Genomic DNA, 105,902 nt, shown 5'->3' with positions numbered 1-105,902 from the left:
CCCTCGCCGGCCGCGCCTTGGTGCTCCGTCGCCGCTGTGGCAGAGCGTTGCCGCCTGCTGCATCAAACCACCTCGCGGCTCGTGCCCATCATCATATCACCGGACCCCCGGCTGCAAGGCCCGATGCCTTCCGGCTTTTCCGCCGCCTCTCCACAGTCGTGCCGCCCACGAACTCGCTACGCGACGATTCCTCCATCGCCAACCCGACTCCGGCCGTGACAGCTCCTTTTCCGCCTTGCCAGAACTGTGCCTCGGCAAACCGTTGTTTCACGCTCGCCCGCGCAGCCGCAGCCCGCCTGTCTTTTCACCGGTTGCAACCTCGCTTGTAGCGCCGTTCTCCCTGTCACACCAATCAGATCTGCCGCACGACAACGCCCGCCTCCGCCAAATCTCAACCACCGGTAAAACCGCGCCTACGCCGCCCTGTCTCCAGTGCCCAATGGCCGAAGGCGTCATCTCCGAAGTCCTGTTCCGCCGCCCATCGCCGCTCAATCGCCGCCATGGCAACGCACTCCATCTTTTTCTTCCCGGTCTTCGTGCTGCTTCAACCCTCTCTCTCCCGCGCAGCTATAAAAGGGAATGCCCGAGTCCTACCGGAGATTCCCTTCGCCGTCGTTGCCTTGCCGCCTTTTCCTCTATTTTGTGCTTTAGCGCTGCCACCTAAGTTCTTGAGGAACTCTCATCCCCGCTCAACACCCGCACCTCCCAATCCACCCAGCCGCCTACTCCTCCGCGCAGTGCTAGAGCTTCCTTGCTGCTCACAAGAAGCTCCGCCGCCGCCGGAGCACCGCCGGACATCGCCGCTGCTCAAGTCTTAGTGCTTCAGTCCTTCCGCCCAAGTCTGCTCCTTCCCGATCCCAAAGCTTCACCTATAAACCGAAGGTAAGCTACCGACTCCTTTTCCGTCTCGCTCGACCCTATCTGTTCGCCCGACCCCTTTTCCGTCTCGCCCGACCCTATCTGTTCGCCTGACCCCTTTTTCCGTCTCGCCCGACCCTGTCTGTTAGCCGACCCTTATCTGCCTCGCCCGAGGACTCGGCTGTATCCTTTCCTTGACCCGAGGGTACCTGTGTAATAGAGCGGGGACTTCTCTACATTAAGTCTAAGGACCCCCAGCACAACTATTCCTCTAGTCTAAGGGTCAGATCATAAGTTTCTTCCCATCCAACCCTTTTATCTTGCTCTCCACCAACTCAAGTAAAATTTCCCCACCTTTTGTGTAGCCTTGCTGCAAAATGTCCAAGCTTAACTGCAAGTGTTGTTGAAATAACCGTCTAAACACTAACTCCTGCATTGCATTCGTGTAGAGTTGCACCTCGCTGACGGCGTCTACGAGCTACACGTGGTGCCAGAAGACGGAGCTGTAGCTGAGCTGCCAGTTCCAGAAGCCGACGTCGCCCCAGCTGAAGACCAGTTCTCCTCCCCTCCGCTTGAAGGCAAGCCCCGGAGCATGAACCCATTTTTCTCTAAAGTTACAAATGCCTTCCCTCGTTTGTATGTGCATTTACATTACAGGAGTTGTTTGCAACCATAGATGCCTGACGTAGTTCCTTTGATCTGAACACTAGTTTGTTGGACCGAGTAGTTGCTATGCTTAAATAGGAATCGGTAAAAGTCGAGTGATTTCCTGTCACTCGCGAGTTATAGGAGTTGGTTGTTTCTCCTTCTGTTACAACTATAAGGACGATGGACGGGGCAGGGTTTTGGTTAACTCTTTTGGTGGTCGGCTGATCGCCCCGTCTGTCTATGGAATCTGTTAAGGCCCGATAGTGGTGGTGTTCGTGATCAAGTATTTGAAAGTACTAATCTCATACCTAGTATGGGATGGGGAAGCCTAGTACCTGATTGAACTAGGGCGTGGCTTATACCCCTGCTGTCCCTGGAACGAGGTTCCCATAGTGCATCATGTGGGTGCAAGTGCAGTCACAGTACGGTAGAGGCCGGGATTGTGAAGCGTTGCATGCCAAGGGAAGTTTGGACCTGACACGTGCCTGGGAATTGATGGGGACGGCCGACACAGGAAGCGACCCTTGTGGTGCGCGGATGTCGTGAGATTAGGTTCACCATGCATGGTTAAAGAACTCGAATCGATTCGTCTGCCTCTCACAGTTTGAGACTGCTTGATCGCTATGCTACACTGAGTAATAAAGGAATCTGATGATGACATGGTCTTGATGATATTTTATATACCTAAGGTTGGATCTATGTTTGCTTAGAGTAAGTTGCCAACTTAGACCGGTTAATGAACTTAGAATCTGAGCTAAAACTCTAAAAATAAGGATCTACATAGTGCTTTTGGCAAACAAACCCCTCAGCCAAAGAGCCTTGCATGTCTAGAAGTGGTGGAGTAGTTTTACCACCGGTCGGTTAAGTCTTGTTGAGCTTAGCAGCTCAGCCTTGTTTGTGGCTTTCTTTTCAGGTGAAGTCGCAGCTCCTGAGTTTGCTCCTGTTGGCACTTGGCCGCCCCAGCTCCCTCCAGGTTGGACGGTCGAGTGGGATCCCTCCTCGGACGGCGGGGAATGGGATCACTGATGTCCTGGCTGGCCTCACCAGGGACGTCCGACCCTGACGAAAAGCTTCCGCTTGTTTTTATCTCCTGTTGTTTTCTTCAGAACTGGTTAAACTCTGATTCTCAACCAAGTGTGTAGCAACTTGTAAATCTACTGTTGGACCTATTGTATTCTCTAGAAACCACTCACCTTCGTGTGAGTTTTGCTAACTCGGTCCTGTTAAGTGGTTAAATCGGACGAAATCCGACGGCACTTCGAGTTAACTTGATTAAGGCACGAGTGTCGCGTGTCAGACGACTTAACCGTGCTTTGATCAAGCTAATCCGAGGTGGTTCCACCACAGCTGGTACCAGAGCTGGTTTAGCAAGACAGGGAACACAATAGGCCCTAAACACTTCTTTTGAATAAAATTTTGCAAAACGAAAACTGTTGAAAATCTCGTACGGTCATTAAGGATGACTTTAGCACGAGAGGCCCTAGGGGATTTTGGGTTGTTTCAGGTGGCTACTACTTATTGGTTATTTTGCTAACCCCTAGCACTTCGCCACGTGTATCATACGTGTGTCGAGTTCTGCATCACGAGTATGCGAGGGTTGATAGGGAGTTCTATTCAAAGGACCCTATCATCGCGATTGTTTCGCCCACGTCTATCACACGTGCGCAGGTTCCGTGTGTTGATTCATACGAAGGGTGGTATGGTTCGATTCCAACGAGCCTATCATCATGGTTGTTCGCCCACGTCTATTATACGTGCGCTGATTCCGCATCACGAGTATGCGAAAGGTTATACGGTTCCATTCAAAGGGGAACCTATTTTCACGGTTGTTGTGCTGTCCATGCAGCCTTAAACGCATGGGTGTCGTTTCTATAGTGAACGGTAATGCTTGGGGACGCTTTCGTGGGTGCTGGCACGAAAGGTTCATGTGGTTGTGTTTTCTGCAGGTACACTAACCACGCTTGCTTAGGAGACGCTACTAGATTCAAGTAGCCTTTAATGGATATTCAAGGAACACAATATAAATCATGGATACAAATGGAATATCATCATCTCTATGATTGCCTCTAGGGCATACCTCCAACAGTCTCCTACTTGCACTAGAGTCAATCTAGAAGGTACCTAATATCCATAGCTCTTACATGCGCATCATGCTTAGCCTGCGGGAGTGGTTTTGTCAACGGATCAGAAATGTTCAGATCCGTGTGTATTTTGCATATCTTGATCTCACCCCGGTTAACAAAGTCTCGAATGAGATGAAATCGCCGCATTACATGTTTGTTCTTCTGGTGGTTCCGTGGCTCCTTTGCTTGCGCAATTGCGCCATTGTTATCACAGTAGAGATTTAATGGGCTGGATGCATTCGGGAACACACCAAGCTCAATGAGGACATTCCTTATCCAAACACCCTCCTTCGCGGCTTCCGAAGCCGCGATGTACTCGGCTTCTGTCGTAGAATCGGCCACCGTCTCCTGCTTGGAACTCTTCCAACTAACAGCACCACCATTTAGCGTGAACACAAATCCTGATTGTGACTTTGAATCATCTCTGTCGGTTTAGAAACTAGCATCGGTGTAACCTGTTACAACGAGCTCCTCCTCACCTCCATAGACGAGGAACATATCTTTAGTCCTTCTCAAGTACTTAAGAATGTTTTTCACCGCTATCCAGTGACTCTCACCCGGATCAGACTGGTGTCTGCTTGTCATACTTACCACATATGAAACATCTGGGCGAGTACTTATCATTGCATACATGATAGATCTAATAGCCGAGGCATATGGCACTCTACTCATGCGATCCCGCTCATCAGCAGTCAAAGGACACTGAGTCTTGCTGAGATGTATGCCATGTGACATAGGCAAGAACCCTTTCTTCGCCTCTTCCATGCTGAACCGTTTCAACACTTTGTTAATGTAAGTATCTTGGCTTAATCCTATAAGCCTTCTTGATCTATCTCTATAGATCTTAATGCTCAGAATATATGCCGCTTCCCCTAAGTTCTTCATTGAAAAACTATTTTTTAGTGAAGTATTTATGGACTCAAGCATAGGATTGTTATTTCCAATCAGTAATATGTCATCCACATATAAGATTAGAAATACTACATAGCTCCCACTAACCTTCTTGTAAACACAAGACTCTTCTTCGTTCTTGGTGAAGTCAAATCCTTTGACCACTTCATCAAAACGAATGTTCCAACTCCTAGATGCTTGCTTCAATCCATAAATGGATCTCTGAAGCTTGCATACTTTTCTAACATTTTTTGGATCGAGAAAACCCTCGGGCTGTATCATATACACGTCCTCAGATAGGTTTCCGTTCAGGAAAGCTATCTTGACATCCATCTGCCATATGTCATAATCGAAATATGCAGCTATAGCTACAATAATCCGAATGGACTTAAGCATGACTACGGGCGAGAAGGTCTCGTCGTAGTCAACTCCTTGAACTTGTCAAAAAACCTTTTGCAATAAGCCGTGCTTTATAGATGTGAACATTTCCATCCATATCCATTTTCTTCTTATAGATCCACTTGCACTCTATGGCTTTAACACCATCAGGCGGGTCAACCAAGTACTCTTACTTCCACCATTCTTCAACGAAGATAGGTACTGCTTGCAATTTATCTTCCAGTGACCAAGTTCATGACAATAAAAGCACTCTTTGTCTGGAGTAGGTCCAGGTCCAGCTTTAACCTTAGGCGCTGGATTTGGTTTGGATATTCCAGCCTTGCCCTTCTTCTTCCAAGAATTGCCCTTCTTCTTAAAGCTAGACTTGTTCTGTATAGCCATCACATGGCTACTACTAGCACTTTTCTTAATGTCATCCTCTGTTGTTTTAAGCATGCCACATAGTTCATTCAGACCCTTCTCCTTCCCATGCATATGGTAGTTCGAGATGAAGTTGCCATAGCTGGGCGGAAGAGACGAAAGATTGAAATCAGTGGCCAACTCTTGGTCCAATGGGAAGCCCAGCTTCTCCAACCGTTGAGTGTAACCAACCATCTTGATTACGTGTGGTCCTACTTCCGCGCCTTCTGCTAGCTTGCTCTCCACAAAGGCCTTAGACACATTGAACCTTTCAGTCCTGGCCTGTGTTTGGAACATGTCTCTAAGCGCCACAATCATATCGTGCGCCTCATGGTTTGTCTCGAACTGCATCTGCAGCTCGGGTTCCATGCAAGCAAGCATAAGGCAGCTTACTTCGAGGTTACCATCACATGATTTCTTGTAAGCATTCTTAACAACAGCAGGTGCATAATCAGCAGGTTCTTCTGGTAATGGGTTGTCTAGAACATCTTCCTTTTTCTCAGCCCTGAGAACAATTCTCAGGTTACGGATCCAATCCGAGTAGTTTGTTCCATTCAACTTGTCCTTCTCAAGGACCGAACGCAAAACAAACGGTGTGGTGCTGCTAGGTGCCATTTAATCTACAACAAAAGTAATGCAAAATACACTAAGACAAACGTATCCATGATAGAGCAAATCACATTAAACTATTTAACCGAATCTACTCCCACTAAAACCAATATTCCTCTATTGATACTTAGTGATTTAGGATCCACAACTAACAAGTCTACTAGTGAGCTTTAGCATCACCGCTAGCAAACAAGGTAGATCGGTAAGCAACTTCTTGCTAATCATATCACATATGACTCCTGTTGTTGGGTGACATCTCCATGTCTCGGCGCCCAACTTTTATGCCCCAAGGTCCTTAACCGTTAAGATAACCTTGTTAAGCAAATCAACCCTTATGCGTGTAAGTGTCCGACACAAACCCGTCTAGTCAAGGAAAACTAGTGGCACCCTAATTTCATAGACCCACCACTAATTGTACAAGACATGGGACGGTACAAGTTTTAGTTGGGAGGGCATACTAACTTAAACTTTGCGACGGATCGTTCTACTTCTAACATCGCAGCATGCAGGAAGTAAAATATAAAGAATAGCATTCACACAGTTGTGACACAGTATGGCCTGTTTTCTTATGGTGATCTCCATCTCCACAGAACCTGTTCACCATGGTGATCTCCATCTCCATGTTCCATGTGCGCCATCCTCCTGGTGATGAGTCCTCCAAGAACTAGAACAAGCTATTACACCTAATAGCTAGTAATGAAGATTACATAGTTGCTTGGATCATCACAGATTGGTACGCAGACCATTAAATACATTAAAGTGACAACACATATGGCTCCAGCCGTGTTGCCGTACGCGCGACACGCAGGTCACGAATGAGTTACACACATGCATCACATACACAAAGGGCCATGCTGATCACAAGATACATACATCCTGCAAAAATAGAGTTAGGCGTTCTAAACTTCAGAGGCCCGAAACTCCATCTTCCAAGCCAAATTTGGGCAATCTAATTTCGCCAAAAATAGCAAAGCGGTTGAATTTTATGTGTAAATTTTTCTGTAGATCAATTTTCATACAAAATTCACCCCGATCCGAGATCGTACTGAAAAGTTATGGTTGTTTTACCGAAGCATACGCACACGAAAAAATTCCAACCTGGCAGTATATCCAATCTACTGTTGCGCATCTCATGCGCCTGGCGTATGAACCTGGATTTCTATTCGACCAATCACATTGATCTTCGCTCACTGCAACTGGCATTACGTATATCACTTAACTCCGATGGTGAAAATCCGACCGGTAGGAGTATGTCGTTACACAACCATTGCAACAAGAACACGAAACCAGGACATAGAGGCCACGCCCGCCAGGTTCAGTGCAACATCATGGCAGGCGGGGACGACATCCTGTAGTTTGCTCGGGCCGGCCAGAACATCTCTGCCACGGCGATGCTTCTACGCAGCCTCCCCGAGCCCGCTGACCCTAAGGAGCAGGCACTCCACCGAAACCTCCGGGCACTGGTGGAAATCGCCCCAGTCCAGCAGGCAGAGAGCTCCACGTCGCATTAGCGACATGCAGCATCATGCCCGACCGAAGCACTAGGCCCGCACCAGCTGAATTGCTCTGTCCGCTCACCTCAAGAGCCCCGTCACGCGGGTCAGAGTATCGCGGCCGCACCGCAACTCGACCCCGCACCAACTCCGCGGCGCCAGCCCGTGCACGAATGCATAGGGCCAAACCGTGACACGCGTAGTGTCATCCACGCGCGACGTGTGGCACGGCACAACACTCACGTCGACCACATGGTGATGAGAGTGGAGGATGAGGATCACGGACGGTCCGACGGGGAGCATGAGGAGGTGCACCCCAGTCGTGGCGGCCGACCCAGCGATCAAAACGGCGACCGAAGCCCCAGCCCGAACGGACCGAGACCTCGGGCCTTTGGTCGTCGAATCCAGAAAGCGGCATTCCCGTAGCGCTTCTGATTGCCCACCAACATCGCCAAGTATACCGGGGAGACGAACCCCAGTGAGTGGCTTGAATACTTCCGACTCGCCTGCCGAGTCGAAGGAGCAGATGATGACAACTTCATCATTCAGTACCTCCCCATCTGCATAGGGGAGTTTGTTTGAGTGTGGCTCGAGTTCCTTTCGCCCAACAGCATCCGCGATCGGGCGGAACTCAAGAAGGTCTTCGTTAGGAATTTCAAGGGGACGTACGTCCGACCCGGTAATTCCTGGGACCTGAAGAGCTGCAAACAAAAGCCCAACGAGCCCCTGCGGGATTACATCCGTAGATTCTCGAGGCAATGCAACTCCCTCCCTAACATCGTCGATGCAGACGTCATTGAGGCATTCCTCTCCGGGATGACCTGCGATTCTTTGGTCCACAAGCTTGGCTGCCAGAAGCCCCGCACCACCCGCGAGCTACTCGACCTCGCCACGAACCACGCCTCTGGTGAGAAGGAAGTTGGGGCGGTCTTCAACGCCGATTGGGACAAAGGCAAGGCCAAGCGCGAGGACCAGGACGAGGGCCCCTCCACGAAGCAGGGCAAGAAGAACAACAAGGAGCAGCACCAACCGACCCACCTGATGATAGTGGCGGCGGCAGACCGACTGGGCAAGCAACCCCAACAGGGCCGCAATAACCACTTCGAGAAGCTCATGGAGAGCCCCTGTACCAACCACGCCTTCCCCATCAAGCACCTCTACAAGGACTACGAACTCCTCAAGCGCTTTCTGCGGCAGGCCGACAAGCCGAAGGAGCGCGAGAGTAAGGAAGACGCGGCAGGCAAGGATGCAGACGGCTTCCCCAAGCCTGAAACTTGCCTCATGACTTTCAGGGGACCCGACGCCGACCACTCCAAGTGCCAGCGCAAGGTGCGCCATCGAGAGGTATGCACCATCGATTCAGCTATTCCTACTTACCTGCGCTGGTCAAACCAACCGATCACTTTCGACTAGAAGGACCACCCTACCTGCGTTCCCCGAATGGGTCGGTACCCGCACGTTGTCGACCCCATCGTCGACAAGAAACGCCTTAGTCTGGTACTCATGGATGGGGGCAATGGCCTCAACATCCTGTATGTCGAGACCCTGGACGCCATGTGCATCCCCCGATCTAAGCTCTGGCTAGTGATCGCACCTTTCCACGGTGTGATCCTGGGGATGCAGGTGTATCCGCTTGGGCAGATCGACCTGCCCGTCACATTCGGCGACCGCGCCAACTTCCGCACGGAGGTCCTAACCTTCGAGGTGGTGGAGTTTCTCGGGTGCTACCACGCCATCCTGGGGCGACCATGTTACGCCAAGTTCATGGCAGTCCCCAACTACACCTACCTCAAGCTGAAGATGCCAGGACCGCACGGCACCATCACAGTGGGTAGCACTTTCTCGCATGCCTACGCGTGCGACCGCGAGCACTACGAGCTCGCCACTGGCCTCACCAACTCCGCCGAACTCCAGAAGCTCGGGAAGGAGGCGGCCCCAGCCATGCCCGACTACAATGAGCCGACCGCCGCGAGCGCCTTCAGTCCGACTGAGGAGACCAAGGCGGTGGAGATTGACCCCAGCGACCCGACCAAGACGGTGCGTATCGAGACCAAGCTCCCAGCTAAATAGAAAAGCGAGCTCACCGACTTTCTACGTGCCAACCAAGACGTCTTCACATGGAAGTTTGTTGACATGCCTGGCATCCCGAGGGAGGTCGCCGAGCACGCACTACGCATCGCCCCGGGCTCGAAGCCCGTCAAACAACGCCTACGCCGCTTCGACGACGAGAGGAGTAGGGCTATAGGCGAGGAGATCGCCAAACTCTTGGCGGTCAGTTTTATCAAGGAGGTGTACCACTCCGACTAGCTCGCTAACCCTGTTCTTGTAAAAAAGAAAAATAGAAAATGGAGAATGTGTGTTGAATATATTAGCCTTGACAAACCGTGTCCCAAGGATCACTTTCCTTTACCACGCATAAATCAGATAGTCGACTTCAGCTCATGATGCGAAATCATCTCCTTTCGGGATGCCTACTCGGGTTGTCACCAGATCGTGATGAGAGAGTCCGACCAGGTGGGATCATAATGAGAAATCATATGAGGAGGGAGGTCGCAAGTCTAAAGCCTAGTGGGATCAACGGTACTTTGCTGAACTTGTTGACTTCAAGTGCTAGATGGATGATTCCTAGTCTTAGCGATACTCCTCCGTTCCAAATTATAAGTCATTCCAATTTTTTTGGAGAATCAAACCATTGTATAAATTTGAAACGGAGGGAGTACATCATAGTTGCATTGCTTTCTAATCCAATAGAAAAAAGAATCAAATAGTTCTCGATTCCTTTTCTTATTCTAGTCCATTATTTCTCCTGATTTGGTTAAGCACTTTGATATATAATTCTAGGTTGTAAATTCTTTCAGGTGGCAACAAGACGAAGATACCGCCGTTCCTTGTGGTGCTCCTCACACTGCTCTCTGCTGCAACCGCCTCTCTTCCGTCAGAGGCGCTCAGCGTGAGAGGCCACCACCGGCTCAAGTCCAAGACGTTCATGTCGCCGGCGATCCTCCTGCGCCCCGGCTCCGTCTCCAACAAGTGGTACCTCGACATCGTGTTCCCCAGAGGCCACATCGCGCTCAAGAGCTTCAACGCCGAGGTCGTCGACGAGCACGGCGCCCCCGTGCCGCTCCACGAGACCTACCTCCCCGGCTCCACCACTGGCTCGCGCAGCCCTACTTCGCCGCGAAGGACGCCGCCAAGGCGCGGGGGCTCCCGACGACGATCCCGGCGAGGAACTCCGGCGTGTGCGCGCGCACGCTGGGGCAGTACTACGGGCCGGGGTCCGAGGCCAGGCGCACGGCGACGTGGGTGCCCGACCCGTACGCCGTCGAGGCCGGCGACCCGGCAGCACCGCCGGAGGGGTACGAGGAGCTGTGGTCGCTGAACGTGCACGCCATCGACACCCGCGGCGCCGCCGACAGGCTGGGGTGCACCGAGTGCAGGTGCTGTTGGCTCTGCCCAGGAACAGCTTCACTTTTTTTCTCTCACTCACCAGCGCAAGGAAGAAGATGAACAGGATTTTCTGGCGACGAACGCGGCGGCCGACGCAACGGCCTGTATCTTGGCAATTTTTATTCTCTGGACTTGGCAACGATTACACAGGAGCACTAGGCTTAAGTAGACACTACTGGAGCTCGCCTCCACGTCCGGTTCTCACGCCAGCATCCGAGAGATCCGCTCAGTGACGTCGTGGAGAGCCGCACATGCTCTACCCGCACGCCACGGCCTCTTCCGCTTGGACCGGCGCCACACGCACCACTCCTCCTAACCTCCTACGACTCGATCAACACAGCAGTCAGGGCGCAACAAACATGCGTACGTCCTACACCTAGAACTCAACTCGATTGACATGGCAACAACCTTGCCAATCTACTGGGCCTGGGCTTGAATGAACACACCGATCAAGCCCGACACCAACACGACGCAACCTTGGAGACGAACGCACGAGACGCCTACGTGGCTTTTCAATATAGCCTTGAGACTGACAGCAACAAGGCAATTTCGTCTTAATGCAAAATGCAAAAGAAGATTGCAACAAGAATGCAACGACAGTAGAAGAAAACTCCTGCTCCGGCAGGCTTAGCTCTCTCCGATTCTGTACGTACGTCATTTGCTAAATTACATAGCAAATGACGAGGTGAGATTATAGACTGGATTGTTTTAACATCGTTGTACAGCCTTTATTATCTTTATTATCTTGCAATAGAGCTAGTAATACGCTCACGTGCCTGCGTACACAAGTATATGCTGGGGTGCGTCCCTCCTCAGGGGCGACACGGGCGGACCCCAACCCTAGCACCGCCACTCCATCTCCCTCCATCCTTCCATCTTGCTGCCGTCAGAGCTGGCCTGCCGGAAGCTCGTGCGACCGTTAGGAGGGCAGCAGCGGGGCGGAATCGCCAGATTTGGGCTTGGGCTGGAGTCACCTGGATCTGAAAGGCTCAGCCTAAGCTGCGGTGGTGGTGGCGCTCAGCAATGGCCACGGTGTGGGTGCGGCGGCCTCCGGTGGTCCCGTGCTTGGACGGAGCGGTCTTGGAGAGGGCCTATAGTTGCATCGTGTGGGTAAGGAGGCGGCGTGGAGCCGTGTGCGCCCCTAAGGAGCCAACACGGCCGGATTCGATGGTGGCGCCCCTAGCTTTGCTGGGCTACTCCGGTGCGGTACATCGTCGGAAGACAACACAAGCAACTTCTTTAGTTTGCTGGCTCGGCGGTGAAAGCTATGTGCGCGGGTGGAGCAACGAGGCGAAGTTGATTTGCAGCGGCGGCATAGCTCTTTGATGGGGACTGTGGGAAGCGGGGCAACATTGCTCTCCATTCTGATGGCGATAAAAGAAACAGATCCGTGACATGAAGTATTGTGGCGGACGTGGTGAGGCCCCCGTGCGCAGTGATTCATCGAGGTGACGAGAACGAGGTGAAGTCCAACGGCGGGTGTGGCGAGGCCTCCTCGTGTTTTGTGTTATCGTGGTGGTGACTGCGAGGTAGTCCGCGAGAGGTCCGGATCTGGTGGTATCACTCTGTCGCATGGAGTGTGTTGTTGCAGTGGCACTAAGGTGAAAGGTCCCGCATGGTAGTGGCCTTCTTGATGCGGTGTGGTCTGTTTCTCTCGGATCCCTGTTGACACGGGATCACGCCTAGAGGTTTCGACGACTAACATGAGCGTGAGAATGTTGGTGGTATGCATATGTAATCACAATATTTTTTTTTACAATAGAATGTACATCTGGTTCTCACTTACAGTAACTCAAGTAATCCGTGTAGGAGTTATTCCGTATAACAGTTCTTTTGCTACTGATACTGCAAAATCCACCCTAACACAAGTATGTGGGCCCTTCAAGAAATCTGACTGATGGTCCATCAAGACAGCTAGAATAATGCTCCAACGTGTCATTTGTCTGATAGTTTTTTCTCTTGCTCCTTTCGCCATAACACTCTTAATTATACTCTTATCAGTTATAAGACGCTATACTAAATTCTTCTCACAGGTTGCTCGACAGCCATGACGGCAGGCACCCTGCAACATTCGGAGAGAAAACATAAACAACCACGTTAAAACGCCATGAAAAATTCGAAATTCAGACTGCATAATTCAGGAACAGCTAGCTAGCTTGCTCACATGAGACTGGGAAGCTGAAGCACAGGCCCGGCTTGCCGGCGGCGGCCGGCAGCTGCTGCGGCTGCGGCTGCGGCTGCGGCTGCCCGTGCTCGGCGACGAGGATGTAGACGAGGCCCATCACTCCGGTGTGCTGCTGGTGGCTGCTGTAGTTGGACACCACGGTCAGAACCTCGCCGTCGCGCACCGTCACGGCGCCCGGCTTCGGGTAGCACGTCGACATGCCGACGATGTAGTCCGCCTCGTTCCCGGCCTCCTGGCCATCGCCGTAGGTTGCCGTCGATTCGCACAGCAGCCGGCCGTCCTGCGTGACAGAGTTTAGTGCATGCAGTTCATCAGCATCCAGGCTAGCAATGTTTCAGATCCATTGTTCGTTACTTGCTACTTGGATTGTGCAAAGTTTCAGACGATGATAAATACTGAGCTCTGCAGCAGAGAAATGCAAAGAGATCGATCGAATTCGTGGTGGCAGCTACCTCGCCGTGCAGAGAAGCGGCGATGCCACCCGAATGCAGGTGCGCGACGCCGAACACGATGTCGCCTCCCCGCGGCAGGATCTGCTTGGCCACCTGAACATGGACGCAGTCGTTCTTGGCCCGGTTCTCTGAGCTGCATTCCTCGACCAGGTACTCAACCTGCACAAACAGACGTCTCGCCAAAATCATAAACCATCTCGAGTCTGATCGCACATTTCTCGATCAACATCTGAAACAGGTTGGCATATGAAGCTTTTAGTCTTTGCTGCATATGCATTACCCTGCAAGCAGTCTCGGTTTTCCCCTCGAGCAGAGCTCTGTCAGTGACATCGAAGATGTAGATCTTCACCGGCAAGACCGCGTCGCTCCAGTCTTGCCACACCACGGTGTACCGCAGGAACACCTTCCTCGCCTCGACATCGACGAACCCTTCCTCGACCTTGCACCGGGTCTCATCGTAGCAGCAGAGCAGCCCGCCGGCGTAGTCGTCGGCGATGCGGCGGCCGAACTCGTCCACCGTCAGGTTGTACAGGTCGCACCTGCACTCGGTGCATCCGAGCTTGTCGACGGCGCCGCGCGTGTCGATGGCGTGCACGTTGACCAGCCACCTCTCCTCGTACCCCTCCGGCGCCGCCGCCGGGTCGCCGATCTCGATGCCGTAGGGGTCAGGCACCCACGTCGCCGTGTGCCGGGTCTCGGACCCGAGCCCGTAGTACTGCCCCAGCGTCTGGCTGCACACGCCGGAGTTCCGATGCCGGATCATCTTGGAGCGGTTCCGCGCCTCGCCGGCGGCGTCGTCCTTGGGGGCGTAGTAGGGCTCCACGACCCAGTGGTGGAGGTAGGTCTCGTGGAGCGGGACGGGGACGCCGTGGTCGTCGACGACCTCGGCGTTGAAGCTCTTGAGCGCGAGGTGGCCGCGGGGGAAGGCGATGTCGTGGTACCACTTGTTGGAGACGGAGCCGGGGCGCAGGAAGATGGGCGGCGACAGGAACGTCTGGGATTTGAGCAGCTGGCCTCGCACGCTGAGCGCCTCCGATGGAAGTGTGGCGGCTGCAGATAGGAGCGTGACGAGCAGCGGAAGGAACGCAGACATCTTCATCTTGTCACCCCTGCGCTACTACCTGCAAAAATTTGAATGAACTGAATCAGGAAAACGGATTAGAACAAGCAAACGGAGTCGAGAACTATTTGAATTGTTCTGCTGGATTAGAAGAGCACACGTCAAACCGCGCTTCCATTTGTGCTAAAGACCAGTCCGATTTTCGCGATGAAACTACAGTTTTGCATTTACAGTGCCCAAGGACGACAAATTTCCCTGCATATCAATCTAAAGTGCTCAGAACCACAAGACAGAAGATAAAACAAGCGGTTCCCACTATGCCATTTCTTTATTCTTCGTTTTTTAATGGAAAAAATAGGACTACTGTTCAGAATCAGCTCGATGTCACCCATTTTTAACCTTATCGCTCCTACTAAGGACAGGTGCCCTGTGTATCTACGCTCAACTAATCCGTGTAGAAATTGCAGAAACTAGGGTGGAAAATTCAGAAACCAAGAGGATGAGAAAGGCAAGACTAGGAGCAAAGGCAATAATGGATATTCCACAAGAAGTGAACAGGTAGCACAAGAAGAAAGCAGATATCCGAAAGGCAGGTCTAATTTTTCTGAACCAATCGCTCGCAGTCGCAGAAAATACCAAACCAGTCCACCGGACAGGATATACGATGTTCCAGCTGCATGTAGCGTGGGAGGAGATCGATCCTACGTACCCCTAGCGAGGACATGGGGAAGGAATGGGGGGAAGCGCAGGTGCAACCGACGAGCTAGCTGCAGGGAGGAAGAGGACGACGGAGCAGAGCGTACCAGGCTGAAGGCAGCCGATCGAGCTGAGGAGCGAGGAGGGCCGGAAGCTGCGCGGCGCGGACAGATCTTATACGAATCCGCGGAGGGGGTTGGGGTTGGGGCGCTCGCTGACGACAGCGCTTGCGTCTCTGGTGCGGTGGCGAGGGCCGGGGAGTACTCCGCCGTAGGAAGAGGGGATATGAACGCGGCCTCGGCGTTCAGCCGTTCACACGGCGTTCTAGAAGGAGGCGATGGGGATTTGGGTTGGGATCGGGGTTCTGATCCTGACACGTCATTCAGGCTGTGCTGCGCTGTATATCCCATGGAATGTTCACGTACTAAAACTATTAAATATAGTTTAATTATAAAAATAATTGTATAAATGGAGGTCTCGCGACATGAATCTATTAAACCTAATTAATTCATGATTTAACCATGTTACAGCAAATATGTGTTAATGATGGATTAATTAGGCTCAATAAATTCATCTCGCGAATTAACTACGACTTATGCAATTAGTTTTATAATTAGTTCACGTTTAGTTCTTCTAATTGGTATCAAACATCCGATATGACCAACGTCCCCATACGTTCGCTGGTTGGTCAAATGATACAGTAGTAGAAAAAAAAAGAGAGAGAAAAAGCCTACCCTGATTGAAGCGGCCAATAATAATGTGTTAATCCATCGGCCACCTTTTTTATTAGCAACTTGGTTGGAACTTTTTTTTCATCGAAAACGCAATCTCTTGCACATCTTTATATTAATATAGTAGAATTTGATGGATTACGACGCGATGCTGTGGCGTGCACACTTAAACTGTAAGAGATATTGCACGGTGATTACAACCACAATAAAGAACTAGCTACTGCTCGTGCTTGATTTCTACTCACCTATCAAGCTACCAAGGTTTACTGCCCCTGCAGCAACCCAAACTCAGCTTCCCTCATGATCTTCAGCAGTAAGTGGTCCATCTGTGAGCTTTCACAGCAATAACTTGGTTGGAACTTGGGGTTGGGATTTTATATTTTATTAGAGGGTACGTAGATGGCTTATGCTTACCGCCGCCGACGGTGGAGGATGGTCAATGAGCGGTGGAGATGATACTATGGTATGCTTACATCTTAGTGTAATGTAAAAAAGGATTAGCCAATATTCATGTGCGTTGCAACAGGTAATCGCACGACCCTACCTAATAAACACGGAATAGACTCATTTTATAAATAAATTGATTTATGATCCACATCAACTATTTCTAAAATAGACTTCAAATTTATGTACAAACCAGACTGACAGGTGACAAGTACTCGATCTCACGGCGGGTGAGGCAAGGGGCCGTTTGACTCCAAGGTGTTAAAGTTTAGCACTTGTCACATCAGATGTTTGAATACTAATTAGAAGTATTAAACATAGGCTAATTACAAAACTAATTGGACAGATGGAGTCTAATTCACGAGATGAATCTATTAAGCCTAATTAGTTCATGATTTGACAATATGGTGCTGCAGTAATCATTTGCTAATGATAGATTAATTAGTTTTAATAGATTCGTTTCGCGAATTAGCACAGGGATTATGCAATTAGTAGCTCATGTTTAGTTCTCCTAATTAGCATTCAAACATCCAAGGTGACACGGCCAAAGTTTAGCATCTGATATCCAAACACCCCCTTCAACAGGCAAAGCAACAGCAGATGATGACAGCCTGACAGGCGATGTGTCATGGAATTTATACTCATCTGCAGGAACAGGAGGAGATCAGGTGTTTGGATCTTGGAGCTAAAGTTTAGTCTGTGTCATATCGAATATTCGAGGCTAATTAGAAGGACTAAATATGAGTTAATTATGAAACTAATTACACAGATGAAGGTTAAACGGCGAGACGAATCTATTAAACCTAATTAATCCATCATTAGCAAATGGCTACTGTAGCAGCACATCGTCAAATCCTGGACTAATTAGACTTAATAGAGTCTCGCTGTTTAGCCTCCATTTGTGCAATGGGTTTTGTAAATAATCTATGTTTAATATTCCTAATTAGTATCTAAATATTCGATGTGACAAGGACTCAAGTTTAGTTTAGCCTGGGGATCCAAATACCTCGCTTCGCGAATGTTTAGATACTAATTAGAAGTACATATACTAATTATAAAAACAATTGCACAGTTGGAGGCTAATTCGCGAGACGTATCTATTAAGCATAATTAGTTCATGATTTGACAGTAAACATGTGGTAATCATGAATTAATTAGTTTAATAGATTCGTGTCGCGAATTAGCCGCTAATTATAATTATAATTGACGCGCAAGAGCAAGCGGGCCCAACATGAGCTACATTACACGTCGTCGTAGTGGGTTGGGCCGATATGGCTTGTACAGTACATGCCTTCCAAGAATCCAAGGTTACGCTTTTATTTAGATGACCTTTTTGCAACCTGCTGAGAGAGCAGATGAACATGGCGAAGTTGAATTAGAGCAGATGAAACGCCGATTATAGTTTTACAATAAGCCAAGAATTTGCATCTCGCTGGCATGCCAAATGAGGTCGTCAAGATTAGTGCTGTTTTTGACCATCACAATCTCATGTTCCATTTCATTAGCCGCAATGTGCAAATTCCTTTCGTTTTTTTTCCTTCTCCTTTTGGGTTTGGTTTGTTCTAACTCTTTCAATTTCAGAAAGAACAAATTAAAGAATCCACCACAGAGAGCTGCACGCCACATTAATTTCCGTAACATTTCGATTGAGTAACACTAACACCGTTTTATTTCATAACAGAGCCAACAAGTACCATAGTAGCCACCTTACAATCTTATTTGTGCCGGCGACGTGCTTTTACCGCCATGCCTTGGCGAACGAACCAACGACGGAGCACGGCACCGGCCGCACAAGTGAGACCTGACACAACACGAACACGTAGTACAAGTACCTTACCAGGGCTTTCTGAAACTTTCACTGCAGGTACCCCGACACCCATGGCGGGACGACGCACCCTGCAATTTGAATCAGATTTACAAGATGTTATAATAAGAACCCATGCAGATTCAAAAGTTCCACAGGGAGAAGAACAATCTCCAGAATGCGACAGAGGTTCAGAAACAGCTAAGCTAAGCTCACATGGGACCGGGAAGCTGAAGCACAGTGAGGACGACGGTCGCTGCTGCTTGGTGGGCGCCGGCAGCTCCTGCTCGTCGGCGACGAGGATGTAGAAGTGGCCCATCACCCCCGTGCGCCGCCGCTCGCCGGTGTAGTTGGACACCACGGTCAGCGCCTCGCCGTCGCGCACCTTCACGGTGCCCGGCTCCGGGTAGCACGACGACATGCCGACGACGTAGCCCGCCTCGTTCCCGGCCTCCTCACCATCGCCGTAGGTCGGCGTCGACCAGCACAGCAGCCGGCCGTCCTCGCCGTGCAGGGAAGTGCCGACGCCACCTGCGTGCTGGTGCCCGACGGCGTAGACGACGTCGCCTCCACGCGGCAGCACTTCCTTGGTCACCTTCACGTCGACGCAGTCGTTCCTCGCCCGGCTTTCTGGGCTGCATTCCTCGACGGTATACTCCAGCTGCAAAATAGATCAAACAGGCATCAGTATACATATCTTTATCTCTACACAAGCCTCTTTTTTTCGTCCGTCCTGACAAGAGGGTCCCGCTTGTCACAGGGCTCCGTCCCTCTCCCTCCCGTCCGCCGCCTGCGCGCCTCCCTCCCGTCCCTTCTTCGGGAGGAGGAGGAGGGCGCCGAGGGCCGCGTCCTGGAGGCTTGGGAGCGCGCGTACGCGGACGACCGCTCGTGGGAGGCGCGGCAGGAGGACCAGTCGGGCCTCCTCCGCCCCATCGACACCAAGACCGAGAGAGAGAGAGAGAGAGAGAGAGAGAGAGAGAGAGAGAGAGAGGGGTGTGAATGGCGAGGCGAGGCGAAGAAGGACGAGGAGGAGACAGCAAGTGTACCAAAACGAAAATATTCGCAACCAAGCGCTCGAGAAAAATCCATCAATGGCGGCTCTGATCCCGCGCTGCCCGGCCACGCCGCAGACCCCGCCCCCACGGTCCCCAACCCCAACCCACCCGCCGCAGCAGCACCGGCGCCCGCCCAAGGGCGACGCGGCGGAGGGGGGAGAGGGGTGGCCCCGGGGAGGCGTGGATCCGAGGAGGGCCGCCGCTCGGGACCCGGGCCGGCGCCAACCGCGGCGCCCTTCCTCATCGCCGCCGTTTGGTCCCCAAGGGCCGGTGATGTGATCACTAGCCGCTGCGACTGGGGGAGGTGGCAGCAATGGTACTCCCTCCATCCCAAAATTGCAGGTTAGAGCGCTCGCCTCGCACGCGCCGCCGCCCCCCGCCGCACACAGTGACCTCACACTTAAACTAACGAGTGGATCCGGTCGGAGGCGGCGAGGTCGGCGAGGTTTTGTGCGGGGTCGGGAGGAAGCGGCGCTGGAGGAGACAGGCGGCAACAAACCGCGGGGCCACTCTCAGTCTCTCACCGCGTTTCGCTGTGAGCACTCGTGGACCCTTGGACGAGCAGGAGAATTTGGGCGAGTTTGGGAGGGCTCCAGCTCCAGCTCCACAAGTTCGTTCCGGTATGGAGAAGTTGGAGCTTTCGAAACGGTCACGGTGTTGGAGCCGCTTCTGGACATCTATAGGAGGAGTCGGAGCCGGAGCAAAAAAAAGCTTTGCGGCTCCGGCTCCACACGCGGAGCGCTCGGCGAGGAGCCCTCCCAAACTCGTCCTTTTTGGGATTTTATTGTGGAATCTCACCATGGATTTTCATGACATCTTACTTTTATCTTATTAAAAAAGATAATATCTCTACTTAATATTAAAATATTAAGTGCGGTTGTTTCTTCCAACCATCATAGTCGTAGTTGTTTTGTAAAAAAATTTCTCAAATTTTCGTAATCAACCCTCCACCGCCCACTCATCTTGCTCCTGCATGCACACTACTTATTGTTGCCCTCCCCTCCATGTCCATTGCTTCATCCATGGGCCCATGGCGCATTGATCCTCAATGTGGTGCAGCAAGGGAAAACGAGCATAGGAGCAGCTCGCGAGGCTGCAGGTCATGCTTGAGCTCACCCTCAAGGCCCTTGCATGGACATGGTGCACTAGCAACTAACAAGAAGATCTGGAGATGAGTAAATGAGAGAGGGAATGAGAGAGATGCAGGTGGAGCCAATGTTTGGCGTGGGTGCTCTGCAGCTGCTGCTTGCCTATTTGAATGATGAAGGAGCACAGAAAAAAATCAAGAGAAAGGTAGGGATGGTGCTTGGCATGATCGCCTCTTAGATGTGCTTCGTATTTTGACCCAAAACAATTTAAACTGTGAAGTAAATTTGACTATAAAAATTAGATACAAATGAATAAGAAGAGAATTAAATAGAAATAAAACTAATCCAAAAAATAAAAAAAATATTTTGTAGTTCAAGGATCTTTCCATAGAAAAAAATAGGAACTAAAGGATTTTTTAGAGCACTCGAATTTAGTGTGCGAATAATTGAGAATTTGAGCGAGAGCTCTATATTGGATCTTTTTGAAAGTTAGATGCCAAAAGAGATAGTCTATATCCTCCACGGTGAAGCGATGCCACCCTTAATCGAAACACCTACAAAATGCTTCTTGATGCAACTCATGTGGGTGGCTGAGCAAGGCGAAAGCTAAGTGAGCAAAAGTGGTGGCAGGGCCATGACAATCAACGATAGCAGTTGTGGTGGTGACTCCACGCTCAACAAATGACAGCTGAGTATCATCAAAACAAGACAACTTACGAATAGCTACAGTTGGATACTAGACTTTTTTTCCTCCCGTTGCAATGCACGGGCATATTTACTAAAAATAACATGCCCTCAGCGTAAGGTTCATGAATCTTTGGGCCTTAACTATGTTGTTTATGGGCTGAGGGTGCACTACTAAACATTTATAACTTAATAGTAGCCCAGTAACAGGCTCACAATGGCCCAATAAACTATCTCAACATTATTTTACATAAAAAATTGGTGAATGAAAAAAAAATGTTGAGCAAAAAAAATATTGGTGAGTGAAAAAATGTGGGTAAGTGCAAAAAAGTCGGTGCATGTAAAAGATTGTTGAGAAATAATGTTGGTGAATATAAAAAAGTTATAAAAAATATTGGTATATATAAAAAATGTTGGTCAATATCGAGAAATGTTGATAAAAATTAAGTTAGACTTTTTAAAAAAATAATTGATGGATGCCAACAAAGTTGATAGATGTTAAAAAAATGTTGTACATGTGATACATGAGCTTTAAAGATAAGAAGATATATAGAAACCCTCGAAATTTTTTTTGATGAGTTGGTGATTTATTTTTGGTGGCACTTTCCCACATCAAAAATTACAACCTCTACAAGTGGCATATCTCGTCCAGGAGTTCATCCAACAAGCTGAAGCGAATATGCCTTTCTCCGCTCCTGGTGTTGCGGGCATATGGGCCTTGTAGTTGTTTTCTGTTTTGTCAACTTTTGTTTTGTTTGGCCCTGCGGTTTTTTTTCGTCCTTTTCTTTTAGTCTGCGGGGCCATCTGGATAGTTCCCTATGAATATTAGAGTACTTGTTTGGATGACAACAGCTCTTTTCAAAAAAACAAGTATATACAGCCGGCAAAACAGATTCCCTTGAGGATACGGGATTGAAAGGACTACGCTACTGCCAAAAGCGATGGAAATCGACCACATACATAGGGTGCGTTCGAAGCAGGGCGAGCCACGCAAACTCGTTCCGGCGCGCACGGAGCGGAGCTCCATCACCAATCGCGCGCCATGGCTGCCGCTGGTGACGCCGGCCGACGACAAGGGAGGACGACCGCGGCCATCGTGGTGCCAGCGGTGCCGCTGAGTTCCGGCAAGCCGATGCCGCGGGTGGGCTTCGGCACGGCGACGCCAACGTTGTGCCAGACCGAGGGCGACGCCGCCGCCGTGACGGATGCCGTCCTCCGCGCCATCGGCGCCGGGTTCCGCCACTTCGACACCGCCGCGGTGTACAACGCCGAGGCCGCGGTCGGCGACGCGGTGGCCCAGGCCGTGCGCGCGGGCACGATCGCCTCCCGGGACGAGGTCTACGTCACCTCCAAGCTCTGGATCGCCGACGCGCACCCCGGCCGCATCTTGCCGGCGCTCGAGAAGACACTACAGTGAGTAGAGTACAAATCCTGGCCCATTCTCCGAGAAAGCGTCATGGACCATCTTTTTTCTTGTCAGGAATCTGCGGATGGAGTACGTGGACCTGTACCTGGTTCACCACCCGGTGAGCCTCCGGCCGTCGGAGGTTGAAGGAGGCCCGGTGCTGGTGAAGAAGGACCTGGTGGCGATGGACATGAAGGGGGTGTGGGAGGAGATGGAGGAGTGTCACCGGCGAGGGCTGGCCAGGGCCATCGGCGTCAGCAACTTCGCCTGCAAGAAGCTCGAGCACCTGCTCTCCTTCGCGAAGATCCCGCCGGCTGCTAACCAGGTGGAGGTGAACCCGTGTTGCCGGCAGAACAAGCTGAGGGAGTTCTGCAGGGCCAGAGGCATCCAGCTATGCGGCTACGCTGCATTGGGCGCGAACGGCACGCCATGGGCCAACAATTCTGTCATGAAGTCCCCTGTTCTGAAGCAGATCGCCCAGGACAGGGGCAAAACCGTCGCCCAGGTAATTTTGTTCGTTGTAAAGACAGTCTAAATCACACATTGATCGAAAACATCGATTTAATACAAACTTGGTCGGCGAGATGCAGGTGTGCATTAGGTGGGTTTACGAGCAGGGCGACTGCGTGATCACCAAGAGCTTCAAGGAGAGTAGGATGCGAGAGAACCTCGACATCTTCGACTGGGAGCTCACAGAGGACGACCGCCGGAAGATTAGTGAGCTCCCAGAGTCTAGGGGCAACTACAATTTCTTGGTCCATGAATCCGGGCCATTCAAAACAGTGGAGGACTTGTGGGACGGTGAGATCACTGCCGGCCAATGTAACCAAACGGCGCTTGTTTCGTCTGACTGATGAATATGATGTTCTAATGGATTCTGTCCGTACATATATGCAACCAATATATTATATGTTGTTGTAGTGTTTTGTGTGTCTCTCGGTTATGGAGGCACGAAATCTTTTTATATTTTATATTTTGTGTGTCTCTTGGTTACATTCAAAAAAAAAATCTTTTTATATTTTATATTTTTTGCGAGGATACATATATTTTTATATATACAAATATGTACATGTACCTTGCACTCAGGCTCGGATTTCCCCTCGAGCAGCGCCGTGTCAGTGACGTCGAGTATGTAGATCATCACCGGCACAACGGCGGCGTCGCTCCAGTCGAGCCACATCACTGTGTACCGCAGGAACAGCTCCCTGGGCTCGCCGCCGCCGAAGCCTCCCTCCACCGCGCACCGCGTCTGGTCGTAGCAGCAGTGCGTGCCGCCGGCGTACCCCGCGCCGATGCGGCGGCCGTCCTCGTCGACGGTCACGTTGTAGAGGTCGCACCGGCACTCGGTGCACCCGGCCCTGTCGGCGGCGCCGCGCGTGTCGATGGCGTGCACGTTCAGCGACCACCGCTCCTCGTACCCCTCCGGCGGCGCCTCCGGGTTGCCGATCTCGACGCCGTAGGGGTCGGGCACCCACGTCGCCGTGCGCCGGGTCTCGGCGCCGAGCCCAAAGTACTGCCCCAGCAGGCCCCCGCACACGCCGGCGTTGGGCCGCTGGCGGCGTCGCTCTTCCCCGCCGCCGCTAGTCGTCGCGGCGTAGTAGGGCGCCACGAGCCAGTGGTGGAGGTAGGTCTCGTGGAGCGGCACGGGGGCGCCGCGCGCGTCGACGACCTCGCCGTTGAAGCTCTTGAGTGCGAGGTGGCCGCGGGGGAACGCCACGTCCGAGTACCACTTGTTGGAGACGGAGCCGGGGCGCAGGGAGATGGGCGGGGACAGGTACGTCCTGGATTTCAGCAGGCGGCCATGACCTGATCTCGCACCGCCGGCGAGGGCTTGTGTCGTCGCGGACGTGAACGTGATGAGCAGCACGAGGAACAACGGAGACATCTTCACCGCCGACGAGAGGTCGGGACACGGGAGCGGTTGGCGCAGAGAGTGAAGTCCTCGTCGCACCTTATATAGGGCCGCTAGCGCCACGTGGCTGTGCTTACGATAGTGCTTGCGTCGAGACCTAGCTACGTCATCTGCGGTGCCCCAGTCGACGAGCTTCCCCCAGTCGTGCGGTGCCGGCGCCGCCGCGTCGTCTCCCTACATCTGCGGCCGCAATTAATATAAGCTGCTGGACCCCTTGTCAGATTCTGTTTCTCGGATGCATGCTGTTGGGCCTGCCCACCCACCTGCATTACTCCCCAATGCTAAGGACACAAGTGTCAGGGCTGAAAATAAACTCGGCAAAAGTGTTGTATATCCTATCAGATGTGAGCAACTAGACGTCAACTCAATAATGGAAAGGTCCCATGTGAGGTAAAAAGTTTCCATGCAAGTAACTGAGACTGCCAATAAGCCTCAAAAATTTGACTAGAATAGAAGTTCAGCCACTAATTGAATTGATAGAGTAGCAACAAATCTCACGGCATGGAAAAGAAAATTGCTTGACAAAGCTGGAAGACTAACTCTGGTCTGATCAGCAATGACTTCTATGCCAATCTACTTCGTCACAATCTTTAAACTCAAGAAATGAGAAATGAAGAAGATAGACAAAATCAGAAGAAGCTTCCTGTGGAGAGGATTAGAGCAAGAAAATGGAGGGAATTGTCTAGTCAGGTGGCAGAAAACAACCATACCAAAGAACCTTGGAGGCCGGGGATCCTTGAACTTGGAGCATTTAGTATAGCACTTCGGCTACGCTGGTTGTGGAATGAATGGACTGAACCTAACAGGCCTTGGGTTGGATCTAATACTCCATGTGATGAAGTAGATAAACAACTTTTCAGAGCAAGCACGATGGTTACTGTGGGGAATGGGAATAGGACCAAGTTTTGGCAATGTTCTTGGGCTATGTGAGATCTCCTAGAGACGTAGCTCCAAGTCTCTACAAATTGGCATGGAGAAAAAATAAGACTCTAAGAGAGGACATCACTGATCATAATTGGACTAAAGGTTTATGGAGGATGCAAACGATGGAACAAATGGCAGAATTTATACTACTTTAGGATTTGGTTCACGAGGTCCAATTCAATGATGAAGAGGATCAAATCAAATGGAGATGGACTGCCAATGGATCCTACACATCGAAATCTGCTTATGAAGCACAATTTAAAGGAATTTATAGTACTTTTGAAGGCAGCACCATTTGGAAGGCTCACATTGAAGCTAAGCACAAGTTCTTCGCGTGGATGTTAATACAAAGCAAGATCTTGACAGCCGACTAGCTGTTGGCCAGAAATTGGCAATGCCACACTATCTGTCCATTGTGTGATCAAGAATCGAAAACAACAGCTCATCTATGCCTGCAGTGCAATTATTCCAAGGAAATCTGGATGCTAGTAAGCAACTGGGGGTCAACATTCAAACAAATGAAGATGAGGAAGTTGAAACATGGTGGATAAGATTGTTGAAGCCGTTCAACACAAGACAAAGACGATCTACGGTAGCGTTCATGATCCTAACAGCTTAGAACATATGGAACAACGAAACTAACGAGTTTTTCAAGCAAAGACCCTCCGGCCATTACAAGTATTCTACAGAATTCAGGAGGACGTCAGGATGAGACCCTCCGACCATTACAAGTATTCCACGGAATTCAGGAGGACGTCAGGATGAGACAGGGAGCAGACAGAGAGCATGTGGTAACCCAGAACTGGGTAGTGTATCTTAGTTTCTTTAAATGAGTAAGAGTAGAGATCAAATCTTTATCTGTGATATCGAACTTTATGTAACTTTGAACTTCATTCATCTTAAATGAATTAGCAGTGCTCCTGCTTTGTTTAAAAAAAAATTCTTGAGAAGGCAACATGGAAGAATGAATGGCAATGCCGAGGAATTGAAGCGCCTTTCTCGATGGAAGATTAATGGGCTTCAGTTCTGTTGTGTCCATCACCTTCTTTCGGTTTAATTGGCCGCCCTACCTTAATTCGTGCGGTTGGACATCAAGAGGAGCCTCGGCTCGGCATTGAAAGCTGCCACCGGTAGAAAAAATTATTAATTTGGAAGAATATATAGCAACGACGATGCCTTGAAAAATAAGGACGCGGCTAATTTACAACCGCTGTAATATAAGCCCAGCCCTTCGTACAGCCGCCTCTATAAAAGATGTTTGGATCTATGGACTAATTTTTAGTTCAAGTCATATCGAATATTTGGATACCAATTAAAAGGACTAAATGTAAACTAATTATAAAACTAATTGCATAAATGAGGGCTAATTCACGAGATGAATCTATTAAGTCTAATTAATCCATAATTAGCACATGTTTACTGTAGCACCACATGAGCTAATCACGAACTAATTAGGTTTAATAGATTTGTCTCACAAATTAGTCCTCATTTATGCAATTAGTTTTATCATTACACTATATTTAATAAATTAGTGTGCAAATATCCGATATGACCGAAACTAAAATTTAATCCGGGTATCAAACACCTCCTTAGAAAGGAGGCGAAACTTGCACTGCCGGCATTCCTTTTCTAGCATGCCAGCTTGACAGCTTTCTATCCTATCCCAGTGCGCAGTAAAAAGAGTCACGGGCACGCAACGTATCCACACAGAAAAATAGGATGACATGCTTCCTACCGGCTGCATGTATTTACTGCATAATAAATGGTAATCAACATTTCTTTTTACGTGCAGTAATTTTTTTTATGCGGCCAGGTTATGCAATTTGTAGTATTTTATATGCTGCTAATCCAAGTCAACAGATACAATAAGCAACTTTATGAAAACCCATAAACAAAGTTTTAAAAATCATGAGTACATTTGAATACGGAAAAAAAGCATTTACAACCAGGGAACTATCATTAACATGTATACCAAACAAAATCTTCACGCCTGATCCTCTAGCACCATATGCATGGATTGGTTGCACCATTGGCTATTGGCTTTGTGTGATCCCACACTGCTAGCACCAAGAGGCATAACATAAGAAAATGTACGTGAGCTCGAATTGCACAACCTACTAGTATTTTTGCCTAGCAAATAACAACTGAAAAAAGAGCAATAACAGATCAAACCAAAGAGTTTCTAGATATCTAGCTAGTTGTATGTGAGCCCGCACTGTTAAACAGACTAAAATTGATCAAATTAGACATTAATAAATGGGTCCACATACTTCTAATACATTCAGTTTTAAGTTTTAACAAGGGGTAACAATACATGTATAATAAGTTCTAGTTCTATTGCAGAATCCTAATGAGAATAAGTGTCAGCTACAAGTGTCAAACATGCTAATTGATGGTACTCACTCACCATAGTGAATGCTTTTCTGCAGCTTGCTAAGGCTACATGGCTTGACGGATTCAGTGTCACACAGTTCACCATTAACTTGAAAACCAAAAAAATGCTTTCAGCCAGAATCTAAATGTTGTACGCATGATAAAGGTTCAATCTACATGTGGGAAACTTGTGTGGCCGGTCAAACATTTGTTGAACACAACTATATTGCCTAACTAAAATTATTACTTTGCCTAACAAATAATAGTACTTTGCCTAACTAATAATAGTACTTTGCCCAGAGCAACCGTACCCTACAATATACTCACCCTCAACCTCTTCTTAATCAATATAAACCACTCACATCTAACTCACAAAATAGCTACTGCTATAAAAAAACATTCATACTATTGTACTACACTAAACAAGAAGTCATACAAGAGCATGAGTAATTCATCGATTAAAAATATTTAGGAGTTTATGCAAAAACTAACTACCTCTCTAACACAAAAACACATTCAACAGAGTTCACCCACCTTTACCATGTGTGTTCACCCTTGTTCCAACCCATCAAGAACTCTAGTTTCTTCAAGTTAGTGGTATAGTTATTCAACATAGTTCTGCAATCAAAGTTACAATAAGCAACGTTTTGGAATCTCATAAGAAAGTTATGAAAAATTCTAAGCAAATTAGATCATGGACAAAGCATTGTGTGACCATGAAGGATATGTCATCTAACCATATCAAAAACAAGTCCACGCCTCATCTGCTAGCACCTAGCACCACACAAGAATTTGAATCAGTAGAAATAAAAAATGAATATTTGCTTCACAAGCTGATCGATGCTATCCAACTCAATTCTTCTCAGCAAAAGCTATAATATATAAATTTCTCGACACTCATAAGAAAATTTGAAATAAGAAAGAAACAAACACAGAGGTAATTTATACCACTAAGAGACTATCATCTAATATAAATAATAAGTCTTCAGATCCTGTTCTCTATCACCAAGTCATGTTCAAAGAAGGTAGTATACTGTTTTGAACATAGAAACTGAAAAAAGTTAGTTTAGGGCACATAACACATTGGGTTCAGGTGGGGTTTTGTGTGGGTTCAGGTGAGTGTTGAGTTTGGGTTCAGTGCATACTAAATTGAATTAGTTTTACTGGTAGGAAAAACTTCAATTGAAAAAAAAAGGCACCACCTCTGGTATGTATTGTGTCATACAAACCAACCAAATTAGAGAGCACCCGCCTTACTATTTTTAGCAATTATTGACAGTACTTAGGGGTATGAATTGCATCTTGACTAAAAAATTGTTTACATGATGCCCTCTATACCACATGCAGTCAGGTTGTAAGTAGGTGATTAAGCTTTCCAGGTTGAGTAGAACTGGACATCATGTGGCATGCATTATTTGGGATGAAAAACAAAAATCATCCCATGCAATTATATTGACCGTAAAAATCATCCCAAGCTAAAACGCTTAATTTGTGCATTTTAGAGCAAACTCGTATTAAAAAAGAAGAACATGATGTTCTGATATAAAATCTACATAGGCTTTTCATGGTAAACCAAGCCTTCCATGCTGTCTAGAACCAAAACTCTGTGCATGAAAAATTCACTCTGAAAAAAACTCAAAACAAAAGAGAAAGAGGCAAACATGCAAAATCAAAGGGGAAAGAAAAGCAAAGAGATGACTTGTGCCACCGTGCGCTACCTCCATAGAGCTCTCTGATCTTCACTCCCTACTGCATCACATCAAAAATATCAGAAAACTAATCAAGCCCACAGACTGGTTGTCAATTTAAGCAGGGGGCGGAGCCAAAATCACCACATGAAGCAAATATCGATGAAAAAGGGAAGACAACCTCACCTCTATCTTCTCCCGGTCTGAACCTCCCCTAGATCAAACACATAGAAATCAAAGCAAATCAATTGATTTATGCAGAACATGGGTGCAATTCGCTAGAGAGAGGGGGGGGGCAACGGGGAAAGAGATTAAGATGTCGACGAGGCGCTGGAGCTGGAGCTGGTCCACCTACCCATGAAGCATCTGTTGCTGTACTCGCGACCATCATGGGGATCGAGCTCGCCCGGCAATGAAACCACTGGTGCCTGCTGTCGACAAGCACGTCACCTACCACTGAAAGAATAGCGCCGATTAAATCTTAAAATAAATCCAAAAAAATACGAGCAACAGTGTTTCAGTATTTTTTGAGGGGTTTCGGTTTAAAAGTGCCCACTCCTACTGCCACCTACAGAGATGAGGTGCCACGGTTATTAATTGTGCCTTCTGCAGCGAGATAGTTAAAGAAGGTCAAATAAGTCTTCCATTAATCTCTTTCAGCCTCTCTCAACATGTATGGAAAAAAATTACAAAACCTCCATCTCATATGATATAGCTAGTCTTAGAGCATCTTCAGCAGTCTTCCAATAAATGTTTGCCAATAACTAATTTATGGGGATATCCCAGTATCCATTTTATTGTTACTGGGAGAGTGTTGGATTGGGACATATGAGTAAGTCTTAGTTAATGTGTAGATTGCAGAACTTGGCAGGTAACTATTAATCTTATGCATGAAGCAAAAATGTATATATGCATTTACAAAACCAATCTCTAGGAAATTCACATTTGGTAATAGTTCTTTTTTTCATTTCTAAAAAGTTTAACAACTTTCACATCCAGGGAGTGGATTAAGCATCTTTTGATTCCCTTATGCTAAGGAATGTGACGATGCATCTTCTTTTTAATATAATCGGCAACTCTCCAGGTACGTTCTCCAGGTACATAGTTATTGCTACCTACCCGGGGTAGCTGAATGTGATGCTATTGCTACCTACCCGGGGTAGCTGAATCCCCTTTTCTTCCTCCTTGAAAGAGAGTGACGGAACGTAGCATGAATAGTTTTTTTTCCAACAAGCTTTTGTAGTTTTTTTCAGCTTGAAAAACAATAATACTCTGGATCTCACTTGTGCAAATATGTATTGAAATCTCAGTACATGCATGAGCTCCAACTTTGATCTAGCTCATGCATGGTTGATTTCCTTATATAATAAGTTGTGTATAAATACTAATATCAATTTTGAAATCTCAGTAAAGTGTAGTACACGTGCGATCAACTTTGCTTTTGGACTTTGGCTGCTACCTCCTTGTCTTTGTAGTCCTTTTTTTTCGTGAATACGCGTATCTTTGTATTAAGAAGAAAAAGTTTTGTACATCGCGGGTCTATCCGGGCGCACGCACACGGGTTTAAGCATGTTTTAGCTTACATTACACTACCGCAACGACAACACAAATACCACGGTCGACGAATACCATACGCTAATCGCTCCCCAAAAACATTGCAGAACGTAGATGATGGCGGAAAACTACAAATGACGACGTGCAAAAACCAAAATCTAACACAGCGTCACAGCCCATGCAGATGCTTCACACACACGTGCACCCATCATGTCCATGTAGCAAGCATTCATAGCGAGCTTGCCGAGATGCCGCTTTCATGGATCCCGGCCACGATGAGGTGATGGCGTCATCGATGCCCTAGCCCTTGGCCACTTGTAAGCGCAGCGACGTGGCCCTTGCGGCCCTATATAAGGTGCGGCGGGGACTTCACACTCTGCGCCTCAGCTTACGGTTCTCCTCCTCCTCGGCTCCTCGCTTCGCTTCAGCTGCGGCGGTAGCTTGGTATGCTTCGTCTTCCTCCTCTCTGCTTCCTTGTGTCGCATCCCCCAATGGCCAGCTCTTTTTTTGGCAGGCGAAGAGATGAAGATGTCTCCGTTGTTCCTTGTGCTGCTCATCATCGCGTTCACGGCCGCGACGACGTCGACCGCGCCCCTTCCGACGACGCAAACCCTCGACCTCGACGACGCGAGAGGCCATGGCCACGGCTACCACCAGCAGCTGAAATCCAGGACGTTCCTGTCTCCGGCCTTCACCCTGCGCCCCGGCTCCGTCTCCAACAAGTGGTACACGGACATCGCCTTCCCCCGGGGCCACGTCGCGCTCAAGAGCTTCAACGGCGAGGTCGTCGACGTGCGCGGCGCCCCCGTGCCGCTCCACGAGACGTACCTCCACCACTGGCTCGTGGAGCCCTACTACGCCGCGTCCGGCGGCGGCGGCGGGCAGGAGAATATCATCCCGCGGGCCAACTCCGGCGTGTGCAAGGGCGGCGCGCTGGGGCAGTACTTCGGGCTGGGCTCCGAGACCCGGCGCACGGCGACGTGGGTGCCCGACCCCTACGGCATCGAGATCGGCGACCCGGCGGCGCCGCCCGAGGGGTACGAGGAGCGGTGGTCGCTGACCGTGCACGCCATCGACACGCGCGGCGCCGTCGACAGGCTCGGGTGCACCGAGTGCCGGTGCGTCCTCTACAACGTGACGGTCGACGAGGACGACGACGACGACGGCTACGCCGGCGGCCTGCGCTGCTGCCACGACCAGGCGCGGTGTGCGGTGGAGGAAGGCTTCGCCGACGGCGAGACCCGGGAGCTGTTCCTGCGGTACACCGTGATGTGGCTCGACTGGAGCGACGCCGCCGTCGTGCCGGTGAGGATCTACATACTCGACGTCACCGATCGAGCGATGCTCGAGGGGAAATCTGAGCCTGAGTGCAAGGTACATATATATATTTATCTATATACGTATGTAAATAAATCCTGCAAAAGGTTTTAGCAGGTGGAGCTGCTAAGCCTGCTTGATTTCGCAGGTGGAGTATACGGTGGAGGCATGCAGCTCAGAAAACCGAGCGAGAAACGAGTGCGTCGACGTGAAGGTGACCCAAGAAGTGCTGCCGCGTGGCGGCGACGTCGTCTACGCCGTCGGGCACCAGCACACCGGTGGCCTGGGCACTTCCCTGCACGGCGAGGACGGCCGGCTGCTGTGCCGGTCGACCCCGGCCTACGGTGACGGGGAGGAGGCCGGGAACGAGGCGGGCTACGTCGTCGGCATGTCGGCGTGCTACCCGGAGCCAGGGGGCGCCGCCAGGGTGCGCGGCGGCGAGGCGCTGACCGTGGTGTCCAACTACAGCAGCGAGCGGCAGCACACGGGGGTGATGGGCCACTTCTACATCCTCGTCGCCGACGAGCAGGAGCAGCTGCCGGCTCCCGAGAAGCAGCAGCTGCCGTCGCTGTGCTTCAGCTTCCCGGTCTCATGTGAGTCAGGAAGCTACCTGTTTCTGAATCTCGTACGTTCTGGAAAAACAAAAATTGCTGCTTTCCTCTCTGAACCTTGCGAGTGGTTTGTTTGCATGGGTTCTGATAACATCTTTTTCATTGTGTTCAAACTTCGCAGGGTGCGTTCCGGCATGGCTGTCGCTCTACCAGCAGTGAAAGATTCAGAAAGCCCCCCTGATACTGCTAGTACTACGTGTGGTGTGTTTGTGTATGGACTAGGGAGTGGACAGGGCCGTCGCTCTTTGTGTGTCAGCCTCACTCGTGCGGTATTGGCATCTCGCAGCTAGCATGAGTGCAGCGCATAAATAAGATTTGTATGGGCCTTTGAGCAAGCAAGCCAGGTGGATACAATGGTACAGAGTTTGCTGGTTCGGCTTCGTCCTTTGATCGGCTCTTGTTGCATTCCACTCCTTTTCTATTTTTTTTTCCTGCTCCATTGCTCTGTTGTGAAAATTGAAAGGCGTGGTGTTACTGAACCCTGAATGTTAGGGAATGCGTAGGAGCAGCACGCCTTGCGTACAAAAAACCACCACCTTTTGTTCTTTCTTCTGAAATCTAAAGGGCAGAACGAACTAAAAACCAAAAGGAAAGGAAAAATAAGAATTTGCAAAATTGAAGGTATATATCACTGAAGAAATAAAGAGGAAGGACTGGACAAAAATAATGAGAATAAACAAAATAGGAGACAAGCTAATTTGAAACGTGTAAGCCAATTAATTACATAAGCTTAATTTGAAAGGCAATTAATTATGTTCCACAGTCCACACAAACCATCTCAGTGTAATCCCAATCAAATGTAGCGTGTCCCTTTCTGTGAAGTCGCCATCACACACGAACTGAGCGTAGATGTGTGGTACCTGCTGCTGAAATCCATGCTCTGCCACAAGACACAGGACATACCATGGCACATGACAATAATACAACAGACAACACCATAAGATGGGTTGGTACACAACAACAGGGATTATCTATCTACAGAGGATCATTTATTTGCATTCCCGTGTAAAATCAGAAATCTTACAGGTAACTCATGTGCTCTGGACTCAACTCACCCGGCTCTCCAAGAGCAAAAACGAAGAAACCAACACGAGACATAAACATTCTAGACCGACAGAAGAAATCAAATGTGAATACCTACAGTGGCGCTGGACATGGTGTCCTCCTCTCTGGCGGCACAAATCAGCCCTAAATGTACAATTACAAGGGGCAGGCAGGCAACCTACAATTACAAAAGGGGCAGTCATCTCCCGGACATGAGGTTCACGAGACCTTGGTTATCCTGGAGGGCGTTCATGTCCCAGAACTCGCTCGTAGATGACAATGTCATCAGCGCCACCACCACGGATCTCATAGTGGGCCTCGACTTGGGGTCCTCCTGCGTGCACGCCCTGGCAAGGCTGGTCATCTGCGCAAGGGGAACCATGTGTTAGGCAGCTGTATTTTGCGAAACATAGCAAAGAAGGTAAAGGTAATTCTGCAGCAGCATTGCGCAGTCTGTGAGTGATTCTTGCCTTGAGGATGGAGTCGATGGGGTAATCCTCTCCTAGGGCTGGATCAATCATCCTCTGAAGGCCCTCCTTTGGATCCGGTTCGTTGAGAGCCTCCTCAAACTGTAGTTTTCAGAAAGGTGATCAGTGAGTCAGCCAAAACCTATGTTATTGCTTCAAGCAGGAAACGCTTGTACTACTCCAATCCAAGTATCCAATGTTTGTACTATAGCTTTGAAAGCGCAAGTGTTACACATATGATTGCTACAACAAAATCCAGCATCTGCTCTGCTGTATATTGCCGAAACATCCATGAGCGCATGACCACAATGAGAAATGGAAGATCAAATAAAGCCTCATTATAAGAATGAGACGATGGAATCAAAATTATTCAAGAATGGATTTACTAAGAGCTAATGCAAGCCAATTAACAACTACCCTCATGGTAGTGAAGCAAAAGTGCAGAAAGTTTTTCTTTCCTTGAGAAATTGGCAAGGACCTCTGGCATTTCACTAAACGAGAATGGGAGGCGGACCACTACAAACTAGAATCCTAGATGCAGAACATAAACAAGTTGATTTAGCAGAACAGTTACCAGATAAACCAATCCCTTCGAATCACTAGAAGACTCAGTTGATCTCACAATAGCTTCTTTGGCTGAAATAAGTTCATAAAGAACAACACCAAAAGCATAGACATCAACCTTTGGAGAAACATCGCCGTATCGAGCATATCTGCAAATGTCATGTCCCATAGATGTCAACATTCATCACAGAGATAGTGTTACTCTGCAATTTGCACAAATACAGGATGGCATATGAAACATCGAAGGAACGCACTCTGGAGGCATGTAACCAAATGTACCAACAATTCCACGTGTGGGCAGTGATGTATTGCCAACTTCTGTAAGTTTTGTCAGACCAAAATCTGCAACCTGGATTATAGGCAGTTATTACACAAAGGGTAGGGGAAACATTTATAAATAAAAAAATCCATGAACTATTCAAAACCTTTGCCCGGTAGTTCTTATCTATCAGGATGTTTGCTGATTTGATATCCCGATGTATGTACACTGGAACAGTATGTTCGTGAATGTACTCAAGACCTCTGGCTGAATCTAGTGCAATTTGAACCCTGGCAGCCCAAGACAGAGGCTGGTAACCTATATGAATGTGTATGGAGATTAATTTGCAGGAAGCATCAGAACAGGCAGAGACAACCATAAGAGGCAACACAGTACCCACCAGTTCCACGCAAATGCTGACTTAAGTTCCCATTCTCAATAAACTCGTAAACAAGGAACAAAGAGCTCTCAATGCAATAACCAATCAAGCGCACCTGTGTGAGATAAACATTGACAACGGCAGCAAAATGAAAAATATAAGGATTAATCTGAATGAAGATAACAAGGAAATCATATGACTGTTCGTAAGACTGGACTACAGGGATAACAAGAAAAACGCCAGACTCATGTACAATGATGTGAAAGACACTGATGTTCACAATCATCATGACAATGGTGATGACATCCATCATAAATGGGTAATATAACACATAATCTCATCCAGAACAGATATTGAAACTCATTGCACTCTTTCCCAGTGAAATTTAGAATTGTAAAAGTTAGCAATACAGCAAAGCACTTTATCTAGGCATATAACCCTCACCACTGTGCTCCTCAGAGTTCCTACTTCCTAAAGTAAGGGACACCTGCCATTCAGCTAAAAGTTGATTTATTTGACTACCTGACATTCAGCTAGAAGTTAATAATTTATCCTAGGATATTAATTTTTTTTCTAGTAACCTCACCTACAATGTACATGAATTTTTTTATTCTGTCTGAACCTTTTCTATTTGAGAGCAATTAGAATTAAAAGGAGAGCACTGCAATCTAGAAAAAATAACAAATGCAAGTACAAACAATTATGCACAAGTTAAAATATAAAATTAGAAATTTAGGATTGCTTTGCAGTACTTCAGAATAACGTGTATTTGAAGTTAAAATTTGAAACTTAGATTAAAAAGTTTCATCAGACAGCAACTTCTACAAACATAAGTGTATTCTGATTAACTATTTTATTGTGAGAAAGTAAAGGAAAACAAAAGGGAAACCTAAGAGGAAAATCTAATATCAAATATGCCATTTTAGCAACAAAAAAAAACAAAGGAATCACTAACCAGATTTAGATGATGGACATGTGTCAAAACCTTTAACTCAGCAAGGAATTCATTTGTAGCTTGCATATCCATTTTCTTTATGGCAGCTTTCTGGAGATACCCAAAGCAAAACATGTCAAATGAGGAACAGTTTGTAATGTTTGAATGATTAAGAATGTATATTATTTTGCTATTATGCACAGACCCCTGCAGGAAGGCAGTAACATGTTTATGTGTTTGTAAAATGCACTCCAACTTTCATACGTTTACTATCCATGCAACTGCGAACAATTTGGACTAACCTCGCCTCTGAGCTCAGCATAATAGACAGCACCAAAACCACCTTGCCCGATTTTATTACTCATGCTAAATCCCTCTGTTGCATTAAAAAGTTCCTGATACGAGAACTCTACTGATTTGTCAACAGTAATTCCTGGAACTGCTGAAGCGCTATCAGCTTGACTGCTTGACAGTGCAGTTTTATCCATGGATGATGTAGCAGCTGTAGAAAAACAAATAGTAGTTCAGAAGATTCTAAAAACTCCACTCCATTGTAATTGTCAATAAGAAAGACTGTCAAATAGAAAGGATAATAAGGGGAAAGAGGACACAATGTTCAAGGGTGAATAACTCTCTGTGCTAAAAGATACATTTATGGGTGCTTCAGAGTTCAGACATACAGGAGACCTTTTAGCACATCAAAAATACAGTCACAAACTCTATTTACCAAACAGGATTTTCAAATTTCTGGACAGGCAAAATAATTGCTGCAAAGGTCAACTGTCTGAGAACCTAGTAGCATCAGAACCTCAAACGACCAAAACTACTCCCTTTGTCTCAGAAGACAAGCATTTGACCGTTCAAAATTTGTCCTAGAATAATAGGATTTGTGGTAATTCAACAGCACCAACACCACTTCTAATTAATTGATCACAGGGTCCACTCTTTATCGTTCTGATTGGCACATGAATCAATCTGCATGCTTGCATTCTGATTGGCAGGAGCGATTTATGGTGCAAAAAAAAAGATGCTTGTAATCTGTGAAATCAAATTTAAACCTGCCATTTATGCTTTGTAGTAATATTTACGCTTGTAGTTGCTGATGTGAACAAAGGATAAAAAAATAACTTACAAGAGTGGAATCAGGCTTATAAATGCTTTTCTACGGAAGATGTTAAAAGAATAACTGTCTGTTGCAGGGTAATATACATAGAAAGAGAAGCCCAAAATATCATTACCAAGTTGGGTAGATTCTTCAGAAGATGGAAGCAGGGCAGCCTTTTTCGCCTTTCTTCGTCTATAAAACATGATATATAAAACGACACCCAGGAGCAGTGCAGCAACACCACCGACAACTCCTCCTGCTATAGCTCCCACAGAACCTCCCTTTTCTGGTCCGAGCGGATGAGATTGACAAATGTGTAAAAAAAAGTGAAATCACACTTTTTTTTTCTCACAAGAATAACTTACATGCAGTTTTTCTTAGAAAAAAAACTTAATAGGGAAGCATAATTAGCTTGCAAAGGGAACGAGGCTGCCTGTACTGCACAAGATGAGGACACTTATCAGCATGAGTGCACAAGGATTAATAACATTCAAGTGAATATTATACAGGACAATGTGGCAGGCAGCACCACTTACCCTGGTGATGTTAAAGGATGGTAACTTCCATTGGCATCTGGAGAACAAAGAGACAAGATTAAACCATTTTTGCAAGACAAGATCAATCCAACAAAGTTCGCAGAGATGCTAACAGCATTTTCAGGAAGGAAAAAAAAAAGAAGATGCAACAAAATAGCTGCAGTTAATTGAATGAAGTTAGCAAAATGTTATTGCTGCAACTGCACACTATCAGACATGAGCAGATGCAATGAGTATTTCAAAGGAATTTGTCTATCGAATTGCACAAAGCTAATTTGAATGCAGAAATGGACCAGGAAATTTTTACTAATTAAGTAACTGTGCATGCATTGAAGCCATGAACCGACACATAGAATCAGTAACATGCATCAAACTCAACCAATTTAGAAATGTCACCACAGTGTCATAACGAATTCAGCCAGTTCTTCGTCTAATTGCAAACACAATCAAGCAACTATTACTAGGAATATTGGCTAATTCAAGTGGCCCTTCCTTCAGAAGCAAACCCAAATCAATTCCATGAACCTTATGAAGCACCAGACAACATACTATGCAGAGGACACAAAGTCCTCCATTTCAGGCAAATCCAAGCTAAAATTGAACTGAATTGTCCAACAGCAGCAGCTACAAATGCTCACCTCTGACGGGGATGAAAACGAGCCCGCTTGTATTGGTGTCCATCCCGGGGTTATACTTCTTAAGCAGGTCCAATTGCTCCCGCGAGTTGAAGCTGTAGTTCGCGGCGACGGAGGCGAGCGTCTGGCCATTGAGCGGGTAGGTGAGGAATAGCCCGTACTCCTTGGAAATCCCCGGGTTCCCGCAGGAGCAGTTGACGGTGACGTTCACCGTGCCGGTGTCGGGAATATTGTTCGTGGGGTAACTGTTGGCCTTGTCGAGCCAGTCGGTGGTGGTGAGGCCGTTGAAGTGGCCGGCGATGCTGCTGTAGATCTCGCCGGAGGCGACCTTGTAGGGGAAGGAGCCGGCGAGGTAGGAGGAGAAGGGCGATTTGGCGAGCGTCTGGCAGCCGCAGCGGAAGGAGATGTTGACGCTCTGGCCGGCTTGGATGTAGTCCATGTTGGAGACGCCCGGGTTGTAGGTCTTGAGCGCGCGGTAGTCGCTGAAGCCGAAGAGGCTGGCGATGTAGGTGAGGTTCTGGTCCCGGGCGATGAGGTAGGATGCGAGCGCGTCGCAGCCGGAGAGGCGGCAGTTGTCGTCCCCCGCCGCCGCCGCGGCCGACGCCGCCGCGGAGAGGAGGAGGAGCCGCGTGAGGAGAGCGTGGAGCGCCATGGGGACGGCGAAGAGGAGACCCTAGCAGCGGAAGCTGGGAGCCATCAGAGGAGGAGGCGGGGGAGGTGGGCGTGGCGGGGAGGTGGGTTTGGGGGGGAGCAGGAGCAAGCAGCAGAGCAGGCGGCGACGACGAGCGCGACAACGCGGCGGGAGTTTGACCCGCGCGTGGGCAGGCAGGCGTGGCGTTGGGGTGCTTCCTGGTGGGTCCCTGGCGGTTTGCCGCACACGTGGCGGAGGACGGGCGGGGCCCACCACGTTGGGCGAAGGCGTCGGTCGTCGGAGACGCGGCCAGCAACGGCGGCGGCCGCCGCGGTCAAAGGGAGCCGTGCCGCTGCTGCCCTGCGGAGTTGGGCAGCGAGCGCTTCTTCCAGCCAGGTCGGCCACGGCCCACCCACGGGGCGGCGTCTCCATTCGGGGGAATGTTTTGGGGGCGGATTACCGAGTGATTTGGACGCTAATCCCTTTTCAACCGTTTGCGATTAGGAAGGTTTTTAAATCCGGATCAGGGGATCAGCTCTGCGTGAGTGTGCGGGGGTTGTGGAAGAAGCGACGCTTGTTTACTCAAGGGACTGCGGCTTCTGTCGCCATGCTCTGTCAGCATCCTCCGCGGTGGTTCGTTAGAGGTTAGGACAAATAATGATGCTCAGTGAAGCATCTGACATTGGTTGCTCAGTCCTCGTCGCTGTACTCTACTTGCGATTGTTTAGGCTCTTGACTCTTTTCTTATCGGAAATTCTCGTGAAGCATGGTGACAGAGCTTCGCATCTTTCTTTTTTCTTTTCACCACTTTGCTGCGCTACTGTCTTGAGGGTTCTGGACTTGGAGAAAGAATCAAGGAACTTCCTTTTCAAAAAAAAAAAAGAATCAAGGAACAACCGTTGAAACTAGGTGTTTCTGTCTCCACGGGTCACAATCACCCGCTACCTTTTATTGAAAAAAAAATTGTATGTACTATTAACAAAGTAACTGTACGTCCTAACAAAAAAAAATAGGAATTTAGGTGCCTCAGCAGACTCGGCCTCATTTGCAAGCAATCTTCTCAATAAAGATTACTTGGCTTGGCTAAATTATTGGATTATTCTATTATACACAGAAATGTTTCGATACTCGGTATTCTATTACACCGACTCTCTGTGACGTACTCCGATTCCTCCTGATTCTTGATCATCCCGTCCCGTCCCGGTGTTAATTACGGGGGGTTGTAGTACGGCAGCACGGTGTAGACGGTCTGCACGACGGTGAGGACGAGAAGGAAGACGGCGGCGGCGGCGGACATGCTGGTCCACGGGTTGCTGAAGTAGTCGTGCACCAGCACGGCGCGGTGCCGGTTCCAGCTGCGGCCGCAGTGCTCCCGGACGTCGCGGAACAGGTCGGCGTAGCAGTTGTTGACGAACTCCGGCGGCGGGCACAGCTCCCCGGCCAGGTGCGCGTAGAACGCCGCCGTGTCCTCGCCCCCCTTCACCAGCACCCCGGCCCGCTGCAGGATCTCCACGTCGTGGGCCGCGGACACCACCGACTCCATCAGCAGCACGTAGCTCACCAGCCGCTGCAGCTCCCACCGGCCCCGGCTCTGCTCGTACGCGAGGAGGTTCGCGAAGACCACGTGGTTCGTGTAGCTCTCCACCGCCGGGATCTCCAGCACGCCGCCGCGCGGGTCGAAGGTCACGTCCACGAGGCTCCGCGGGGATTTCTTGGCGCGGATCGTGACCCCGGCGTTCTTCAGATCCGACGCCGACGGGAGCGTCAACGGCACGCGCTCCTCCATCGGCTTCGATATCCATTCATCGAACGCGTCCTCCTCGGACTTGCCGCTGCCGCTGCCGGCGGCGGCGGGGTCGCTCCCGGCCGGCCGGTCCTCCGGCGGCAGGAACCAGTGGTAGTAGAGGTGGAGCAGGTGGTGGATCTCGCCGTCGGGGGCCCGCCGGGGCTCGGCGTCCCGCGCGGCCCCCATGTCGACGGTGAGGTAATTGACGAGGACCTTGGTGACGAAGTGGTCCCGGCCGAGCCCGCCGGTGGCGATGTTGTAGAAGCGCTCTAGGACGAAGAAAGGGAGCTGGTTCTCGAGGAGGATGAGGTCGTTGAACACGTTCTGCATCGCCCACGACGCGTCGATGAGGGCGTCGTCCTCGCGGTCCTCGCCCTTGAGGAAGAACTCGACCACGAAGCAGCCGTCGAGGAGGAGCATCTCGGCGAACTCCCCCGGCGGCAGCGCCACGGGCTCCGCGTACCGCCGCCGCGCGCGGGGCTCCATGGCCCGCGCGGCTCGGGCGTAGTCGGCCAGCGTCGCGCCGCCGGACTTGCCGCCGCCGCCGCGGGCCAGGAGGTCGCGGAGGTACCGCCACTTGTGCGCCTCCATGGCGTCGAGGTGGCGGCCGGCGCCGCGGTGGAAGGGGCCCAGGGACACCATCTGCGGCTCGTAGAGGTGGCGGTTGCGGTCGCGCATGGGCCCCGCCACGCGGAAGATGGTGTAGAGCTCGCTCACGTGCGGCTTCCCGGGGAGCGCGGCGAGGCGGCGCTCCATGCGCGCCGCCATCTCGTCGGCCTCCGCGTCGTCGCCCGCCTCCTCCTCCTCCTCCTCCTCCTCCTCGTTCCCAGCGGCGCCGATCTCGTCCAGCCTGCGCTGCACGGAAGCAGACATCTCGTCCCCTTCTTCACCATCATCGTCGCCATCAACAGTCTTCTTCTCGATGCTCTCTTCGGCGTCCGTGCCATTCCCCACGACGGCGCTGCTCTCGTCGGCGGCGGCATCGCCGTGCTCGCCCGGCGTGTCCACGTGGGCCGGAGCGCGGTCATTGGAGTCCAGTAGGGGCTCCATTAGAGGAGATTCCATGGCCATGACAAGAGGATGGCGGTGATGTCTCAGGGATGAGCGCGGGACGGCGGGGGGTTAAACAATAAGCCAAGAGGCGTGGGAAACACCGGAGCCACATTGTTAGACTAGTGGAAACGCCGGTGGAAGCTCCAGCGTTTTGATAGGCTACGCCATGGAAAAAATCTCCGGCCCATGGTGGACTAGCAAGGAAGGAATAGCATCAAAAGGCTTGGACTGGAGCCACAAACGTGGGCACAAGGGCATCTCATTGAAATGTCCGACAGCCTGTTGGGACAATCTCTCTGCCTTGGTAGCTAAGAAAATTGACAAATGAGAATGGTCCAAGATAAACTTGCACCCTGTTTGGATACTTGACCTGTTCGCTTCAGCTTATCAGCCACTGAACAGTATTTTTCTCTCACAACAAATCAGCCGTTTTAGCTTTTCAGCCGGCTAATCAAGATAAACTTGCATAGGCTAATCAGGGCTAAACATGGACTATTTGCTAAACGAATTACACAGATAATGGTTAATTGGTGAGTAGAACCCATGAGCCTTGATTAGTTCAGGATCAATCCATGTTTAGTTCATTATCGCACATCGGACTAATTTTTAGTAGCCCTGTTTTGTTTAGCTCGGCCTTGCATGAGCTAAGCTCGAGCATTCCAAACAAAAGCATCCTGCTGGCAACGCTCCAGCGGAGCTCAGACACCGACAGGCTACAGCACAGGGCAACTGGGACAAGTAACTGAAATTCCAAATTCCAATTACACGGGTAGCTGAACAATTCCCGGTATCAGTGTGACCTTACACAAGGACCACTTGTTCAGAAGTAACTCAAATGGGTTAAGTTTTGTAGTATGGGTGAGACCATATATGGAGAAAACGACATTTGAAGGAGCAAAAAAGAACTGGGGAAAATGCAAACTTGAGTTTGTCGAACCGCTACAGCACGTATCATGTATGTATGGGGGAAAAACTGCGTTGCTGGATTACGTCAATACCAAAAGCGGCTATGTTTAGGCTAGAGAATTTTCTCGACAAATGGAGAAGAAAGAAGACCATCCATCCTGGCGCCTTCTTGAGAATATGTGGCTGGAGATGATGCTGGCCAGGGTTTTCACTCCTGGTCACCTTGGGGCCCAACATGGGCAGGGTACTTTGCAGAGACATCGGCCCAGGTGCTTTGGCCTTCTGTCAGCTGCTTCACAACAGATGCCACCTCGCCGATGTCCACCCGAACCTGCTCCTTACTGTCCCTCTCTCTAATTGTAACGTTTGTTGCAGAATCAACAGTTACAGCAAAAGGTACACCAATCTCGTCTGTCCTTGCATACCGCCTCCCAATAGAAATAGCTGCCAGAATACAACACCACCATAAGCTTACATATAGTGATATAGTTAATCCATACTACAATATCATGTGAACTACATGTCCGTTCCAATTTAAAGGCCATCATCCATCATGATAATTCATCACATAGAAATATAAGGGTGATAATGTATTTAAAGTTGTATGATGCGTACCAGTAGTGTCAATAATGTGTGAGATACCAGCAGTTGTTAGTGCTTTAGCAATCACTTTAGCAGCATCGTCAAACTCCTGGTTCTTCACCAGGGGGAACACGGTGCACTTGATAGGAGCCACAAGAGGAGGGAACCGGAAGACATTCAGCTGTTCCTCTTCCGATTTGCTAGGCCTCGTGTAAAATGAATGCTCGAACAAACAGTAGATGATTCTGCCTATGCCAAATGACGGCTCCACGACCGAAGGGGTGAAGACTCGCTGATGTTCCAGCTTCTTCTCCATGCTGATTGATACCATCTTCTTGGTAATGACCACATCTTTTCCAAGTGTGCAGACTTTAAAATTTGTCTCCCCCTTGGACTCTAGTGCAGCTTTCATCTCTAGTGCTTCCTTCTCACTCATTGCCTACCATCACCAAAATGGAATAGCAAGTAAGAGAGGGGAGAGATTCAAAAACTACAGCCACATATAACAAAGACAAGACATGGTACCTCCAATGCTTCAAGGACCATCTTTTGGTTGCCCTTAAAAGCAAGTCCCAGGTCTTTCTTTGAGGGAACTATGACAAGTTTCTGCAATAATGAATATCAGCAAACATATAAGCACAGGTTAATGCCAGAAATAACAAGTATTAAGGCAAAGTCTGTATAACATGGTACTCAAAATGGTAGTTTCCATGCGCTTAAACGGGCAAGCAAAAGATGCCAGGAACTTAAACCATGGAAAACAAGATATAGCTAGTAGCTATGGAAGAAAACTGGAGAGCTGGATATGACCTCTCACCTCAACCTCTCTAGGCTTGGAAAACTTTTCATGAGCAACAAGTGGGACACCGCTTTTCTCCTGTGATGAGCAGACAAGCATGTCAGCATTAATAGCACACTAAACAGAGGACACTGATACAAAATTCATTAGCAAGTGTAGTTAAAATGAGCAACTTCAATTCCAACAGCAACGTATGCGAAGGACTAAAATTAGTATCCTAAAGAAGTATCCAGGGTGTGAAAAAGATGCAGTAAGCTTACAGAGTGAGCTCGCAAATCATATGCAGATCTATCAGCAATACCCACGCACTCTATCCACCCATAAGAACACTCTATCTCAGCATCCCAACAGTCAGCTGCATAATGGGCCATCTCATTAGGTAGATGTTGCCTGAAGCGCAGCCGACCCTTATCAATTCCCAAGCGTGTCAGGAAAAGATAGACCCTTCCAATAAAGTAACCAAGTGTCTCATTATTAACAGTTCCCTGTTAAGGACAATAGGGTGAAAGTTTAGAAACGGTATCTAGCATAAGAACAATGTATATTAAAGAAAAGAAAAGGAAGAGAAGAGACTAAATTGGCGAGACAAAAATTGCCAGAAAATACAAACCTTTGAGACTGCTTCCCCAAGCTTCATTAATTTGGCTGACTCCCCAGAGAGTTGCAGCTCTCTTGGAAACATCAAGAACTCCAAATCAGCAACATCAAAAAACTTTGGATGCGATTTATCCTCTGGGTCCACAAAGTGCTCAATCTCTGCCAATGTGAATTCACGGACTCGGAGAAGACCTTGTCGCGGCGAGATCTGATTTCAAGTTCTAGACATAGTGAGTAGATGAAAAAAGAAGGAACATCTAACCAACTGTTACAAAGCCAATAACTGCTAATTGCTCCTTAGAAGCATCACTAACTCTACACACTAACTCTACAGTAAGTAACAACCTACTGTGAAGCTATCCAAAAGCATGGATTCCACCCAGCATATCAATAAAAACAAAATTATTTTCGAATCTAGATTGATCAGGTAACTAAAAACCAATTTAAGAACAACGGATTATGCACTGAACCATCATCTAAGGCCCTGTTTGGCATGGCTCCAGCTCTGGATGGAGCTGCTCCACTCCAAAACTCCAGGCGGAGTCAGCTCCACTCCAGAACTCCAGAATAAAATGGGGTGTTTGGCTAGATGGGTGCTCTCAGCTCCAAAAAAATCAATTTTTAGTGTGGATTGCCATTGTTACCCCCCAATTTAGGTCCCACTTGTCATTCTCTCCATCCCCATCTCCTTCTTCCTCAGAAAGGCTGCCCGGCAACCGCGACACACCGTTCCCTCCTCTTTTTTTCCTTGCCCCGGCGCTCCCGTCGCCTCGCAGGAGCAAGCAAGCAACTCACCGGCGGAGGGGCTTCGGCGGACGGGCGAACCGGCGGCCGGCGGAGGGGCTTCGGCGGACGGGCGAACCGGCGGCCGGCGGAGGGGCTTCGGCGGACGGGCGAACCGGCGGCCGGCGGAGGGGCTTCGGCGGACGGGCGAACCGGCGGCCGGCGGAGGGGCTTCGGCGGACGGACGAACCGGCGGCCGGCGGAGGGGCTTCGGCGGACGGGCGAACCGGCGGCCGGCGGAGGGGCTTCGGCGGACGGGCGAACCGGCGGCCGGCGGAGGGGCTTCGGCGGACAGGCGCAAAGGCCGGCGGGGGATCTTCGGCGGCGGGGCGAACTGGCGGCCGGCGGAGGGGCTTCGTCGGACGGGCGCGAATGCCGGCGGCGGGCCTTCGGCGGAGCGGCGCGAATGCCGGCGGCCGGGCCTTCGGCGGAGCGGCGCGAAGGGCGGCGGGGGGGGGGGGGGGCGAAGGGCGGCGGCGGAGCTCGGCAGGGGGGCGCGAAGGGCGGCGGCGGGGGGGGCCCGAAGGGCCGCGGCGGAGCTCGGCACGGGGGCGCGAAGGGCGGCGGCGGGGCTCCGCAGGGGGGCGCGAAGGCCGGCGACGGGGCTCCGCAGGGGGGCGCAAAGGCCGGCGGCGGGACGCTCCGGACGCCGACGGGCCTAGGGGCGTCTGGCGGCGGGGCTAGGCGGGCGAGCGGACCGGCGTCGGGGAATGGAAAGAAACAGAGGAGCACGGGAGAATGGAAAGGAGGCAAACAGATGAAACGTTTTTTTTGTGTAATCAGTGGCAGTGGTGGGTAATTACCCACCAACTCCACGAGGAGGTTCAAAAGAGGGGGTTTTGGAGCAGCAAAAGAGGTGCTCCAAAACTCCACCTCCATTTGTACTACAGCTCCATGGAGTTGGCAGCTCCATGGAGTTTTGGAGTTGGGGTGTTTGGCTATTTTTTTTCCTGGAGTCGCTGGAGTTGTGGAGTGGAGCTGTGCCAAACAGGGCCTAAATCATGAAGAGTAACTGAAGCATGTCACAATTGCAGGCAACTTGGCACGTAACAAGTGAAATGGCACAAAAGACATAGATGACTAGGACTAAGCATTTATTGAAAAGGAATGTCAACGAAAATGGGACAAAGAACACAAACCTCATTCCTAAAAGCCTGCCCGATTTGAGCTGCTGCAAAGGGAAGCTTTTGGCCATTGTAATAATACAGGTCCTTGAAGTTCACAAAAATGCCCTGTGCAGTCTCGGGTCGCATATACCTATGTGCCCACAAAATAATTGATACCTTTTAGCCAATGAACACAAAAGGAAGATATTTACAGAGGGAATGGTAATCTTCTTACCCCACGCTAAGACCAGTGGGGCCAATAGATGTTTGGAACATAAGATTGAATGGGTACGGATCAGAAAGTGGATTCTTTGTATCAGGGGCAACAATGCCATATTCTTTAATCTTTGCACCAAGTTCCTCTGCTGAGAGGTCATCCAAGATGGCAAGAATACGCTTAAATTCGTCAGCCTTCTCTTGAGGCAAGGCAAGATCTTTCTCAAGCTTCTCCTTGCAAAAATCTTTCAACAAGTGATCAGCACGGTAGCATGTGCCTGTCTTCTCATCTTTAACCATGAGGTCAGTAAACTTCTCAACATGGCCTGATGCCTTCAAGACGATCTCAGGTGTGACACAGGGGCAGTCAACCTCCAACATGTTCTCTTCCAAAACAAAGTGCTGTAAAAAAAATTAGAATTGTGATAATTAAAAATCTTAGAAAAACAAAGGTACTCCCTCCTTCCCAAATTACTATTCGTTTTGGCTTTTCTAGGCACATAGCTTTTGATATGCACCTTAGCTATATGATATGTCTAGATACACAGTAAAAGTTATGAATCTAGAAAAGTCAAAACGAATAGTAAATTGGGACGGAGGGAGTAGAAGGGAGTAACGTCATCAAATTTGTCTCGTCGTAAAACTATTCCAATATGAAAAACACAACAGCTAAATATAGTCTGTTTCTACTAAAACTAGCAAATCACATCCAAGGGTAAACCAACAAACAGAACTAGGAACACATACTGCACCAAGGAAGGCTGAAGGATTATCCATTGCAAAATTTCCAATTAGTAATAATTAACTGATATGACATGTTGATAAGATTACCATTGCCAATGTGGAACAGGAAATGACACGCCCGCATCAGCTGACAGAAACAATACATACACGATAATCAAACATACTAATGCAGGCACTTCTGCTCTAATAGAAAATCACTATACCACATACAGATTTTAATGCAGATCCCAGGGGAAGACGAAATTCTACTCAGGACACCACTAAAAAACAGCCACCTTTACACATCAGAAGGCCACATATACCATAATCGTTGATGCGCAGCAACTACTAGGATGAAACTACAGAAAATTCAGCACATTTCGAGACAGATCGTGGTCATCACCTGGCGCCAGAAGGAAAGGACGTTGGCCTTGACGCGGCACCCAGGCGGCCCGTAGTCGTAGAGACCGGCCACCCCGCGGTAGATCTTGAAGGAGGGTATGTAGAACAGCTTCCGCTCCAGGGTGTTCACCACGGCCTGCCGCAGCTCCTCCCTCGCGGCGCCGCCCGCGCCCGCCCCGACGGCCTGCTGCAGCCGGCGCGCGGCGGCGCCGGCCTCGATCTTGAGCGCCTTCAGCGCCTCGACCGCCGCGTCCACATCGGCCTTAGACGCGCTGCCGCCGGCCTTGAGAGCGCGCACGGCCTCGGCCTGCGCGTCCACGGCAGCCTGCCGCTCCGCGAGCGCGCGCCGAAGAGAGTCCTCCGACGGCGCGGCCATGGAGGTGACGACGGCGGTGGTGTGGTGTCGGCGGCGCGCGGCGGCGGCGGCGGCTAGGGTTGCGGCGGGCGGGGTTCTGGGTTTAGGGGTGGAGTGGAGGAGTGAGGAGAAGATGAGCTGGGGGCGGAATCGCATAAAGACCATTGATGAATGCGGCCGTGACCGATGAAAGAGAAGGGCACAAGGATCGGAGGGAGTGTGCACTTGAACCCCTGTGTTTTGTTTTATTGCGAGAAAAGTTCGTAAGACATCCAAATCACACCCTAAAATAGTAGAATTTTTATGTTTGAATGGCTAAACTTGTCCAAGGTCGTAATTAGATCCACATCAACTCTAAAATTACATATTTGGGACCTTAAATTTATCCCAAGTTTTTAATAGATCCAAACATGTTTTTTTTGATAAAAGCCCTTGGGCAAGCTTTATTGATCAAATATAGTTACATCGTTTGATAGGAGCTGAACAATAAAACTAGGGGGATCATCGTCCCAAATACAATTTACTCTAGAAATCATAGCATGTCTAGCTAGCTCATGCGCCACTTGATTTGCTTCCCTACTCAAGTGCTCAATGGAGATCTCTTGGAATCCACTCCAAACTATATTACATTCATCGTAAACTGCAGCAGCTGAATTCGCAGTGAATCCCGCATTCTCCATAATCTCAACGACCTCCATACAATCAGTTTGAACAATCAGCTTATTACCCCCAATATGTTGAGCTAACGTTAGTCCCTCCTTTAGAGCAAAAGCTTCAGCCATTGGTGCATCAACTAGATATGGGATAAAAGTATTTGAAGCTGCAATCATCCCTCCAGAGCTATCTCTGATAATTGCACCCGTACTACCGCATCCCCTATCCTCGTCAAAAGAAACATCAATATTCAGCATAATATACCCTTCATTAGGCTTCTTCCATCCTTCTCGTAGCTTGATGCCTTTCTTCATAGCTAGCTTATAATTCTTTGTTAATGAAACAACAGCTAGGCCTGATCTTGATGGAGGCTGAACCGCTCACCATGCATTAGCTGCCGTCTTTCCCACCACAGATACCATCCTCCAGTCAGAATAAGCTCCAAACATGTTCATTAGCCTGACTATTTATATGGCGTGAGACAGCGTGGCATCTGCATGGAAAGGAGTTTTGGAACCATTAATATGTTTGTGCACAGTGTGATCCATTACGGACTAGGCACGCCACACAAGACTATTCTTGGATGAAATTGAGCCTCAGTAGAAAGTTTGAGAACTAGGTTGGTCAATTTCATAATTATAAGGGATGAATTTGAACTTGAGACAAAAGTTGATGATCAAATCGACTATTTTTCCTTCATTACCGCTCCGCACGAATAAAAAAAAAGGACTATATTACTGAAATGTATAGTTAGTTTGCCATTTTTAACCTTTACTGAAATGGACAATACTACAAAAATTGTGTTAAGTTCTAAGACTTAATTCTCATATATTAGATATTTCGTTTGAGCTCCTTGCACCCTAATACATTTCTAGATCTTTTTTTAAAAAAAATAGAGGTCTTTGGGTTTTTCTTGAGCTATGTAATGTTATCCAAACTATTTCTTGACCTGAAAAATCTGTACTAAGCCACGTAGGAATCATGACGGCACGCCGAATAGCCTAGCATACTAATTCGGGTTGAATTGGGCCATCATGAAAACCTAGGACAAATTATTTAATGTCCCAAGAGTTCATAGAAGTGGATGAGATGAGAATATGGGGTATGTGTAAAAGGTAAAAGTAATCTTTAAAGGATTGTGATATCATTTATTTAGTCCACTTTAGCACCTATAGCTAGCAAATTACCTGTATGCATAGCTTAACATGCTGGGAAGTTAGTGCTACTACTAAAGAGTTTTGTGTGCTAAGATTATAATGCCAGCCAACCACCTGTAATTGGTTGATGTATATGCTTAGACTAATTCCTGGTTTTGTATTGAGACCGGAGGGATCTTTAACTTACATTCTTGGATGCATTGAATGCTCAATGTATTCAATATAAATATTTTCTAGCCCGTAGCAATCGCACGGGCACAATCCTAATCTTGAAAAGAAGATAGAGAAAAGGAAACAATGCCAGGAGGCTCGGGGTGTGATCTGGTCCGCTTGGAATGTGGGCCTGAACGGCGTGGATTTGCTCCGGAAGGATGGGAATACACACAGGTCGCCGTCACAGAGGAATAAAATGAACACGAACGCACGCAAGTGGTGCGCAAATGGACGGAAGATGTCACCCGTCATCCTCATCCAATCCGATCCCATGGTTCTTCCCTTTCCGCTTCCTTTGCTCGCCGGTGGATGCTCGGATGCAATTCGTCACCTGTCCACACCATGGCAATCCTCTACACAGCACGGGCGATCCTACGTGCTGAACTGAAAATAGGATAAGTTCCCTAAATAGGATAAGTTCCCTCATAAGAAACCTCTTGCCATAGTGGTGTAGTACATAGTAGAATTTTCTCATGGTATTTAAAAAATCACACTTTGGGATACCATGCCCAGCATTTACGATGACGTTATCCCCACAACCAAAAAAAAATGATGCTAATGCAGTATTTAGTATTTGTTTATCCTTACAATACAATCGACATGAACCAATTGCTGGCCGGCCACTTGGCTTGCTTGAGGATAGGCCTGATGATGCAGCTCATGAGTTATCCATCGCTCTGGAACAGCCCGGATCGAGTTCAGATAAGCATCAGGCGTGCAGGGACCAGTTGCTGCTGGATGGATAGATGATGTGGTGTCCAGTCTTCAGTTATTGTTTTTCAGTCTTGATGATGATCCCAACCAGCACTGCTGCATTTGACCAAGCACCTTGTTCCTTGATTATGTACGTGATGGCCAAACCAACAGCACATCTCATGAATCATGATCAGCGTACGCGTCTGCACACATCTTAAGCTGCGTGTATCATCATTGTCTCATTGACCTGCATATACAGATTTACACCAGGATTTTCCTGCACATGTACATGATGATCAGCTGCCTAACTTCCGATCCTACGGGCTCTGAAACTTTGCTGATGTGTACTGTATTTTCACTAATGGTGGCTAGCTAGAATTCTGCAGTATATGCCATTGTTGGGCAAGATGCATTGCTTGATTAGCTGGCTTGTTCTCGCCGTGGCGGCAGTTCCTCCGGTGGCGCCGTCAACGATGATGACGCCGTCGTCGTCGACGACGACTGCCCCGGCGTTAGCCCGCCGCCAGCGACGGCCAGCAGGTCCAGGTCCCCGCTCTGCAGTATGTGCGCGTACCGGCTGAGGTCCGGGAACTCCTCCTGGTGCGCGCGAGCAGCACTGCCAGCTGAACTCGTGGCGGCGGCGGCCCCCGGCGCAGCGCTCTGCAGATGGTGGACGGGTCCTGGATGGCGACGTGTGGACGACGTCGAAGACTCCCCGGCCGATTGCTGGCGATGGAGGAGCTGGGCGGCGGCATGGTGGTGGCGGTGGTGGCCCGGGGCGGCGACGAAGACGCCGCCGGCGTGCTGGTGGCCGGCTTGATGAGGTCGGCGGAAGGCGACGGGCGGGAAGTTGAGCTTGGCCTTGGCGCCCTTGAAGCGGAGCGCGGCGTCGTCGTAGGCGCGCGCGGCGTCCTCGGCGGTGTCGAAGGTGCCGAGCCACACGCGCGCCGCCTTCACGGGGTCGCGGATCTCCGCCGCCCACTTGCCCCACGGCCGCTGCCGCACGCCGCGGTACCGCGGCGGCGGTGGCGGCAGCTCCGACGACGCCGCCGTGGCAGGCGCAGCGGCGGCTTGCCGGCGCATCACTGAAATAGCTCGCGCGATTAGTGTGGGTCGATTCCGGTCACATCCAGTGATCCAGATCCATCCATCAGACTGTTTTGTGGGCCACAAGATTAAGTACATGCAGGGGTCAAAGGTTTCGAGATATATATTAAGTATTATCACAAAAATAAAAGCCGCATGAATGGAACTGTTCTTGAAGGAGACATCTGTAATCTGTGTGCTCAAGCCTCCAAGAGATCCATACAGGTTTAGCTCACTTTGTAAAATGGCCACCAATACTTGTATTAAATAATATGGTGTAATCCCTTTTTTCTAAGGCATTTAATCTAGGTACTAAGTTGAAATATTACAGTAACTATGCTTTTGATACCCTCAAAATGGATAAAATATTGTGCAATATTTTTTCTTCTTCAAGATCATGAACAAACATAGCAGAACAGAGGCAGTAGCATGTATCGTTGTTCTTGCTCATCTGCCAATAATTTTTGCAACTTAAGTAGTATATCTAGTTAATGACCAATTTCCTTACAAAAGGCTGTAAATGAATTCTGTCTCTTTTGGTTTTTGCACCTTTTCCTTCTGACAAGACATATAGCGGGGAATGGAGGCGAATGATCTAGACAAGAAGAGGATCGTGGTACACGACGCGCAAGAGACGACGACAGAGAGATTAGACAGCGGGGCCATAGGAGAGCACTGGATAACCTACGAACAAGCTAGCGTGTTACATGCGTGCACGCACACGTACCTGCTTGCTGAAGCTCGTCGTGCCCCAGCACGGCCGCCGGCGGCTGCGTCGCCGCCGAGCCGACGCCGTCGTGCGGCGCGGCCGGTGACGGAGGAGGCCGCCTCCCGGCGCCGATGACGTGCGCGAGCGCGGCGACGATGACGGCGCGCTCCTCCTCCTCCCGCAGCAGCCGGGGCCACCACACGCCACCGCCTGCCGCGTCTGGATCGGCATGGCCCGGCGGCCTCTCGCGACGGTGGGCGGCGGCGGCGGTGGCGGCGGTGCTTTCTCCGGGACGATCCACGCTTGCCTTTCTCTGCGCGGCGGCGGCGACAGCAAGGAGGCGAGCGAGGCAACAAGGCCCATATGGCTCACGTGTCCGGCTGTTAGTCGCGTGGAGGCTTTATTAGCTTAGCGTCTAAGGACATTGACGTTGCAGAGGTAGTAGGAGTCGTAGAGGGAGGTGATAAGGATGGGACTGAACTGAAGGGATGGGGGTGTGAGTCAGTGGGGAGCACTTCAAGAAGGCTCTCTTTATAACCAACCAACGTAGGCCAACTCCACTCGCCCACCGTTACGGCCAGTCTGCGAGCTACCACCTTTACCAACTACTGTAGCTGCAGTGCAGCAGCTTAAAAAAAAGAGGTATTGCGCCTAATTGGCAAATTTATCTTATTTTGGAAAGATCTATTCCGATGAAACAGAGAAGTTAATTTTCTTTATGAAAAAAATAAATCATTATTCAGGTTCTTATAGTTAGATGCATTGTAGCATGCAATTTATATCAACAACGTTGAAACCCTAGATCAATTCACCATTCACCGGAACCGTGAACAGCTGACCTCCACTGTGCCATAAACCTTAATCGGAGATGCGGCTTAACTGTCATCGGAGACGAAAAAAATTCGCAAGTTGGATCAATATAAATCGATGGTTTTGTGGTGAACCGATTTTTTATAAGCCACTGGTTATATGCTCTTACTTGTAATTAAAAAAATAGTATGTGGTCATAGTCTCATAGAAAAAGGTCTTAAAACGGTACACTGATTTTGTGTTAGTAAAAGGAAATGGCTGGCCATTTGCAGTACCAACCCTGATGGTGGTTGCACGGTAGTGCATGATATAGCGCATGATATGTTTCATTATTTCTATAGGTAAGGAAAAAGCATCATTCCTCTCTGAAAAATGTGTCTGGATGATGACTGTCATTTAGTAGCGGATTCAGGAGGGGGGCTGGGGAAGGGGGGGGGGGTGCAGCTCCCCCCCTACTGGCTGCAGCTCCCTTTGGAGAAGAGGAGCAAAAGGGAGGAGGAAGGTGAGGGGAGAAGAAGAGAGAGAGAGAGGGGGTGGGGAAGAGGAAGAAGGTTTCAGCCCCCTCCTAGTTCTTAGCTGGGGTCTGCCCTGCTATCATTGGATGGTTACGGAGCTATTCCATACCGTACCGAAGTACGCGTAATCGGTTTGCATTGATGACTTGATGCAGTGTATGTACCATATGCATTTAGACCTTTTATGGTGACGGGTTTAATTTGGCGCCATGCATCTGTAACGCCACATCGGTCATTCATACAGGACCTTCACGTGACAGTATGAACCCAGGGGGCATGAGAAATCCTTACACTCAACACAAAGAGTCACAGCTAGAGTTTAAAGAAATTGGACAGATGTTTTGATTTCTTGTTTGACGTGTTTGTATTCACCAGCAGCTGGCTAGCAGGGCCACAGCTAGAGTATCCAAGATGATCTCTTGATTTTATTTAAGAATTTTATTTATTTATTTATTTATCCAATTGGTGCTTAATAAATCGACCAATTTCCTTGTTAATCTCTTCTCTGGTTGGAGCCAAGATAAGTTTTCATACTGGGCCACAGTAGTACATGCAATTGCAAGGAAGTTTCAGCACGGCATCTCGGGTCAAGTCATTGACTTGGAGTCCCTTCTGTTCACACTCTTTAATTTGAAATGAAAACCTTTTGCTTCTGGAATAAAAAAATATCGAATGACGACTTTTTCTTGAAATGAAAAATATTTAATGACAAAGTTCCCTTGGAAAGCAATCAATAACAGATTGTGTCTCAAATTATGGTTTCAGTGTGCTGCTCCTCTCAAGAAAGGGCAATGATGTTCCAACTACTTGTAGCTTCCGTGTCTCACTGAATAGCCTTTTGGGTAAAAAAATAAGTTTGTAGTCATCCAAACTTCTCATTCGTGTGGTTAAGACAAACCTCACATGCTCACCTCTCAACAAATCTTCCATTGCATCACTCGAACGTATTCTACTTCTCCCGATTGTAAATATAAGCTTATGTGGGTTTTTCCTAAATCAATTTCTTTTAACTTTGACCATCATATCAATATATAGAATTTTACATTAGATTAGCTGTACAGATTGACATTAATGGACCCACAATGGAAAATATTTTATAATATATAGTTTTTTTTATTATAGATAAGATAATTTTATATGTATTGCTATTCAAAGTTAAAAAGTTTGACTTAAAGACAAACCTAGATGGTACCACAACTCTGTCCGTAGACTAATTAAGTTGAACTGATTAGTAGTCAAAGACTGTTAAGTCCATATTGAAAACCTTATAAAAATAAGGAAGAGAGAAGTTGCTAATGATAGAAAATATGAGACATCCACTAACTCCATAGATTAGTTACCTTACATAAGCATGCATGGTGTAATGATGACTATGACCTATGCAACTGGCAGTCTTGATTAATATTTTCACAGCACACATGAATGATTGCTGTACACTCACTATACTGTTCGGGGAGGTTCTTGACTTCTTGTTGGGCATTAATCTCATTGACTTGAATTAAAGTAGCTGTTGGACCAGATTCTCATTCTAGAAACCAAAATGACTTGGGCATCAAGTACCAAACCACTCCACTGTCAAGATATAACAAAATCGACATTTGTACACAGACGACTCCGCTGCATTTTCATCGAATCTAGCTAAAATCGGAGTTAGGAACAGACGGACTCATCATAGTGAACATTTCCTGGCTGCTTGCCTTCTCATCACCAGTAGCCTAGACAGATGAAATAACCGTGACTATTAACACGCACCGCAAGGTGGTAGTCCATGAACAATCGGCTGGCGTGGCATACCATGAAGCCCAACCCTTCCTTGGTCTTGGTCAGGGTGGCAGATCAGTCTGTTGCCACAGACTCACAGTGCCACTACTGAAAGATACCACAGCGCAGCTGGCTCACGCAGAAGGCCAGGTAATAAAACATCTCTGTACTGAGTGCCAAGCCTTCTCTGCACCCAGTTGAAGCCCATCCGATCAAAAACAGTTTCTTGTGAAGCCAAAGAAATAATCACATTGCAATAATAGTTCATTCGTATTCCCACAATCACATCACCAATGAGTCGCTTTAAACATGCAGGTGCTTGTTTATGATAACCTTGAGCCACTTGTGCTACAATCTGAACTCACAAAAGCATTGCTCAGGCAGAGCTGATCCCCTGCCCCTGATATATTCCTCTCGATGAGCATCCCACATAGCCTTAGCCAGTTGCTCTCCTGCTAGTCCAGCAGCAGAGTTGTTTGCAAAAGCCCTTCTGCTCAACACTAGTGTCTTCTGGAGACCTTGCATTGTTCTCATTGCAGTTACCATCTTATCCATATTTCCAAAGAAAGTGGCAATGTATGCATCACTGTTGATTGAAACATAATAGTCAAGAGCAGCTTTCGTATTTCCATGCATCCTCTCAAAATCTTCATTAGTCAGGAGAGATGACTTTGTGTATATATTTTTGTAAACGGACGTGAAGCCCTCAAGTTCCATTAACCCATCGCCAGCAGCTAAATAAATGTTTGTGCTTGTAGGAATGCCTAACGCTTGGAGGATAAATGCTGTTTCACTTGGTGTCAGAGGGCACTTGCCGCGGTTCCTCCACAGGCGGGCAGCATCACCCGTCAATACCATCCTACCCTCCCCACGAGCAGCTTCAATGGAGTCCAGTGATTTGGAAGAAAGACCAGTGTATGCACATCGACTGTAGGCGACCATATCTGGTTCAAATCTGAGGTGAAGGGATACGAAGGGTTTTGGTATAGTTTGGAGCAGCTCAATAGCCTTGGATTCCACTTTTTTATTCAACCTGAGCGCATTGTAGCAACCTTGGCAGTAAGAAGCTTTTGCATATGAGGGGTATCTGAAAATACAGGGACATAAATCAGTTAGGCGCAGAATCAACCTCAAAGTGAAGGACTAACATTGCAAGTAATTTGGAATCTTTAACGCACATACGAGTCTAATAGGATTGCTGACACAAATACGAAGGGCAGAAGATTTAACAATACAAGTTAAAGCACATAAAATAAAGTATAGAAGAGCTAACCATACAAGTTTGGGAGTAGGGAGATACATAATCTGGGACTAAATAGGAGTAAACTACTCGTTACATCTTTGACATTACAGTTATGCAAAATGAATTACTGGAAAGTTGATAATCTTTAGAAGATGATCGGGAGTCAAGATTGGGTAAATTGAAGCAGTTTCAGTAATGTATAGAAGTCACATAACCACCACATAAAAGGATACCCAAATTCTCATAATATATAGACATGCATCATCAGCAAAACAGATTATGCTCCAACTAAATAAGGTCAGGTTCAGTTCACTGCAAAGGAATAGAGAGAACCGAGAAACGGTGATCACTACTTTTGCCATTAACTTCTGAAATTGAGAAAGCAGACCCAGCCAACATATAATGGATTTTGAGAGGATCATAAATATGCTCATTGCTAATGATTCGTAGGAGTAGGAAGGTTATATTTAAGCAATGAAATCAATAAAATACCTTATTCATGAAAACTGAAAAGCAATAAATACAAATTACTTGGTCACATCAGAGGCCAATATCTAATACTTAAGAACTGGTAGCATAAACCTAAATATTATTAAAGCAATGGTAAATACTGAAACAACAATTGAAGCAATGGCGAGAACCTAAATTTTCATAAACTATAATGTGCGGCTTCCAACCCAGCCAAGCTTTTAGTTGAACAGTACTAATAAAGTATGTATATATACTAATATTTTATCACAGTCTTAAGAACATGATGAATAGCAGATATGAATCAGATGTCATGCAAAACAGTGAGGAACATAACTTGTGAAACAAACTACTAGCACGCATGACTAAGACCATTGATCCAATGGAAATGAACGGCACATGCCAGGGACCAACTAGATGATTGAGAAATACCTATCTCTTCTTTGATTCGCGGAAGGTGTCAGCGAGATGTATTGATGCTCCAAGAGAGCCGGAAGTACTGATTCAACATAATCAAAATGTCCTTTCCGTTTACTGCAGTCAACCTTAAACGGCTCTTTGGATGCTATCTCTGCTGGAATCTCCTTCACAATTTCTACATATCCTCTGGTCTGCTCAATGAAGTAATCAACATCGAAAACATCTGCAAAGCCACTGACAGAACAGTCCAGTAAGAACTAACGTATGCATATTTCAGACAGGCTGAACTACAGAACTGCAATTCGCATAACCCTTCATTTCCTTGTCTAGCACATACCTAGACTCATTCCAATAGGCGGCAACCTCAAACTTGGGCAGAACCATCGTCGCGTTCAGGAGACGTGCAACCCCAATTCCATCGCATAGCTGCAGAACAATCACACTGGGATCAGTTGATGGCCCCTTCAGAACTCAGAAGCCCATAATATTAAAAAACCAGAACCACATTTTCTTTATAGAACATCACAAAACTTCTGAAAGTTTAGCACCGTCAGTATTTCAGAGAGTCACTACTCCATGTTGCCATGTGGTTACGATACTGACAACCAAAGCATGTTTCTGATATATCATTTGGACCCCTACAGCAAGAAGCAACTCTCATCGAGATAACCTGACTGCACAATACATAAAGTAAAATGCTATTGCAGTGCAGGAAGGAGGAAACTCTAACCGAGATGCATAACGTACATCACGTCGCAGCTGGTTGAGCCCGCCGTAGCAGTCGATTCTCACGTACCCGTTTCTCCTCAACGGAGCTGCAGAAGAGGCAGAAACACACAACAATCAGTTTCCTCAAGCAATAGGTCCCAACCCAAACTCCCCGAAAAAAACACGAAGCAAGCGAGGACTCACCAGGCACTGGTGCCGTCTGCCACCACCCGCACGGCCTCCACTCCACCAACCGCCGCTGAGCCCATATGACCCGCGAGCCCGAAGCAGGCAGCTCTCTGCCACAAACCGAATGCGAGGTTAGCAATGTGCTAGAACATTATAGAAGGATCTGGGAGTACATGAGGGGCGAGGCGCGTACCCGGAGGCGGGGATGCTGAAGAAGGGGGGAGAGGACGGGGGCGAGAGCAGGAAGTACACGACGGGCGCGAGGAAGAGCGCCGGCAGGAGGAACCTGAGGCGGTTCTGCGCGCACCAAGCCGCCGCCGGAGACATCGCCGGCGGGCCTCGCCGTCGCCGGAGCCGCCGGGTGAAAGCGCTGGATCTGATCGGCCGGTGGACGGTGGCGGCGCGAGGAGAAAGAAATCCCACGAGCACACCGGAGCCGAGCACCACTACGCGGTCTGTCAGAGGATGGGCCCCAGACCACGTGCCGACCCCACATGTCATCCACTAAGTATATCCAGAACGGGCGGTGGCGTGCGGACCCCGTAGGCCGTAGCCAATAGGGAACGCCCCACTCGCTGGCGCCCACCTTATCACTGGACAGGTGGGGCCGAAACCGCTCTACCCCACATGTCAGCTTCACGGGAGGATTACCCGTTCGAGGGGTCTGGACGTAAATGGTAGTAAATCCCGAGCGCCTATCGGCAAAACGACACGGGCGCATTCCCACTCCCACCTGCGCCGAGATCTCGGAAGAGACCGCGCCGCAGGATCAGAAGCAGGCAGGCTTCCGCTTCTGCTTCCCCCACCCGAATCCAAGCCGCCACACCACACCACGCACCCCGCCCGCGCCCCCCCCACCCCCCACCCCAACCCAACCCAACCCCTCCGACCCGCGAAGCTGGCGCGCGAGGCGGCCGACGCGAGCGCCCGCAAGCGCAAGGCTGCGGACGGCGGTGAGGCCGCACCCGAAGCCGCCACCACCGACGCCAACGCCGCGCCCCCGATCCCCGCGGAGGAGGAGGAGGACGCGGCCATGGGCGACGTCCCCCAGGCGCCGCACGCCGCGGATGGAGGAGCGGAGGGGGAGGGCCCCCCGGCGGTGCCGGACCCTAACCCTAGCCCGAGCCTCGGCGGGTGCTCGGACCCCGTCTCGGTGGAGCTCTCGATGGGCGGGGACTACTACCGCGCCTGCTGCGGAGAGCCCGACCTCGACATCCCCGAGGGGCCCAAGCTGCCGTGCGTTGGTGACAAGGTGAGAGGGAGTCCCTCTGTTCCTCCAACATCCACTCCTGCCCGCGACCGCAATCAATGATTGGTTAGCCCGCCGTGTGGTGGAATGGGTCTCCATCACGCTTTAGTGTTACATGCTTGCACTGATCTAGTGAAAATGCCAGTCGTGGTCATCTTTATGAGTCTGGTGGGATGTTGTGATGCGATTTTTGGGGCTGTTAAACGTACTGTACTGCAGTGCAGTTGACTGTTGATAAGCGTGTGTGATGGGGATTTGGACATGATGAGGGTTATTACTCCATATCATTGTGTTTGTTCAATGATGAACAAAAGGCTATCACTCGACAGGTGTGATTTTAGTGAGAACCTTGTATTTACTTCTCCTCTAGACTAGCATATCGGTTGATAGGGGACAACTCAGCAGAGAAACTGGAGAACCATTTTTTTCATATGCTTTAGTGAGGTGAAATTTATGCTGTAAGTTCGCCTTAGACTACACAGGGTTTCCAGTAAAGTATGCTATTCCTTTTCATGTTCAAAAAGTGTAAGATAGGGCTATCTGTATGGGAAGCTGGATAGTTAAGGAGTGTTTGTTCTCTGCCGACTTGTATGGTTACTGTTTGGTTCATTTCCAGAACAGTTACTTTCTGTGCTTATTCTCATTACTCAGCTATCATAGATTGAGTCATTGTCTAGCCAAAGCCTGCCACAAGTTTCTTTTAGGATATGAAATAGTATACTGAGATTGGTCTGTTATTTAAGTCAAGTAGTTGGTTATAACCTGTGATTTGAGCTTGTCTTACTGTGCAAAAGAAGTTTCAGGGCTTCTCCAAAAGTTTTTAGTCTGCATCACGACTATGTTGGGTTGTGTTTTGCTTATGCTGTTGATCGTCACCTGTTGGTTGAAATTAGCCATACGATGTGCCAAGTTAGTATGTGGTCTGTTTGAACTGGACGAATAGTTGTTTTGGTGTCTTGTTCCAATAAAGGGCTTGTTCAGTTAATCCCCTTCCAAAGGGGATTGGAGGGGATTCAGGGGGATTTTGACTTGTCGGGCATTTAATCCCTCCCAATCCCCTCCAATCCTCTCCAATACCCTTCAAACCAAACAAGGCCAAAAGGGGACAACGCCTTGTTCTGGTTCTAACAAGAGTAGTTTATTATAAAGCACATTTTGTGGTAATGATTAGGCACCATTTCTCAATGATGCAAAAACATATACGAGCTGTTATGACTTATGAAGGCTAATGTGTTTAGATTATCATGGCACTTTCCATACTAATTGTCATGCATCTTGTTAATGTTGCAGGAACCTCTCTCCTCTTTAGCAGCTGAGTTTCAGTCTGGCAGCCCCATTTTACAGGAGAAAATTAAGGTCCCTGTGTGTTTGGCTATTCTAATACGCAATTACTGGATTTTTTGTTGATCTGTTGTTTTATCGTGCCATTCTCTAGTTTGTTCATGTAGTCTCCTACTTGGTCTGCAGTTGCTTGGTGAACAATATGATGCTTTAAGACGGACACGTGGAGATGGAAACTGCTTTTATCGAAGCTTTATGTTTTCCTACTTGGTAGTATCTGCAGCACTTTTCATAAAGTGTCATTGTTCATATTGTTATGTTCTTACCTTATCATTTGCTGCCAGGAACACATCCTAGAGACACAAGACAAAGCTGAGGTTGATCGCATCATGATAAAAATTGCGGAATGCAAGAAGACGCTCTTGTCTCTCGGATATATCGAGTTCACTTTTGAAGATTTCTTCTCTGTAAGTTTATTCAGTGACTTTTGCACATTTGCTGACTCGGTTCCTTTTCCGATTTGATGTTTTCCTGTTCATATGCTTTACATTCTCTTGGCTGTTTGTGGGTTTGTCTACTTATGTGCCGCAATCACTGTTTGTGGGTTTGTCTTTTTATGTACCGCAATCATTTCCAGATGATTTTGGGCTATTTGCCTTGATGAGTTGGCTTATAAGCTGTCTGATATCTGTATTTATTATAACAAGATTGGTTTGGGTTATTGTAGTGGATACTTGTTGTCTACCCTTTGAGAATTGTGGATATGCTGCTTTTATGTGGAAAATTAACTAGATACAACTTATTTTAGTTTACTCAGGAATACTAACCTGCCTGTCTTGGAAAGGTCATACGCTATCAACTAGAGACAAAGTATGTCAGACAACGTTTGCTACAGTACTAGTGCAGAAGGCTGCTGGATGACTGTAACTCATGTTTTACTGTTTAGTGGCTGGAGTCGTGCTGCCGAATACTGTTTTACTGTTTAGTAACTCATGTTCAGTTGAAATAAGGGTAGTTGATAATCACAAAAACTCGGACCTTGCTGACTATGGAATCGCAAGAAATCAAACTTTCTTGAAAACAATGTATTCCCTCTGATGAAAAATAATCCTAAACTGCTCATATGTGTGGTCGGAAGGAATATTCTTTTTGCACTGCTTGTAGCTATTATAATCTTGCCCCTTTCTGAACAATGCTCTCTCATTTTGCTCAGATATTCGTTGATCTGCTGGAAAGTGTTCTACAGGGACATGAAGCTCCTATAGGGTAAATATCAGAGTTGTATTTTGTCCTGCAAATGCATATGAATGTAGAACAGAAGTGTTGAGTTGTTGATATCAAAGGCCTTTTCATTGAACTGTATACATAAAATATGACACAATACCTATCATCATTTTTGTGCTTCTTTAGTAAGTCTGTTTGTCTTCTGGCATCTTTAGGCCTGAAGAGCTTCTAGAAAGAACCAGGGATTCACAAGTTTCTGATTATGGTTTGTACATCCAGATATTCATACTCAAAATTGCTAGACTGTCTTGCCAATACTATCTAACACTGTGATCTTCAGTTGTCATGTTCTTTAGGTTTGTCACTTCTGGTGAAATTCAAAGGAGGTCTGAGTTCTTCGAACCATTCATATCTGGCTTGACAAATTCGACTGTGGCTCAGGTCAGCTCCATATTCTCATTGTCACATGTAGAATATGGAGTGCTTAAATTATATCAATGGTCATTTGCGTGCATGAACTAACGTTAACTTGTGATTCTATTTGTTACTCCCTGATCAATAGTATCTGTGGTGATTGGCAATCATAAAAGTTTTCTTTCATTGTTGGCCCAAACTGTTTTGTAGCATATATAACCATTATTCCTGGAGGGGATTTCTATTTCTATTAACTAAAGATCATATAAAAAACAAGTTATATATCATGAGGTAGCATCCATTTGAGCAATTAATTTTTCGATCGGTGAAGTTTATCCTGAGTATGAAAATGTTAGGATAGGAAGAAACTTTATGCAGCCGTAAGCTACTTCTTCTTGGGCTTGAAAAATTGTTGGTCACTTTTGTTTCATTCACTGAATCTGTACCCTATTTCCATGAACATTTCTGTTAACATGCAGCTAAGAGAATGACCCTGATTTGTAAATTGGTGTGCAGTTCTGCAAGGCTTCTGTGGAGCCTATGGGTGAGGAAAGTGATCATGTGCACATAATTGCCCTATCAGATGCATTAGGTGTACCGATCCGTGTTATGTACCTAGACCGAAGCTCTTGTGATACTGGCAATCTGAGCGTGAATCACCATGACTTCATCCCTTCGACCAATGCTGAGGGCCCCGATGCTGCAACGACATCCACTCCTGCCACTGAGAAACCCTACATCACTTTGCTCTATCGGCCTGGTCACTATGATATTCTCTACCCAAAGTGAATTTTGCTCATGGTTAGTTTCATGAACTTGGTTGAGAAAGCACTGTTTAGAACTCTGTAGTCATGTTTCGCCTGGGTGCTGCCAAAGGTGGCCTTAAACAAGGGTACTTGAGTTCTTGGGAAAGCTACTAGACTTGCTTGTTTGCTAGTGCCCTCGCTCGATTTAGTTGTTTTCTACCTGGTGTAAGTCTTACTCTGGTACAATGATTTAACATTGTGTTGACTGCAGAGACGCAGAGTTCTGTGGACATGGCTACTGATTCAGTTTTTCTTTTCTGAATTTTTTACCTTTATTTTTCATACATAGGAAGCTTCATGGTCACTTTGTATGCTGTCTATTTGTCAATCTTTGATGCATCTTCATGGTCATTTTTTTTTAATTGACGCTGGTTGGCACCTCATCTTGATCTGGAAAGTTTGTTGGGCTCTGGTTTTGCGGCTTCCCTGTACTATCAAATCCTGCTTGATATATTCCTGGGGAATTTGTGAGATCTGATGCAATGTAAGGATTTACGAGCTTGGCTGCTTACTGAAGCCCAAATGTTGGGATTTCGGGTGGAAAGTTCTGTATGCAGTAGGAAATTGGCGGCAAATCTGCACTCGCCAATATTTATTGGATTACATTTGATGGAGATGTGCTGGCCTCTTTTTTTTTTTGTACGGGAAGAATTGCTCCGGTCACTCTTTACTCATCGTCATAGGTTGGGCATGAAGTGACACAAAGTTATAGGCAAGGCCTGTCCATGTCAACCTCCGTGGTAAAGAGATGGAGCAAAAGGGGGTTGATTTGCGTCTCCAATCTGTTGAAGACATGGACACCAATCTGTTGGAAGACGTGAACCTGCGATAGGAGAGAAAGAAAGGTTGACAAGCCTGGAGAGTTGACCCCTTGCATGCTTCTTTTTGGACCTCCATCGTGCAAGCATTTTTTTTGTTCTTACCGGGTGCATTTTTTGTTGTTGTTCTGCATGCTGAAAGGACAGGTAATTAGACTAGAGTAACTAGACAACTAATGAGAACACATATGACATATGCACATTTAACCCAAGGCAATGGTCAAGTGAAAATAATGTTTAATGGGCTTGGATTTTTTGAGTATATCTCCATTCTCCAACTTTACTCTGCCGTGAACATGTTACATGTGGCGCCCTGACGTGAACGTAGCAGTCTTTGGCATTTGCCAAGCGGGAGAATCTGTCACTGTCCACTGGGGCAGGATGCAGGACTGCAGGACACAGAAAAAGAATCTGAAGTGCAGTCACTACTGACTGCTGTTTCCAGCACCTGAAAATAAAAAAAGAAGACATTTTCCTCCGGTTCTGGTGATCCATCTTTTTGTTCCCACGCCCCGGGGTGGTTGCCGCTCTTTTGTTTCTTTTTTATCTGGCTAATATCCACCAGTATGGCAGTATCACGTCATCTAATTTACAAGGGGACAAACGGGTTTCGTCATGTCGTAGGAAGTCAGGAGGAAGACAAAACAAGGAGCCCTTGGATCAGATAATGCACTTTTTCACATGCACAAAGAAGATAATAAACCAATCCTCCCGGGAAAAAGGTGCCTTATGCGCAAATCTTGTTTTCAGAAAATCATGGAGCGTGCATGACAGGGAGATGGACAGCTAGCAGTTTTTTTAAGGGAGCAAGTGTGGCAATCATGAACATCATTTGACAAGAATCCAAAATCTTGGTGTGAGGAGGACTGCGGTTGATTGGATTGGAGCGGAGTGGAGCGAGCTGAAGTACACCTGATCATTTATCAGGTCGGGTTTAGGTCGTGTTCTTTCATTTGTCGGGTCAGGTTCAAGTTGGGTTGTCAGGTTGGAACCCGCACCCGACCTGTCACATGGTTGGGTCGGATTGGGTTCGTTTTTTAATTTTCGGGTTGGGTTGGGTTTTTCAGGTTCTAGGTCAAAAAATTTTGGTCCGCGCCCAACCCGTCACATGGTCGGGTCGGGTCAAATCGGGTTTTTTCGGGTGGGTCGGGTTGGATTTGTTGGGTCAGGCGGTTCATGATCAGGTCAGAGCTGAAGTGGGACTGGTCTGGGCGGGAATGAGAGTTTCAGGCCATCATGAGTACAATGGGCCGCGGAATCTCCGAACAGGCTGGCGGGCAAGGCCCACGTGGCGGTAACCGGGAAAAGCCAAAACTCAAGGAGGGAGCATTTTTGGGTCCACCCATGCGCCAAAATCTCTTCACCTTTCCTCCTACCAGTCCCTCTATGCAAACACACTTGAAGGAAGAAAAAAAACGAGAACTGTTATTTGAAAAGTATTTTTCACACAAATAAGCGCATTTAAAATGAATTTGTCGAGTGTACTAACACTAGGAGAGTTAGAGAAATACTCCCTCCATTTATGTTTACAAGGCACGGGTACAGTCTTCCAAATAACACTTTAACCATTCATTTATCTTGTATTATATTAGTTATGGTTATAAACTTATGATCATTGTAGAGTATATTTGATTGCAATTCCAATTGTATAGAGTTTATATTATAAAAATAAAAAATAATAGTTAAATTATTGGTCAAAAATTGTAAAGTTTGAATATGTACGTAAAAATCGAGAGAGTAGTACTGGCAGAATAGACCGAGTGGCGGCGTCATGATCACTGTCGCGTTAGTGGCAGCGGCCACGCCTAATCTCGTATCGAGATGAGTAGCCTGCGGCCTTGCCACACTCTCCCTCCTGCCTTTCTGCAAGTGGTGATTGCAGTGGCGGCAACGCATGATGGCAGTGGGGTAGCATCATCCCTTTTTATTAGCAGCTACACCATCTCGTGCTGCTTAATCTAACACGAGTTGCCCCATCATTTGCAGATAATAACATCAAATTACACAGTGATTTTCCAAATCTCCCCAAAAGGATCCGACAAATTAGAGCTGCAACACACGTAGAAAACGCAAAAAGAAGATCAGGCCTGGAGCAACTAAAACAGTAACCATAACCATGTGCTTTGGCTTGGCAAGTCGTCCATCAGGAGCACAGTTGTGCGTGTCCGTCCAGGCCGGGCCCAACGCCCAGTTGACACGACAGTGACGCGAGCTCAGGACGCATGGCGGGCGCATGATCAGCTTGTCTCTTCTATTGGTCTTGCCCTAACGCAGCGACGATATTGGCAGATTGCCAACAGGGTTTTTATCATATCCATTTGTCATGCTGCCACTGGCCTACCTCGCTTAGCAGGGTGACGTGGCTAACTAGACATAATTCACGAAAACTAAAAGAAATTTCTAGGCAGAAAAGAAAAACTTTCCGGCCGGCTCCTTTGTCCTTGGCTCCTTGCATAAAAAAAATGGCGATACGAATAAAAAATAAATAAATAATAAATAAAATGTAAGCTAAATACTAGTCCCTGCCCCCACAGACTAGTCCTGAAACCGAATGATTAATTAAAACGTAATTAGCCTGGTTAATTAGCGAGGACCAAAGACTAATTAAACTCGCCAGTTGCCACCTCTCTCTTCTCTCTCTCCTCCCGAAGAGAAGGAGACAGAGGTGCGCACCGTTATTTTCAGCATTCCACCTCGCTCTCCACTCCTCCCTTCTCGGCGAGCCACCCGACCAATTCCCCCACCCCCCCGCGCTCCACCCGCCACCCAGATCGCCGCCATTCCCCGGGAACACGGCGACGACCGCCTCGCCGCACGTTCTCCCCCTACCTACCTGCCTACCTGCGCGCGGCGGCGGGCTCGGGTCCCGGCGGCGGCCGGAGGAAAGTCACAGCCGGCGGCGAGGGGGTGGCGGCGGGTTGAGACGCGGATGGGGAGGTAGGAGGCGGCGAGGCTGCGGAGGTGTTTGGTGGTGGTCGTGGCAGCGGCAGCGGCAGCCATGTATTTTGCCAAGCTCGATGACTCGCCCATGTTCCGGACGCAGGTGAGAGTGGCACGGCACGATCCTCCGACCGGATCTCGGTTCCTAGGGTTGACGGGGGGACATGAGGGCGCGGGCGTCCGCGCGTGCCACCGTTGCCTGTATTCGTAGCGGCTCCCTGGATTCTGTCGTGGCGGGCGGCGGGCTTTGATCCCTGCGGCTGCGTGCCTCCGGGCTCCGGCCAACTTTTATTTTATCATTTTTTTTTGGGTTGCGTCGTTGGCGCTACCGCACATGGCCGCTGCTGGATTGCGGCTAGCCGCTTCTCTTCTCCGGATGATGGTTGATGCGCCGCGCGTGCCCAGACAGAGCCTCCCCCCCCTTTATCTAATTTTTTATTTTTGAGACTGCACATGGAAGGCTTAATTCCTTCCTTGTGCTTCGGCTTCCACGGATCGGTTGGTCAAAGCATTGTAGGCTGTGGTTTGTTTTATTATTCGTCCCTGGGTTGTCGTATGCTCTTGTTTTCACTCTGTGTGCCTGTGTGCTGCGCATTCGCGCTTCTGCATTGTAGCATGTTGTTGAATTGTCACTTTGTCAGGTTTGAGTGCGTCGGTTTCTCTTCGGAGAATGATTGTTGTGGTTTTTCCAGGGCAGCAAAATGAGTGGTTACTAATCAGTTTGATTTCTAGAGAAAAGGGAATGTTTTCTGATTTTTCTTTAATCAACATCAGCAACTAATTGTGCATAGTGCTGCGACTGTAAGTGCATCCGTGGCTGCTTCAGATTTTTCAGTGCAGTATCTTTTATTTTGGCGTAGACTGTGAAGTTTTATTAACACTTGACACAATGAGATATGAGACGATTTTATTCAATTTCTGGAGTTGTTTCAAATTTGATGTGAATTCTTCACCAAAACAAATGTGCATTATTTTTTTAAAAAAAATCTATAGTGCACTTCACAGATAGTGTCTTTTCTCTTGTTGATATCTATTTATGATTACATTGCTGCATTAGCTTGTCAATGTTTGTGGAACTAACTAGACATGGTGGTTTTATTGGTGGAGCTTCCATTTTTCTAGATGAACTATTTCCATAATATAGTCTCATAATTTTGTAATGTTTTTGCCAATTGGGCATACACTGCTTCATATACTATTATCTTACTCATTTTGATGTTTCTTAAATGAAATAATAGGTCTTCCATTTTGTGAATGGGTTCATGAACTTGCATGGCATTTTCAAGGTTTTGAATTCTAAATATGTTGTTTAGCATAGTGTAAAATATTGCTTCTTCAAAGAGATTTTATAATGTTACCCAATTTAGTAGGCATTGGCAGGAGAAACAACATATGCATTTTATATTCTATTCCAAATCATTAATATTAGTGCATGAATGAAACCTTGCCCCTCCTCTGATATGCACCTTTTTGTTCCCCTGGAAACAGATACAGTCACTTGAGGAGGGTGCTGAATTGCTGAGAGAGAGATGTTTGAAGTTCCATAAAGGTTGCCGCAAGTATACGTAAGTGACCATTCAAAGCTCATTAATGTATTTTCTTACAGGGAGTATGGTTGAGCTGCAATTCATTCCCCTACGTTACACCCTTTTTTTGCAGTGAAGGACTAGGGGAAGCATACGATGGAGATATTGCATTTGCAAGCTCACTTGAAGCATTTGGAGGAGGCCACAATGATCCAATTAGTGTTGCTTTTGGTGGTTAGTCACCTTTTCACCCGATTTTTCTAACAGCAGTTACAAATTTGCCATTTGTGTATGCAGTAGATTTTTTTTCTTTCATATTTGCTTTGTCGTCTTCAGTATTTTTCACCATTCCTTGTATTTAAGTTCCTTCATTTGTTAACTGACTTATTTTACTTGTTTTTCATTCACCACATAAGAGTAGAGTGGAGTTTAGTGTCGTAAGTTCGTCTACTAAGCATACCAAATGTTTGTTTCCTTTCCAGGACCTGTCATGACTAAATTTACAATTGCCTTGAGAGAAATTGGAACATACAAGGAAGTCCTGCGCTCCCAGGTAGTGCACTTCCGTTTTAGAATGCGATTATGTGAACTGCTTCAGCCAATTCTATTGCTCTCTTTGTATTTAGACACCTATCAATTTAACCTGGAGATTGATTCTTTTGTCTTTTTTCATGAGCATTGTTGTACTTTCTACCTTTTTGTGTTGTTTCCTGCTAATTCGGATTTCTTGATCAGTGAACATAAAAAAAGCACATTTCTTAAAGATTTATGTGATCCTATTCACTTATGTAGTCTGGTTGATGTTATGGCCAGTTGGCCACAACATAGGAATGTGGCTTATTTTTGCACCTTGTTGTCATATGGTCATAGTCAGAATTGAAAAAGACGCGTCATTTTGTGTTACTAGATGATATTAATGGTGAGGAATTATCATGCTACATTAAGATTCATATTCCTTTTTTCATACAATTTTCATGTAATACTTGTCTTTAGAGTGGCATGTGATGTTTGATGTTCCTTTATTAAAAAAATCCAGCTTATCTCATTTCATGGTATATCAAACTTTTATTAATTTAGGTGGTCTAATTTCTGATTCGGTTTTCTGGCAGGTTGAACACATGCTAAATGACAGACTGCTGAATTTTGTAGATATTGATTTGCATGATGTGAAGGTACTAGTATTATTTGCTATTAACACAAAACTGTGAAAAAATAACAAAGAAAATAATCGAATGCCACACTTTCCTGTTTAATACATTTTTCAGGATGCTCATAAGCGTTTTGACAAGGCTAGCCTTGCATATGACCAGGCAAGTTATCTTTATTTTGCTGTTTCGTGCTTGTAATGTATTTATTATTTTTATTTTCATGTCACAAAATAATGGTGGAGACTTTCCTCTTTCCTCACACATGAATATTTCTGTGTGATTTCTGTGCTGTTTCTTTAGTGATTGATAATGAGTTAGCTTATTGAAGTTGAGAATTGTTCTACTCTAGGTGTTTTCATACTTTTCTCCTGATATGCTGTTTTTTCATAATTTTTCTGCAATACTTTGTTGCATAATTGCGATGTTATCACATTTCAATTTTTAAGAGCGAGTATACGATTAACTTGTGAACTGGTTGTTTTGGTCATAGATTCGTGAGAAGTACCTATCATTGAAGAAAGGCACACGACCAGACATAACAACTGCGATCGAAGATGTAAAAATCTTTCTTGTTCAACATTTTACAGTGTTACACAGAAGTTAAGGCAGTCCCCCCCCCCCCCCCCCCCCCCCCCCCCCCCTCCAAACTAACTTGCATCTGTTAATATCTAGGAGCTCCACAGTGCTAGATCTTCATTTGAGCAAGCTCGTTTCAACCTGGTATAGGCTGGCATTGTCCCTTACTTTGCTCCTTAGTTTCTCACTCTGTGCCTATATGCTTATCATGCCATTGTTTGCCATATCCATGTCAATCTCTCAGGTCACGTCACTTTCCCACATCGAAGCAAAGAAGAGATTTGAATTTTTGGAGGCTGTTAGTGCGACAATGGACTCACATCTTCGATATTTCAAACAAGTACCGCCTTATATATTTTACCTCATGGTGTAGCTATCTTATGCATGAAATGAGATTAATCCTATCAATTGTTATTCATCAGGGATATGAACTATTGCATCAAATGGAGCCATATATTAATCAGGTAACACTTGAACCATTTCCCTTTGTACTTTAGTGTTGCTAGCTTATCATGCATCTGAATGCTTTGTTCCAGTCGTTACATAATCCTAAAATGTAAATATTACTACCCAACATTTCTGCTTTCAAGCCACCAGTTGAGACTTGACCTGTTTATTAGTTGACCTGTATGCCAGGAAGTTCTGAGATGGATCTGCCATTCATTGTCATTGTGCTCCAAAGCACCGGTGACCTTCACATGGGTCCAGTTCTTGAGTGCACAGTCACTTATATATATTGATTTTGATCTTGATTATGAGATAACAAATTCAGGCGATCAAATTTATTGGACCTAAGTCATCCCCATGTAGCTAAGAACTGACACTTTTTTAAGGAATAATTACATGGAACAGTAGAAATAGATTTTATCACATGGATCTATTCTATAACAAAAGCCTCTATTGGTTGGTGCTCACCCAATTGATTAATTCTCTCTTTTTGTTGCATTTCCTTTTTATGTTACATGGCATTAGAGCCAAATCCTTTACCTTGTCAATCAGCCATGCTCACAAAAAATTTATTATACTGCCATGTCTGGGAATCTCATTCTAACAAAGATTTGTTTACTTATTCTCTGTTTCATTAAGATGAGATTTTAATTGTTTCTTCAATTTTGCTTCTACGTAAACTACTCAAAGTATGATGTCGACAAAGACTTTTTTCTTTTAACCTGCTTCTAAATTCTTCTGCAGGTTCTTGCTTATGCTCAGCAATCAAGGGAAAGGGCAAACAAGGAACAAGCTTCTCTTGTAGAGAGGATGCATGAGTACAAAAGGCAGATAGACCGAGAAAGTCGGTCTTCTGTAAATGGTTTGAATGATTGTTACAATGGTGACGGAATACCAACAATCGGTAGGAGTTCACATAAAATGATTGAGGCAGTGATGCAGTCATCCACAAGAGGCAAGGTAAGACATTCTGATCCATGGGGGAAAAACAGGTATGGCAATTTTAGAAAGAAAATTAACATCGTGATGTACTACTTTCAGGTACAGACCATTCGTCAAGGTTACCTTTCAAAGAGATCGTCAAACTTGAGAGCCGATTGGAAAAGAAGGTTCTTCGTACTTGATAGTCGAGGAATGTTGTACTACTATCGCAAACAAATTACTAGGCCACCTGTAGGTCTCCGCTGTAACATTTGGTGTTGACATAATTAAGTTGGAATGACTTTTATGCATTCATGATATATTCAGTCCCATCCTTTTCTCAACCATTTTCCCTTGATCTTATAGGCCGGTTGTTCCATCCAAAGAGGCGTTAACCCCCCTGAACATGGTTCTGGGTTGTTGAGTAGATTGTTCTCTTCTCATTACCATGGTATTGTACATGATGAGAAGTCTGTTGCACGGCATACTGTAAATTTGTTGACATCAACCATTAAAGTTGATGCAGAGCAATCAGATCTGAGGTTCTGCTTCAGAATTATTTCACCCACAAAGGTCTACACACTGCAGGTATAGCACAAGATTATGAACAAAACTTTCTTGGTGGATATGGTTAAGTCTTTCATACTTAATGAACACATTTAGTGTTTATGCAGGCAGAGAGTGCAGTAGATCAGATGGATTGGATTGAAAAGATAACTGGTGTTATTGCTTCTCTCCTGAGCTCACAATCCCCAGAACAGGTTAGTAATGGATGACCTCGGTTTGATTGATTTATTTGAATTCAATTTATAATACTCCGCTGTTCCATTTCAGTGTTTTATGTCAAGCCCTAAGGGCAGTGGCCATGATAGGAGTGCCAGTGAGAGTAGCTCCTTTAGTAGTTCAGTGGAATTTGAACCTTCCATAAGCGATGATTTGGTACTGGAGAAGAACTCTGGAAATGGGCAGCATGATGTCAGAGGCACACATCATCACAGAACTAACATGAAACCTGAAAAACCAATTGACTTGCTTAGGAAAGTCGATGGCAATAATATGTGTGCAGATTGTGGTGCTTCAGAACCAGATTGGGCATCTCTAAACCTTGGTGCCCTTCTATGCATAGAGTGTTCTGGGGTGCACAGAAATCTTGGAGTGCATATATCGAAGGTAACTGCAAAACTTATCTGTTATTCCTTTGTAATAGAACAGCTGTTTATCTTTTTGACGTAAATACAGCGAGGGAGGCCCCCGCTGTGTAGGATTTTATTGAAAACCAAAAGAACTAAAAAGGAAACTGTACAAACTGCCAAAGCAGTGAGAGAGCGGAGAGGGCTATACACAACTAAAAACCAAAATATCAAAACCAGAGGATAGAGCTGATAATCTACAGGAGGTCTATCCAACTAAGGAAAGCCGCTCTTCTATCTTCACTGAGTCTATGAGCTTGTAGTAGACTTTCATCAATGAAATGCTGTTTCCAATCTTGCAAGCTAGGCTGATTTCTTTCGAAGATGAGATTGTTCCTTTGCTTCCAAATTTGCCATGCCCCAATTATGAACGTTTCCATATAAAAGGAGTTTGGGAAGTTCATCTTGGCTGAAATCAACATGTCAGAAATTCTGGTGCGTGTTCCAGTGAATGCCAAGAAGTTGCCAGCAGTGTTTACTAAAGGTGCAACCAAAGAAAAGGTGGAAGGCAGTTTCTTCTGTATTTGCCTGACATAAAACACAATTGTAGTTATTTCCTTCAATCCTATGATTCTTCCTTTTCAAGATGTTTCTTGTGTTCAATCTGTCCGTGAAAAGAAGCCAGCAGAAAACCCTTAACTTGTTGGAACACCTTGACTTCCAGATCCATAGGAAAGGTTCAGGGGGGTGGATGTTTTGAAAAGGAAATTTGGAAAACTTGGCTGAAGAAACAGTTGTTTATCTTGATGGGTCATGCACATAGATTGATTGCTGCATGCAATTAATCTTTAAAGTCTAAAAACTTGTTTCAGTTTGTGCATGGCATCACATGAATTTTGGCTCTGGTGCAGTGGTGCTATCACAACTACAGCTGCGACACATTTTGCTATTCAGAGATGGATGTGATTGTACTTTAGCCCAGGAAGGAGAGTCAATGCTTACATATAAAAATGAAATTCTCTTATGCGCATATGGCCAGGTGTGCCCCCCACCCCTTGCTGTTAGCCAACTTTAGTGCTTTTGTCATACACGTCACATGACAAAGGGGGCTTTTGGTGGCTCAGCTCAACTCACACTGTTAGGATCCATTAGCAATCCATCAGCCAGCTAAGCAGGGGGTTTTGGGGGCACATGCCCATATGCGCAAAGAAATTGCTCTCTAACTTTAAAATATAAACCTGAAATCTGAAGCAATTATTTTCAAACTTGTAAAGTCTAAATTACTTAAGGGGCTATCTTCTTACAGCTGAGTATCATTTTCACATTGCTATTTTTGGGTAGGTATATATATTTTTCGATTCAGAATAATAACTAAAATACATGCATCTCATTTCAGGTAAGATCTCTGACACTTGATGTCAGAGTTTGGGAGCCATCTGTAATCAATCTCTTTCAGTCACTAGGCAACATGTTTGTCAACAATATTTGGGAAGAGATGTTACCTTCATCAAATAATGGCCGTCCTGATGATAATTTAAGGTAATATTATGAACGTTTTGAATTTCTTTATGAAGTGTTCGCTGTCTTCTCTATTGCTCTCAAAGTAACAAACTTGCAACCTTTTTTCTTTTGCAGTGTTGATGGATCAGACACATCACAATACCTCTCTGTTAAAAAGCCAAAACACAAAGATGCTTTCTCTGCCAAAGAGAAGTTTATTCATGCCAAGGTACTCGCCACATTTTGCAACTGTGGAACTGCCTGTATTCCTTTCCTCTTAAGCAAATGGATGGGATGTCGAAAACTAAGTTGTCTCAAGGATCCCCATGATAAGAATGATTGTATAAATATGACTCCTTATGGTTTACTACCTAGAGAACTCTAGTCTCTATATGGCCATTGCCAATTAGGATGTGCTGCCAGTTCTGGACCTACCTTTGTTGATCTAAGTCCTTTCCATATAAGAAGGCTTTAGCAGCATCCACATATTCCTTTTTTTTTTTGGTGAAAAAAGCTCCTTTTCTCCCAGATCACACAATTAGCTTGCATTGCATAATGAATTATGAAACAAAGGAAATTCTCTGCTTACCTCACCACTTGTGATAAGAAAATTTCACCTGATAGCATACATGCTTGGGTTTCTCTCTCTCTTTTTGTGCTTTATTTTTTTGAACTGTTATGGAAAAGAACTATTCCATGATCTTTAGAAGCAGATTACAGACCTCATAAAGATGAATCAAGGATGTTAATGCTGATGTGATTTTTGTAGAGACAACATGGCCCTATAGCTTAGAGTTGATCGGATGGTTTATTTAGTTTTATTGGCCTATATGCAGCACCTCCTTTTTCCTCATAATTGTAGATCCACATCACGAGCCTCTTGTATATATGCTATTCATAAACTGCCTAAGTTACTCTTTGTGATGTTACAGACAGTAAACATTATAATGATAAAAAAGGGTAAGAAAATAGTGGTTCATCCTGCATTTTTCTGGGTATCTTTATCAGTATTCTTGTCAGTCAAAAAACAAGTGCCATCCAAGAATGTGTTTGGTTAAGCTATTCTAACTTCAACAGATTATATTATTTTTTTTCATATTAAGAGCAGCATGCGGAAATGATACACGTAAGCTTGTCAGAAGACTAGCTTTCAATAATGTTTTTTATATTTCAAAAAAATATTATTACAATTGAAATTGGTGACCATATGATGTATTTAGAGATGATGTACAATTGTGGTCACAGAGGGGGATGCATTCTTGGCAAGATGCTTGAACTTTCATAGCAAGTTTCTTCAGGCACTACCCAAATGCTCATCAACAATGATCGAATGCCCATGAAACCATCTGAAAATGAGTTGCATGAACCAGAATCTGTTTAGTGTTATCACATGGTTTGATGTGTACATTATAGGCCTATTTGAAGATCTTCAATTCGCACATATATTTAGTGCCATATATTCCAATGTGGTATGCTGACATTTTTTCTTTTTTATGGTGTGAATATTCCAGTATGTTGACAAAGAATTCATACAGAACTATAGCATGGATGAGAGTCAGCTAGCTCAGCAGATGTGGAATAGTGTATCTGCAAATGACAAGAAATCTGCATACAGTCTTATTGTGAGATCACGTGCCAATGTAAATTTGGTTTGGGGAGATATGCCTTCTAGTTCGTGTTTGACTCTTGGCAAAGCACTTCAACTAGAGCACCCAGCTTCAACACCTGGTGGTAGTCCTAGATTTTTTGATTGCAATTCTCATGACAAGATTTATGCGGGAGAGCCCCTTTCCCCAGCTAGCACAAGTTCACGCACAGATGACATGGAGGACAGTTGTGAAGGTCTCTCCTTGCTTCATCTTGCATGCCGTGTCGCAGATGTTGGTATGGTTGAATTACTATTGCAGTATGGCGCTAATGTAAACATGACTGATTCAAGGGGTCGGACACCCCTTCATCACTGCATTTTAAAAGGAAGACATCAGCATGCTAAGCTTCTCCTCTCCAGGTATGCAAGAACCTGTAACTCAGAAATTTGATCTTGCACAACATGTTTATTTTGTCAACAGGGTTGATGCGAACCACTGCTAGTATAACACTACATAATCACCATCAGAGCTCTGTTTTGCTTAGCGACTCGGAATGATCTAGCAAATCAGCAAAAATGCAAATACATCTCATTTTCCTTTCTGTTTCTATGCAGAGGGGCCGATTCACAGGCCATGGACCAAGATGGTAGAACAGCATCACAATATGCAATCGACTGCGGAACAACCGATGAAGATATTCTTATTTTGTTAGAGGACCATAGTTGATAATCTTGCTACCACACCTTCAGTAAATCGAAGCCCCCCACCTGGTGTGGTCGACTCAACTAACATGGCTCCAGTCCCGCATGCATCCCAGCTTGTCTTGCAGATAATCCAAGTTTGTGGCATGAGAGCAATTTATGTATATGTCGTTCTGGATGGAGCTTCCGCAACATGGCGGCCGTGTTGTTTGTTTTTCATTTTTATCCTTTTTGCTTCTTTAGCATCAGTGGTCCTGATTTAATCATCTGGCAAACGGTTTGGCTTTGTTTGCAGATGATGCAATAGTAAGCTTGTAAATGGATCTGGTCATCTTTCATCATGAAGTAGCTGCCCTTAAGATGAAAGATGATTGTACATATCGAGATGTGCCGTTGTGATCTTGTGATCTATGGTGTGCATAGTATATACGACAGTTGTGCCCAGCTCAATCGAAATAGATTGCATTATGTTGTCCGATGGATCTTTTTTATAGTTCTTTTTTTTCTTCGATACATAGTACAATTACAGGCGCTAATGTTATGCAGACAACGTTATGAAAGCTCACAGTGTACCTCTAAAAAACGCTCACATATAGCCTTTTGAAGCTCAACCAGAAGCCCGGAGTATGTTGCACATAACGAAAGATAGAAAGAAAAACTGCACGATGCCTACAGAAGTTAGGCGATTTAATTTTTCATCCCATACGCTTTTCTCACATGACACTTGCAGGCCTTAAGGTTTTACCTATTATACGTGGATTATTGCTGCCAAACGTGGATATTATTATATTGTTCGAGCTTTTTCAACAAAAAATTATATTGTTCAAGTAGTGCAGCTGTTGTGCCTTGCAACTTCGCTGCATCTGCTAGCTTCGCGTTGAGGTTTTCCTTTTTCTTTTTGAAAGGGCGCACTAGATGGCTTTTGTTGGGTTTGTAATGTTCCTTTCCTAGACCCACCCTTAGTCTTGTTGCTTTTGTTAAGTAGATTTAATTTAATCCAGAATGAAAGAATCTGTATGCGCCGTGCCAGGTTGGCCTTCAGCATAAATTCGTGATTTTCTTGCACTCTAGAAAATTATATTTTTCATCCCTCAAACATTGCAAAAGTGTGACATTTATCCTCATGTTTCATTTGGTGCAAATCAAACCCCTCTAACTAAATTGGTGCATTTATCATCCACCTTAATTTAACAATGATTTAGTGCAATCTAATGGCAATTTATACCGCATAATCACCTGATTAATCCCTGCTTAGCGATGTAATATGCTGAGTCGAAGATATAAAACCTAAAAAAATAAATCTGCTAAATTTCCTATCACATAAAAATTTATAGAAAAAATTAACGAACCGATTCACACCAAAGTGTTATAGCGATTGACTCAACATTAGACGTGGTTAAGTAGTAATTAGTAAGATGATTACATGGGCTAAACTAGTTATATTACACTAAATCACTGTGTTAGACTAAAGCGGGGTGATAAATGCACCTATTTATTTAATTAAGAGGTTGATTTGTACCAAATGAAATATGAGGGATGAATGTCACTTTTACAATACTTAAGGACGAAACATACACTTTTTTCTTTTTTTTTGAAAAAATAAAGGCGCACTAGCTCTACCTTGTCGACGACGAAAGACACTCGGTACTGATCTGAACTCTCTTCCGGTCTTCCCGATTCAAGCCGCCTCCACCATTCCCAAGCTCTGCCTTTCGCTTGCCACTACGGTTGTTCCTTGCAGAAGAGTGAGAGCCATCCCGATTGCCAACGAGGGCGCCGCCGATGGCTGAGTCGCTGCTCCTCCCCGTGGTGCGCGGCGTGCTCGGCAAGGCCGCCGACGCGCTCGTCCAGAAGGTCACCGCCATGTGGGGCGTCGACGACGACCGCCGGGACCTGGAGCTCAAGCTGCTGTACGTGCAGCCCCTGCTGGCCGACGCCGAGGCGGAGACCGCGGCCGGCCGCGCCGTCAGGGCGTGGATGAGGGAGCTCAGGGCCGCCGTGTACCAGGCCGACGACGTCCTCGACGACTTCCAGTACGAGGCGCTGCGCCGAGAGGCCCAGAGCCACCGACCCATAACCCGCAAGGTACTCGACAAATTTTCCTCAAGGAATCGACTCGTGTTCCGTCATAAGGCCAGCAGGGAGCTCAAGGACGTGCTGGGCAAGATCGACAAGCTGGTGAAGGATATGCAGAAGTTTGGTCTGATGCAGAGAGAGCCAGATGTGCCGCGACCTCTGTATCGACAGACACATTCGGCACTGGATGACTTTACGGAGATCTTTGGCAGAGATGACGACAAGGATGTCGTGGTGAAGCTGTTGCTCGACCAGCAAGATCAGCGGAATGTGCAGGTGTTGCCTATCATTGGAATGGGAGGTTTGGGGAAGACCACGCTGGCAAAGATGGTGTACAATGACAACAGTGTTCAGAAGCACTTTGAGTTGAAGATGTGGCACTGTCTGTGTATCTGAAAACTTCGAAGCTACTGCTGTTGTAAGATCCATCATACAATTGGCTTCAAATGGAAGATGTGACCTGCCTGACACCATGGAGCTGCTTCGACAGCGACTGCAGGAAGTAATTGGTCGGAAAAGATTCCTATTGGTTCTTGACGATGTGTGGAATGAAGAGCAGAGAAAGTGGGAGGATGACCTGAAGCCACTATTGTGTTCTTCTATTGGTGGATTGGGAAGCATGATAGTTGTCACAAGTGGAAGCCGAAAAGTTGCCTTTATAATGGGCACCCTTCCACCCCATGAGCTTACATGCCTCAGTGAAGATGATTCATGGGCATTGTTCTCAAAGAAAGCATTTATTAATGGAGTTGAGCAACAGGAGTTCATATCGATCGGCAAACTTATTGTCAGCAGGTGCAAGGGACTACCCCTTGCTTTGAAGACAATGGGTGGCTTGATGAGTTGAAAATGTCGAATCAAGGAATGGGAGGCCATTGCAGAAAGAAATAAGGGTGGCAACGATGAAGTGATGTCCATTCTAAAATTGAGCTACATGCATTTGTCGTTAGAAATGAAGCAATGCTTTGCCTTCTGTGCGGTTTTCCCCAAGGACTATGAGATGGATAAGGATAAGTTGATCGAAATGTGGATGGCAAACAATTTTATTCATGCCGAGGAATCAATAAATTTGGCAGAGAAAGGTGAATTTGTTTTCGATGAGTTGGTATGGAGGTCATTTATTCAAGACGTGAATGTCGAGATTTCTAGATATACTTTCACTCCATACAAGGAAATTAAATGTAAAATGCATGATTTAATGCATGGCTTAGCAAAAGATATCACTGATGAGTGCGCTTTTACAGAAGAGTTGATTCAGCACAACGCTTCATCAGTAAATAATGTACGCCACATGCAGTTGTCACGGCATGAATCGGAACAGATCGTCAGATTAACGAAGAGCTCATCATCTCTCCGCACTTTATCAACTCAATCTTCAGAGCATACGTATCTTAAGGAGTTCAAACTGACATCACTAAGAACGATCCGTTGCCGAGACCCATACATTATTCACAAGCTCATAAATCCAACACATTTAAGATATCTTGATCTTTCTGGTTCAGAAATAGTTAGATTGCCAGATTCAATTTGTATGATGTACAACTTGCAAACACTGAGGCTCAATGAGTGTTGGAGGCTACAAGTTTTACCGGAAGGCATGCAAACTATGAGGAAGCTCACCCATATGTATCTGCTGAGATGCACTAGCTTGAAGCGGATGCCTCCAAAACTTAGCCTGCTACACAACCTCTGCACACTGACATCATTTATTGTAGACACTGGAGATGGCTCTGGTATTGAGGAGCTCAACGGCCTGAGACAGCTTCGAAACAGGATGGAACTGTTCAGTTTGAGGAAAGTAAAAGGTGGATCAAAGGTCAATCTCAGGCCTTGTTTAGTTGGCTAAATTGGGAGGTGCCAAACTACTGTGCTGGCACTGTAGCATACTATAGCGTTTCGTTTGTATTTGTGAATTATTATCCAAATATTGACAATAGGCTTAAAAGATTCGTCTCGCAAAGTACAACAAAACTGTGCAATTAGTTTTTAATTTCATCTACATTTAGTACTCCATGCATGTACCGCAAGTTTGATGTGATGGGGAATTTTCTTTTTGCATAGTGTCAAAGTTGGGAGTTGGGAGTGAAGTAAACAAGGACTCAATGAGAAAAAAGGATCTAACTGAGCCCTTGTTCACTTCCCACAAAACTCCCAACTTTGGCACTATGCAAAAAGAAGATTCCCCATCACATCAAACTTGCGGTACATGTATGGAGTACTAAATGTAGACGAAATCAAAAACTAATTGCACAGTTTTGTTGTACTTTGCGAGACGAATCTTTTGAGCCTAATTAGTCAATATTTGGACAATAATTCACAAATACAAACGAAACGCTACAGTGTTGCTACAGTATTTTGGCACCTCCCAAATTCCCCAAGTAAACAAGGGCTGAACTGCTGTTGTACTGGGGACGTGACAAAAGTTATTATCCTTCACATGATAACGTCAGGGCTTGCCGATAGGCAGAGACGGAAAGCTGGATGAGCTCCCCCGCCCGTGAACCGGCGGGCGGACCTGGCCCTCCCCCCGTGGTGGCCACAGCTCAGGTAGATACTCCAGCATGCTCGCCGGCTTTCTGCCCTACGCGGAGGCACTCAGCACCTTTTGTGCTCTCTCCGGCGGACCTGCTAGCCAGGGCGAGGAGAGAAGGGAGTGGCGCACGTTTCTGGAGGGTGGACGGCGAGGAAAGCTCAGATGAGGAGGGGAATGCCGACAGTAAGTGGTCGCCGGGGTCGGGGGTGACACCAGGTTTGTGCGTGATGCTTTCCGAGCAGGTTTCACGGTCGATGAACTGAAGAGAACGGAGGCTCTAGCAGCTAATTCGTCTCCGGAGTTTGGTTCTACTCAATGTGTCGCAGGTCATGCAAGGCATCCACGAAGACTGGCAACAAGGTATGGCGAGGCCCCCTCCCGCGTCCTCGGATCTCGCCGAGCCTGTCGCTTGGAGATGTACTCGTGCGTGATGTTCGTTCAAAGGGGAGGAAGGGTGCAAGAATGCTGTTGGCGGAGCTGGAGCTCGAGGATGGTGCGTCTAGTGAAGATGGGGAGACGGCGGCGACGGAGCCGATGGCGGCGGTAGCCGCGGCGGTGGCGACTGCAGATTCAAATTTTGAATTTAGGGAAACACTGCCGTTTCAGCTTCATGGGCCTACTGGGCCAACCGGTGGTGCTGTATGTTGCATTGCGGTGGGACCCCAAGGGAGGTTTAGGTGTGCAGAAGGCTTAAGTTTCCTCTTTACTGCGGGAGGGAAACCGAGGAGCCTCGCGTCGAGCCACCCGCACACCACCGTTACTCCAAAAGTCTCGCACTCTTCATCTCCCAGATCGGAGAGTGTTCGGTGGCCAGCGAAAGCGAAGATGTTTCGTGGTGCCGATGCTCGTGGTGCCCGTGAGGCGAAGGCAGCGGGTGATGAAAGAGGTGGTGGCGGAGGACAGACGGAGTCGATCCATCACGCTGGCCGGGACCTCAACCGAGGCTTTCATGGCAACAGGCAAAGCGAGGGTTTTAGAGGTGATTTTGAATGGATTTAATAAAATGCAGTTTTATTTACATGTATATGCATACATAACTCTACATTTAACCTGGCCCCGGCGCTATCATTTTTCTGAATTTATTTTAGGATTTAACCGGCGCTATTCTGACGCTAGTATTTTTCTGAATTTATTTTAGGATTTAACCGGCGCTATTCTTTCAGTAGTAGGTGATGTACCTGTCGACAGCGAGATGCCAGTGGTAACTTCATCAATCTCGAGAATTTGCCGGCTCAATCTTTCGAAGGTGATCTAGAGATAGGGTTGCATGCATGGGTTCGTAGGGGTGAGTGTGCGTACGTGTATGTGGGTGTCTATGTCTATACCGCTAGCCGTTTGAGGTCCTGCATGCATCTGCGTGTGCATCGGTTGCCACGCGCTGATATAAATCAACTATTTGATTCTTCTTAGTACAAAGATGCGGAGCTCTGTTGCGTATTCGAGAAAAAAATATGTATGCATAGAATACAATGTAGGTTTCGATATAACATAATAACAATCAGTGATAACACACTATAATCACACTATAACAATCAGTGAACTAACAATTTGGCAAAGGATGAATAATGGAGTAACATGACAGGGACACCTATGAGATTACGACTTTATATTAACCCGCCGTCGCTGTTAGCGGGTTCATTTTTTTAAACCAACCAAGCAGGAGAGCTGCCGATTATATTAAAAAGAAGATGAAGGTCAGACTGGATGAATACAACAAAATGAAAAACCAACAACAAATGCCAGCAGGTTGGATTGGGTCATCAACACGTACCGCACCACGCAATAGCACTCAACTCAACTCAACAACACATCGGTCGGTTGGATTGGAACATCAACGCGCACCGAACTCAAACACATCTCAAGCGGATTTGACTCCGCTCGACAACGGCAGTAGAAACGAAGCTTACCGCGGCACCCACTAACATTCACCCTCATGTAGTCGCCGAAACCTCCAGACATGACCCTGCGTCGACAGGGAACCTGATAGAAGCGGACCGCACCACACCGAGAAGGCCACCACCATGTGGGACCCTCTACCGAAGTGCCGCTACAAACACAACACTCCACCTGACAGAGTGATACCACTGAATCCGAACCTCTCACAGGCTACCTCGCAGTCGCCACCACGATAACACAACGCGCGGGGTCTCGCCACATCTGCAGTTGGACTCCACCTCGCTCTCGTTGCCTCAAAAAAACACCGCGGGCGGGGGCCTCGCCACGCCCGCCACAGGTACTCCACGTCACGGATCCGTTTCTTTTGTCACCATCACGGTGGTGAGCAATGTTGCCCCGCTTCCCAGATCTCCATCAATCAGCTGAGTGGCCGCCGCACGTCGGCCTCGCCTCGTTGCTTCACTCGCGCACATAGCCTCTGCCGCCGCGTCAGCGAGCCAAAGAAGTCGCTTGCATCATCTTTTGATGATGTATGGCACCAGATGGCCTAGCCAAGCTGAGGAACCTGCCGCAGTCTGCTGCAAGCCTAGTCGTCCCACGATGCCGTTGCCGCAAGCGCTGTCTTCCGACGCAATCCCACGCCACACTAACCGTTGCCAAGCAACACCAGCCGCCGCGGTCCGCTGCAAGCAGCCAAATCTGACAACCATGCGACAATCCCTGACTGACACCATAACCTGCGATCGCCTCCACGTGGGCTCGGTAACACCTGTCTAGCTTGCCACGTGGCAGGGTTGCCGCCACCAGCTACTGCCATCCATGACCAATGGGCCAACAATGCCTCAAGCCGAGTTGGGTCTTTAGAGATGATACCACCAAGGAGAGCACGACGTCAATGACGCCGCCGTCACTCGTCCAGGATCTAGATAGCGTTTTCACCTAGAGAAACCCCGTGCAGCAGGGTTGAAGCTCGGACGTGACGCCCCCAACGGGGAAAACGACGCCCTAGGGTGCCATCGTCCTCTCCACTAGCATGAAGGCCGGCGAGGGCTTTCGCCTGGAGCAACCCAACCTCTTGCTGCACGTTCACGGCTCGGCACTCTCGGACGACAGCCACAGCAGCCCAGCCGGGGTTGCGCCGCCGCCGCACCTCCATATGCCACACCGTCGTACCTTCACCTCCGCTGCGGTCGCCGCCCAGGGGCACCACCACTCGACCTCCGCTCCTCGCACGCAACCACTGCCCCAGCTTCGCCGAGCATCTCCTCGGGGAGTCGCAACACCGCGCCACCAAGCCTCTTCCACGCTACAACCCCGCCATTTAACCACCGCTGCCCACGCGTAGCGCCTCCGCGTGCAGCCTCCACTGCTCGCTGCTCACGCGAAGCGCCTTTGTGCACCGCCTCCAGCCCACCATTGCGCCTGCGAGCCGCCATGCTCCAGATCTAGCGCGCAGGCCTTCTTCCGCCGTCACCACCTGCTTCCATGGCCTCCTCCTCGCTCGCGCACAGAGCTGCTGCGGTTGCGTGCCACCGCCTTCACGCTGTCGTCAGCCCCAGCCGGCCGGCTCAGATCTGACACGTTCCGCCCGGCGGCCGCCGGCGCGCAGCCACCACACCCCGCACGGGCTGCCATCTCACTCCTCGCCACCGTCCCCGCGTGGGCCACCACCTCGCTCGCCCAGACACCGACGCCGCCCCTGCACAGGAGGCCCGACCACCCCAGCAATGGCCCTCACCACGCCAGACGAGGGGCGCCAGCCCGCGTTGGGGAGGCCACTACTGCCGCACCAGACGGCGAATCCAGCGCCATGGGCACCGGATCCGGCCATGGAGGGTCCGAATCTGACCTCACCGGCCCCACCACGTGCCGCCTCACGGTAGCTCCCTTCAGCAGCCATGGCGGCCACGCCCGCTAGGGGATGAAGGAGGAGACAAAGGGCGGCCCGCCGCCGCCGCCCTCGCAAGCCGCTCGGGCTTTTGGTGGCTTGCTCGGGTGGCGACGCGGTGGTTGCGTCCGCCCGTGTCACTCACGTGGGGGCTCGGTATGATATGCTCTGGTGGGACGTTTGAACTCCAAGGCATGCACAGCATATTGCGCGGAGCGACGTTCCAATCGCCGTCCCTACCTGGTGGGCGGTTCCACGGACGTCCCCAGCGTCGTCAGCACCGGCCGACAGCTGGCACGCGAGGCAGAGCTCCACGTTGCACTGGTACGACCGGGCATCGCTGGCCAGCCGCGCAGCGTTCCAGCAGCTCCCGGCAGCGTTGAGGCACCGGCGGCGGGCGTCGTGCTAGTGGGGCAGCGAGAGCAGCATGAGCGTGTGCGGGTGGAGCGCCATCCGCGGGAGCGCGGCACAGCGGGGATGCGTGTAGAAATCGAGGCACTGCCTGCAGCCGTAGACGAAGTAGGAGGGGGGCGCGCGCCCTCCTTGTATTTACTGTCATTCCTTTTACGATGATCTTTTACCAGTATATGATGAAGACCAATACATTTATTTGATTCTTGTTGAAAAAATATATTTACGTCATTCTCATTCCATATCTTTTGTTGAAGCAGTGTGTGCAAGCAAAGTAAATTATATTGTATCATGTTCATCCCATATTTCTCTCTCTCTCATAGCTTGAGCTATTCTTTAGGATGGCACATATAGTTTTATAATGTGGACTAGTAGCATCTTCTATTGTCATACTGTTATTTCTAGTCTAGCCAATTTGGCAAAGTGCTATATTGTTTGACTTTGAACTGTGTAAGAGACTATTCTTAAGGTAATTTTTCCTTTAATATGGAACCTGATTATAAATGAAAGAATTTCAAAATAACTTTGTGGTAAATATATGAAGCTATTATGGTAAATACCGTTGTGGTATTAATGACGCTACTGGTAAATACTTTGTGGTAAATTGGTGACGCTTTTGGTAAACACTTTGTGGTAAACCGATGATAGTATTCTAGTAAATAATACTGCGGTAAATCGTAGACGTTATTCTAGTAACTACTTTAAGGTAAATGGATGACGCTATTCTGGTAAATACTCTGAGGTAATTTGTTTCATCTTGTAGTACTTGGTTCATCGGAACCGCTTGATGATAAATTGTGGTTATTCCCATCAAAATTGTTCAGGGTACATCCCTCTCGTTAATATATAGTAAATGGTACCTCCAAACAGCATACGCCTAATTGTGGTAACTCTCCATCCTACCTAATGTATTCTGGTAATCGGATTTTCTACTGTAAGCGTGCGTAGACGTACGGAATAACAAAACTATGGGCTATATTCTCGTAACTACGGTGCACTTGCATGCACCTGTGGCCGACACAAAATAATTAATGCGTGCATTCTCGTAACCATGTCGGAGACCCGCATGCATGTGTATAAAACTGAATAGGCCAGGCATGTTTTGTTTAGTAGTAGTACATGCAGGAATTAATCACGGAGCTCATATGCAGCATGCATCACGTGGGCTCGCTTGGCTCTCGTGCGGCTCGATGGCTTGCTTGCCGGCTCCTGCGCGTTACGGTAATTAAACCAGAACGGGAGGGGATCGGAGCCGCGCGGGATAACGGCGCCCGGGGAAAATGCGAACCCAATCTGAAGGTTGGTGCAGTCACAGAATAAGCTATTCTACGGTCTACGGTCACGTAGTATACTCTCGTATGTATATATGTATGTATGTATTCAAATGATGATGAACCTCTTTCCATATTATAAGTTCTGGAAGGAACGTGCTGACTTTTTCTCAAAGAAAAAAAAGAGCCGCCTTAATTAATTAGGGGTTTTACTTGCTGGCCATGGTTCAGCTCTTAATCATAGAGGAATCATGCATGTTCGAACAACCGGCGAAGTCAAAAAGGCCATTCAGCCCAAGACGCTATGGAAGAAGTCCACCTGTGCCCGCTTGTGGCCGCCGTGTGGGCCATTTCCCAGTCGACGCGCGCGTAGACTCTGTTATTTGAGTCTTTGTCCACTAGCAGCAAGTTGGGGTGCAGTGCAGGGGTGAAGAAGAAAGCCGGTCTCGTCGAACGCACAGAAGCTAGGATCATCGTCGCACGAGCATGGAAGGCCGGAACTACGTACAAGTATGCTAGTGTAAGTGCGGACGAGATGGCGTTCAGGCGTTGTCGACTAGTCGTGCGGTCGTGCCAGTGCTCCAAGCGCAACGATGTCATGTGGAGCACAGCTGCCTTGCGTGCCTGCTCGGCAACGACATCTCCATCTGAACTGACTGTCTTTAGTTATGGTCCGGTTCATGGTCCAGCGGTGATAGACAACCCTCTGATCTTTATCCGCTGGACTCCCAAGCTGACGGTGATGCGAAGGCCTGTTGTGCGATAGTGATTTCCGAGCAGAAGTGAGCGTGAGTACGTGCGGGATCACATCACAGCCACAAGGTATAACCAAACATGCATATATATGCACGTGTGTGTAGTAGTAGGAGCGGCCACACAGGCACACACGCGAACGAGCCAGGACAAGGCGACCGTGTATGAGAGATTGAGAAGGCGCGGCCGTGCCCCAATTCCGTCGTCGTCTTCGTCGTCGGGCTGCAGGTGGTGGGCTACTCCATCAGATTTGCTCATTGGGCATTAAATGGAGCCCATGGACGCTGGGCTATCTCCAAGGTCCACTCAGGCCCAAGTACAAGTGTGACGTTATGGCCCTCCTCCTCGATCTGGTGGACCGTAAAGTTGGCCAACGAGCGCTCGTCAAGATACATGAATCATCGCTGCAGGAAAACGTATTCGTTCAACGTGTCAGTACCGGACAGTTTTGGTCCGATACTAACGCTACCGAATCTAAATTTGCTCCTCGAAATCCTTTTAGTTTAGTACCAGATCAAAACGCTAGCTAGTATGTCACCCTTTGTGATCCGGTATTTAGAAAAAATCTAAACCATTTAGTATCGGCAATAACATCAGTACCCCGTGAATGAAGTACCATTTAGTAAATATTTAGTATCGGACGGTGTTATTATCCGATACTAAAGGCCTCTCTATAGATTACTTTAAAAGGAAAGCATACCTAGTTCACGTGAGGTTTTAGGTTGTGAGTTTGAATCCTACGGATCGCGGACGCGTATATTACGTGTGAAATTCACGTAGCTTGTGGCTGTTCGTCAATTTTTTTCTTTTTCTTTAGCACAAAGTCATTTAGTACCGATCGGTGGTACTACCGGTTTAGCTAATACTAAACGATTTGATATTTAGTACCGAACTATCAGTATCGATCGTGTGCCCGATAGTAAAGGGTTACTAGCGGATTCCGACCGGTACTATAAGTGAGTTATCTAGTAATGCATGTTGATTGGCCCATCACTGTCAGCAGCAGCAGCCGAACCGAAATGGTTCAGATCCAAGACAAAATCTTGGGATGGCTTAGATGTGATGACTGAGAATCCCTCATCTCATGATACGTGCGTATCGTTCGAGGAGAAATGTAACGGTGATTACATTCAATTCTTACATACGCATGAACATGAGGATCACGCTGACACATTGCTGTCGGAGCGTCTCGATCATCTCTACTTTTATTTTCCTCCCCTGACACTTGTGTCTGCATGTGGTATACATGCGAAGTGTACTAGCAGCTACTGCTTTAGATATCGATTGGTCTTCCTCGCATCGATCGGGCTGCTACTTTTAGCGCTGCTGCAGCGGCGATGCAGGCTCCTCGATCAATCAATCGCAATCCTCTTCTCCGGCGACCCAATGCAAGGACGACGACGACTGAATGGTGATCAATCAGCATACACTACGTCCTCGTACAAATCTTTTGTCTCTGCGACGAACACCATACTTAATAATGATCTCGTCAGAGTCCAGAGATCATATCAGTGCCAGACAAAATAAACCCTTCTGCTGCGTACACTGTTAGCTGCATGCGTAGTACATATACCTCTGTGTGACCACAGCCCACAGGGAGATATATAGTGCTGTACAAGACCTGGCTTGGTGATGCCTCCCTGTCATATTTGATTGTACGTAGTATATGCTTGCAGACACAAAGAGTGTACGTACGTACAATACCATATGTGAAAGAATTGCAATTTATGTGCGCTACGTGTTTTAGGATTGAGAGTACATGCATTACTACCACTGCAGATTGTCTACGGCGCGTCCAGGATCGTATACCCGATCTGTATACAGTCAACACCATTGTACATTGGTATTGTTAGTTTTATTTGTGAAAAATATATACCTTCACATACAGTATGGTAATTTTTATGACTTTTGTTATCGTTTTAATTTCATCATAAAAGAAAGGGAAAAGTTACAGCGCGCCTGATCGCGCTCGCGCCGAACGCGCGACCCCGCGTGGCCCGTGCTTGAGCTGTATACGTGGGCTTCAATCTTTGTGGGCTAATCTAAAGGATACGTGTGGGAGAGGAGCAGTAGACTTGCGCCAGCACAAGATGCATGACTCGCGAGGCCTGTACTGCGGCCCGACGTGATGGATGTGGGTTACTTAGCACGTGTGTTTCTTTTATACGTTTCATCTTTAAAATAAGATATTTTTGTATGGATTATGTATTTTTAATTCCGTTTGCACCACTACATTTCTTATGATGAGTTGTATAAAACAAGATCCATGATGCATATGATTTGAAATACTTTTTATGTAATGGCATGTTATATTGAATGTGCAGTAGCTACTTATATAATAAGTGTACAACAACTTATGTGTAAGCCTCTCAACAAATTACGTACATAAATTGCTAAAAAATAATTTTTACTCTCATAATACTTAACATTCTGAAATATCTATATAAGTTGCCATTGTTTTTATATAAGTTGGTGTAAAACAAATTATGAAAATTGTTTTACTATCTACACACAAGTTGGAAGTTGATCCTTTACACAAGCTGATACATTTATCTCTACACAAATTTGCTATTAGATGAGTAGACATGCAATATAAGTTTCTACATAGTTTATTCATAGTTTGGTGCATTGCATATACACTAGCTGGTATCGGTATCTATAAAAGTTGTCGCTTAGTTTGTGCATAGATTTATACTACATAAGTTGTTACATAATTTTTACATAAGTAGCTTCGATGCAATCAATATAAGTTGTCACTCACGTAAAATAGCTTTAAAATATATTAAATATGCATCTTGTTTTGTAGATTTTATTCCGAAGAATAAAATGGTGCAAACGGATTTGAAAACGGACACTTGATGTGATAGTAATGATCAGTTAAAGAAAAATTCTACTAGTTTAGCTACCAACATCAGCACCCTGCATCTTCATGAAAGGACATACCTACATATGCGTAGTCCTAGCACATAATTTACTCGTGTGAGTAATAAAACGGATGCTATCCATCTGTTGTCCTGGTGTCACGCGATGGGTCGCGCGCTTCGCGTTATCCCGGTCCAAAAGCTAAATAGCAGTGGCCGTTACCTATTGGAAATCGTGTCAATATCCAAGATGTCGTAAACTTTAATTTACGAAACAGATATAGTACAGACTTCTACGTACAGATTTCTATAAAAATAAAATGGTTTCATAGTAACGTAATTCTTCTATGACTTCTGTTATTATTTTCATAAAAATATACGGCAGTCAATGCTACCTATCGGATCAATATGAAGACGTCGTAAATATATGAACGGAGATGGAAAGAATACAAGGTCGAGAAATAATGGTTCCCTTTGCTGCTTTGCCTAAACGGCCAAACCCTAGCTGTGCCCAGCTTAACAGTATAGACGATCGAGCCAGCCCATCAAGCTTTTCACCCCTGCATGCACACGATCCATCCATCTCGATCGACCGGCCACATGCCTGCACGCTTGCCTCCCATCGATCAAGCTAGGTGGATCTGCCAACCCCATGCGCCATACTTTAGACGCATGCAGCGCAAGAGCGTGCTGCTCGTCGCCGCAAGAGGTAGCATCAGCCGTGTACTTTATGTAATTTTGACGAGCCAGTTTGATGATGCTTGGTAGACGTACAATTCTGGTCTGGCCACTACTGCTAGCTGAATGGGAGCTGAGCAGCTAGCTGTGTGTGTGCCAGTGGCCAGTGTGTGAGTAGGTCTTGGCTGGAAGCGGCCAGTAGTAGCTGGTGGTACCTAGAAAGAGGCCGGAAAAGGCCTGGCATGCTGCGTCGTCGCTGGGCTGGGAGCCAAACACACGTACGACACGATAAGACCTCACACTGATCGATCTTGCGTCGTCCATGCCTGCTAGCATGCATGTGAGAGAGAGGGGAAGAGAGAGAGAGGGAAACTGTGAGCTGATATGATCAACGTCGTCTAATAACCTCAGCTCACGAAAGAAAAATTCGGTTCCCATGCGTACATGCAATGGCGTACTGCTCAACGTAACAGTAATGTATATGCATGTACATACGTGGACCAGCTAGCTACTCTCTCTGCCGATCCTTTTTTCAAAGTTAAACATTTTGAATTTAACCAACAATATCTCTAAATATATATAATTTATTTCAAATAGAAAACGTTACGTATTATAATAGTCTACTAACATCATTTTATGTTACTCCCTCCACCATAGTTGCTCAGATTCGTAACCAGAATTGCATTCTTTTCGGGACAGAGAGAGTATTAGTCAACTCTTTTTTCATTACCATAGTTGCTAGGAAGAATTGGTAAGATAATGGGAATTGTTGTTATTTGTAGTAATAATGAAACTATACATCAACTCTTTTTTATTACCATATGACTACGTTGATTTGATTTGGACAATAATTCATACCATATTTAGCTTACAAAAATCTATCTCATATGTTTGGATCATGGTTTCAAGGGGTTCTATCAGTTGGGCTATGTGGCTCCATCGTAGAAATGACATAGTTTTTTATAAAGTGAACAAAACAACCTTGTTTGCAGATCCATTTCATGGGGACTTCACACTGGTTAGGGTTCTAAGGCCTTGCTGCAGGAAGAGGAGGACGAACACCATACCAAAGGCTTGTCGAGTTTTAGAGACTATGGTCATAGAGGTTTTTAGAAAATAACATGTGGCAGTTTAGTAATAGGTTTTGCTTACGAGATGTTTACATTAACAGGGCACTTTTGTTGAACATGTACGGTTGCTTTGTAATAACGGCCAGATATCACTACTAGAAACTGCCTTTTCCCTGTGGGTAATTAATTGTTTTGACGGTTTTTATAAAAACACACAGGGAAATGTCCATTATTCTGTGGGTAATTAATTGTTTTGACGGTTTTTATAAAAACACACAGGGAAATGTCCATTATTCTGTCGGGTTCTATATAATGCACGGGGAAATACAAGTACTCACAGGGAAATCTATATTTTTCTGTTGGTTAGGAGAAAACACACAAAAAATTTATATTACACTCAGGGAAATGATGAGTTAATCTGTGGGTTTTACACAACACTCAAAGAAATTATGCCATACCCTCAGGAAAATTGTTCCTCAATTTTTTGGGCTGAGTAGGTGCCAATTTTAGGCGTTATTTACCGCCAAGTTTTGGAGCACGCGAGGAAGTCCAACGGGAAAATGAAAAAACAACACACTTAACCCTAGCAATACCCCCTTCCCTCCCTGCGCCCCTTCTTTCCCCTCCCGTGCCACGACCCAACTCGAGTCGCTCCTCCCCTTTTTTCCCCGACCTCTCGCGCTGCCATCCACCGAGCTCCCGCATCCCCCCCATCCCCCGGCCGCGCCTTCATCCTAGTTACTCATCCACCCCCGGCCGCACCTCCGTTCACGCCATACCGCCTCGCCCACCCCGGCCACCTCCATCCAGGCCAGGACGGCGCACACCCCTGGCCGTCTCCGTCCTAGGCTAGGACGGAGACGGCGCCTACCCCCGGCCGCCTCTGTCCGAGGCTAGGACGATGCCCACCCTTGGCCGCGTCCGTATCCTCCTCCGACCGAAGCCCTGCCCCATCCCTGTCAACCCCACCTCTACTGCAACCCCTAAATTGAGAAGTCGGAGATGTGTCCGTGATGGAGGTGCTGCCCATGACACCGGTGCAGGACGACGTCGTGACACCGGTGCTACCCATGACACCATCTGGAGATCTGGAGGAGCCCGTGACGCTGTCTGGAAGAGCTCATGACGCCGACATCTGGAGTATCTTGCTCGACTCCGACCCATTCTTCTTGCTTGCAATCGAGCTAAGGTAACAAATCCATATCTTTTCCTCAAAATATAGATGATGTGCTCTGTAGTTTTTGTAGTTGGATGTTCATTTGTTGCTTGCTGTCATTGACTTGCTCTAGTGTGGTCTGATTTATCTGGAGATAGATTGAGGGGAATCATATCAATCTGTGCAATTGCAAAGATGCATTAACACCTTGTTTGTATTTTTCTTTGAATGATGCATTAACACCTTGTTTGTATTTTTCTTTGAATGTCAGTATATTTCCATGCTTATTGTTATCATGCAGTGGTGTGATTCTTTGCTTGCTGTCAGAGGTCATTGAATGTCAGTGCATTTCCATGTTTGTTCCAGTACCTAATACAATGCGACACAAATTATTTTCATTTCCTCTTCTTGGAAAAGAATGATTTCTGATTGTGTTTACTTAATTGTCCTACAAAATGCAGCGTCCTTGAAACAAAATGCTCCATGTTTGTTGCAATACCTTCAGGAAGAGGCGGACCGCATCCTTGAAACATGTTTGCAGAAAAGGGTGAGGGACATAATGCATCAAGCACGTGTGGATGCTGTAAAGGTTTACTACAGGGGTCAGGGTTAGGATATTGATGATACACTAGCTCGCCTAATAGAGCTTGAGTATCAACAGTACATGGATGACAAGCTCAACTGGTGTGATGATCATTTGTGGCCTAAACTATGTGCTTATTGCAGCTTAAGTACTTTGAATTGGCAGCTGACAGCTTCATCTTTTGTAGTGTTGTGCCAATATACATGTGCATGCACTAATTAGTTGGTAGGAGGATGATAGTATGACTCCATTTATCCATCTGTGGCCGGTAGTTAGCTAGAAGTTCATAGCTAATTTTGTGGGTTGCTAATTATTTTGGTAGGGGACTGGTAGTATGACCCAATTTGCTCATCTCTAGCTAGTGCTGTGCTATAGGTTCATGATTTTGTGGGCTGTTTATTTTGCTAACATCTACCAATGTCAACATTTGGACATTATGTTTATATGATGTTATATGTAATGATGGATGTGTCGGAGCATTGCAAATTGATTCTTAATGATAGATGTGGTCTGGTATTTGTAACAGATTCAATTCTGTATGATGTGGTTTGAATTCTGTAACCAGACAAGCGAATAATTTCTGTCTCATGTGTGACCCGACAGGAAAATTGGTGCCATTTTTTCTGTCAGGGAGAGCCCACAGAATAATACCAAATTCCTGTGCAGTGATACTAGTTTCGTTGACAGTTACGCTTTTGACAGGATAATATTTACCCTATCGGTTATGTTTTATTTTCCCGTCGGGAATTTGGCGACAAGAATATGATTACAGGTCCCGTGGCAGAATTATTTTCCTATCGGGGTCGAACCAATAGGAAAACCATTTCTGTCGGTTGCCCGTCAGGCAATTTTAATTTCCCTGTCAAGCTAGCCCTGTCGGTATTTGCCTGTCGGAAAACCGACACGAAAATTATTTTCCCCGTTAGGTTTTCCCATTTCCCTGTCGGTTTTTCACCGACAGAAATATGCTCATTTCCAGTAGTATATGTAAGTATTACTTTATTAAAAAAATATCAAGCAGACGGCGACTTCCTGTTTCTTTAACTCTCAGCCAGCCTGCACTACATACGCACCCACACTACACACGTACCGCACGCGTGCATGAGAAGCCTTTTTTTCGAATTACACAGTACAAACGTAGACGCTCACCTATACGCACGCACACTCGCTCCTACAAACACACGCACGCAGCTCTACTCCTATGAGCATCTCCGAAAGACTGATGCCGGTAAATCCTCGAGATTGACGAAGTCACCACTGGCGCCTCGCTGTCGACGGGCACGTTGACTACCACTGAAAGAATAGCGCCGGTTAAGTCCTGCAATAAATATAGGAAAACGCGAATAACAACGACTCATGGGTTTAATGCCTTTCGTGAAATTAAAACTAGCCGTGGCCAGCCACGCATGCATGCCTGCGGACGTGAGTACACTATTAGATCGATCTGTACTATACATAATACATAGCATCTTTACTCTAAAAAAATTATACATAGCATCTTGACTTGGAATGAAGAGGAGTATATATACGGAAGATAGATATATACACATACATATATAACCATACATATACGGATATACTATGTATAGCACATTTATATTACCGAGTGATACACTCACATATACATGGTTGATTGAATTACGCTACGAGATCTAACTTCCTCTCATCAGCCACTAAAACAACAAGCTAGCTATGATTTTTTTCTTTATTTGCGAGGAAATTAAAGCTAGCTAGCTATGATTCTATGAATATATAGCTCTGACAGTGCACCGTGGGCTAGCTTATATAGGCGATTGCCTAATTGGCAATGTATATGAGCATCGGACTTTGCTCGATCGATCCATCAGCGTCGTCAGACGCAGATCGTTCCTAGCTAAGCTACTGCGCAGCTACATTTTGGCCATAGCCTGATGCATGCTAGCTCGCTACTCCCTGGTTGGAGCTTCGATGCATCGATGATCTCATCTCGAGGTGGGCAAGGTTTATTGAGTTCTCGGTCACTGATCCGTGTGTATGTGTGAGAGCTACTCACTGTCACTGGCCGGCTACTCAGCTACCTCTCTGTGCTCCTGAAACTGGAATGAGATTTTACTGACCCCCTTGGCTGCCATATGCTTTGCTTCTGTGTTCTAGCAGTATGTAGTTATGTACCTGCGTTGAATTAACATCTTTTTTAATAGCAATTGATTTCTGAACTTGATTGTAAAACTCTGCCTGCTGACTCAAATGCATAGTTTCTTTTAGTGCCATCAACTCCTATTTTAATTTGATTAATCTCTGCCAGAAATGATGATATATAAATCCAGTTCGATCGATCGCAGCTAGCTAGCTCCAGCCGGGCTCCATGGTTGGTTGGTGGATTGGTGGTGAGGAGAAGTTATTGATCCATTAGGTGATGAGCACACTGGCGACCACCAGCCTACTGCATCAATGGTACATGTACAGTTGCCAGTGTCCCAAAGTCTTGCACTCCCTAGTGTACGACGGCCGTCCCCAGCAGAATCAACAGCAGCTTAGCATTTTGTGGTTTACAAATTGTAGCTTTGATTTCATCTATGTACTACAGTTTTAATCTTGTGTACATCGTTTCATCTATGATGTCCCAGCAGTGTCCCATTCGATCGAGGTGGTTCAGGAATCTTAAAGGAATAAGCACTGAATTTACTTGCAAAGCATGGAAATTAATGGGAGGTTCGCATGTATACATGTTTTACATATGCATGGTTCAGAATCTTCAGACTTTCAGAAGGTAATAGCCACTTGATTGGGTCTCTTGTTATCTGTTTGGTTCTTTCTCACACTTCTGATCGTTGGTAAACGGTCACAGTTACTTACTGAGATATGTTATCAACTGCTATTCTTAAAAAAAAAAGGAAAAAAAAGAAGAAATGCTGTTGGCTAATCATATCACGCCATCATCAGCCTTTGCGTGCCCTACCGATGCAACAGAAACCGTCCCACAGACTGGCATGTCTGCGGCTCTGCCTGCAGCCGCAACACGTCACAGGAAGGCCCACTCCCCAGTGACCACTGACAGTAAATTTGTTAGCATTGGATTAATACCTTCCAGGTAATTACGATACAACGTGCTAAACTTTAGCAGAGTCACATCGGATATTCGGATGCTAATTATGAGGACTAAACATAAGCTAATTATAAAACTAATTGCACAGATGGAGTCTAATTCGCGAGACGAATCTATTAAAGCTAATTAATCCATCATTAACAATGGTTACTGTAGCACTACATTATCAAATTATGAATTAATTAGGCTTAATAGATTCGTTTCGCAAATTAAACTCCATCTGTGCAATTAGTTTTATAATTAGACTATGTTTAATACTCTTAATTAGTATCTAAATATTCGATGTGACAGGTGTTAAAGTTTAGCCGGTGGTCGTCCTCTGCCAGGGCCTTGCTTTGCTTCAGAAGATGTCTGCAGCCCTGACCTATAGCTAGAAGGCTACTCTCTCTTTTTTTCCACGGATAATGTTTATTTCGTATATTCCTTTTTTTTCTTCACATAATGTCCCTAGCTAGTCTCTCTGTATAATGTACAGACTTATTTTACACACCCATTGTACGTGCAGATGTCGTAAATAATCTAATTTCTTTGTACATATATAGAACAGTGTTAATTCATTCAAGGGATTCAATTTTGATTTCCCAGCAGCTTGTCTGGGAGAAATTAAAGCCTCTGGGATCAAGGCAATCAGATTCAGAATTCGCATTGACGCATGCGGCTATCCTTGAGAAACTTCCAAACCACTGCGCAGCCTTTCAGTACCCATTTTAACTGCTCCACATGGCATACAAATTCAATTGCTACTTGCATGCATTGCTGTCAAGTGATGAACGGTCGGTCTCTCCAGGGAATGACTGTAGCAACGCCATTTTTTCCTAGTGTACTGGTGATCTCTTCAAAGAAATTTTGCACCCTGCCCTTCAGCCTTCAGGGATCTCAGTACTTCAGTTTTGATGAGCTCGGCGCTGGCTATAGAGTTTTATGTTTTTCTACTGTTGCAGTGCAGTAAGGGGCAAAACAGTTACTTCAGAATTCAGAGACGCTGTACGTGTCAAGAGTGTTACCGCCCTTGCAACAATAAGTTGGCAAAGACTTTGCCGCTGCCGTGGTACACAGTGAACAACATTACACCCTTGTTGACTAAAGGATGTGCTAGTTACTGGCGTTACTGGCACCGTAGTACACTCTAACCCGTTTTGTAGTGTGTCCTGTGACATGCTTGCTGTCTATGACTATAGATGGCCACAAGCCACGGATCCGGTGGGCCAGCACGTGGCCCGGGAATTTGGCCCGGCCCAAGCACGACATGGTCGGTGTCATGCTCGGGCCGGCACAACCCGTGCCCCATGCCGTGCTTGGGTTGCTCTCTCAGCCCATAGAGCGGGTACGATTAAAGGTTGGGATATCTAAGACATGCATATAACCTCCCGACCTTCCCGTAGTATATAAAATTTCCAAAACCCTAACTCCCAGCCTCTCCTTCTCCACGCGGATCATCACGCTGATGCGGAGAACCAGACGTCGAAGCCTCCACGTGACCGCGCACTATGGGCCGCCTCTCCCCTCCTAGCCTTCCATCTTCTCCACATCTATGGTTGCTACCACTCCTCTCCCGTCCACCCTTATCCTCCATGGCACAGTTGTGCCCGTTGCCCTGCTCCCCTCTCCTCCATGGCACGATCGCGCCCGTTTCCCTCCCAACCTTTCTTCTCCTCTACACCCACGGCATGCAAGCAATGGGGCCATTGTGGCACCACTCACCAACGCACGCATGTGGCTGAGGCCACATGCGGTGTTGTCAAGTGGCCTCACAACAATGCCCGTCGTGTATCAACAATGAGCTTACGGAAAACTGATGGTGAGCTCGTGGATCTAGGGTTTGTGATTTGGGGATAGGGCCAACAGGCTGCACAAGCACACTAGGGTCACCATGTTGGCGCGGCTAAGTCTGCCTCATGCTATGCTTGGGCTAACGGCTGGGCATCATGGGCTGGCGCTACGGTACGTCACATTTAAATATTATACCTTGTGGTGCCATCCTTTTGGCCTTTTGGGTGCCTATGCCACACCGTGTTGTGCAGTTCGTTTGGCCATATATATCTATGACGGTATAGTTGTTTAATTACTATATGTCGGCATGGTTGTTTAATTACTATATGTTAAAGATATATTTTCTATCATATTTTTTTCTTAACTTTGTTGCAGTTGTTTATAAAGATGACGAGAAATGGTCAAAATCTTAGGGGGGGAGGGAGTATTATGGAGATGAAATAGCTATAATCATATTTTCTTAGTCTGCTACTAGAAAATGGAATTTCACAATGTGTTTTTCAGCACGCACAGGAAAATTATATATTTCCTTATGGGTTAGATTAAAATCACAAAGAAAAATTATATGTTTCCTTATTGGTTAGACAAAAATCACAATGGAATTGATACAACACACAAGGAAACGTAAGACAAGTGCCCTGATCGAATGCCTCTCATTAGTGCTATTGTTTTTTCAATAGTAGACGATGTGCACGTTGATAGTGATACGATTATAGTGACTTCATCAATTTTAAAATTTGCCGATCTAATATCACATAACATTCATAGGGGTAAGGTGTGTGTGAGTAAATTCATATGGATTGGTGTGATGCGTATAAGCATCTATGTTTGTATTGTGTTTGTGAATGTCCAATAATGTACTATCTTCCCCCTTCCCATATTCATCCGCATGACAGTCCGTGTTGCATCCTCATCTTGTCATGCAGCTGTCGTGGACGTGTTCAAAAGGGTTAGTTTTAACATTTTCAGTTGGTGATGGTTTATTTAAAATATTAGATAAAAGGGTTAAATAAAAAATATGTAAAATTATTTTTTATGTAATTAAGAGTTATGTCATATTTTTCTTGTTCTAATGTGTATATGTTGATTATTAAATGATGTGAAAAGACAGAAAACTTAATCTTTGGAGGTTTATGGAGATGACCAGCCTGTAATGCTAGCAAATATTTGCATAATTGCAATTAGACTGATCTACATTTTGAGTCTCTTAGGCAATGTTTGATTTGAGAAGTAGGACTATCGATCACCTTCTCACTCACATTTTTTATTTCATGACTCGTATTCACTTGATTAGTATAAATACGAGTAGTTGAGTCACCCGATCAAAACTAATGATAATTGATAACCCCTATAATGGATTGTTCTGTGCTAGATGGAATGACTTCTCAAACCAAACACCGCGTTAGTTTCTCTCTCATCAAATGCAATTACCCACAAAGATTTTGCCTTTTTTTAAGGAAATGGGAAAGCTGAACCTAAAAATGATTACCACAAGCAGGCCCTCGACAGTCGACACAGGGGTCCCTCTCTTAACACTGCTCACTGCCAACTTATCCATCAATGGAGATTAATGATTTGCTCTTATCATCTCTCCCCCTCCCTCTCTCCCCCTTCGTCCTCCCATCTCTCTCACTGTCTTCTCAGCTTTATATAATCCACCATGGGCAGCACGAATGAGCAGCCAGCCTTTCTATCTTCCACTTCCTGCCAACAGGTCCTCTTCACCTCCAAAGAAACCAAACACAACAGCAAATAGTTGCAGGCACAGAGATCTTCAATGGCGAACTTCTCATCGCACCACTCTGCTCTCCTCCTCAAGATGCCTGCGGCCTTGACCAATGGCCACTCCCCCAACCTCTCAAGCCTCTTGTTCTACGGCCAAAACCATGGCCAAGGAGCACCGGCGAATGCCAACGCGGCATCAGGAACGGCAGCAGCCATGGCGGAGGACGCTTCGCTTGAGAGCTCCTCTGCAGTGGTTGACACCTCCCCGCAGGGTAGTGCGTCTCCAATGGACAGGAAGAGGAAGGCCACCGAGGACAGTGCCACACTTAGCTCTGCTCACTCCAAGGTATAGTAACAACCAGCACACACACAACATTGCCATTTTCTTGCAACATTGTTTCCTATATGTAATCATTCTTTCATTTTTTTCCTAAAAAAATGCATTTTGGGTTATAGGATTGCAAGCAGGAGGGCAAGAGCAAGAGGGGGAAGAGGCCTCACAAGGAGGCTGAGGAGAAGAGCACCACTGATGATGAGGCCCCCAAGGGGTACATCCATGTGAGGGCAAGGAGGGGTCAGGCAACAGACAGCCACAGCCTTGCAGAGAGGGTACACACCACTCGAATACAATCCTTGTAGCATTAATTTGACACCTGCTCATGTGTGTAGTTTGGTTTCAGTGTCTGCATCATTTCTCTTATAAGAACACTTCTTTATGGAACCGTTCTTTTTTTGCCTTAGGTGAGGAGAGAAAGGATCAGTGAGAGGATGAGAATGCTGCAAGCACTGGTCCCTGGTTGTGACAAGGTCAGATTAATTACTTGGATAAGGCTTGGGTTAGTTATATACACATCTGCTAAATGATGGGTCTAAATACTAATTTTGAGAAGGGAAAAAATGTGTATTTTGGGCAGGTTACTGGAAAGGCCTTGATTTTGGATGAGATCATCAACTATGTGCAGTCCTTGCAGAACCAAGTTGAGGTAGAACACAAATAAAGAATCATTATGTTGGTGCTAATTAAAATGCTGCACTTAAGACAGTTCCAGGCAATAATGGTCAAATCATATTCCTACCTGTTTTGTTTTTCAGTTCCTTTCCATGAGGATTGCCTCCATGAGCCCAGTTTTGTATGGGTTTGGACTGGACAGTGATGGCCTCCATGACCATGCACAAGTATGAAACAGCAAACTCATTTTCACCAACTACAATCATGGTTAAATTGATATTAAGATGCTTAAAAACGATTTGTGTTAAAATGGTGCTGGTTCAGAAGATGGGAGGCATGATCCAAGAAGCCCTTGCAATGCCTGGTCCAGTCCTGAGCCAAGCTAGTCCAACTCCATCTCAAACCATCATGGACACCACCACCACCTCCTCCACACCCTATTCACTGCAGGGCCAGGGTGCCATCTCTTTCTCTCAGGTTGGCATGTATTCCTCTCACATATTCTTGAATCATACTACATGCAAATCCCCAAACATATCAGCATCCAGCATTTTAACCCACATGCATGGGGTCACTCTTTCCAGGACAATGGCAGCAATTACCTGATGCAACAAGCAGTGGGGGAACCAACAAGGCAGGAGCTGCTCAACCAGTTGGTGTTCAACAACATGTGCTCTTTCCAGTAGGAGAAGAATGAGAGAGTGAGAGAGAGAGAGAGAAAGGGGCCCCACATTGACAATAGGTACTATTGCAAGCTAAGTTCATTGATTGAGAGGCCTACTAAAAGTTGCCTCTGGCACCTCTAGCCTCATGTCTGAAAATTACACTTCACCTACTTTGATTCAATTATTAAGTAATTATGTTAATATCCTTATTATAATAATATATTTTGTATCTGGACAGGAGGAAATAATGCTGCGAGATTTGGTAGGAGCACCAGATGAGTTTGAGATGTTGGATCTAGTCCATCCCCTTGTCTGGATTTGGAGTGAGCAAGTAGAGTCTGCTGTTTACACGTTTTCAGAGACCTTTGTAATATTTGTAGCTCCTTTATTAGGCATTGTCCATGAGGATTTTCTAAGCGGCTGCATCTCATCATCGCTGCTGTAGTCGACTTTGATCAATCAGTTGTTAATACATAAGAGAGCTATTTTTGTACCCTGAACTGTGATTAACAGTTTGATTCCGTCCAAACATTTGCAAATATTACTTCGTTCCAAAAGCAAACAAACTTTAAACCAAGAATCTTTACAAAGTGAGGATGGGATCGAGTTCCTACAGCTGTAGTTCAATCATTCCAAATCCAAAGAGTGATGGACGATCAGTGTGTTCCCATGCTCTCATGCATCAGGTATGGGCAGAGCTGTCGACTGACTTCGTGTCCATGGCTCTCTTTGACTGGCTACTATTGGCTCTTTGTCAGAATGAAAAATTCAGTCACATTAATAACATCTCATTGGCATGTATAATCATCGTGTGGCACGATCAGTTTGTTCCCATGCTCCCATGCATCAGGTATGGGGATGAGCCATCTCATTGACCGCCGGCCTCGTCCTCACCGGACATGGCTCATCCCTGGTGGCGACTCAACTCCCGACGCCCACACCACCAGAGGAGCCACCTTGCTGTCCTCTGGTGCTACGCATCCGTCGCCCAGGGAGCACCATGGAAGGTATCGGGGTCATCCCGACCTCAACTCACTGACTGCAGCGACAATGGCAGCGGCCGGCATCGCCAGCTCCGGTTCTCAGGCTGCCCCCTCCACCAACAGTGACAACCATGCCACCATCACCTCCTTCACCGCCGCCAACATGACCTCCAGCCTCGCCGGGAGTACCACAGCCGCCTACCCGAGCTTCACCGTCGGGACCATGGCGGCTCACCGGGGTGCGCCGCCATTCTTCAAAGACAACGGTGGCCCCTCGCCCGCGTCCTCTGCGACGAGCCAGGCGGCGGCGCCCGCCACACCGAGCCCCCTCGGCTGCATCGCGGCCGTTGACTACCGCCCGGGCATCCGCTGTGGCACCCGGAGCCCCGCCGCACTGGGGCTCTCCTCCGAGAGTTGAACAGCCGGCGGGAGGCCGGCAACTGGGGAAGGAGGGTGCAATGGAGGCATAGGCATGGGGCGGCATCAGTGCCAGCGACGACCGGCGGCGCAGCGACCAACAGCGGGCGCGGCTCCGCGCGGCTGGCTGGCGGCGGCGACGGTTCAGGAGGAGACGCGGTTAGGAATTGGGAACCCTAACCAGTTCCTCCACCCTTTTATACGGACTGTGCCCGGATGGGCCACTTGGGCCGCCTGGGCCGCCACAAGGTCGGAGCTGGCCTACAGGCAGACCAGTGGTGCGGCCTACACAGCCCGCACACTGGTGGGCTACCACGAGCCGAGCCCAAGCCGGACCAGGCCACCTTGCCTCTTCCATTTTACAAGATAGTCCCTAGACTTACTTTTATTTACATGTTTAGAATATTTTGTTCTGCACGTTTATGTTTTAACCCCTAGATTGTTTTGTAAATATGTGTTGTCATGCGTATTGTTAGATATACCATCAGGTATTAGCACCCATGTAATAAGAATACCAACTTTACCACAGTAATTGAGCATCATCATGATCTGCAGATCTTTCATTGGTGTTAGAACAATCTTTACATATGCAATTTATTTTTATTTGCATGATTAATACTTAATCAATATTCTACATCAAGTAGAACATAAAGCAAAATTAAAATTAAGGTCTATACATATGATTTTGGAACAACACAAGGTGATGCGACCTAGGCACCGGGTGCAATAAGTTCTTTTCTATGAATTTATCTACCCATAAACTGTGCTTTTAGGCAGCTTTTGCTCATCACTACTGAGAGGTCTACATCTTTTTTATGATTACTTTCAAAATGTATATCCAATTTTCATATAAATGGATTGAATATGACTATCAAGTCATTTATTCCTACAGAAATTAAAATATCCTATACCTTAATTTTTTATTGTAAGAATCATCTTACATTCACTATTTTGCTCTTTACAACACAAATTTACCTCAGTAAATTAATCCTATACATGGTTCTCTCATGTAGGAAAATGGCTCATTTAATCAACAAAGATTTCACTGAACTTGCAGTAGATGGTAGCAACTATCTGACTTGAGCTATGGATGTAAAAATAGTGCTTACAACAAAAGGTTTCATTGGAACACTCAATAAATCTAATCCACAAGATCCTATTCCTGAAGCAGACAAGTTCAGAACCTTGCACTTTCTAAGGCATCATCTTCATCCAGATCTAAAAAATGAATACTTCATGGAAGATGATCCTAAAAAACTTTGGGATTCACTCAAAGAGTGCTATAATCAACAGCAAAGTGTAATTCTACCAGAAGCAAGACGCGAGTGATCTCTACTCTGTCTTATGGATTTCAAATCTATTGCAGAATACAATTCTGCAGTTCACAAGATTTGTTCCAAGCTTCGTTTCTGTAATCAATCTTTGGATGATGCAGAAATGATTGAAAAGACTTTGTCTACATTTCTCCCTGCAAATAGGATATTGCAATAGCAATACCGCCACCACAACTACACCAAATAT

The 105,902-nt window shown here is 46.8% G+C and overlaps 15 protein-coding genes across 20 annotated transcripts; 8 read left to right on the top strand and 7 right to left on the bottom strand.

Moving 5' to 3' along the window:
• Positions 1 to 8,860: 8,860 nt before the first annotated feature.
• Positions 8,861 to 9,490, top strand: LOC117861972 (uncharacterized). The gene has a single exon (XM_034745480.1). The coding sequence runs from the start codon at positions 8,861 to 8,863 to the stop codon at positions 9,488 to 9,490; it is 630 nt and encodes a 209-aa protein (XP_034601371.1).
• Positions 9,491 to 9,553: 63 nt separating this feature from the next.
• On the top strand, positions 9,554 to 11,036 carry LOC117861971 (uncharacterized). Its single transcript, XM_034745479.1, has 4 exons — positions 9,554 to 9,653; positions 10,279 to 10,535; positions 10,586 to 10,857; positions 11,018 to 11,036. The coding sequence occupies exons 1-4, from the start codon at positions 9,554 to 9,556 to the stop codon at positions 11,034 to 11,036; spliced, it is 648 nt and encodes a 215-aa protein (XP_034601370.1).
• Positions 11,037 to 12,589: 1,553 nt separating this feature from the next.
• LOC117860085 (uncharacterized) lies at positions 12,590 to 15,532 on the bottom strand. Of its 4 annotated transcripts, XM_072294349.1 has the most exons (6): positions 15,368 to 15,532; positions 14,725 to 14,819; positions 13,785 to 14,625; positions 13,505 to 13,663; positions 13,032 to 13,332; positions 12,590 to 12,929 (listed from the first exon to the last, which is right to left on the bottom strand). In XM_072294349.1, exons 3-6 carry the CDS (start codon positions 14,601 to 14,603, stop codon positions 12,895 to 12,897), a joined length of 1,314 nt encoding a protein of 437 aa, XP_072150450.1. In that variant the 5' UTR covers positions 14,604 to 14,625; positions 14,725 to 14,819; positions 15,368 to 15,532; the 3' UTR covers positions 12,590 to 12,894. The 4 variants fall into 4 exon arrangements, with proteins under 4 accessions (XP_072150450.1, XP_034599195.1, XP_034599194.1 ...); XM_034743304.2 differs by lacking the exon at positions 14,725 to 14,819 and having other exon boundaries at positions 15,274 to 15,532; XM_034743303.2 differs by lacking the exon at positions 14,725 to 14,819 and having other exon boundaries at positions 15,368 to 15,530.
• A 2,549-nt stretch (positions 15,533 to 18,081) lies between these two features.
• Positions 18,082 to 24,653, bottom strand: LOC117860088 (uncharacterized). The gene is made up of 3 exons (XM_034743311.2): positions 23,547 to 24,653; positions 18,456 to 18,900; positions 18,082 to 18,331 (listed from the first exon to the last, which is right to left on the bottom strand). The coding sequence occupies exons 1-3, from the start codon at positions 24,354 to 24,356 to the stop codon at positions 18,291 to 18,293; spliced, it is 1,296 nt and encodes a 431-aa protein (XP_034599202.1). The 5' UTR covers positions 24,357 to 24,653; the 3' UTR covers positions 18,082 to 18,290.
• Positions 22,046 to 23,442, top strand: LOC117860089 (deoxymugineic acid synthase 1-B). The gene is made up of 3 exons (XM_034743312.2): positions 22,046 to 22,479; positions 22,547 to 22,976; positions 23,062 to 23,442. The coding sequence occupies exons 1-3, from the start codon at positions 22,109 to 22,111 to the stop codon at positions 23,323 to 23,325; spliced, it is 1,065 nt and encodes a 354-aa protein (XP_034599203.1). The 5' UTR covers positions 22,046 to 22,108; the 3' UTR covers positions 23,326 to 23,442.
• A 6,397-nt stretch (positions 24,654 to 31,050) lies between the features above and the next one.
• LOC117860084 (uncharacterized) lies at positions 31,051 to 33,230 on the top strand. Of its 2 annotated transcripts, XM_034743302.2 has the most exons (4): positions 31,051 to 31,366; positions 31,437 to 32,296; positions 32,388 to 32,832; positions 32,972 to 33,230. In XM_034743302.2, exons 2-4 carry the CDS (start codon positions 31,445 to 31,447, stop codon positions 33,007 to 33,009), a joined length of 1,335 nt encoding a protein of 444 aa, XP_034599193.1. In that variant the 5' UTR covers positions 31,051 to 31,366; positions 31,437 to 31,444; the 3' UTR covers positions 33,010 to 33,230. The 2 variants fall into 2 exon arrangements, with proteins under 2 accessions (XP_034599193.1, XP_072150448.1); XM_072294347.1 differs by having other exon boundaries at positions 32,388 to 33,230.
• A 587-nt stretch (positions 33,231 to 33,817) lies between these two features.
• LOC117860082 (chitin elicitor receptor kinase 1) lies at positions 33,818 to 40,013 on the bottom strand. Its single transcript, XM_072294786.1, is given in 12 exon segments — positions 33,818 to 34,258; positions 34,365 to 34,463; positions 34,936 to 35,074; positions 35,180 to 35,274; positions 35,351 to 35,502; positions 35,585 to 35,678; positions 36,519 to 36,608; positions 36,800 to 36,999; positions 37,736 to 37,883; positions 38,135 to 38,175; positions 38,777 to 39,446; positions 39,996 to 40,013. Coding segments are annotated over 12 exon segments (1,911 nt in total). The 3' UTR covers positions 33,818 to 34,093.
• A 303-nt stretch (positions 40,014 to 40,316) lies between these two features.
• Positions 40,317 to 42,731, bottom strand: LOC117860083 (UPF0481 protein At3g47200). Its single transcript, XM_034743300.2, has one exon. The coding sequence runs from the start codon at positions 42,259 to 42,261 to the stop codon at positions 40,615 to 40,617; it is 1,647 nt and encodes a 548-aa protein (XP_034599191.1). The 5' UTR covers positions 42,262 to 42,731; the 3' UTR covers positions 40,317 to 40,614.
• Positions 42,732 to 42,982: 251 nt separating this feature from the next.
• Positions 42,983 to 48,892, bottom strand: LOC117860081 (glycine--tRNA ligase, mitochondrial 1). The gene is made up of 9 exons (XM_034743298.2): positions 48,359 to 48,892; positions 47,252 to 47,634; positions 47,050 to 47,167; positions 45,141 to 45,335; positions 44,791 to 45,015; positions 44,549 to 44,608; positions 44,257 to 44,337; positions 43,765 to 44,170; positions 42,983 to 43,593 (listed from the first exon to the last, which is right to left on the bottom strand). The coding sequence occupies exons 1-9, from the start codon at positions 48,875 to 48,877 to the stop codon at positions 43,358 to 43,360; spliced, it is 2,223 nt and encodes a 740-aa protein (XP_034599189.2). The 5' UTR covers positions 48,878 to 48,892; the 3' UTR covers positions 42,983 to 43,357.
• A 2,754-nt stretch (positions 48,893 to 51,646) lies between these two features.
• On the bottom strand, positions 51,647 to 53,743 carry LOC117860020 (uncharacterized). Its single transcript, XM_072294663.1, has 2 exons — positions 53,246 to 53,743; positions 51,647 to 52,517 (listed from the first exon to the last, which is right to left on the bottom strand). Exon 2 carries the CDS (start codon positions 52,513 to 52,515, stop codon positions 51,853 to 51,855), a length of 663 nt encoding a protein of 220 aa, XP_072150764.1. The 5' UTR covers positions 52,516 to 52,517; positions 53,246 to 53,743; the 3' UTR covers positions 51,647 to 51,852.
• Positions 53,744 to 55,848: 2,105 nt separating this feature from the next.
• LOC117860017 (O-fucosyltransferase 13) lies at positions 55,849 to 60,169 on the bottom strand. The gene is made up of 6 exons (XM_034743223.2): positions 59,535 to 60,169; positions 59,357 to 59,451; positions 59,192 to 59,259; positions 58,782 to 58,870; positions 58,457 to 58,678; positions 55,849 to 57,400 (listed from the first exon to the last, which is right to left on the bottom strand). The coding sequence occupies exons 1-6, from the start codon at positions 59,840 to 59,842 to the stop codon at positions 56,662 to 56,664; spliced, it is 1,521 nt and encodes a 506-aa protein (XP_034599114.1). The 5' UTR covers positions 59,843 to 60,169; the 3' UTR covers positions 55,849 to 56,661.
• Positions 60,170 to 60,205: 36 nt separating this feature from the next.
• Positions 60,206 to 64,547, top strand: LOC117860018 (OVARIAN TUMOR DOMAIN-containing deubiquitinating enzyme 1). The gene is made up of 8 exons (XM_034743224.2): positions 60,206 to 60,593; positions 61,881 to 61,946; positions 62,058 to 62,141; positions 62,216 to 62,338; positions 63,085 to 63,137; positions 63,311 to 63,360; positions 63,436 to 63,536; positions 64,026 to 64,547. Exons 1-8 carry the CDS (start codon positions 60,375 to 60,377, stop codon positions 64,296 to 64,298), a joined length of 969 nt encoding a protein of 322 aa, XP_034599115.1. The 5' UTR covers positions 60,206 to 60,374; the 3' UTR covers positions 64,299 to 64,547.
• A 3,248-nt stretch (positions 64,548 to 67,795) lies between these two features.
• Positions 67,796 to 78,079, top strand: LOC117861018 (ADP-ribosylation factor GTPase-activating protein AGD3). The gene is made up of 19 exons (XM_034744473.2): positions 67,796 to 68,176; positions 69,562 to 69,638; positions 69,733 to 69,833; positions 70,082 to 70,152; positions 70,709 to 70,771; positions 70,865 to 70,909; positions 71,238 to 71,303; positions 71,420 to 71,467; positions 71,568 to 71,663; positions 71,746 to 71,787; positions 72,515 to 72,730; positions 72,812 to 72,943; positions 73,058 to 73,279; positions 73,366 to 73,452; positions 73,526 to 73,861; positions 75,218 to 75,360; positions 75,457 to 75,550; positions 76,833 to 77,329; positions 77,525 to 78,079. The coding sequence occupies exons 1-19, from the start codon at positions 68,132 to 68,134 to the stop codon at positions 77,634 to 77,636; spliced, it is 2,493 nt and encodes an 830-aa protein (XP_034600364.1). The 5' UTR covers positions 67,796 to 68,131; the 3' UTR covers positions 77,637 to 78,079.
• A 1,022-nt stretch (positions 78,080 to 79,101) lies between these two features.
• Positions 79,102 to 80,782, top strand: LOC117860336 (disease resistance protein RGA2). The gene is given in 2 exon segments (XM_034743609.2): positions 79,102 to 80,071; positions 80,073 to 80,782. Coding segments are annotated over 2 exon segments (1,140 nt in total). The 5' UTR covers positions 79,102 to 79,393; the 3' UTR covers positions 80,535 to 80,782.
• Positions 80,783 to 101,255: 20,473 nt separating this feature from the next.
• On the top strand, positions 101,256 to 103,474 carry LOC117859851 (basic helix-loop-helix protein 80). 2 transcript variants are annotated; one of them, XM_072294435.1, is made up of 8 exons: positions 101,256 to 101,713; positions 101,824 to 101,976; positions 102,109 to 102,174; positions 102,282 to 102,350; positions 102,460 to 102,543; positions 102,644 to 102,793; positions 102,901 to 103,058; positions 103,220 to 103,474. In XM_072294435.1, the coding sequence occupies exons 1-7, from the start codon at positions 101,420 to 101,422 to the stop codon at positions 103,000 to 103,002; spliced, it is 918 nt and encodes a 305-aa protein (XP_072150536.1). In that variant the 5' UTR covers positions 101,256 to 101,419; the 3' UTR covers positions 103,003 to 103,058; positions 103,220 to 103,474. The 2 variants fall into 2 exon arrangements, with proteins under 2 accessions (XP_072150536.1, XP_072150535.1); XM_072294434.1 differs by having other exon boundaries at positions 101,259 to 101,713; positions 102,641 to 102,793.
• The last annotated feature ends 2,428 nt before the right edge of the window (positions 103,475 to 105,902 follow it).

The sequence above is a fragment of the Setaria viridis genome, chromosome 6 (genome assembly GCF_005286985.2).
Source record: "Setaria viridis chromosome 6, Setaria_viridis_v4.0, whole genome shotgun sequence".
In the NCBI taxonomy this organism is placed as follows: Eukaryota; Viridiplantae; Streptophyta; class Magnoliopsida; order Poales; family Poaceae; genus Setaria; species Setaria viridis.
The sequence above is the reverse complement of the archived record's forward strand: the minus strand, read 5'-3'. Positions and strand labels throughout refer to the sequence as shown.

Bases quoted from the DNA above. Each gene is read 5' to 3' on its own strand.
- LOC117861972 (XM_034745480.1), top strand. From the start codon at position 8,861: ATGGGTCGGTACCCGCACGTTGTCGACCCCATCGTCGACAAGAAACGC.
- LOC117861971 (XM_034745479.1), top strand. From the start codon at position 9,554: ATGCCTGGCATCCCGAGGGAGGTCGCCGAGCACGCACTACGCATCGCC. The intron at 9,654-10,278 runs GTAGGGCTATAG...AAATTCTTTCAG, and splicing joins CCGCTTCGACGACGAGAGGA to GTGGCAACAAGACGAAGATA. The intron at 10,536-10,585 runs GTGCCGCTCCAC...TGGCTCGCGCAG, and splicing joins TCGACGAGCACGGCGCCCCC to CCCTACTTCGCCGCGAAGGA.
- LOC117860085 (XM_034743304.2), bottom strand. From the start codon at position 14,603: ATGAAGATGTCTGCGTTCCTTCCGCTGCTCGTCACGCTCCTATCTGCA. The intron at 13,664-13,784 runs GTAATGCATATG...CTGTTTGTGCAG, and splicing joins AAACCGAGACTGCTTGCAGG to GTTGAGTACCTGGTCGAGGA. The intron at 12,930-13,031 runs GTGAGCAAGCTA...CGAATGTTGCAG, and splicing joins CTTCAGCTTCCCAGTCTCAT to GGTGCCTGCCGTCATGGCTG.
- LOC117860089 (XM_034743312.2), top strand. From the start codon at position 22,109: ATGGCTGCCGCTGGTGACGCCGGCCGACGACAAGGGAGGACGACCGCG. The intron at 22,480-22,546 runs GTGAGTAGAGTA...TTTTCTTGTCAG, and splicing joins GCGCTCGAGAAGACACTACA to GAATCTGCGGATGGAGTACG. The intron at 22,977-23,061 runs GTAATTTTGTTC...GGCGAGATGCAG, and splicing joins GGGGCAAAACCGTCGCCCAG to GTGTGCATTAGGTGGGTTTA.
- LOC117860088 (XM_034743311.2), bottom strand. From the start codon at position 24,356: ATGTCTCCGTTGTTCCTCGTGCTGCTCATCACGTTCACGTCCGCGACG. The intron at 18,901-23,546 runs GTACATGTACAT...TCTATTTTGCAG, and splicing joins AATCCGAGCCTGAGTGCAAG to CTGGAGTATACCGTCGAGGA. The intron at 18,332-18,455 runs GTGAGCTTAGCT...TTCAAATTGCAG, and splicing joins CTTCAGCTTCCCGGTCCCAT to GGTGCGTCGTCCCGCCATGG.
- LOC117860084 (XM_072294347.1), top strand. From the start codon at position 31,445: ATGAAGATGTCTCCGTTGTTCCTTGTGCTGCTCATCATCGCGTTCACG. The intron at 32,297-32,387 runs GTACATATATAT...TTGATTTCGCAG, and splicing joins AATCTGAGCCTGAGTGCAAG to GTGGAGTATACGGTGGAGGC.
- LOC117860083 (XM_034743300.2), bottom strand. From the start codon at position 42,261: ATGGCCATGGAATCTCCTCTAATGGAGCCCCTACTGGACTCCAATGAC.
- LOC117860081 (XM_034743298.2), bottom strand. From the start codon at position 48,877: ATGGTCTTTATGCGATTCCGCCCCCAGCTCATCTTCTCCTCACTCCTC. The intron at 47,168-47,251 runs GTAAGAAGATTA...GTGGGCACATAG, and splicing joins CCCACTGGTCTTAGCGTGGG to GTATATGCGACCCGAGACTG. The intron at 44,171-44,256 runs GTACCATGTCTT...TGGTGATGGTAG, and splicing joins TGGTCCTTGAAGCATTGGAG to GCAATGAGTGAGAAGGAAGC.
- LOC117860020 (XM_072294663.1), bottom strand. From the start codon at position 52,515: ATGCGCCGGCAAGCCGCCGCTGCGCCTGCCACGGCGGCGTCGTCGGAG.
- LOC117860017 (XM_034743223.2), bottom strand. From the start codon at position 59,842: ATGACATGTGGGGTCGGCACGTGGTCTGGGGCCCATCCTCTGACAGAC. The intron at 59,260-59,356 runs GTGAGTCCTCGC...CCTCTTCTGCAG, and splicing joins GCAGACGGCACCAGTGCCTG to CTCCGTTGAGGAGAAACGGG. The intron at 57,401-58,456 runs GTATTTCTCAAT...CTGTATTTTCAG, and splicing joins GCGAATCAAAGAAGAGATAG to ATACCCCTCATATGCAAAAG.
- LOC117860018 (XM_034743224.2), top strand. From the start codon at position 60,375: ATGGGCGACGTCCCCCAGGCGCCGCACGCCGCGGATGGAGGAGCGGAG. The intron at 62,142-62,215 runs GTAGTATCTGCA...ATTTGCTGCCAG, and splicing joins GCTTTATGTTTTCCTACTTG to GAACACATCCTAGAGACACA. The intron at 62,339-63,084 runs GTAAGTTTATTC...CATTTTGCTCAG, and splicing joins CTTTTGAAGATTTCTTCTCT to ATATTCGTTGATCTGCTGGA.
- LOC117861018 (XM_034744473.2), top strand. From the start codon at position 68,132: ATGTATTTTGCCAAGCTCGATGACTCGCCCATGTTCCGGACGCAG. The intron at 70,153-70,708 runs GTAGTGCACTTC...GTTTTCTGGCAG, and splicing joins AGGAAGTCCTGCGCTCCCAG to GTTGAACACATGCTAAATGA. The intron at 71,468-71,567 runs GTATAGGCTGGC...TCAATCTCTCAG, and splicing joins AGCAAGCTCGTTTCAACCTG to GTCACGTCACTTTCCCACAT.
- LOC117859851 (XM_072294434.1), top strand. From the start codon at position 101,420: ATGGCGAACTTCTCATCGCACCACTCTGCTCTCCTCCTCAAGATGCCT. The intron at 101,714-101,823 runs GTATAGTAACAA...TTTGGGTTATAG, and splicing joins TTAGCTCTGCTCACTCCAAG to GATTGCAAGCAGGAGGGCAA. The intron at 102,351-102,459 runs GTAGAACACAAA...TTTGTTTTTCAG, and splicing joins CCTTGCAGAACCAAGTTGAG to TTCCTTTCCATGAGGATTGC.